At 37.1% G+C, this 127134-nt stretch overlaps 4 protein-coding genes across 6 annotated transcripts; 1 reads left to right on the top strand and 3 right to left on the bottom strand.

Moving 5' to 3' along the window:
• Nucleotides 1-630: 630 nt before the first annotated feature.
• LOC140333782 (catechol O-methyltransferase-like) lies at nucleotides 631-14719 on the bottom strand. The gene is made up of 5 exons (XM_072415679.1): nucleotides 14623-14719; nucleotides 10665-10836; nucleotides 7577-7770; nucleotides 5910-6041; nucleotides 631-1171 (listed from the first exon to the last, which is right to left on the bottom strand). Exons 2-5 carry the CDS (start codon nucleotides 10801-10803, stop codon nucleotides 992-994), a joined length of 645 nt encoding a protein of 214 aa, XP_072271780.1. The 5' UTR covers nucleotides 10804-10836; nucleotides 14623-14719; the 3' UTR covers nucleotides 631-991.
• Nucleotides 14720-22385: 7666 nt separating this feature from the next.
• Nucleotides 22386-27490, bottom strand: LOC140332538 (catechol O-methyltransferase-like). Its single transcript, XM_072413773.1, has 4 exons — nucleotides 27203-27490; nucleotides 25211-25404; nucleotides 24505-24636; nucleotides 22386-22571 (listed from the first exon to the last, which is right to left on the bottom strand). The coding sequence occupies exons 1-4, from the start codon at nucleotides 27342-27344 to the stop codon at nucleotides 22386-22388; spliced, it is 654 nt and encodes a 217-aa protein (XP_072269874.1). The 5' UTR covers nucleotides 27345-27490.
• Nucleotides 27491-37900: 10410 nt separating this feature from the next.
• LOC140333781 (catechol O-methyltransferase-like) lies at nucleotides 37901-74554 on the bottom strand. 2 transcript variants are annotated; one of them, XM_072415678.1, is made up of 5 exons: nucleotides 74341-74554; nucleotides 44955-45234; nucleotides 43084-43277; nucleotides 41493-41624; nucleotides 37901-39619 (listed from the first exon to the last, which is right to left on the bottom strand). In XM_072415678.1, exons 2-5 carry the CDS (start codon nucleotides 45232-45234, stop codon nucleotides 39440-39442), a joined length of 786 nt encoding a protein of 261 aa, XP_072271779.1. In that variant the 5' UTR covers nucleotides 74341-74554; the 3' UTR covers nucleotides 37901-39439. The 2 variants fall into 2 exon arrangements, with proteins under 2 accessions (XP_072271779.1, XP_072271778.1); XM_072415677.1 differs by lacking the exon at nucleotides 74341-74554 and adding an exon at nucleotides 53486-53601.
• Nucleotides 74480-125829, top strand: TXNRD2 (thioredoxin reductase 2). 2 transcript variants are annotated; one of them, XM_072415676.1, is made up of 19 exons: nucleotides 74480-74625; nucleotides 76620-76688; nucleotides 78307-78363; nucleotides 80648-80792; nucleotides 82538-82612; nucleotides 84448-84526; nucleotides 86942-87004; nucleotides 88072-88142; nucleotides 94368-94387; nucleotides 96008-96099; nucleotides 96221-96395; nucleotides 107857-107993; nucleotides 108888-108983; nucleotides 111352-111444; nucleotides 113557-113628; nucleotides 115433-115530; nucleotides 118843-119311; nucleotides 123038-123098; nucleotides 125376-125829. In XM_072415676.1, the coding sequence occupies exons 1-17, from the start codon at nucleotides 74553-74555 to the stop codon at nucleotides 118964-118966; spliced, it is 1539 nt and encodes a 512-aa protein (XP_072271777.1). In that variant the 5' UTR covers nucleotides 74480-74552; the 3' UTR covers nucleotides 118967-119311; nucleotides 123038-123098; nucleotides 125376-125829. The 2 variants fall into 2 exon arrangements, with proteins under 2 accessions (XP_072271777.1, XP_072271776.1); XM_072415675.1 differs by lacking the exon at nucleotides 123038-123098.
• The last annotated feature ends 1305 nt before the right edge of the window (nucleotides 125830-127134 follow it).

Below are 127134 nucleotides of genomic sequence, written 5' to 3'. Positions count from 1 at the left end.
CTCCTTAATCGCGCAGCTGAAATCTAATGTTAAAAATTCTAATTGACCTGTAAAGGACTGTAAATAAGCACAGAACAGAGAGCAGGTGCGCACTAATTAATTGCTATGATCTCACCATGGAGCTTAACAGATCCTACTTAATCGCGCAGCTGAAATCTAATCGCCTTGATTGGCAGATTCGTGCTCCCTATTGTGAAGGCTGGAATCCGGCTGGTAGTGAGGCGAGTGTACGCGCATACTCGAGTCCGGACCACGGTAATCCGCGATCACTGGCCGCGCGTACGTTCGCGCTTCCAGCGAGCGCGGATTTCATTGATGAATCAGGGGCAATATGTATATATGCAATAATACTTTGTATAAAAGCATGTAAGATAAAGCAATGCATAGTTTTATTGGGCCTTTAATGATCTTAGTGTTCTTCTTGCTGATCAGTCACAGCAGTTAACATTAGGAAAACACTATAAGGTCTCCTGGTTAGTAAAATATCAGTTATTGGGTCGTAATCATACATCTTGGAAGTTCCATGTAGATTCTTAAATGAGAAGCCATTGCTTTGTTCAGTGCTTTCATCTGTGGATATTATTATCTGAGTTGAAACAACATTGTAAAAGGAAACAATAAAACTAGATGTTAGACATGCAAACATTTTATTGATCCAATATTACTGCTTGTCAGAAACATGAGTCGAGTCTCCAGAAAAGAATTACAGTTCTTCAACTAGCCCTGGAGTTGGTTATTGATTTACTTCCCTCAGTAGCAGCCTAATGGTTTCTACAATTACAAAAGTATTTTATTCTAATACATGCTAATGAAAGGATCTGGTTATATATATTTATTTTTGTATAACATCTTTGTTTTGAACATGAATATTTAATAAAAGATATTTTGCATGTTTTTTTGTTTTTATTACTGGCCTGAATAGAGCGGATTTGTGGAAGTGTCTTTTGAGGATTATTATATTATTCAATATACTGTCTGCTGTTGTTTATAACTACCCCCTATACACAGCCTTTTCCAATGCATCAGGCTTATCAGAGTACTCTAAATGAGCTGGAAAGTTGGTGCAGTCATAATGACCACTTGTCCTGACATATTTCAAGAAGTCCGCAGACATCGGGAAGGAAACATTGTCTGCTAATAACACCGATCCTTTTCGGAGTACGCCGCTTTCCTGTACAGGATAAACAAGAAAATAGTTACGTTTTCAGAGTTAAGTTTTCTGCAATAAAACAAATCTAGGGCCACTTCAGACCCGCAAAAAAACACTGCGTTCTGCCATGGGCTCAAACTAAGTCTAAACCTCCTATTCAAGTGAATAGAAGCTGTTGGGAAGAAAAATGAATACATTCTCAATCAGTATTAACACTTTTTTTTCCCAAAATACCTACTAAAAGCATATAAAAAAAAGGTTAAACTGTATAAATGTTATATATTGGTTAAGGAAGCTAAGGAAGAATTATTGTGTGTTAGCAATAAAATGAACAATTAACATTTTGTAAAATCTGTGTTAATGCATAAAAACTAATGTATTTTGTGTTTTAGGCACTGTTTTAAGGTTAAGGTGGTAGTAAAGCACAAAAAAACAGCAATGGACAAAAAAACGGCAAAAAACAACGGAGCACCATGATGCCGTATCATAATGAATGGCAGCACAATACACTGCAAAACGTGAAGGTTGTTGCAGTAATTTGTGAGTTTTTTTGGCCTCCAGCTAAACTAAAATATGTATACACTCATCCCATGGAAAATGCAGAGCTGTCGATATCAATATATAAAAAATAAACACTTTCACCTATTTTCCCAGTAATTGGGCAAGGAAGAAATACATATTCTTGACCAGCGATTGTTTCAGTTTGGTTTATTGTTTATGTTCTTGTATTTTTTCTCTGTTCCCTCTTTACGCCTCTCTCCCCTTCATGGGGCGCCTCCATTGTCCACAATTGTATACTCGGGAGCCTATAGCTACCCCCCTCTCCACCTACCCGGCAACATGGGAAGCCTTTGCTACATTCCTTTTCTATAATACTTTATTGGCTATTAAAATTTTATCCCTCAATGTGCGGGAACCAAACTCTAACACTATGAGGAAATTGGCGTTCAGAGAATTTAAACGCCAGTCTGCAGATCTTATATTTCTGCAACAGACACATTTTGACAGCACGGGTACCTTAACTTTGTCTGTAAATATTACCCTGGTGCTCATATGGCTAACTCTCCACCTAAAAAGTGTGCATGGGTTGCAATTCTGATTAAAGACTCTTTTAAATTCTCCCTCATAAGATCTATTACTGACCCGGAGGGCAGGTACATTATTCTACATGGTACCCTACAAGGGGTGCCTTTAACCATGTGTAACATTTACACTCCTAATGCGGGGCAGTTTTAGTTTCTCACTAAAACACTAGCCCTTTTGGAAGAATTCACACATACTTATTTGATTGTCGGTGGAGACTTTAATTCAATTTTCTCTCTGACTCAAGATAGGATGTCTATGTATACATCCCCTCCACCTCCTACTGTGCTGCAATGCTCCAAGTTTTTTAGGCTGTATGACAGCTGGCGAATTCAGCACCCTACAAGTAAGCAATTTACTTTTTACTCCCCTCCTCATCAAATACCCACATCATACCCGCATTGACTACCTATTCATCAATTTACCACTCCTGAAGAACTGGTTTCTGCTGATATTCACCCCATTTAGTGGTCAGACCATGCCCCGATACTGGAGTATGTCACTGGCGGATGAATGATTTTCTTCTTAAAACTATGGACACCAAACTGTCCCTTACTGCTGGAATACAAAACTATTTCGCCGAGAACAAGGGTTCAGTGGCACACACTTCCAATCTCTGGGAGGCCCACAAGGCGGTCGTTAGGGGCCAGTGTGTGGCCTTGAGCTCCCACCTTAAAAGGGACTCCAACCTGCAGCGTGTCTTAACGGTACAGGCACTACAGACTGCAGAGCAGAAGCTCTCTGATAGACCTTCACTGGGCCTCCTATGGGAGGTGGCTTCCCTCCGCTCCAAATTGAGGGCCCTGGAGCTGAGGAAGGTCAGCTGGATGATGCAGCATACTAGACAGCTTTATTACCACAAAGGCAAAAAGGCAGATACACTTCTGGCACGCAAACTGAGAGATATACAATCTAGTTCCTCCCCTATGGCCATTAAAGACGAGAAGGGGATATTAAGGTATGAGCCGTCCCAAACAGCTTCCCGGTTTGAACAATATTACACCCAACTATATCACACGGGGAACCAGGCGCAGAGCTCCATGGGCTCAACTTTACAAGCCACCATAGACGCCTATTCAGCTGAACTGAATCTCCCCCAGTTGAAGACATAACACCTTTTAGCAAACCAGCTCTCTAAATTTTTACCGGTCCTTGTACACAGGGACCAAACGGGCTTCATCCTATACCCTCATGCCAGTGACAATACGCATAAATAATGTTATTGATATCCTCAACAAACGCAAAACTCCTTTACTTGTCTTGAGTTTGGACGCAAGGAAGGCGTTTGACCATCTCAGCTGGCCTTTCATGTTTTCTATGCTTACTAAAATGGGGTTCTCGGGCCCCTTTGTGGGAGCAATTCGCTCCCTTTACAGTTGCCCCTCTGTCAATTTGTCTCATGCCTCCTCTACAATCTTTTCCATCAAAAATGGGACGCGACAGGGATGCCCTCTGTCCCCCTTGCTATTAGCCCTCAGTATTGAACCACTGGCGGAGAGAGTACACTCTTATCCCAATATTCAGGGTGTTCCAGTGAACGGATCCCCCTACAAAATCTCACAATATGCAGATGATGTCCTTGTCCTCACACCTACACAGCCCCTTACTACTCCCCCGAATTTGTGAACCGAACTAAACGCTTTTAGCATTGTTTCGGGTTATAAGGTCAATGCCTCAAAGACAGAAGCCATGCCTCTACATATACCACCCTTGCACTCTCAGCATTAGAGAATGGTTATTCCTTCATGTGGCAGGAACATTCTCTGAGTCACTTGGGAACTAGGATCACAGCTTCCTATAACCAACTGTACGCTAATAATTTCCCCCCACTGTTTCAGGAGATATACAATTATTTGAATAAATGGAAAGGGCACTCACTGTCACTCTTAGGCCGTACTGTGTCTGTGAAAATGATGCTGTTGCCCAAGCTTCTTTATTTATTTGACACTTTCCCAGTCCGGGTCCCGATTTTGACTTTGAAAAAGTTGCAGGCTGGTTTTCTGAATTTTATTTGGGCACACAAGCGACACAGATTATCCAGATCAGTGGTCTGTACACCCAAAGAATTGGGGGGTCTTGGGGCCCAACACCTGGTTAAAGATTATGTAGCAACTCACCTTCGCTACTTGCCCTCATGGACTATGTTATCTTCTCCCCAGTGTATGCCGAGAATTAGAGGAAGCTTGGATTGCCCCACCTCACCCTAATGTGATGTTATGGAGCTCCTCCATGTTATTAACGGATATAGACCTGCTTTCCCCGATTGCGTTTGTGAGTAATATATGGAGAGAGTATAAGACTTAAGTATGGTCTCTCCTCCCAAGCCTCTATACTTACATCCATTATACACACCCCTTCGCTACCCGATAGTTTATCTAGAAATATGTGGCTTCCGTGGAGGGAGAGGGGCTGTTTCATATTAGGCATATTTTACACCCGGTGGAGAAAAGACTACTTTCCTTTTAGGAATTACAAGACACATTTGACCTCCAACAAACCCTCTTTTTTGCATACTTTCGCATACTTGCAGCAACTTTTCAACAGCCGCCCAAATTTACTACAATCACCCCTTTTGAAAGAATTTGTGCCACCGGTCCTTACGCCAAAGGTCTTATGGGCACCTGGGAAGCCATTTTGGGCCGTGCCCTAGATGGACATGAGTGGTCCAAGCTCTGGGAGGCGGCAAATAAAAGCTCCATATGCACACTTTACGAAGAAAACTAGTACAAAAATTTGTTCTGGTGGTATCACACGCCGGATATGCTGCACAGGCTGTTTCAAGCTGCAGATCCTCTTTGCTGGAGATGTGGATCCCAGCGTGTGACACTGGAGCACATTGTTTGGTTCTGTCCCACTATTTTTAACTATTGGGACATGGTTAATAAGCTAACCATAGAAGTGACCCAGCAGCGGTTCTCCCTGGACCCACTGCACCGTCTACTGGGATTGCCTTTCATGGGCCTCCCCAAACCCACATCTAAGCGTATCACACATATTTTGGTAGCAGCCCGTACTTTAATCCCGGCCAAGTGGAAATCCACACAGCCCCCCTCTTTGGAGAACTTACATGCTTGTATCAAGGAGGTCCATTTGATAGAATATCTTACCGCTCTCCTCAGAAATAATGTTGCTAAGTTTAAGCAGGTCTGGGAATCTTGGGATACCTATTATGCCCATTTACAGGTTTAATGTGTTGATTTGACTCTGTGAGCTCCCTATTCATCATTCTGGTCCCCCCCCCCCCCCTTCCTATTGTCGTGTTTACACCCTACCTGTTTATTTTTATTTTTTGATAATGTTTTGTGTATTCTGGACATTCATCTTTAACTTTCTCACTTTTGGGAATATACTGTTTAGTTTACATTTTGCTGCCATTTTATAAATATGTTATTGGTGGGATCATATTTGATGTACTGGTAATCATCCGGTATACTGCACACTATATTTATATTTTGTCCTTTCTGTTTTTTCTGTTATTGTTTAGGAAAATTCTTAACAAAGTTCAGTCTAAAAAAAAAAAAAAATAAATAAATATACATTCTTGTGCAGGACACTTTTGAAAATGTAGTAAAAATGCTGAACAGATTTCTTTGTATAAGAAACACTTTTTAAAAAACTTTTGGTAACTATATTATAAATAGATATTCACATTTTAAAAAAGACTATATTTCCTTACCTCAAGTAACTTAGTATCTGCTAAATACTGGTCTCCGAAATGATCAATGAACACAAAGTCAAAGTGCTCCAGTCCATGTTCTACTTTTAGTTTAGGAATAATGTGTTTGGTGGAGTCCTGCAATATCTTCACCTACAGAAGAAATAGATCAGTTTGAATTTGGATATATAGACAGAATATATTTTATCCATATAGAGGCCTACTATAGTAACAGTATAGGATGATCTACTGAGATCATTATAAACCGATCTGATTCATGTAAATTAAAGTTCTTAAATATAGTTGTGGGGAATACATTATACCCTTGCCATTACTAAAGTTATAAACCATCGGTAGCTTTGTGAACATTCTACACCATCGTAAAAGTTTTAAATCCTATATAATCCACCTTTTGTGAGCAAAGATCAGGCTGGTTATTTGCATGTAAAGATCACAACACACATATTATTTAGGATAACAAATTAACACATATTTACTGTATTGTTTAGCAGGGGAAGAGAGCAAAGTTAGTTTTTCTTGTTTAAAAACGCTAATCTTTTTTTGAAAAAATTAAAAAGAAGGAAGTTAATTGGGGCTGATCAGGATTTGTAAGCCTTAATTATTGTTATTATTTATACTTTGTTGTAGCAGTGATCACTTAGGCAATACACACTTCCTGGCAATGTAAGCCCATCATGCCCCATTCCCATTCAAAACCACAGACTTATTTTACTTAGTTGTTTACTAAGGTGTATATGTATTACATAAACATACAAAATGTATGGGCAGTCCAAATTTTCCAATGTATCTGTAGTTGTTGTGTCTATTTGTACCCACACATAAAAATGCATCCAGAGGTTTTGTAGGAACTCATTTACTTTTCCTGATTTCTTTGAATTAGTTTGTACCTTAAAGAAAGAAGGAAAGTAAAACACTGCTTACCAGTCACTACAGAGACTACAAACTGGCTCAACATCTACAGATGCTACAAGACCCCAAAGACGGACAGATCATGAACCTCTACAGGCTGAGCACCCAGGGATATCCAAACAACAAACCAAATTAAGGCTTCTGAACTTCCTTTCCAGCCCTATGACGCCTTAAAAAAATTATGGTTGTAGAAAATATCTTTTCATGTAAATTATTAGCCCATCATTAACCTTGCCAACAGGCAAGAATTTCTGCCCAAGTGGCAGCAGTGACATCACGGGGCTGGCAGGAAGTGGACATTCTAATGTGGAACTTTCACTTGGAAGAGTCTGTGCTAGAGCTGTGGTGATAAAAAAAAAAACCCAACAACTAGCTTGGAGAGTGATACACAGTCACAGCACCAGACGTGACGTGACGTAGACCAACCTACAATCCGAAGTAGACTAGACTGTGCCAGTAGTGTGACCAGGGGACTATGGAGGATGAGACCGACTTCCTGCTACGCTTCCCTATTTACAAAGCAGTAAGAGACACTTACTTCCAGAGACTCTCCAATCTCATCCTACACTATAGAATAGAAGAGAAAATTGCACATTCTACTTGCAGAAGGGGATGTCATGGTGTAAATTGTCACACAATAAGTTATAGCTTGTGATTAACACTGTAGAACTCTTTTATGCCTAGAAAGTTTTGAATTAGTATAATATAATTAAATGTTCTATAGTGAATTTCAGTGTAGTTCAATATACCAGGTGTACCTTATCTTTAACTCCAGCAAACTCAATCATCTGTCTGGCCACGTCAGCATTGGCCTGATTTATCTCTATGGTGAACAGCAGAGCTCCAGGCTTCAGTAATCGAGCTATACGGATGGCAGAATACCCACAGTAAGTGCCCAGCTCTAGAACCAAGGATGGATTTGTTTCTTGAAGCACGTTATCCAGGATCAATCCTAAATTTTAAAGTGAAATAACAATAACATATTTACCTGTAATGGAAGACTATCTAGGTTTATAAGTGCATAAAAAAGTGTAAACTAAAACATAAATAATGTAAAATTCAATATTGAGATTACTGTGGGTCCTGACTTCAGCCTTTTCACAACTTTATCCCTGGAATCTTTTGACAGTGCCTAGCCACCTATATGTAATTGTGAGCTTTTAGTTCTACCACCAAGCACTGGAATGCTCCAGGAATGGCTGTTTTTATGCTGAACTAATGAGAATGATTACAGTTGATACAACAGAAGTTATTACTTAGCTTGGTGTGCAATGGAGTAGGTAATTAGTTACACCAGAGTTCCTTTACAATAATGTTTAGGAGGGGGGTTATTCTTTGATCATCTCAGTGATTCTATTTTTATTCTGAACTGTAGCTTTTTTATTTTTCACTTGGATTGTATACCTTCAAAACAGTGAAGACAGATGGAAAATTATTTTTTGTGTGCATCTTCATCTCTGGCTGCAATGTACCAACATGTAAATATTTTGAAGGTGGTAATTCTTTTCTATACCAGTTGTATGATGCTTGATTTGTGTATATATTTTTGTATATGATGTATAAATCATTCTACTTTCTTTAAATGTCTGCATTTTGTATGAAAACTGAATTTTAAATGAATATATTGTCTTTTATTGAATATATTAAACATACAGTATATACCAATCTTCAATATATATAATATATTGAAGATTGGTGGTATGTATGGACTTATGAGTAATTTCAAACAAATAGAAATTGTGGGTTTGGAGCCACAGGAAAGTGTCATCTTCATGATTTTGGTGTAAACAATCTAAAATTGTCATTGCTTTCCTTAGTAGCTAGCAGAATTTGTTATGCATGTGAGTATTAGCGAATAACCTCTAACCAAATGAATTGGCAAATAAACTTGAAAAACCAGCTAGAGGGGCAGTTTGTCTGGATTAGTTGCTACCTATTCAGAATATGTTGATGTTTTTTAGAGATTCCAGGGCTGCTAGCAAGGTAATTTGACTTCAGCTCATAAAGTTTTCTCATCCATTATGGTGGACCATGGCACTTGTTTGGTTAGGAAAAACTTTATTACTTAGGATAAAAAATAATTATATTTAATTGTTTTGGGGGGATGGGGTGCAAATTAGGCTTTTTTTAAATATACACAAGAAAACAAGGATGTATTAAATAGAACTGAAAAGGGTTAAATATATTTATTATAAATGTTTATATATGTTTTTTCTGAAAGATAATTAAAATTTGCTGTAGCAGTTATCTTTTGGAAGTGCTCAGTGTGATCTCATGACCTGGGTCCATTTAATCTTCAGATTTATAATAAAGCCACTGAGGTTTAGGTGAAGTCTCAAATTATGTGAATATATTGTTCTAAAACATGAATTGGTTGCAATAGCAATGTAATATAATCTACGGTAATGTTTAAAGTTTTTCATAAGGAGGGTAATGGATCAAAGTTTGCTTCCAATAACTTAGAGATCCCTAACATAGGGCATCACTGACTGTTGCTAGTCACAAGTCCATATGTAAGATCTAAATAGATTTTTTAATATAATTCAGTATAAGGTTTGCAGTAAACTTTTCAAATCCTGTTTTAAAATTGTATAACTAATATGCTGCCTTAGAAAAACTGGTACTGTAAATAAAATAAATACAATCTTAGATTGGTATGTTTTAGTTGGGGACACTTCAAAAATTTCCCTTACAGTAGGGCTTCTCCTTGCACTGCAAGATATAAATGCTTGTTTTGGTTAAGGGTGGAGGTGCAGAGAATGTTTTACTTACCTTATGTCCCATTTTATTAATAAAACTCTACTGTAGAGGCTCATAATCTGCAAATAAAGTCCCATATGCTGTCCTGCAATACCCTACTTTTCATGATCTTTCAACAGTGAAATGAACAACTAAGACCTTCAGTATACAAAAATCTAGATGGAAACTTAAAATTAAAAAGTAAACACTCCATCTAGGAACTAAGTAATCCTGTGTTGAAAAAAAAAATGAATGCCAGTCATTGACACTTATTTGTATTCTGGTCAGCCACACACAGCCACAATATATTTTGTACAGTCTGCTCATGGTGCTCCATTCTTTCTAAGCACCTCTCCTTCCAGCTCACAAATAATTCTGTGTGTGTTGGGGGTTAACATGAAAATGATCGTGTAAACTTATTTACACTAACATGTTGGAATGCCATACAAGTCTAGACAGTTCTTCAGCATAGACAAATACTACAAAATCTCCCAGTTCTGCAATTGTGTGTTGATGTTTGATGTGTTCTGTGTAATCATACTCCTAAAGCTAGTCCTGGAGACCAAACAAAAAGTAAAGACAAATATATTCATTAGGAGCTCAGACAATAATTAACAGGAAGAAGTCATATTCTTGATCACTTTATCCAAATAAAAAAAAAGTTTTAGGTGGAGTTGGGCTTTAACTTACCTACATTCAGATATTCCAAAAATAAGTAAATAGTTGGACAAAAAGACTGATTTACTCACAGAATTGAGAGTACTCAATAATAATTAAAAAATAAGTAAAAGGGATTTTTCTTTTTGCATAATTGGGCAATTAAAGTAAATTTTTCTAAAATGTATCGTGTGAACATTCACATCATATGTGTTGTGTCATTCCATGTTCAACTGTTTGCAATAATGCGTGTGTTTTCTTCCATAGTGGAAGACATTTATTTTGTTAATATACGCTATAACTCATTACACTACATTTCAGTGTAGCATATGTTCATCCAGCACATCCACTGATTTCCGTTTTCAAAGTGGTCCAATGGGGTATTCATGGGCCAATATTACATAAATCCCTGTGTTCTAGCAGATCAAATTTGAGATGTAATAGAAATACCTTTCTCATCTCCCACATTCATGGCCCATTCCTTTTCTCTGCAATATTTATCGATTTGATCCAGGACACTCTGAGGGTTGCCACGTACTGCATTTTGTAACACAAACTGGAGGATCCTCTGTTCTCTGGTTTCCGCCATAGATACTGCAATGCTTTAGTTTAGTTGTGGTACCTGGGAAGGAGTTAACAAGACAGCAATGACTCATTGTCACCAGATGCATGTTATGTATTTAGCGATATCTCCTATCACAGGCAAAATGCATTTATTTATTTTTGGATACTATTATACCAAGCAAAAGGCATAAGTATAGAAATGTAATGAAGTTTAAAATAAAAAAAAAAGTTGAATCAACAATCAACAAAATTGAAATTTGTGCTGATTCCTACTTTTATTCCTTGCTTGAAGAAACAATTCTTTTTTGCTATCTGGGACAATCAGTTAGCTCATTTCCCCAAGCAACGGGTCCTACCAAGCAATGAAAGAGTGGACCAAGGAAATTTACAGAATGAAGGAGGTCAGTAAGAATAAAGGAGACAGTGGAGAGCCTATAGCTATGTCAAACTCATTTTTTGAAAAACAATCTTTTGTATTGGTGTGTAATAGATTCCAGTGACACTAGAATGAACCAGTGTTGTACACCCATTGCTGATTAGCTCCATAGAGAGTTGATAACAAGCAGGAGGAACCTAGCTGCATCCTACTCAATAGGCAATGACAATGGTTGTCCCCAGTTGGCCGTTTATTGATCCGCCATGTCATCAGAAGACCACTGTACACAATAGATTTTCAGCAGAAATAGTTTCTTTGTACCTTTTTTGTAAAGAAACTAAAACACCCACAAATATTAGTGTTACTGAATGGTTTGTCGATTGAAGTTGCCTGTGTATGGTTTTTTCATCCATCTATGTCCAATTTGTCTATTGTATTCTGTTTGTTGGGTTTAGGTTTTGTGGGTAACACGTTTCACAAGGTACCACATCCATTCAAATAGACAATGCTCTACTGTTGTCCCAGTAAAGATTTTGTAAGCTCCCACACCCTTTTTTGTCATACAATATCTGTAGGTCATGTCTAGCTGAGAGGGAGGGAGAGATCCCTTCCTTTTAATATACTGAATACAGTAGCTCCATGTGTTAATAGAGAGGGACTTGTGGAAATGTATTCATTCAACCCCTATTTACCAACAAAAGTAAAAGTTCTGCTGTGTATTACTGAAATTTCACTTTTAAGTCCAAGCAATAGTCTGAATCAAAATAAGGTTAAAATTTAGCAAATGTAGATTTTATATGTCTATTCACTTACGGATGCTACATATGTTTCAATACATACCTTTACTTAGACCTATAAGAGTTTATACCTGGACCAACTACACCTGGGTTTTTTGCTATAAAAACACACCTAAGCACATTGGCATGTTCCTAAATAATGATGAAGATACTTGAATATAAACTAATCTGAATATAATAACTGAGGTAGTTTTTATTACCTGAGAATACAGGTAAGCTGCTTTAACTCAATCATAAACCTAGGACACTAATGCGGCTATCACTGCTAACATTTAAATTAGTAAATAAATAGAAATGCCAATAAAATTAATGTGCAAACATGCCCATGATGTTTAATTTTGTAAACTTTTTTTACATTGGAAAATTATTACAATTTCATAAGTTCAGTCTGTATATCTTTTTGTACTTTTTTAAATGACCTTTTGTGCATTATTGTTGGACACTAGTAGATGATGCTGTGTCCTCATGTAAAGTGTGTAATAAACATATCTCAGATGGCAAGTGATTGTTACACATTTTACATGAAGACACACTGCCATCTACTGGTGTGACCTGAATATAAAAAATGTTTTATACTTGAGTATATACGGAAATTTTAAAGCAAAAACAAAAGTTGCAGCAACACAATTACTAAGCCATGTATAGCGTTCAATAAATTATCTTTGTATCCATAATGCGGCACCATTATCCATATCCATAATGCAGCACCATTAAGTGGATACAAAGTTGTACTGCAACAAATAAAACAGATTCCACTTCGGCTATATATACCAGTGTAAAATATGTTAAATAAACAAATGATAAATTAATTGCATATGCATGCAATGGGAGATGACAGGCCCCTGTTCTTTATACCTCGTGAGTCTTTAAATTATTACCAACATAAAATGATCAACAAGTCTTAAGCTACATACACATGCTAGATAAATGTGCCTTTAAGAAAGCATCCAACAATGTCAGTAGGTGACGATCTGTTATGATTCTCAGGTGCAAATATATGATCTGTTCTAACAGATTGGCTCTGGGAATTATCTGTTATCCTCAATCTACTATACAGATGTAGACTGATGATTAGACAATAAACGATTGTGCACAAAACCATGCATGCCTGGCCAGACCTTCAAACAATCACATAGTCAGTACAGGGACAGCCTGCCAAATACTGTGAATAATCACACTGTTGCTGTATGTATAGCTTCATTACTTGATATGTCATTCCTTGCAAATGATCGTTCATTAAGCATTGGTAAATGACAGTCATCTATAAAGTGTATTCAACTGTAAAGAATATTTGCATAAGAATGAGTCCAATTTATATTCTCTGACATCAGTGTTGAATGGGGCTTATTGCAAAGTGTAAGGTACGTACACACGTGCAATAATTGTAATTGGAAACAAAGAACTAGCGATCGTTCGTCCGATAATCGTTAACAACAAAAAAAAGTGCACAATGACTGGCCAACGACGCTGAACGAGGAATGTCGCTGGAAACGAACAACCATCCTGGCGGATTTTATTGGTCGACGATCGTTCTATTGTGTGTACGGTCGTTCAGTGATCGTGGATTGTTCTGCAGTACACTTTCTCCTGTACATGTCACTTCCTGCATTGTTCAAACAATTGTATCTAGTGTGTGTACATTATTTGTGGATTAAATTTGACCGATCGTATCGTTACAGCATGTGCAGAATTGTGCACAATATGATCGTTCAAAATAATCATGCATAATCGTTGATCGGTTGTTAATCATTTGTTTTCTAACAATAATTAATGCACGTGTGTACGTAGACTAAGCAAAGGTATCTGTTACTGCTTGCCAGGATTCTAAGATTGCTATCCAGCAAACATTTTGATTTCCTTCCCTGATATACTCTCCTAGGATGTTATTTTTTTAAGACTCAGCTTGAATCCTGCTTCTGGTTACAACATGGCTTAAATCCCAGTAAATGTAACATGATTGCTGCCTTGTCTGTTTCCTTATTAAAGCCCATCAGTCACCAACTCTGATCTGTCTGGTATTAACCACTTCCCTGTTTTATTATTGGTAAATTTGAAAAATGCCTGTACCCATTAAGAAAACCCAAGGTGATCAGTTCCAACCCCCTTTGCATGGATCAAGAGTAAAGACATGCAAAGACAACATGTTCACAAGTGCAAGGCTTTATTACTTACACAAAGGACACTCCAATATCTGAAAATCAGATCCCCTATAAAACATAGACTTTTTTTAATTTACTATATACCACATACCCAGCAACCTTTATTACAACTCATCTGAACTTAAAACAACAGTTTTTTGCTGTATGGGTCATTGGTAAAGCCACAAGAACTGCATGATAAACAGCTTGCACTGTTATTTTGTGGTGTATACTCCTGTCTGTAATCACAGAAATAAATGGCCCTTTGTTTCAGGTCCAGCTGACAAGGTCTGATTAGCAGATCAATATAGATCAGACTTAGAGAAAGATCATATGGTGAGTTCACAGATATCTGCCAGTCTACATTGGCATTACATATTTGACTGCCTTGTTTGCTGGATTTTTCAAAGAAGCATGTTGGAAGACTCCTATTACACATGGCTGTTGTTTTACAAGTAGAAGAAGATTAGTTTCAGATTTCCTACTTTTCATAACATTTGTTAATCCTAATATTTGCAGAAAAATATACTCACAGTTATTGTGTGTGTGCACCTCCCAGCACTCAGTCAGGAAGTAACTCATCACATGCTTTTTTTCTATTATGCTCCAGACCTAGCCAATCTGCTTGCAAGGCAAAATAAACAGTACAGATTGCAAAATAATTGTTTTATTAACTATATCCCTGGCAGATTTAAAGCGGACGTGGAACTATCCCCACTGGGTATACCTTATGTAGCAGAAATGGCATAGGTTTCACAACATATCAAAATGCAGAGCAGATATTGTCACAATCATTTTGTATAAAACATACCAATCATGTACTCAAAGGCTTTAGTTACATCTTACAAATCCTTCCCTTTGATATGGGGCTACTGGAGAAGTGTATGAATAACCATTGCAATATTTTTTTCTGCAATTAATATATCCATCCTAATATATTTTTTAAAGTTGATTCTGAATTCTTTGTTTGTAGCATAGAGATTTCAGTGCAGAAAAGTGCACAAATCTCCCTTCATACATCATCTGATCCCTGATCTTAAAGTAGATCTCCAGCCACCTATCTTTTACAGCTGATCATGGCTCCATCTTAGCCTCTATTTCAGTGTTTCTCAACAAGGGTTTGGGGGAAGCCTAGGGTTGTTCCAGAAGTTGCTAGGGGTTCTTTAAGCAATTAGCAGTTTGTGACTCTCAGGTCATTTTAACTCTGAGCTGTGGATATAGTAATTATAGCAGGGGTTCCCGGAAGGTCTTAAAGTTCTTTCAATGGGTTTCCTCATGTTAAAAAAGTCCAGCAAGCACTGCTGTATTTAGACCTGCCATGGTGCTACACATGTGACAAACAATGACACCATTTATAGGCTTGAAAATTTGTTTGAGAGCATTTACTGGCACACTGTGATAATTATCACCAAGAACTTGCTTTAAATGTAACTATCATAGGGAACTGTTAAATCAGGACTAAATCACCTCTCCTCATTCCATCTGTTACCACTCCACCCGCAGATCATCTCTACAGCAGCCTGCAGCATCCTCAGCTTCCCTTTAGCGGTGCAAAGATATACCTTTTTTTTTTTTTTAGCATCCCCTGCACTTTCTTTGAGGCTGTGCTAAGCTGAATGGTATTTCAGGAAATGCAAGCAGTCAATGAGCAGATAAGTTCCTGGCTCCAAACTTGACCTGCTATTGGCTGCTATGCAGCCTGTTACCTGACCTTTGCCTTGTCTGCCTTCTATTCTGTCCATCAGTCTGCCTGGACTATACCTTCTACTGTCATCTGATTACCTGATCTGCGTTGTCCCTACACTGGAGCCCTCTGTTCCCCGGGGGGCTGCGACCTGATGTTCTCCCACAGCAAATCAGTGAGGTGGCTATTAGGGTCACTGGCCCATCATCTCTTGCAGGTGGTTTGGTAAAGCTTGGGAAGAAAACACAGGGACTCTGTGCCCCAGGTAATCCCGTGTCACCTGCCAGGGGGCGCGGGCCTAACACCATCATTGGTGCTGAATTTTCATGCAGCCTTTTTTTTTTTTAAAGTTCCAAGTCTTCCAAGTTTCCAAGTCTTTAGTCATCTTGGCTAAGCTGGAAAGATGTAACTCCCAGGAAGTTCAATCATTCCCAGCACCCAGGTTACCCAGAACTGTACATTGGGCTGCACATGTACATCTCAGTACATATTGAATAGAAGATTATGAACAGGCAGGTAAGTTTGTTTTATTGCAAAAGAGACCTAGCCTGTCCCTGCTGCAATAAAGAGCTGCCTGTTTACAATTTGATGGTTTTGGTGAATCTAGTTCCAATCTAGTTCATGCTTTAGGGTAAGAAAACTTTCAGTACAACTTTTTTTCCAACCTCCGACTTCCCTTTTGTGTTTCCACTGAGAGATGAAGGCACAAGCATGTACGCACAGTGCTATTCTGTTCTATTTAGAGGGTAGAGGGGATGACAATTGAGTGGTTCCCCATTGTGCTCTCCTACATACTAGTTAACAACGGTCATTTGCCAGGACGGATCAATGAACAATGTTGTACACTGTACACATATCAGATTTTTGCTCAAGATGAAAACCAAATTCATCTAGGGTGACAATGTTTTGACCCTTGTATGTACTGTATGTACAGTAGTCCTAATCCATTAAAACCAATCTTAACCTTTATCCCCTGGCGCTATTGTTACCCTGACCCCTAGCTTTAACCTCTTCTGATCTGTAATTATATTTTCACTGGCAAACTGACTGTCCTGCTGCACCTAGATGAAAAACAAAGCCGCACAGTGATGTCAGTTCCAAAAATCACCTATTTGCCTTTAACTATTGGTGTGTTTGGATACCTGTTCTCTGTGGAAAGACTAATGAAATGAATAATAGATTGTGGTCTTATTTTGGGCTGTGATCACAGTTCTCTATGTTTACTTGTACAGTTTTAACCCTTTAAATGTCAAATTAGATGAAAATAATGTCAGGGGTAAGTTTGAGGTTTTAAAATATAATCTTAGACATCCAAATAATAGAATAAAGCTTCACATACTATTCCTGGGGTCATTGATACAGAGGTCGCTTTGAATATCAGTACTTCTCATCTTATAGAGCAGGTCAGCCATTTGCTAAAAGTTCTGATGTTTTTAGAACAGATAGGGCTATATTTTGGCTTCAAAAAATGAACTTTTATATACATCCAAAGCTTCTTTGAAGTACACACAAAAAATGTATCCAGTAAAATTTGGCAACTGATGGAGAATATATGTACATACACATATACCAAAGAAAAAAACATCATTATACAGTAAATAGTATTAAAAAAAGTGTTAATTGGAATGATAGGTTAATAGGTTTTCAATACATTTTGGGGCACATCTGGCCATGCATTTTTACTGGTTATTCTGTTTAGATGACTGCCTAAAAGAGGTTTTCCAACCTGCTTCCTGGTTTAAAGCAAATAAAACAATAGGCATCCACACTTGCTTGTTTCAATACGAAATGATTTTTGATGCTTCTGCCATAGCAAATGATTAAACCCTCAGTTAGAAGCATAGTACTGCAAATGCGAAAAAAATCATTTACTAAAACATTATCTTGACCGTACATCAAATTTGCCACATGCTATTCAGTTTTTGTTTTGCTCATAAAAGTTGTAAACAGGCAAACTACAGACATGTATGAAATAATTGTCCATGCTATTTAGAGCAAGACTTTTAACCTATAGCAAAGCTTACATTTTTAAATAATTTGCAGAAAGGTCATTATACCTATCTGTACCAGAATATTTGACATATAATGAGCTTCATGTTTGTCAGTAATGTTTGTGGACCTGGGAATAGGCATTAATGTTAACACTATAAATTACAGAGGGTCATTTCTTGGCAGAACAGGTAGTAGGCAAGAGATACTGCTAAGTAAAAAAGATATTTATGGTAAAACTAAAGTAAACTGAATACCACATCTGCTTTGGTTCCTGATGTTGCCTTAATGTTGGCAATTAAAATAGTTTTTTGTAGGGGCGTGGAACACTCCTTGCTGCTAAAGTGAAACAATGCTTTTCCAGTAAAACCAGTACTGAGCTTGGTTTCCTAGGTTTATAGAACAAATAAGTCAATGTAATGATAATGAAGAAGTATCCAAGAAACAGAATGCAATGAGAGAGTCTAAAAAAACAGAAAAGCTCATTTATAACCAATCATGTAGACACCACATCATGAATATGCATTATGAAGTCAGACTGCAATGTGTGCGGTCAGCTTTATTCTTTATGGATGATGATATCGTCCATCCACCACAATTTACCAGAAACTTGTAGAAATCGAAATTGCAAAGAGTCTCATGTATTAAATACAAAAAATCACAGTGGCAGCCACTTTGGGACATTGCATCCAGCTGAGATAGTAATCCCAGACCTCTCCCACACATAATCCACATGTGGGAGGCAGAACCCACTGGGAAACAGCCAAACCAGGGGACAACGAGTAGTTTGGTATAGCTAGGAATTGGTGTTAGCCCGGAAAAGGGCTGAGGCACAGATTCTTAGGTTACATACGCAGGTTAAATAATTGTTGAGTTAAACAATCACAATCAACTTGGGCAAAAATGTAGCATGTGTACAGCAGTCATTCAATGTCGTTTAGCAAACCACCACGGTAGATAACAAATTGACCAAGTGGGAAAGACCTCGCCTTAACCTCCTCCATTTTCTATGAAGGATGATGCAGCGGGGTGCTTCCTGCTCATCTACCCCCTCTTCCCCATAGAAATGAATAGTACTGTCTGATCAGCGTTCGTTCATTCTAGTCTCCCTGAAACAATCTTTTATGACAAAAATGTTATGTCATTACAAATTAAAAAAACCACAGGACTTTTTAGATACAAAAAATAAAATTATTCATATTTATTCAAATAACTATTAAAATATACATAAATGTATGCATACAAAACCACTTAAATACATATATATCCCATGCATCAACATTGATAAAAAAGCCACACAATAATGTATAAATCATCATTCAATTGAGCCCTTATAGCTCAATACTAGGCTATTTCCAAAAACTTTTTGAAATAGTTTCATTTTTTTCGTAAAAAACTTCCTTAGGAGTTTATAGAAGCAGCTTCAAGCCTATATTTTTAAAGTGGAATTCACATCCTGTGTTTTATCCAATTAGTTGCAGACTCAGTCCAGGCTGAGCCCCTCTACGGACAGCTGAACAGTGAGGCACCAAATCAGCAGTCAGTCTCAGAGTCAGTGACAGGCCAAAGTGTCAGGGCAGCCAAGGAAAAAACATGTTCAAGATTCACTTAGGGTCAATAACAAGAAAAGCATGTGGGTTCACAGAAATATCACAAGATACATTGGATCGCTGAAAACACTGGATCACTGGGGGCCAGGAGCACTTGGAGAAAGGGGATAACTTGATGCCACAGAGTCACATGGAGACACAATACACATGGGTTCTGCTATAGCATATGAACACATTGGGCCTGATTTATTAAAGCTTTCATCAGTGAAGCTGGGTGATCCAGCAAACCTGGAATGGATCTGGTCCAGGATTGAAAACATTTGCTAACCAATGACTTAGGAAATCCATTCTAGGTTTGCTGAATCACACAGGTTCACTGAAGAATGTGTATCTTCTCCAGCCTTTGAGAGCTTTAAAAAATCAGGCCTATTGTTTTAACATCAATCACCACTATGCTGTAAATGTAATTTGCCAATTAGGAGAGCCAAGTTTAAGGTCATTGTTTCCAAAAAAAGCAAAAATACTACTTCTTAATCAGATGAGGAACCCATATACCCAAAGTTCTTTCTTCAGACCCAAAGTCTTTCCAGTTAGTTAAATACAAAAGTTGCTTATGAGAAATCTTGGAATCTAGAATTTCTATAAGGAACAGCTGTTTGAGCAAAGGCACAGTAAATTAGTTAGGTAACAAATGGCATTAATCTAAGCTCATATCATATAAGGCCAAATATAAAGTAGAGAAAAATTCATAGTTTTCATGAGATGGGTGTTTTTGGTGGCTAGCCAGACTTTATACTCAGGTTGGAATAGGGGCTTCATAGCAGCACCAAACTATATACCTCTGGTGTCAGAGGGATGATTACTGGAGGCAGTCTGGCCAAAATCTAATAAAGTTCCTGTGCAAAGTATGAGAAAAGGAAGGTGTGGGTGATGTAAATAATATTTTTTGAAAGCATTGCTCCATGAACTAATTGGCTCTACCCATTAGTTTGTGAAAAGCAGGCAGAAGAGAGCTGCACAGAGTTGTCCAAGGATTTACAAAGATTATTTAAAACGGTTGGTGAATTGAACTCCACAGTTCAAATTACCATAGGCATGCCATAGAATCTAAAAAGGGTTAGGTTTTTGCAGAATAAAGAATAGTACCAATGCCTCTGCTGACGGCAATAATGTAATAGGTAGAAAATGCACCGTTTTAGAGAAGCAATGACCACTACACCTGGAATGGGCAGCAAATGAAGTGGCCCTGCTGGGGTGCTGGTAGGAGACTTAGTATAAGCAGAAACATGATATATGATATGAGCCTCAATGATGTACACTACAGTTTTATGGAGATTGCGGACTAATACTGATGGGAAAAAACTTGGGCTTCTCTAGGTAACAGAATGAGTTTGGTGTAATTTGCCCAATGCAAATCTGAAGCTCTAGAGGCACCAAAGTCTGGCAATATAGGATTGAAGTAAAAGTAAAGTAAAGTTAAAGTAAAGTCCAGTTAAAGTAAAGTCTGCTTTTATGAAGGACTATGAAGCCTCTTCTCCCGGGGACATTATTGCATGCTTGTCAGGACGTTTTCCAGTGTGTATACTTAGAGTAGTGCATGCTTACTCAGCAAACTTACAGGGACATTTCATCTTGCCTTAGGCCCCCTATTTTTTATAGGCAGGAATCCACTGCTTGAAAAGAAAACCACAGATAGCACGCTGTGGAAACAAAAGACAAAGTTACCAGCACTCCAAATTACAGGATTTTTGTTTTATTAATAAATCTCTGTAATGACTTGTTGAAAAGACAACATTTCAGGGCTATGCAGGGTTCCTCATTATGCTGTCTTGAGGAAGGGACCCTGCATGCCCCCAATTGTGGCAGAGTGGAGCCCAAGTGAGATACAATTTGATGTCCAGCCATTTAGGGGGTGATGATGGCACTGACAATGGATCATGCTGAATGTGCTCTTGTATTGGATACATGTACAGATAAGTAAGTGACATCATAGGGAGGGTTTTTATGGGATCCTCTGTTTATGTAGCATTTACAGAAGAATATACAGAATATCAGCATGTAAATAATATTTGTTGCATAAAATGTTTTAATTTTTATTCTTATCACAAGCAGGCTCCTGTTGTATTTGGTCCACCTGGGCACCATCTTCCCTTGAAGCAGGACTTATTGTATAATTATAATGCCTCCCCTTATCCATTTTCTTTTGTGACATAAAAAATGCTGGTAATACACACGCTGTTTTATTAGGCCCCATTTTTGGTGAGACACCTCTGCAACGTAAAGCTGTAATTCTGCAGTTAGTTTAGTGTTTGATTTTTTTTTTGCTGAGTTGTCAGTTATTCCTTTCCCAGTATGTGCAAGAATTACATTGTAGGTATGACTTAATACTAAAGTATTTGTACTGTTACAAGTATCAAAAGTAGTCTAGTGTACGCTATAGTATTAGAAATAATGCGTTTACCCATAATCATAAAAACCAAATGGCAAAAGCCAAAACTTTACCACGTTCACCTGCTGCCACACTACACTGTACCATCACAAATACAAAGAAGGGAGAATATCACTGGGCATACAAGCCCTTGCTGCCTAGTTTTTTTAGTTTTTCCTAAAATGATGTTGAAACTTCTTGCTGTCAATAAACTTTGAGGTTTAATGAAATGTCTGCATGTAGTGAAGCTAGTAAAACTGAAGGCTCCTGTTTGACATTCTTCACAAGTGCTATATCTGGTTACTTGGTGATGCTCAAGTCCCAAAAATAAAAAAAAATAAACTATCTACATGAGTGTGGGAACTCTGCTTTAAATTCAGGAGCAGTGCAGCTTCGTTGTCACTCCATTACAAGAACCTGTATTAGCTGGACAAGGTTTTGTGTGAAGTGGGAGAAAACTGTAAGTGCAGCACATATTTTTTTCATAATAAAACAAGTAACATAGATTTTTGTAAAATGCTAAATTTTACTAAGAACATGAATCTTTTAATAAAAAAAAATAGTTTTATAAAAAAAAAAAAAAAATAGCAAAGGACACCCCCTTCTTTATAAAAACAAAATAGTACCAAAATGCCTATGTGGTAATTATAAGTAACCTCTAAATACAGCTTTTTCTAAAGCATCATCTACATTCATGTATTGTGCATGTGAGGGGTAATTAGTGCAGTCGTATCGTCCACAGGTTCTGACGTGCTCAAGAAAGTCTGGAATTCCGGGATAAACAACATTGTCAGCCAATAAAACGGAGCCTTTCTTAAGCATGTGACATTCCTGAAAAATTAAAAGAGGAATACATTACATCAGCAACAACAATATGAAAGCAAAACGTTTATAAAATACAGATAATCTACAATGTCCTAAGGATACCAACCCAAAATATATTATTTTCAGAATTAAAGTTTGTGATGGTTGGAATCCTACTATTGAGTGCTTTAACGTTTCAGCACATTGGTATTTAGACTGTAAGACCAGGCTCATCCAAAAGGACTGTTTTCAAAGTTAATGAGAACTGGCTGACTTTACATTCAAAACCATTTCCATTTTTGCAGATGTTTTCGGTTGTTTTCATTTATTCTGTATTTTTCTAATGACACACATATAAAAACAAGTACATTTGAAATCAGCGTCTGGTCCTATAAATGTATTAGTTTTTCAGACGATATTTAAAACATCAGGGGTCTGAGTGTAATTACAACATAATTGAAAGTATGTGTAAACTTTGGTTCCTAAAAATAGTATCTGCATTTTCTACACACTTTCAGGTAGAGATGGTCAATGAGATGCAAGAAAATCAACTTTCCTGTGCAAATATCATGCAAATTGCTGAGTTGAAAATAGGCCAATCAAGCACTGCAGCTAATTATTTATTATTATACAAAACTCAATTTGTTGTTAAGGTAACACTTTGTACATCTATAATCATACACACCTAAAAAATGTACAAGCTTGTAACTGTTACCCTTTGTGTGGATTTGCATAGCAGACACATGTGTTAATCCATTTCTGTAGAACAAACAGCTCTTGAATTTGCTAACGTTGTACAACCCAAACGTTGTGCCCACAGTTTAGAAGCCTTAGTATAAATGACTGTCATGGACCAGTTTCTATGTGAGAAGGGACCTGCTATTTTTTATATTTTTTATATGAGCTGATACATTAAATTTTTCATATAAAAATTGCTTACAACACAAAAAGACTGTAGAACAATGCATTCAAGGTACAGGAATGGTTGCCATGTTATAATTCACCCGAAATGAGCACAGGAGCAATTTCTCTGCATGTTAAACATGTAGACACCAAGCCCCAATACCAAATAGTACAGCAACTCTTTACATAACTCTGTAAATTCAACCTGTCCTTCTTGATATTTATGTCAGATGATGTATTACCTAAAGGCATATGACCTTCTGCAGGACTCAGTCCTGTACTGGTGTGTTCTGCATAAAGCCACATTATCTATGCTTGGTCTAATAAGGTTCTCTAGACCTACCTATCAATTGAAATATTGTACAGATACACATTGGTGAACAAATACAGCTGTACAGAAGCCTGTGTACAACAAACTATTCAAAATAACTTGTTCAATCTATCTTAATCTTAAAAAATATCTACTTCTTTTTTTTTAAAAAATCTCTGCTATTTAATAAATAATCCATAACATTTCTTAGGAGATTGTGATTTGGTAGATAAAAAATGCATAATGCATTGGGGACCACATTTTTCAGTAATTGCAAGGAACAGCTTATGATCTGGGAAAGGTTAAAACATCAGGCAACGTTTTTCCACGTTGATCGGCATGGAGTGTGTGTGGGGAGGTAGGGGGGTGGTAAATCAGTGCTGTTTGATCGTGATCATTGTCTGTAGAACTGGTTTTCCTGCAATAATTGACTCCAGAATGTATGGCACAGTGTTGGGCATTGCAGATCAGGCAGGTTAAAAATAAATACATAAAACTAAAAATTGCTGGATTAAGGATGTAGATCCACTTGTACCAAATGCCTCTTCAGATTCAGTTATCACTTTTTGTGACATCACCCACAATGGGCTACCTGAAGAAAACTAAAGGAAGAGGGAAGACTCAGGACCAGTCACCTTGCATTTCAAATTTTTATCTCTAGTGATCATATATTAGCTGCTTGTTACAGATAACAATTAATAGCACATAACAGTAGATAAACAGGGGCAGCCCCACTATAACATTCACCTCCAAAAGTATTGTGTCTGCTTTGTATCTGTCCTTTGCATGGTCCAAAAATACGAAGTCTAAAACATCCACGTTATACTTCTGCTTTAACTGAGGGATGATGTCTTCTGTGGATCCTTCCAGCACATTAACCTAGAAATCAAAACCAAGCAGATTTAGAAAAAGACATGTGAAGATAGAAATCAATGGACTGCCATTGCTGACATCCCATTACAAAATTTGGCAATTTTCCAGTCAGCGGCCCAAACAAGGTCTGGTATTTCTCAACGTTGCATACTTGTATTAGTATTAGGCACTAATGTCATAAACTATTAATTTTTAGAAGGACGGTAATGGCTGCTAACACATTTCTCTAGATGGTGTATTTGGCATTAGATTACTTTAAGGACATAATGCTTAGCATTTACTAGCATACTTGAAATACATGTGAGAATTTTTAACATATTGCCAGACAATTTAAACTAGTGTTTTAGAATCACTATGGAATTTCTTTGTTATTTTAAAGTGTGGATATTTTTGGTTTATGAAAGTGCCATTTTATTGCTTTTAAAACGTTTATATAGTTAGAAATCATTTATTTTTAGCATGGTGCGTCATATCTTAACAAACTCTGCCAAATCAAGTGAATAACATGTAAGTTTGCATGGATTTGCTGACTGGGTTTGTTGAGCTTTGCAATTTGCTTGCAGCCATGTATTGGGTGCACCTTATCCTGAACTCCGGCAAATTCAATCATCTGCTTGGCCACAGCAGCATGAACTGGATTCATCTCCAAGGTGAACATCCGGGCTCCCGGCTTCAACAAGCGAGCTATCCGTATAGCAGAATATCCACAGTATGTACCCAGTTCTAGGATTATTGAAGGATCTCTTTCTTTAACTACTTCATCCAGGATCAGGCCTGAGAAAACACAACAGATACTGTATGGAGTTCTGCCACAATAACTAAATTTATATAAGTACAGCAGGTAAATATTATTAACTCACAACAGTCTAAAAGAAAATTCATTATTAATACACAACACGTTTGTCAGTTTGTCATTATATTGCTTCCTACAATCCCCTGTATAGCAGGAATTAGGATCACAGCAGTACATTACTCACTGTAAATCAATCAGCCTTCATTGCATTGCACAGTGATGCCAATCTAACATGCTCTCAGATACTGAAAGTGGATTATTTTTTTCTATATGCAGGGTAATGCAACAGATTCACCTAAAGCCAATCTCTTCAGGTGCCATCTTACATTTATCTAAGTTTCTCTCTTCTGGATTAACACTTAAAGTAGGAAGAAAGTTGTAAAAGTACAGAGTGATGCCACTGTACTAGCTATACCTTGTAACAGAGTTGTAAATACCAAGAAAAGGAAGCGGAATTAGCAATATTTGAGTAGGTAAAACAAATGTATATGTATTTATCTGTTTGGTGTTATTACAAGATTCTTATTTTAAATTGAATATTCAGAAAACATTTACTGTAGAGGCCCACAAGCTATCATGTATAAAAAAAGAGGTTAGTGCTGGGTGAGTAAATAATGTAGAAACAATATAGGCGTAACATTTTCTTATGCTAAATTTACAGCTGAACATCTTCCAGCGATTTATCTAAATGAATCCATTTGAATTTGAGTGTGCTTGCCAACACCTTAAATGCTTTACTGGAACATTCAGCTCTTACTAACATCAATCTGTAAACTATACATACTATTATTATAAAATGCTAAGTTTTTTCTGAATGAGCTCTCCACTAAACTAAATGATAATATAACAATTCTGTCATTATTACTGTGATGTGGCACTAAGTCTATGCACGGTGACCACATAGAGAAGTCTTTTACTAATACAATTTATACGTCCTCTACAGATGCCATATTTTTTACCTGCTGTTCCAGTACACTGTTTAGCTGCCACTTTGTAATTACGCAGTACTAATCAGTTTTCATCAATATAAGCATATATGTATACAATGCCAAAGGATAACTGCCCCAGTGTATATGGTACAAGTATCCAAAGCAAGTTAAACCAATATGTTGGACAAAACTTCTGTCTAAGTTGGGACCAAAGTATAAAATTACCATATACTACAATAAACTAATATTTTCACTATATTAAGATACTTCTCTTGTTTGGTTCCTTCTGGTCTGTCAAATATACTGAAAGCTTTCTGCTATATATTTGATAGGTAAATGATAAAGGTTCCTTTATTTTTTCTTGAAAATTGAGAGCTGGTAGCTTTCTATGCTTTCTACCTTTGTTTCAGTCTCAATACAATAATACGATTTATTTTACACTACCTTTAGGTAGTCCTTAGTAATCTTGTGTATAATTAGGATTGACTAATATGCTCTGTTAGCAGGAGATACAATATCAATGTAAATTGACTTGCATTTATTTAAATGAAGTGTGTATCCAGCAAATGCTTCAATAGCTCAATATGTATATCAGCAATCTATGAAGTGAATGGCTGTGGACTGTGCTGTTGGTCTATGCTGGAGTCTATTTGTATTGTTCAGTTATTTTGTTACTTTTGTCTTCATTTAGAGCGTTTATAAGCACTGAAAGACTAGCCTATGTAACAAATCTGTACAGTGCCAGATTTTATTTACTTGAATGGCTGCCTCACTATAACTGCTAAGTTTGACGACTAGAAAAATACAAAATGAAAAATAAGAGAAAATCATGAAATGAAAAGATTCTTACCCTTCTCATCTCCAACATTCATGGCCCATTCTCTGTGTCTGCAATATTTGTCTATGTTGTCTACAACACTCTGGGGGTCTCCACGTACTGCGTTTTCCAGGGCAAACTGTAACATTCTGTGTTCCTTTGACTGGTTTTCCATAGCTGAATATTTCACACACCAAATACTCTTCTATCAATAGAAATTGCTGCAAATATTAATGTCGTGGAGATTGTTTTATAGGTGAATATAAATTTCTATGCTGGTTTATATGAAGTGTGCTGTTGCTATTTGCGTATTATGGCAAAAAGATTAATCCCTTGGCCTTCTACTATGTAGCTACAGTCCCACTTCTATTCTTCCACAAGACTTCTAACTAACTAAAACTGACATCATTTTCTAATTAACTAAATATTCCCCTCTGTGGCTCTCAAACCAAACAGGTTTCACAAAGGTGGTCGGGGACCTATTCAGAGTCAAGTTACAAGGTAACCCTCCCCACCCCCCTCACTTTTGGTATTTCTCAAGGCTCACTTCTTGGTTCTGTACTCTTCTCCCTTCATCTCATCTTCTCCATTTAGAAAATGCCTAAAGCTACCTGTCAATCTCCCTCTGCTTCGTGTGCTATGAAAGGCATGTTGTGTGGGTGTCACCTATGACTCTTCTTCACTTCCCACATCCAGATTATCGCTAGGCCCTACCAACTACACCGGCATCTCTATAATATAAAACCACCAAATGCTTGGTATACATTCTCATTATATATCTCCTCATCTATTGCAAGATACTCTTGTCTGGTATGCCACTAACTACAATATTGCCTCTGTAATAAATGTTGCAGCTATCTGCTCCATTTCCGCTGCTCCTTTCTGCAAATTTCTTCATTAGCTTCATCATTTTACCTCAAAATCAAATTTAGGCTACTGTGCTTTGCCTATAAATTATGTTAGGTTACTGCAAATTGTTAAACATAATTGCCTCATTATAAAAATGTAAATTATGGTTTAACCAATTTATTTCTACTTTATTTAGGGCAAGCATATCAAACTATAATTAATCAGTAGGCCACATTAAGGTGACCTGGGGGCCCATTTTTAAAACTGTCAATCAGCTTACATAGTGCAGAAATACTGGGACTTCTAATAATATAACTTTAATACTATACAGCAAACAAAGTATACCATTAATTCTTTGTAATACTGAAGAATCAAAATATTTCACATTCCACAAATGTCTGAGCAGTAAATCCACAGTGCCTGCAGTTTGCTTTATGCATAGCAGTTCATGCAGATCTTTTGCATCTTTTGGTCAATGTGAGCATTATCTTCAGGGTTATTATTAATATTAATGATAATAATAATAATAATAATAATAAACAGTATTTATTTATATAGTGCTAACATACAACACATCGCTGTACATTAAATAGAGGTTGCAAATGACAGACAGATACAGATAGTGACACAGGAGGAGGAGAGGACCCTGCCAGAGGAGCTTAGATTGTCTGCTCTGACAATCTAATGCATTATTTGAGGATAGTTTTATGTCCTCCCCAAAGCTCCAGTCAGCTTACCATTTTCATTCCCATTCATTTTACACATTTATAATAATTGGTGGCTCAGGGCAGCACAGAACGGTTATGAAATAAGACAAATTACTATTAGGGGGAAGTAAGGTTAATGTACAGCACTCTATTGTTAATTAGTCTGCTACTGGAAATGTCAGCTAGTATCACAGGTACACAATACACAGCAACCATAGCTATTAGATGTTCTTCTGTATCTGCAGCATGTGTCATTTTATGAGATAGCATACCACCTACAGACAGGATCCCAAGGTATTCTACATTGCCTACGTAGCTAAATGTTCAGTTTAATAAAGGAATACAAAAAATATATATATTTTTTTTTTTACTCACCCCAGCAGCAGCAATGTGCTCTTCTCTCTAGTACAAACCCAATGTAAGTGTGACATAACACCTACCCTAAGGCCTTCCTATATACGCCAGCTAGCACAGTCTCATATTACCCATTACTCATTGTCTTGGAGCTCACTAGAATGTAGTAAGGCAATCTTATTGGCGGCTTGGGGCACAACTAAATCTCCACCCATAAATTGTAATTGCTAGGTTCAATAAGCCTTTAATTAAATAACTGACTGGGAGTAAATATTTTGGTACAAACAATGAAAAACTATTACAGTATATCTAGATTTTCCAGAAGAGATGTGAAAAACAAGAGTGATACTTTTGTGCTGCATTTGCTTGGTTTACAAATCTCTATTTGCACTAGGGCAGTGAAGCATGCAGCCAGTCTCAAAGTGTTCATTTCATTTAGGTGAAAACTGGCAGTTTAGTGAGGAATCCCGAACAGTGGCTGACCAAACCACTAAAGGTGCAGGGGCATCAACACTTTTGACAAATGAGAGGTGAGCTAGGCAGGTTTCCTGATATTGTTGCTAACTTGCTTTAAAATTCTCCCATCTTCAAGAATTGTATTTTTTGTTTTATAGCTTGCTTAGATCAATGTATATGTCGTGTCCTGCATGTCGTGAACATTTCCATACCAATAGTATCCTGTTAATGTTGAGAGCATGATGTGGCTCATTTGTTTGGCAGTTACACCATTTCATTCAAACAGATGTTATTACCCTGCCTTGCATTGGCAAGGTTACACCGTCTTTGTAAGGGCCCTGTAACCCCCTGATGCTCATCTCTCCTTTACAAATATTGCCTCCACTGCAGCTGGCACTAAAATTACCAGTGCTGCCTATTATATGGTGTGGTGGCATCACTCCCTAAGATATGTAACATAGGAATATAATTGCTCTGATCACTGTGATCATTATACCTGCCCATTCATACATAGGATCAGTTGGAGCAACAACAATGGGACACAAGCCTAAGCTGAAACAATATAGATTCTGACACTGTTAACCTCTCTTCCTTAAGATGCTAGTTGCCTTGCTACCATGCTGGTTCAATGGTTTTAATACTTTCTAAAGGCAAGTGATGTGGAACTCATGTACAGATAAAGAGTTCTGACTTTTCTCTGCCTTCTCAGTTTGCCCGGAATTTTGCTCAGGCTAGATCCTCCATACCCTGCAATGAGGGTCTCCACGCATGTTAATTTTTTGCTTTTCTTTCTTTACCCTTAGTAGGTGGTAGGTTGTACAGGTGTGCCTAACATCTCACAGATTTGTCTATACAAATACATAATGTATGTCAAAATCTGGTAAAGATGAGCTGTCAAAATCAGATAAGGTGGCAAGTACATTACCTTGCACAAGCAAAGCCGGTTTTAGACTTTTTGCTGCCCAAGGCAAAAAAACTAAAACAAAACAGGTAGCATTCTTCTCATGTGTATACCTCTTTATAATTGCTCATCACTGCACTTTTTGTCTCCCACTCACCATTGCACTTATCCTCGACTACTGCTCACCTCTGTACCTCTCTTTAGGGACTGTACCCCTTTCCACCCTTAGCTCTATCACTTATCACCTATGCTCCACCCTTACTTTCACCACAGATCACCTATGCCCCCTCCTGCATCACTACTCACTTTTGCTTAGTCTGCAACCCTCCCTGTGTTATTTGTGATTGGGTTTGAAAGGCACAGTGCAGCATGTATTTAGAATATATATAGAATTCTATATATAAAAAAATAGCACAACCTGTACATTGCTTGTTCATTGCTCCTGATGCTGAAAACAATCACTAAAGCTTGCTTCTGAAGACAATGTTTGACAAGAGTAGCTTGGACTTTCTAGCCCATCCTTCACCACCACCATCAGAACCTCCACCTCCCCCCTTACCCCCCACCTGTTTACTAACCACTTCTCCACCATTAAATACCCAGACACCAATCTTGGATTTAAAATGGCTGCCAAGCAGCCATTTTATTAAACACCATTAAATAAATTAACCATTCAAGTAAATATTAAATATCCAATAATAAATAAATATATTTACACTTTTGATTTGCAAGCATACACTAACATAACATACCATTATTATTATTATTACTTAACCGGGATTATACAACGCAAAAATATTACATTGAATTTAACATTGAATACATTGAATATAACCTATTTAACCAACAAACTAATTCCTCCCTTTTATTAATACCTAACCATAACAACAATATCCATAACATTATCAAACTCCATTCTCCCGGTTATACACCAAAACAACCAGGCTGCAGGTCTCAGAAGGCAAAATCCACACCCAACAGGACTTTAATTCTTCCAACATCTCCACCTTGGCCCCTAGCCGCCCAGCACCGCCTTAGGAGCCATAATCATCCGTTCACCATAAAGGGGGAGACCCCACAAAAGAGGATCCCCCCTGCCAAATTCCACCACTTTACCAATGCACTGGATCCTTGCCTTCCAAGACCCCAACTGCTAAAGTTAACCACACTTTCAAATTATAATTATTAATATAAAAGGGGTGGGTGGGCGGGAAACTTTTTTTTCCAAAAGAGGGCCTCTCACTTCCGTCCAGCCCCTTTTAACTCATCCAATTCCTAATCCCCTCCTACCCCACGCTCCACACTAGCACAGCCCCCTCTAGTCTTACTATATTTTGGCAGGAGGTAAAGTGAAATTTCTACCATAGGACAAACAGGAAAAACAGGTAACCATTCCCTACTCTATTCAAAACTGAAACATATTTGCTCATTACATATAAAATTATACATTCTGCTTCCTACTACACAATGGTTGTGTTGTACTGCTCCTTTTTAATGTATGTTTGCAGGCTATAAATTCTCTATAAAGCTGAAAGATTTTCAGAGAATAATAAGTTACAATAAAAAAACTAGAGTAAATGTGTGCAAAAAATAAAATTCTTACAAAAAAATCACAATATTCTGAAAAAAAGTCACATCCTTTCCTTAGAAAGACGGTTCATTTTGACTTGCACAGCTCCCTAAGGCACATTGAATGATCACTTATACACTTTACTATACATAGCAAACTTTCTACTGGCAGGTTAGGACAAGAGCCCAGATGAGCTGATTTTCATCAATCTGTTACATATGCCAACAAAACAAATAAATTATGTTGCTTATTTCTAATTTGAATTATTAATTTGAACTCCTTGGAGAAAACAATATTTCTTGTTCTGATCGTGATTGATTCTACCAAAACAGCTGACATCAATGATTTCATGAAAAAGGGAAGCAATATAAATATCCTAAGTTTTTTCACGATTTGTTCCCTGAAGATATACACTCGGACGCAGGATTCTGTATGTTTCTTCAGATGGATTTTGTGTAACGGCATATGTTTTAGTAAAGCTAGTCTCTGGTTTAAGTAAGGCTCTGCACAAAGTTCACTGTACTTAGTGTCACACTGTAAACATTTCATTTGTTCTGGTAAAAGTCCAGATCACAACAGTTTACCTGGCTGATTTAGATTTTCATACAGAAATGATGCAAGGTCAAGCAACAGTCCAAAGCACTTAATCTCAACCAGGGCTCCTTAGGTAACAAGGGATTCCTCAAACTCTTGTTGCTTGATCTCCTATTACATGATGCCTGCATAGAAGGGGCTCCCGTGTGACCCCAATAAATTAGTATTAGTAGTGGTTCCCTGAATCCTGAAATTCATAGCATGGGTTCCTTAGAGGTGGTGCATAGCATGCTCCTCCTTACATAGAATCAATTTTTTTTACATGTTATGTTCATGTAAAAGCATTATTATTTACGAAGAAGTTATTTCAGGATCACTTATGCCACTTGCCCTCAAATTGATTGTGCCTCTTTTTCTTACTGAAAATATATTGGGAGAGCAGGCTACCTATTAGGTTCATAGTACCCTACATCTAACAAAAATTTGATAACACATTTTAAAGAGATCGATACATATCCAGGGACTCATTTCTAGTGGCTTTGTTTCTCCCCTTCATTCCCTCCTCTTCCAGTTGGTTGCCCTGCTTTGGTTGAGAGGTATTAGGGAAGTCTTGGTTTTACCTGTTACTTGTTTTATATTCATCTAACATGTCTCAAAACACTCCTGAAGAAGGGGACCATTCTAGTCTGCAAAACTTGCCAAGCTGTTGTTATAAGACATTCAATTGACAGAATTGATGAAAACTTTTCTAATGTGGTATTTGTTTGTACAAATATTGTTGTTTTTGAATAATAAGAAATGTATATGTTCTTTTTTACTATACTAGTTTGAAACTTGATGCCCAAAAAGTCCTTTTTTGGTTTGATTTTTCTTTGGGCTATAAGTGTATTTGAGATGTGGCACGTGTAAATACATACATACCATATAAGAGTGTTTTACACATACATAAGGGTCTGACTATTTCCTGACTTTACCAGCTTCATATTTGTTCTGGTAATGGTCCCAAAAAGTACAAGCCAAAGATTGATAATTGACTACCAATGGTATAAAATGGCAGCCACAGCCTCTGTATTTCTCTCCATACAGGTATCCTTTTAAAGTCATATCTTACCCCTAAATTTTTGGGTACACAATTACAATTAGAATACATTTAGAAGCAAACACGAAGCAATTGCTGAACCTGGCTGCAAAACTCCTATTAGTGAAAATTAAGTAATGGCCCCAACAGTATTAGTGTTTTGTGGATATTATTAGTAGTCCACCAGCTGATTGAAGAAGTGCTGTAAAAAGCATGTTATGTTTGGTGAAATGCAAACAATATATTCTAGCATAAGACCTTAGATCTATGACATACACAGTAGTGGAAGCCTCATGGTTTGGCCCTGCTTTGCTGCCTCTGCACTAGGCCATGCAAGCCCACCTACCAATATTAGTTAAAGCAGAAAAAAGCCTAATGTTTTACATTGGTTCAAAGTCAAATCCTGACCTTGATCCAATAACAATTCTGTGGAGGGACATGGTTAGGGTTTGTAAGAAAGTCCACAAACACACTTGATTGAAAGCTGTTCTTTACCAGCGATACTTAAGTTTGCTATATTCAGAGGTTGGAACTTGAGTCCGACTTAAGTCACCTAATGAATGACTTGCAATTTGACTCAGGGGTTTTCCCCAGCGACTAGCAACTCAACTTGTGACTTGCTTTCTCTGCTGACAGCTGAAGGGGGAAGGGAGGAAGGCAGTGAGGCTTCTGTTAGCCCCCCCCCCCCCCCCAACCCAGCTGTCAGAGGGGAAAACTTAGAATGCAAGAAAGGCGGGAAGGAAGACAGTGAGTCTTCTGTAACATAACACCACCTTCCTTCCCGCCTTTCCTGAATTCTAAGTTTTCCCCTCTGAGCCTTCCTCCCTTCCCCCTTCAGCTGTCAGAGGAGAAAGCTGTGGACTTAGAATGTGATCCTGTGTTCATGAACAGGATCGGAGCTATGTTTCTATATGGGGACAAATGGGAATAAATGAAGTGACTTGACTTGGAAGAATTCTTGGGGACTGGAGACTTGGTGTCAATGACTTGAGACTTGTGCTAAAAAGGGTTTGCAAACTTTAAAGCACAACTGTAAAACTGTATAAAGTAGAATTGTTGGGTTGTAATTATTTATTATATAATGATTCTAGGTATGAAAATGAATGAATATTTAAGACTTTAAAATATAAAAGACATAAGAAAGCTAGAACCTATGGGTACAACATAAACAGCCATTTCATGTTCTGACCCCTGATGAGTCCTAATGACAAAATGTAAAGGATGGAAGATTAATGTGAGTATCTGGGTTCTTTTTAAATGTTCAATAAAGCGTCTTAAAAAATCACATTATGTGTACTATTCTTGTATGTTCATGATTGATTTTGCTTGCACAGGCTTTTGAATAAAAAGGAAAATTTATCATTGACTTGTGGTTGAAATCAAAATCACAAATCATCTCTGTGGATGGCTCCAATTAGACGACCCGATAAATAATGGAAGTTTTTCTTCATTGAGTAAAATGAAGTAATAAATAATGTGACTTTTTGTTCATGGAGTAGTTAAAAGTTCTACAGCACAACTGAACTTTGAATCATTAATTACAGTAGAAATTAATTAACTTTATGGATAACATAACTGTGATCATTTAAACAAATGTGTGTACACTTTTTCCCCCACTGCTAGTGTATACCAACTAGTCTACAAATTTTACTGAGTTTTGAACATAGTACTTTTGTTAAGAGGTGATTATGAAGGTGATAATGTCAGGATTTGTTATATAGGTTAATTTTTTATATTACTTATTGGTTGAAGGCAATTTCTGCATATCAACATTTTAATAAAATAAACTTTTAATTTCAAGGCTATACGAGCTACTCACACAAAATCCTGAGTCTATAGCCCCTATATACACCAGATATTGGGAGAGGGAATTGACTGGCCTCATAACTGCAGATGACTGGGAAATATCGTTTACCCTCACACACAAGCTGGCATTGACTTGTAAAGCCCAGGAGGTTAACTATAAAATTTTGTCTAGATGGTATTATTGTCCTGTGGATATGCATAGAATATCTCCCACAAACTCGGATCGCTGTTGGCGATGCCTGTCGCATAGGGGGACAATGCTTCATATTTGGTGGGAATGCTCAAAGTTATCTCGTTTTTGGGATATGATTATTCAGATCTTTACTGACTGCTACGGTTCTACCGTACCCAACACCCCATATGTGGCTCTTTTATCTATGATCCCGGGCTCGCTTAAAAGTATTAAAAGAGGTGCCCTACGGCATTTTCTTACCGCAGATAGGGTCCTTATTCCGAGATTGTGGAGGCAACCTGTTGCTCCCTCTATAGCGGACTGGGTAACCGAACTCGAAAAAATCCGCCATATGGAAATGCTGGTGGCGGAAGATGATGACAGAATTGAACAATTTAAAAAAGTTTGGTCCACATGGGATTGGTTTAAAGAATCTCCTCGACTCCAGATGTACTTATTCTAATGGGCCTGTACGTTTATTAGGGTGCTATCTTTGTATTGAGGGTCTTTTTATGTTTCCTCCAACCTCGTGTGGTGTATATTCTCTCTTTCCCTTCCCAACCCTCCCCCCCTGGGCTGCATTGTTTTTGTTTTGTTTTATTATTATTGTTCTTTGTTAAAATATATTTACATAAATATATATTAATATAGGCGGCTTAAACTTGTTAGAGCATCATTTATATTGTGTGCCTCTTTGAGTAATTCTGTTATTGTCTGTATATTTGTGTCGATTTATTTTATTCTGTATCATGAGGGCTTTGACGGTTTAATACTATGATTGTCAGAGTATATGCTATATTAAGGTTGTGTACTTTATGTTCATACTGATCCACTGCCGTTTCGGGTAAATAAGATATCTGTGTTTTAGGTTATAATGTTTGCTATGTATGTTTGTTTATTTTTCACTGAAAACTCAATAAAACTGATTGACACAAAATAAACTTTTATTATAAATATGATTGATAAGGCTAATAAATAAATAGTATTTTCTAACATCATTCAGCCAAAAAACTATATATTTACAACTGCGGACCTAAAGGTGTATATAGAGATGGGAAGATACCTTTCATTAATTCTCTATGTCTCTATGTGCAGCTCTTGTTACTTTTTATCAAAGCGTTCTTGTCTATCATCACTTACACATAAGGACTTTATAGTGAAGTTATAGAGGTGTGTAGCACAGAACATTCTTCTTGCCAGATAACTGGATTGCAGACATAGATATTACCCAGTCAGGCCAATGTCAGGTGACTCAACAAGGAATTAGTTGTTTTGTATAAACCATGCACAGACTATGGCTATGTTCACATTACACACAATTCACTGCAAAACATATATTGACAATGCCAGACAATGGGCCTGATTTATTAAAGCTCTCCAGGGCTGGAGAAGATACACTTTCATCAGTGAAACTGGGTGATCCAGATAAGCCTGGAATGGATCTGGTCCAGGATTCTAAATATTTGCTGGCAGATAGCTAATGACTTTGAGGAAATCCATTCCAGGTTCGCTGGATCTCCCAGCTTCACTGATGAAAGTGTATCTTCACCAGCCTTGAAGAGCTTTAATAAATCAGGCCCTCACACGTCACATGCAATATCTGATGTTCTTGTGTATTGGACACGATGAATCAGCCTTAATGTGAAGCACCATATATCCTATTACAATGCACAAGTTTACACAAGTGTGAGCCATTCCTAAAGTGGTGTGCTCAACTTTAACACAAAATGAAAAATCTATGTGAGTAATTATAAGAGTTTGTTGTTATCCAATTATAGGATAGACCTAAATGGCTCAAACACTGCATTGTGTAAGGCTGCGTACACACGTGCAATAATTATTGTTGGAAACGAACGACTGACGTCTGATAATCCTTAACAAGAAAAGTGCACAACGACTGGCCAACGACGCCAATGAATGAAGATTGTCGCTGGAAACAAATGCCCTTCCCGGCGGATCTGATTAGGCGACAATCGTTCGCAATCTATTGTGTGTACGGTCGTTTAGTGATCATGGATGGTTCTGCAGTACACTTTCTCCTTTACATGTCCCATCCTGCATCATTCAAACGATCGTATCTAGAGTACATACATTATTGGTGGATTATATTCGAAAATAATCGCGCATAATCGTTGGTCTGTTGTTAGTTGTTCATTTTCTAACAACAAATTTTGCACCTGTGTACCTAGCCTAAGACTGGGGACAGAATTTCAGAGATAGTCATTCTAATAATAGATTGTCCTCGTCATCCCAATATTTATATTCAATTGATAAACATTTAAGAAAAAAAAGATTTGGATCATGTTGTTTTTTTTTTACATGTTTATTTCTGTATAAACACATATAACAGCATGTTACAAAGAACATCATCCACCTCAGTCTCCAGCATCAGAAAAGCTTACACTTTATTGTCCCTACCACAGTCCCTGCAATGACTAATTTTTCTTGTATATGGCTCCAGTATTACTCACCATTACACTGATTTACAGAATTATTTACATGACGTTATGTCACATTTTAATGTTCCCAGTACTGTTACACATTATTGTAATATATCTACATTTATATAGTTATAACTTTTTGTAAGTAATGTAATTTGTAAGTAGTGTAGTTTTGTAAAGTGCTACATGGGGTACATACACCAAGTCACATCTGTCCCTGTACCAGTGGCAGATCTACCCCATAGAGCTAAGAGGTGGAGTTCTGCAATGCATCCCCTTTTCCTTACCTGACAGGCTTTATAGCTTGTGATCGAGAAGAGGAGGAGGAACTCCCCACTACGTCTCTGCTCCATATCTATGGACTGATTCTTAGGGGGTTGATTGAGACAAGTAGAAAGAACACAAGAAGATTGGGACTTATACTTTATAAAGACAAAAATGTTCTAAGACAACAGTGCCACAGTTGCACTTTGTATTAGAAGTTTATTTGCAAAATGAAAATGGTATACACATAACATATAAAAAACCCGTCCATAAAATTATACACCTAAACCCATGTAAACAAAAGTCAGTAACCAATCTAGGGGGTCAATTTATAAAGCAGTGAATCAGACATTCACTGAAACATTACCTGTTGGAGAATCAATTACTGCCTTTGAAACACATGACCTATCAGATTAAAAGTAACAATCTTTTACTCCACATATTCTGGTATTGCCGGGCATTAAGCCCGTTTTGGATGGGAGTCAGGGAGATTGTACAAAGGTTCACAGATTATACTATACCAGACAATCCTTCCTTCTTTTCCATTAAAACATAGCTCCCTGTCATTCAGACTTCACAAGACGTCCGTAAGTCAGACATCTGCTGAATGCAGCTAAACTTTGTATACCACTACTTTTGAGGTCAAATGTTTGCCCCACTATGCAACAGTAGTTTTAAATTTAATATGATATAATGGTTATGGAAGACCTAACTGCAAGTCTCCATGATGGAGGAGGAAAATATGGAACCACGTGGTGTTATTAGAAAGAGTTTCTAGAATCACCAGAAATTGGGCGATATATGTTTTCTGATAGACAAAACCCAATGTGAATACTGTAATTTCTGCTATACATGCTTTTACTGGCAATACGCACCAGATATGGTGTTTGAAAACAATGTTTATTAATGTGCCTTTTAGTGTCAAATATATACCTCAGTCTGACTGATGTCTTTTAAAATGGTTTTCTTTGACATCGTAAGCAGTTTTTGGCCATAACAAGGGAAATTAACCAAACAAGTACATATAGCCGATATTTAGGAGAGACAATAACACTGGAGTCTGCCATAATACTGTTCAAGTATCTTTTGTTTTTAGCTGCTTGAAGGCTTCTTAGATGTATTTACATCATAATCACACCTATCCCCTAAATACAGCCTTCTCCAGGGCATCTCTCTCATCCATATACTCCAAGAAAGAAGGATAGTTTGTGCAGTCATATCGGCCACAAGTACGGACGTATTTCAAAAACTCTGGAGCCCCTGGTGTAATGACATTGTCTGCAAGGACAACAGAGCCCTTTGCAAGCAAACCGCATTTCTGGAAAAAAACAAAAAACAAAGTACATTAGCACAGAAATACTTCCACATACCATCACACACACAGACAGAAGACAGTTGGTTCTCTTTTAAATACATAAAGATAGCCTGCAAGACCTGAATAAACCTAATTGTGTCTAATTATTGGTCCTCTAAAATATCTGTCTCTGCAGAAATCCTTCTAAAAATTAGCAGTGCCTTTTTTTAGTATGTAACAGTGCCTAGACAATTCTGTGTGTATAGTCCCATAACTGTATATCTGCAGAGAGAGACCTAAGATAATGGGCCTGATTTAATAAAGCTCTTCAAGGCTGGAGAGGATTTCTTAAAAGTTTGCTATTTTCAATCCTAGACCAGATCCATTCCAGATTTGCTGGATCACCCAGCTTCACTGATGAAAGTGTATCCTCCCCAGCTTTGGAGAGCTTTCATAAATCAGGCCCATTGTGTTTCTGACTGCTAATCCAAGGAGATTTGAAGTGGGCTTTGGTGATGTCAATACTGTGCTGCCATTACTGTGCTACTTACTCTGTGCTTAAGGCTTTGATAGAAGGAAGGAGAACCCTGCCTCCATCAAGATGACTGCCTTCACATAAGGACACAGTGTGGAATAAGTTATGGTAAGTCAATAGGAAAAAAGATCAGCTACAGGGGGACTACAGGCAATAATGGTGAGAGGCCTCTTTTGGACACAGCTCCTGAATATGATTTCTTTTTAAGCCATGCTCCAGCTTAGAGTTGTATCCATTATATATGGATCTCATTCTTCTAGTAAACCCTGTGAAAAGAGTGGAATCTTGCAAGGAAATAAAAACCAAGCCATTGTATTAATAATTTTAGTATTTTCTAGTGCTGGAATATTACCTAGCACTTACAAAATAAAAAGTCATATCACTATCTGTCCCTCAAAGGGACTCACAATTTAATGTCGCTATCAAAGTCGTCATTAACACAGTCTAAGGTCAATTTTAGGGGCAAGAGTAATAACTGCATATTTTTGGGGTGCGAAGGAAGCCCACACAAACACGAGAAGAACAAACTCAATGCAGATAGCGACTGAGATTTAAACCCAATGCCCTACTGCTGCAAAAGTAAGATTCCAGGTTGTGTGTTCCCTCTCAATTTTGTTTTATTAACAGAAACAAATAGTATCACAGTGTCCCCAAAGACAGTTGTACAATGGGCCTTAAATCTGGTGGTGTAAAAATTGTATTATGTGCCCTGTGTATTTCCAGTTGTACCCCACCTATTTTCCTCCAGTTTAATGGGATCATGCCTAACAGCAACTGTGCATAGGATTAGGATTAGGTTATTATGAAGCATTATATTTTTTTTTACAAATGACACATCCAATAATAAAAGATAATAATGAAACCATGCTTCCAGGTAGAAGGATATATATGATTTACTAAGAAGAACACAAAGCCTGCTAGTGCTGAGAAAGTCTTATGACATGTTAAGGTAAAAATGACTAATTGTAAACAGTGATGGAGTGTAGAATGTTTTCACAATCCCTATGAATTGTAAGCAGTTTTGTCCATGATTATTATTATGGACCACAGCCTTAGAACAAATGTGCAGTTGAGAAGTTCTGGCCTTACTAGCACAGTGCCAATCTTAATTACAACAATTATAGTTTTCATGAATTGCATAAAACCAATTTTAAAAGGCAATAAAGCTGCTGGAGGATGGTAACCCAAACCCTAATTTATATATATTCCCTTCTCAAAGTAAAAAAATGTGGAACTCCAGCGTGCTGTCTGGTAAGCATTTAATTTGGAAATGGCATAAATATAAGTTATATGGTTTTTGTCTGATTATAAATTCTTCTTCTAGCAAAAATTAGTGTATTTAATGAACATGCTACCACTGACCTCCAGAAGTTGGGTATCTGGTAAATATTTATCCTTCCAGTGATCCACAAACACAAAATCCAGTTTGTCTACTTCATATTTCTTCTTCAGCTGGGGGATAATGTCCTGTGTGTTGCCCTCTATCACCTGGACCTGAAAACAAATTATAAACTTAATTAACACATAATAAATAGAAAAAGCTACCTCCTCCTTGATGCTAAATTAAAAACTAAAGTGATTACTGAAAAAAGATCTGGTCTGGGATTTTATGTGCAGGTGATTAGGGCATCCATGCACCCCTGTCACACATCATACATATAGTTTATTAGGTTTTAGATGTAACTTTCAGAATGTTCCTTGTTGGTACTTGTTTACCGCAGCAAACCTTTTCATGTTAACCCTCTCTTTCCCAATCTGACATTTATTGTACAAGTGACTTCTCTGATAAATACAGACTTTTCTCCAATAGTGTATTACAATATGGCCAAGCCCCGCTCACACAGCAATGTGAGTTAGCAAAATATAAATGGAATACACAGAAATGTTTTTTTCTGAACTGGCATTTCAACTTGTATTAGATACACATACGTGAACATTACAGGTAACCAGTACAACATAAGTCATTTGGGCTAATGAGACACACAGTCAGACTGAGCGCTTTAATGGGGCTGGACCTTTTGAAATTACCTACCTTCCATGTAAATGTTTTATGAACTTATGTTGTACTGACTAACTGTAATCTTTACCTATGAGTATTGACTTATACAAGTTGAACTGCCAATTGAAAAAAAAATTCTCTGTCTTCCATTTATGATTTCATTGATACCAACACAAATTTAGATACTGTAAGTCTAAAATACCTAATAATCCAAAAAATTACTGGGGGAGAAAACTCCAGATTGACGGTGTTGCTGTTTATTTTATCTTTTATAGGCAGTTTGTTTACTGGCCATAATGTCACCCACATCTGCAGTCTCTGATGTAGAAATGGGGAGGAAGTATTGGATTGGAGACTGCAACTGCCTGACACAGAGACTAAAGCTACGTACACACGGCATATTTTTATCGCCCGATAATCGGCATTGGCCAAATATCGGGCGAAAATCTGCCGTGTGTACAGTCGGTGTCGTCCATCGTCCGTGGATCCGGCAGGACGGTCGTTCGGACGATGGACAACAACCAATCCTAATGAAAGGGAAGGGGGAGAGCGCGCAGCAGGGTGCCGCTCCGTCGCTCTCCCCCTCCCCTCTCCATAGAGCATGAACGGTGCTGTATGTATAGCACCGTTCATGCATCGTGCAGCCCCTTGTCGTTGGAAAGGATCGTGAAAGATCCTTTCCAACGACAAAAATTGCAAGTGTGTACGCAGCTTAAGATAAAGTCAGTTATCAGCAGAATCCAAAGTTTGTAAATAAATCCAGTACATAAAAAGCTGCCTAGCTCTGGAACTACTGTTTTTGTAACTCTTTATAATGCATTTGTAAATCCACGACCTCAAGCGCAGAAGTCTCTCAACAGAATTTCTGAGAGATATAAAAAAAACTCTCCAGAATATATGAAATGCTGAAATAGGGTTTTATCAGCTACAGAATCAAATAGTTGTAAAACGTACCTTATCTTTAAGTCCAGCAAATTCAATTATTTGTTTGGCTACAGCAGCAAATGCAGGGTTAAACTCCACAGTAAGGAAACGAGCTCCAGGCTTTAAGAGTCGTGCAATTCGTACTGTTGAGTATCCACAGTATGTGCCCAGTTCCAGTACTGTATTTGGGTTGGACTCTTTCAATACATTGTCCAAGATCAGCCCTGTAATACACAAAACATAACAGATAAGTTTATGTTAAGTTATGTTATGTCAAGGCAAGACTTATTAAGGAGAAAAAACAATGGCAACACAAAACAAAGTTTGGCTTCAATTTAATGATTCACGAGCCATCAGCAAACCTAGCACTCATTTTCTTCCCATGAAAATATATCCTAATGATCACGTACGCAATTCCTGATACAGATAAAATATAAGAAAAAGATGAGTCTGAAAACTGCTAACAGAAAAGGAAGCCCTGTTGTGTGTTATGCATGATCCATGCAGCTTAACAATGGCATGTACCACTCCCAGGCTTTACTGCATGCCTGTGAAGAGCAAGTAGAAGGAGACAAATTAGAACTGGTCTATTATAGCCCATTGGAAGGCCTTTTCTAAAGGAAGAATATGTCAGTCTATTTCCTTACAAGAGCTGGCACATCAGTTCTGTGAGAGCCTCAGGGTTTTAGAGACAGATGTGAGACAAAAATTCTAACAGCCAATTCCAAATCAGCTTTCTTCAATGGGTTTAGGTATGCCAGAGTTATCTACTTGGGTTGCATTTCCCCCCCTACCTGACTACTCAGAAATGTTTGGCTTGTTGTTGTGAATGTGCTTGTTGTTGTGAATGTGCTTAAAGCGATCTCGACTAGTAGGCCCTATTCGCGGGAACAATACTCACATTACTGTTGGCTCCCAGGCTGGTCCAAGTAGCATATTCTGGAGATCTTGACTGTATACTAGACAGTCTGTTGCCCCTCAAAAAGCACATAAAATATGGTGGTGGTTGCTGTGCTAACAAGACTTTTCCAACTCTAAAGAGGCCTATACACTAATATTCGCTATCATTTCTGGCTATTCTTCAGACACTGTGACCGAAAAAGGCATACACATTGTGAATGACCCCTTTTTGTCTGTCCTTGTTTAGCTCACATGATTCCCTGAAAGATTAGGAGTGGCTGAAATTCTAAGCCATCATATTTTGGGCATGCCAGGTCTCTGGTTTTGTTTGAATAGTAAAAATAGATTCACATATAAGTTGGTGTTTTTTGTATCTATGTGCTTTTTCTTTTATTCTCCTAATGTATCTCTCATTGTGTTATTCAACCAGTTCTTTTTTTAATTTTTTTTTTTTTAAATACCACACTACTTTGTTCCAGTTATTTTGTATGCCTGACCACTGCATAAGCAGTTTGCTAGGAGGTTGGGAAAATGTACAAATTCTGTCCAGGCAATACAATGAATAAACCTCCAGGTACCTGCACATTAGGTCCATTTTCGAGACAGAACTTTGGTACAAATATCATGCATCTTACTTCACTCTATTAGCATGTGTGCTGATCACAATAAATGGGCAAGTAGTGAGAACATTTGTTGATTTTTAAACTTGTGGACAATAGTAAATTGACATGAATAATATTCTGTTAAGTACCTTGGTCATACCCTCTATATGGGAGCATTCTTAGATGGTCATTTGTACACCTGAGATTTATTTTATTTCCTGCTAAGCTACAGTCTCATAAGCCAATTTCCTTAATGTAACCTAAAAACGAGATAAAAAATAGTGGTTCACAGATCTCTTGTTCTTTGTAAGATTTAAATATTTCACAGCATAGAAAACTACAATATCTTTAGGACATGTTATGTTAGATGTCAGATTAAAAGAAAATTAAAAGAATTACCTTTTTGGTCTCCCACATTCATGGCCCATTCCCTCTGGCTGCAGTACTTGTCAATATTATCAATCACACTCTTAGGGTCTCCTCGAATCGCATTCTGCAACACAAACTGCAAGACCCGCTGCTCCTTTGTCTCACTCATGAATAAATCCTTGAAGCTAATAGTAACTTCGTTGTAATAAATCCTTGCAACTGCACGCCGCTGACCGTGTAAAACAATGTACAAAATAAAGATGAACAGAGCACCTGCTGCTAGAAGCAAAACTGTGCCCAGGTCCAGCATCTGCAAAAGAACAAATAACAGTATTATTTCTTATTACAATGATATAGCAGTTCAGCATCGGAGGCATGTTCATAGCAGGTGCCTACAGTCTGTATATATATTGTACCACAATAACTATGCTCTGCCTTACTTTACTGTATTATGTTACATTTAGGCCTAATACTACAAAAAGTTGCAAACAAGTTACATTACAATAGTAACATTCTCACAAAAACATTGATCACCTTTAGCACATTTATAGCTGCTGCTACGGCTTAGTCTACACGGACGTTTTCCCCAGTGTTTAACTTGAGGCTTTTAAAGTCCATGTTTGAAGTCCCCATGCATTCCATGGGCTATACCAGGACGTTTCCTTTAGGCACGTTTATAAGCTTTTTTTTTTTTTTTTTGCAAGCAACGTTTAAAAAATTAAAACGCTGGGTTAAAGCTTGAAAAAGCCCAAAAACGCAAAAAAAAACACATTGACGCTAAAAAAAATCCATAAAAACACATATAAAGCAATAGGAATGTTTACATGCGTTTTTAAAAACGTCCATGTAGACCCGGCCTGAAACTTTATAAATTAGAAATAATTCTGTTTCCATGGGAAAGAAAGCACCTGGTTTTAACTGAAAAATATTATAAAAATGCAAACAAGTCTGATATATTTTTGTTTATACAAGGAAATATTACCATAACAATACAGTAATAATAAAACTGAAACGTTTAGAAGCGGTTTACATTTAAAGTTTAATTTCTTGCTGTCCAGAGCCACACATAAAATTAAATATCAACATCTCTGTTGCCAAGTTACAGCTCCTGGTACAGTCGTATCTGTTGCCATAGCATCTGCTGCAGAGTAGATAAGCTGAGGAATGCATATGCATTCCATATATAGTGTCCATTATAGGTTTTTTAAACATAGTTATTGATTTAGTATTGTTTTTGTATGTTTTTTTCTTCATTGTGGACTTGAAACTGTCTTGTCAGTCTGATAGTGGTAGTGATATTTTGTTTCTTCTAAAGCATTTTTTTGACCTAATATGTAATGTTTAGGCTGCTCCTGGCACATTTTAAGTATATTAAGGTACTAGTTTCAGGTAAACACTTTATAACTTCTTTCAGAAGTGCTCCAGAATAACTATAAATCCAGTTTAAAAATCTTTTTCTTTTAGGGTACTAGAGCCCTCCTCTGCCTTACAGTGTAATAAAAACATTATTAGAGGCAATACTTTCCACGGTGGTCCACTTTGCAGGGAACGGCAAGACCCCAGGAAATGTGTGCAGTTATATTTCTGTTCGTATTCAGGTGCCCTGGCATTCTTTGGCTCTCATAGGTGTCTAGATTTAGTAGAGAAAACAGGTAACAGCATTAGGGACTCTACCATCTCCAGTAGATTTTACTGGCAGATAATCCCTTGAACAGTCCCTATGATGAAAAGGTCTGCATTTTATTTCAACTGTAGCTTTTGCTTCTTAAATTTTGCTACTGAATTTATCTACAAGTGCCCAAAAATGTCTAGACAAAAAAATAATAAAATAAAATACAAAATCTTAAAAATTACAAAGGTTGTGCTTTGGTGCTGCTCCTCTTAGTCCTCTATATTGATATCCTGTAAAATTGGATATCCTGCTTGGATTGCCTCTGAGGTTGTCATGCATTCCAGGCAATGTCTCTTCCTGCCATGCAGAATTCTTCATTTAGAGGATATGAAAAAAACTTGGGTCAAAAACTTGCGTAGATCATGTTAGCTGAGGTAGTTAAATGAAGCAAACTCTTTCCTAAAATTACATTTGATTTGTGTAGTGTTGGAGCTGATAGAATTAACATTCTTTCAAAAAAACAAAATCCAACTAACTGATTTAAAGCAACCTGAAAGTCCTGCACAAAAATGCCACTAAGTGCAAACAATGTGGAATTATCTCTTATGGCGCCCTGAGGATATTCACTGCCCAAACCAGTCAACCTTAGGGCTGATAAGAATCCTAATTCTATAAACTTAGTACAATTATGCTTTAAACAGCAAAGAAGCTTGTCACTTCCCGCACAAGACTTTATTATTGAAGGACCAAGAATGTGATTTGCTCTGAGCTTGTGAATGGTGTGGGTCAAGAAACAATGGCTCGTATGGTTTTCCTGTCCTACCTCTTTACCTACCTATGGCGCCTTACCTTTGTTCCCGACAAAAAAAGATGATTATATATATCCATATGTGTGAATAAATTATTTCCATTAGTCCTTCAATAAAACCAAGGAAGCCTTTACAACACATTATACATGTGGAAGAAGTTTGATGTACAAATATCTTTTGTAGACTAGATTTAAAAAAATGCAATTCTTTGTGGCTAAATCTCCTTTGTTTATATCTATTTCCTAATAAAATTTTATATTAGCTACCTTGGGCTCTATTTATAATTCAGGGAATCTGACATTCCCTCAAACATTCCCTGGTGGGAATCTTTTAAGTCTATGTGTTTGAATGGCTGGAATTTATTCCAACCAGAGAATGTTTGAGGGAATGTCAGATTCCCTGCTCTATATATAAAGCCATTTAGCTTACTTGCTGAACATTAATACATTTAGACAGACCTGAAATCAAATTTCAGGATGACTACTAGATTATGTGAACAAAATCTAATGGAGTCTACACTAAAGAAATGTTCAAGCGTTACCTAGTTATGCCTGAATGTTGACTGCAGCCCAGTAAGTAAATGTACACGCAGGGGCCAATTTTTAAAGCTTTAGCAAAGTTGTGTTATTTCTGTATGGAGGAGGCTATGCTAAGTCTGTAAAGGAAGCCTAAAAGGTATGGTTATAAAGAATCTGAGGCCACTGTACATATTCCACAAAAATCCCACAATCATTGTATTCATAAAATAGGCTTTATTTATGGAATGAGAAAGAAAAGTGATTTTGTTTCATTCTCCATCTTGTATACACACTTCCATTTTGTGACAGAAGGCTCACTGAGTAAAATGACAATAATCTGACTGCACTGAGAAAGGCCAACATCTGGCGGGATTCTTTGTAAGTGGGAATTGAAACTCCAGTTTCTACTGACTGATACAAAGATTTCACAATAAAGTTTGTAATATCAAAGTCCTGGTATTTTAGGGCCTGGAGATGAAAGGAGATTGCAGTGTAAAATTATCATTTACCTCTATACTCTTTGAAACCTAAAAAAATGTAGTCTGTGTGATTGTCTGAATTATATAATTTACTACATTATCTGTATAAATACCACAATTTTTAATAGTAAACACAAAGTAAATATGTTCTGTCATCTTGTGATTGTAAAATTAATTTGTACCTAACATATCAAAGTCCAGGATTTAATCTAAAGAGCAAGGACTCTTCCTTAGCACAAATTGGCTTTGTTCTTTTGCTGTGTTACCAATATTAGGATCCAAATGATGTGATTTTTTCTATCTTTCTATTATGCTAGAGCACTCTCTGCAGTAAATATACCATAACATATAAGTTTGGAACCCTGAAATGGATTAGCAAAGTTGCCCTAGAAATTGAATATTTGTCAATGCAAAACTGCAGCTGTTGCAGACACACAGGCCTGATATTAGCACATGAAAAGATGTGTACACATTGTTTTCAGCTACACTGCTTTTATACAATAATAAGTAATAATATTATTAACAATAATAATATTAAGTAACAAAAATCCTGCTTGTGCATAGTAGCATGTGTTCCCATTTTATAAAGGTGTAAAAACAGCCATGTTCAAGCTTTTTGAGGTTACATTAAGGTTGGCAAACCATTCTAAAATATTTATTTGCGATTACTAAATTACTTGCACTACTTGTGCATAAATAAGTGTAAACTTGCCATATATGTTAAATTATTAAAGGATAAACGGGTGGCCATACATAGTTTCAACAAACAGTAAATGAACTGTACTGACATTTGTTACTGAAGACATGATAGAGGACCCCTAGGGAAAACATTTTTTATTCTTTAGATAAATTGTACAAGTCTGATTTAGCCACTAAGTCACGTTTTTACTGCTGTCTGTGCAAGCGATTGGTATTTCAATAATGACCACTTTACATACAAAAAAAAAGTAAGGGGAAATCCAAAAAACTGACACCAAAACAAGAGGAAATCATTCAAAGGAGACAACGATACAAGAGTCTGATTCCCCATACTTTGTAGGATTACCTGTAACTGTGTAACACCAGGGGGTAGTGAGCTGCCATTTTGGTAACTCCAAACATAACTCCACAGTGTCTGCAGCTAGAGGGGTCAGTGAGGGTTTGTAATAAGGCCTACTAGTTTGAATCCATCTCCAAACATCTCTATCTCTGGTCAAAAAATTAACCCATCACCTATTTCCTTATTTTATGAAGTAAGAAATACTCACCTGAAACTGCCATCTACATCATTTTGGGAGTGCTGTTTCCAGGTCTGGCGGATCACTAATCCAGCACTGCAGATGCTAGATGAGACCCAACAGCTACCCCCCCCAAAAGCTCCCTACTGCAAACTCCAAACTTGGGTCCTGAGAGTCTGGCAACACAGTGGGCAGTGGCATAGACTCAAAAAGGAGGATACTGACTCTTGCAGTTCAACCATTGCAGAACTGTTGTCCAACCATTGCCTTTATTCTGGAGTGGGGTCTAGGTAGACCTGTAGCTAAAAGTATGGTTGTAGGCTTCATTCAGATCGCCAGTATGATTAGGTAGGTTTACAACAAATTATATGATTGCCAATCATCACCTCACGGTTGGCTCAGTGGCAGACATGTCACAGTTGGCTCAATGGCCTTTGCAGCACTGGCATTCACAAATGACTCAGCTAGGACACTATCTTCACGGACTTTGTATGTTTTCCCAATGTTTCCTTTGGGCAATTTCCTCCCACATCCCAAAAACATGTACCGTATTTTTCGGACTATAAGACGCACTTTTTCTTCCCCAAAACTGGGGGGGAAAAGTGGGTGCGTCTTATACACCGAATACATATTAAATATACCGGTAATTAAAAAAAATCATACTCACCCGATCCCGCGATGCTGTGGGCTTCTTGGGGATACATTGACACAGAGTGATTTTTTAGTATTTTGTTCAGAATCTTTTTTTTCTAGGTTTTTCTCCTTTAAAATTGGGTGCGTCTTATAGGCCGGAGCGTCTTATAGTCCGAAAAATACGGTATTTTACAACCAAATTTGACTGTAACAATGCACAATTTACTTTTTCAATTTTTTTTGTAAAGACATTACATAGTGAGCCCTTTGAGGGACAGTTAGTGACATGACATGACTATGGACTCAATGTAAAGTGCTGCGTAATATGTCAACACTATATACATAAAAGTGTTTTCTTACATCTTGCCCGCACGATTACCAGTGAGCATACTATTTAAAGAAACTGGGTTAAGGGTGCAGGAAATGTCTGGAAAGTGGTGCAAAGATAAGCACTACCAATGCTAAAGGTAAGACACACTGTTCTAGAGTAAGGTTCACCATAACTTCCACTTTAAATAGATATGGCTGCAGGGTTTCATTATCATTAGGTGTAAAGCAGACTCTATTAAAAACTTGTAATTACAGATTTATTCAGAGGTCACTTTATTGGTTACACTTTCTTGTTAATACTGATAAAAGAAACATTGTTATTGTCAGTTTAAGACAAAGCCTGTAAAAAATCCTAAACAGCTAACCTATGCAATATAAAGAATGGTGCAATGAACAGTTCTGGAAACACCTTGCCAATGATGGAGGTCAGAGTAGCCACACTAGGTCAGTGTGACATGAAGTCTATATTTGCATTTGTACTGTAATTCCTCATAAATTGTTTTATAATTGCTTATAAAAAAAACTCCTTATCATTGGTGTATGAAGGAGAACCGCTGAATACAAAAAACATCAATCCAAGAAAAAGCATGAGCTAAATTACAGAACGCCACATCTGTCAGAGCACAAGTAAATGTAGGTAAATTTACAGTGGGTGCAAGTTTTTAAAAACTACTGACAGAAGACTGGAAAAACATTGTCTAATCTGAAGAATCTCAATTTCCACTGTGACATGCAGATCAAGAATCTGATATAGCCTAAAAATTCCGCAGAATCTGCTTGGTGCTTTTAAATCAGCATGGATCTAAATGCCTTGGTACTAAGAAAATGTGAAGGCTGCCATTGCTGTATTATTCATTTGAAAATGCCAGTTGTTTGGCAGTCATGATGATTCAATGGTTATAACACGAAATAAGTCACTGAACCAGATCAGGCATGGAGAGTTGAAGCTGTGACTTCACTTTCTTTGTATTATCTATCAGTTGGTAATTCACGGAGTACTGAGAAGCAGAGACAGCCAGGCGATTGGAATGTTCAGAGAGATGGAATTGGCAGCTCTATACAGAAGGACAGGTTCTTTTAAAAAAAGACGTAAACCCTAATTGAAAAACTTCCTCTTAGCTAGAGTACCATGCAACTGCCATTTTAAATACTTGTTTTCACATTTTTAAATCCCGTTGCATCTTGGATTTCCTGTCGTAGTAGTGATATTGACACTTATCTGTATTACAAATCTGTGTGACAGGGTGATACCACAACTGGAAGACAGAGAAAGAGCAATGTCACCTTATAGAAGTACCTGAACATGGTCCTCCATAAGGGTATATTCAGATCTTCTTTTAGGAACCATGGCAGTTAAAGTGGAACCAAAGTCATTGGTGGTAGGTGAGCTATGGCATAATCAGCAAGTATGCAAAGCATTCTGGCACATACTTACCTTGTGCTGTCACTCTGCGGTGATGACAGGTCCAGGACTTGACATCGCTGCAGGGATGGGCGCCGCCATCTTTATTACCGGCTCCACGGCAGACTTCCATTGAAATGGGTGATCCCCCTCACTAATTGGATGATGTAACTCCTGCACATGTGATGAGACGACACAAAGAGCCGAGCATTTAGAGCAAGAACAAAAAAGCCCCCAGGAGCCAGGGATTTAGGTATTTGACAAAAAGACATTGCACCTGGTGGATTTTTGTTTGCTTAGTTTAGGTCGGCTTAAAGTGCTCTGGGATACCTACACTGCACAGCTAGGGGTCCAGGATTGTTTTCAAGAAAAAAAAAAAATGCTTACATTTGCAAATGTCTGTGCAGGCGTTTAAAGGTATTTGTTCAAGCCTGAAAAAGCTGTGTTTGTGCCATTCAGTAAGGATTTAGGATTACCCCTTGGCTTTAAAAACGTGTGTGCAGCCGAATGCAAGTCTATGGAGGCATTTTCATGGCAAAACTGAACCTAGAAGCTGCACCGAGCTTCTTAACAACCACTTCTAAACACATAAAGGCAAAATAAATAAGGATTCATTTATTTCATTTAAACTATTTTTACAAGGCAATTTCATATATTTGCAGGCTTTAAAAACACTGAAGCCTGAAAAAACAAAAGTCTGAACACAGAAACTGCAAACTTATACATAATAATATATATATAATATTATTACTACTATGTTAAATATTTAGATATTAGTAACTGGGTTTACATCTAAAGAATGTGAAGTTCATGCATTTCAACACCTGCCTGGGTGACCCAGGGTAGGTACAATAAGATAGACAGTTCCTGTACACATGTGAAAGAGACTCAACTGGAGCCAGGACAAAATTACATTTTCTCTAAAACAAGCTATATTATTGTAATCAGTCCTGGAATAAAAGACATCTATTGCTGATCTCCCTGACAAGTCTGCACATTTCAATGAAATCAGTATAAAGAATGTATGTAAAGTAATAATTCTGCACATAAAATCTATTTCACATTCTACAGTACATACATGTCAGCCTAGGAGAATGAGCCCTATATATAATATACTGGACATCCCTTTATAGAATGACATTTTCCTACAACAGAAAAGAATGATTTACAGTCAGGGTGTACATGTAAATATCCTACTATGATATAACATAATCAGGACATGTATGTAAGGAACATATCCCTGAAATCAGGCTGACAATCACTATACAAAACAAATCCGGATTTCCATGTATGAGTGAAGGTTGCAGGGATATGTACACACATTCAATTCTCTTGCAGTATTCAGGATAATAAAATTCCTAGATCTCCATATATCCAACACCCCCCTCCTATGGAGAGAATTGCAACTTCTCCATCCTTTACATCCTATGCACAGTTCTCCTTCCTATACATTCAGCCTCATACATTCCAATGCTACTAATAATGGAGACACAGAGCAATGAGGAATGATACAATGCAGTCAGTGAGTGAATGATGAGCACACAATAAAACATGCCTATACCTTGCCTATGTGCCACGAGAGGCTCCGCTGCCCTGCGCTGCTCTCAGCTATGAGAACTTTGTACACAGTACGAACGGCTGCCCCAATCACATTTCATCAGATCAGTGGGAGCTCTGTCATTGGAGGAAGCGGCCCCGGGCCCCAAGCCCCGCCCACCAGCATATGTCTGCTTGTTCTGCACTCTATCAGTGCACGGTGAACTCACTGACCGGTCACGTGCTTCTTATAGGTTACTGGCGGGAAATGCTGATGTAAGGTGACAGTGTGTACAGTGCACAATTCTCCATCCATTCCATGGGCTTCCACTAAGGTTTTATGGGCTTATTAATAAATAAACATAGCAGCAGCTTAGGTGATAATAACTCAAAACACTGGCCAATAAAATGAAATTATTTTCTATAGAATTTTCTATATATATAGAATTCTAATACTGGTTATAATGTTTCTTCTGGAGTTAAAGAAAACACACTGGAGTTAAAGATTCACACAAACATTCATAAATATTCTCTGTATTTAAAAGGAGCAAACACATTGCCCACCAGAAATGGCTTCATTTATACACACTGATCTTTTTAACTATTTGATACTTTTATTATATTGGGAGAACAGAAAAATGGTACAGTGTATAAATAATAGCATCAGATGCCACTTCATAATTCACCTCTTAAAAAAGTGGAGGAGTATTTGCTTCCATGGACATTCGTAGTGTTAGTGTAAATACTAGAACAAGTAGAGTACTGCTGAGCCTATTCATTCCCTATGGACAGCCATGACACTACATGCTGCGTCTGAACCACAGCGGAACCTCCCTCACCCTAAAGCTGCATACACACATCAAATTATTCTCGCCTGAGATTAACACTCATTCTAGTTTTGGTAAAAAATCTGACATGTATCTAGCGCACCCCCGATGTCATGCTTTGATTCGCCCTGGCGGGTCAATGATTGGTTGGGAAGGAGCACTGTGCATGGAGGAGAGTACAGCAGTTTGCCACACGCTCCCTCCTCCCCTCTCCATAGAACAGCTGGGTGTACAATGCTTGTTCATTCATCTGTCTCTGGAAACAATCACAAAAGATCATTTCCAGGGACTATCACCCCACACAGTGCAATGGTGCCTGTTCTACAAGCTCTGTAATAGGTTATAGCAGGTGTCATCAACTCCAGAGTCCAAATCAGGTATTTATGATGCTTTGTAAACCATCTCTTCCTTTATAATGTTATTTATCACAGAAGTATGGAAAAGGTGTGTGGATCCAGGGCTGCGAGGACTGAAGTGGAAGACCCAGACTACCTTCATGAGTAAGAATGTCCAGCAGCAAAGTGTGGTTTTAATGGATTTACCTTTATTGTGGTGCAGAAAGAACTTGGCACCACATCATTATGTGCAGTTAAGTCATTAATTCAATTCATTTTTCTGAATGTTCATTTGCTCCTAATTTTTGCCTATTAAAAACCCATTTTTTCAAACTTGCCCACCCATCTTCTTCTGTCTTTTGAAACCCTCACTACTTCCCACCACTACATATCCCCCTCCTATTGTGTGTAAATTCCCCCATCTACTAGATTGCAAGCTCTTCGGGGCAGGGTCCTCTCCTCCTGTATCACTGTCTGTATTCTTCTGTCATTTGAAACCCCTATTTAATGTACAGCACTGTATAATATGTTGGCGCTATATAAATCCTGTTTAATAATAATATTATTAATTTACACCGTTTTTGTATACCAAGCCTAGTATGAAAGTATCTAACATCAGAGCTGCCTATTTTGCACATATGAGCTATTCCAAATCACCTTTTTATTTTTTTCCAAAAGATGGACAACACATTTATAACTTCAAGACATTTGTTATACATGAGGCAACAATAGAAGTATTATGATGATGAAATCCTAGAATACCAGAACTGGAAGTTCTTTTTGAAAATGTTCTATTACTTATTACAATTATTATTGCAATGGGTATAATTATATAGATCATGGGCAGAACATGCAAGCTTCACATAAGCATTTCAACACCGAACTTGGCTTTGTTTCAGGCATCTTAGATGTATGAAAAGCTAGAGGATGAACAGAATTCTAATGCAGTCAGAATGATAAAGGCAAGCATGACCATTAGTGAGCATAATACCAGCATTGTGCATGGCCACAGCTGAAACAACTGCTCCAGCATGAAATGTGAAACCATCAGCAGTAACCAGGCCATGGGGGAGGTGGGCCAATTAGAATGCAGAAAGTGTTCAGTGGGTGCTTACATCATTGTTTATAGTACCCTAGACAAGAAATAATAAAAAGCAAACTGGATTCCTAGATGGGGGCACTCCTTCATTTCCTCAGAAAACCTTGTTCTTATTGCACTTATACAGCCTACATAAGAACTTCTTTACAAAGGCGGTACAATATATTATATTATAAATGCATTTTCTTTTTTTGTTTGCTTATTTATTGGTTGCTTATAAGATACAAAAGAGTGCACATTGTTTGTGTTGGCCAGTAATGAATTTAGATGCACAATCTTCACTAACGTTAAGGGATATCTACTTTGTTTTTGATAACTGTATACCTGGTTTAAATGGTGTAATTTACCCTCAATAAATAAGCAATAAATATAAAAAAATACATTTAATAACCCTTTGCTATCCTACTATTTTATGTTCTATATTTTAAAATAGTAAGCAAGAAACTAAGAATTTGATTTAAATAAGCACAAGCAGAATTTTTCTCCAGAGTAAACTGCAGGTCAAAAGATATAGCCTGGTATTCCCTTCCCAGTTCAAGCAATATTGATACACGAGTGGTTAAGTGAAACATTTAGAAAAAAAGCACACACTCACAGTAATAAAAATATGAAAGCCAGATAAGAAATATGTGGAAATAAGTGGACTATGGAATCTAAAGATTATGTGAAAAGAGATTTTGAAAGCAGGTGTTTACATTCACTTAGGTGTCTTTCTAGACTGGCTGTGAATATAGTGATTTTGCTCCAGTCCAACCTACTGAAAACCAATGTCCCAGTAACAAATACATGGAAACTAGAACAACAACATGGTAGGCAGGATAAGTCAAATAATGAATGGTATTTATACCGTGTTTCCCCGATTATAAGCCATCCCCATTAAATAAGCCACCCCCGATTTTTGATAATTAAAATAAGGCACTCACCAGTGAATAAGACATCCTCTGATATCCGATCCTGTGTGTGTCTCCTCGATGCTGGCTGCAGTGTGTGTCTCCTCCTGGCTGCAGTGCAGAGCGAAACTGAAAGTAACAAGCCGGCATTCTGCACCAGGAAGCAAGCTGCTGATCCCTGCCCTAACGGAGATCCCTGCCCTAACGAAGTACCGGTAAGTGAACAGAAGGGGACAATCATTGCATAGAGTGAACAGAAGGGGACAATCAATGGCATAGAGTGATCAGAAGGGGACAGTCAATGGCATAGAGTGATCAGAAGGGGAATATGAATGGCACATGAGTGATCAGAAGGGGAATACAGTATGAATGGGACATGAGTGATCAGAAGAGAAATATGAATGGCACATGAGTGATCAGAAGGCGAATACGGTATGAATGGCACATGAGTGATCAGAAGGGGACAATCAATGGCACATGAGTGATTTTCAACAATAAATGTGTACTGTAGTCTTCTTCATGGGAAAAATAAGACATCCCCCTGAAAATAAGACCTAGGGCATATTTTGGCATTTCAAAAAATATAAGACAGTGCCTTATAATCGGGGAAACAGGGTAATGAACCAGTTCAATACTGATTATATTATTAATATTTATTAACACTTAGAGAAAAGTCTATATTGGCAGCTTTCCTGAGATAGAAGGCTGTTGTGACACAGGGGTTCATATTATGGGTGCTGTGAATCATCCAGCCATTCTGTAGCTATCCAGTCCAGGTCTCAAAGATCAGTAAGTTAATATATGTTTTACATTAAAGGCATAACAACTTGAAACAATAATACTTTCACTGACTTTAGTCCTTGTGTCTCCAGCACATATAAATTTGTGGTAAGATTCAACCACCCTCCCATGCAGTGGTCTGTTAGCTCAAATTGAAGTGGTGCTGTCTATATAAATTCCCCTCCAAAGCATTTTTCCACCATTGTAATAGACAGTAAGATGAGTTATTTGGGGAAATCCTAAAATAATTTGCTGCTTCTTCGACAATTTCTCAAGGTGGTTGTCTGGTGCGAACACAGACAGTGGTTTTTCCATCATATACTGTGATGAGTTCTTAGTAACTGGTTCTTTCAAGATTGATCCTTTTCCTTTTTTTTCCAGACTACCCTGTAGAACCTGCTCATCCACAGCTGGCAAGATTTTAGGATTTTTGTAGCAACAAAAATTTTTCTTTGCAGAGTATTTCTAAAACTTTCTTTAGGAACCAAAACATTCATGTCTTCCATAGAGTGGTTTGGTTTTCAGAAATCATGTCAGACAGGTGTACTGTATTTGTTTTCCTTTTATTTTATTGTGTGTAAAGTGTAAAAAACTAGTTGCATGGACAAGAATAATACCTATTTGCCGGGATAAAACCAACAGAATGATACAGAATATGTACAGCATAAGACCATTTGGGTAATATTTATCCAAACATCAAGATTGCACTTTTTTCATTTTCTACCTTACCAGTGGCTTTGGTGTTTGAAAATGCAGCATTAGAAAGCTCTGGTTAATAAAGAATTATTTCTGTTTTGTGATAAGCCAAGAAAGACTGTCCAGACTTGCTTAATTATCATATGAACATAAAGAGGTTTCCCAGATCGGTTGATGCCATAGTACTGGTTGTCAATTATTTTGTTTCATTAATTAAATAGCCCATTTAATTTATTGGAATAAATAATCAAGTACATTTTTCAATTACAAACAGAAATAATATTTATTTATTGGGACTGTTGCAATAAAATGAAGTTAAAATTCATAGATATAAATTATAGATTTGTTTTTTATTTAAAGAGATCTTTATAAACATTTTTGCCAGTAGATCCTTACATTTGACAGAGACGCAGGCATGAAATGATTGACAGCAGAGGATTTCTAATGACCCTGCACTCAGAGGCATTTTGATTTATTCTTGCTGCAAAGTTCACCTTGATTGTGTCAATGATGAGGCCTGTTGATACCGGACTGCAACCTGTCATACAACAAGCAGCAACCTGGGAATGAAAAATAATTGGTAACTTTTCTTGTAGTGTAACTGCTAATTAGAAAACGTCAATTGGAAGAGCAACATGATGGTATGAAGGTCTGAATAGAACAAAAAGTTCAAGCTAAACTCCAAACAAGCAAACAAATGTAAAATTAAAATACATATATAGAAGGAGTATTACCAAGCAAAGGTTTTGTACTTTTGTTCTGGCAATCCAAAAATGTACACAGACATTCCAAACAGCAGAGCATGTTGGTGACATGACCTTTCTCTATTCAATTTAGGCAATACAGCCATGCTAACCAACAGACCAATGAGGTCAACCATCTACCCTTCCTTTCTGTCAGCATGTTCCCTATCAGCACCTGTCTGTCCTTCCTTTTCACATACTAGACTTGTTACATTATTCTTTTTAATGAAAATATAATTGCATAAATGGTATTGTGTTTATTTTTCTTGAGTTCAGCTTTAAACAAATATTGAGACAAAGTAAAGACATAATCAATAAACACAATTTAGTGCATACAGGGGTAGCCTCACTAGCTAATCAAATCATGCTGGATCTGGTATAACCTAGTGTTATTTTCATTCGGGTAGTAGTCCTCAGATGCTTCATCTGGAATCAGTAAAATCTTTTGATCAACCTCTGTTCTTCTGTTCTTTCTGTATACACCACTATCCTCAGTTTGCAGTAGGTAAGATCTGTGAACCTGTCATTTTCAATTTGCATTCTGCAAATTGCATACTGACCTGATCTTTACCCTACAAAACAGTTACTGTCTATTCTGTCCTATTGTAGCATTTACCTTGTATTTGTAGTAAAAAAGGTACCTTCCAGTACAGTTAATACTATATAACAAGTATTTTGGAAAGTAAACGATTCGTCTTTTGTAAACAAATAAAGCTGAAACTACATAGCACTGATCATATAGCACATACAAAGCTGAACTGTAGGATGAAAGTAATGCATGCTGCAAATTATTAAAATGCAACACACAGCTGTATATTGCTAGGATGCTTCTGAAGTGCCAATAACAAAAAATGGCAACCAATCGCACCATAGCTGTGTTTTTGATTAACATACTTCTATCCTACATATTTTAGGACTGGTCAAAGATTTCAGGTATGCAATACAGACCCCAGCATGTACAGAAATAGAGAATTGTTTATAATAAAAAATAGGAGCCTAATAAATACAAAACTAGAATTGCTGCAGTCCCACATCTGTATTTTTTTTGTTTGTAATATGCTTTTTGGTTCGGAAAGATTAGACAACCGAGACTTGGGCAACTTGGCTCTGGGAATAAGGTTGATGGGGCAATCATACTCCCGATGTGGAGGTAACTCCTGGTCTCCACTTTCAGAGAACACATCAGAAAACTCAGAAATAAACGAAGGTAAAACCTTAGTGGTTACAACAGAAAGCAATGTGTTAAGACAGTTGTCTATGCAATAATCACTCCAATCAAGAATCTGTCTTGCTTGCCAATCGATGGTAGGATTATGTTTGCTTAACCATGGTAAACCTAGCACCAGTGGAGCAGGCAGACCCTCCAGCACAAAGCACAGGATGGATTCTTGATGAAAATCACCCACCTTTAAAAGCATGTCCTGCACCATTTGTGACAAACATTTCTGAGTGAGTGGAGCGGAATCAATTGCAAACACTAAGACATTTTTGTCTAATGCACTAGTTGTTAACACATGCATAAGGACGAACTGACCATCAACTAAGTTAACCCCTGCCCCACTCTCAATAAACATTTCAATTCCCACAGTTTTGGGGTCTAGCGCCACCTCAGCAGACAGGAGAAATCGAGTATTACCAGTAAATGATAAAAGTAAATTCTCCGATTCCCCACATAGACCAGCAAGAGAGAGATGAGGATTAAACACACATTTTTTTGTTTTCACCTTGGCGCTGAACATTAGGACATTAGGATGTTAACAAAATGTCTTTGTTTTCCACAGAAAAAACAGAGTCCCTTCTTATGCCTAAAGTTCTTATTCCCAGGTCCAGGGGTAGCTCCTCCCAACTGCATAGGTTCATCACTAGACATGAACTCAAGAGTCTCTCCACCCAAAGTGTCAGAGGGGGCTGCCACCTTATATGATAGTACGTCCTGGGATTGAGGAACCTTGGATCTCTCCCTCAGGCGTCTATCAACATGTACAGCAAGAGACAGAGCCGCTTCCAATGACCCAGGATATTTGTGAAACGCCAATGCGTCCTTTAGGCTCTCGGATAGCCCTTGACAGAATTGACTACGGAGAGCTGGATCATTCCACTCAGTATCCGTGGCCCACCTCCAAAATTCAGAGCAATAGGTCTCCGCAGAACGCTTTCCCTGCCGTAAGCCACGCAACTTGGTCTCGGCCAGGGAGATCCGATCTGGGTCATCATAGATAAGCCCTAGCGCTCTGAAAAATTCATCTACCGAGGGACTGTGACCCGGTCGGCAACTAAAAAGCCCAAGACTGAGCGTTACCTTTAAGCAACTAAATGATTATACCCACTCTTTTACTCTCGTCCACCAGAAGAGTGTGGACGTATATTAAAATATAGTTTGCACGACTCCCTGAACCGAATAAAATGGTCACTTCCCCGGAAAACCTGTCCGGGAGAGCCACCTTAGGCTCAGGGCAGGCCTGGTTCCCGCTGTCAGAACCAGCAGCCTGTGGTGTCTTGATCTGTGAGACGGTCGTGCAGAGGTCAGCTACCTCCAAAGATAGTCCCTGCAATTGTCTGACCAGTGCAGCAATAGTCTCCAACGCCGCACCAACACAAACAAAATGGTGTTTTTTTTTTCTTTATCTTTTTTAGGGAGGTTGATAATGTCATGGATTATGAGGAGGGGGGAAGGTTCACCAGAATGAACACATAAGGATAAAGATAAGGGACTAGGCCTTCAAAGGCTGGGAAGAGGGAAACAGTCTTACCCTACGGACACCCTAACCTAGCCCTGACTCCTGTCAGTATGAATATCTTATTAGGTGGGAATATTCATACACTGGAACCTTGGCCCTAGAAGCCCTGAAATGCCCTAGGAATAGTGACAGGGTTTGAGACTACTGGTTCCTTCCCTGATGAATGAACCAACGTCTCCTTGAGACCTAGTAACAACAAACACAAGAGAACAACAAAACACCAAGAGCCGTACAACTTATCTTAAATGGCAAATGGAGGAGCAGGAACTCAAGATGGCACAACACACCAGCTCTTCCACATCCAAGTAGTGAATATTACCCGCATAGCATGAAGTGTGAGGCCAGACTAAATAGAGGAGCAGTAATGACCACCAGCTGTAGCTGGGACAAGAGGTGTGGTCATTACAAACAACAACAGAGAAACAAGTGAAAACAAAGAGACTGTCAGATAACCTCACGTGCAGCTTGTCTCACAGATCTTCTAACCTCTGTGACAAAAGGGCACAGAAATACAATGGCTTTTGTTACCTACTTAACCTCCCTAGCGGTACATTTCTCTCCATTTTTTTATGTCTAAAAGCGGTTCAATGTTTTTCATGAAAATTTATTTTACAGTATAAGAAAATAGAATGAGTATAATAAAGTTGGAAACACAAAATCATGTAAACATAATATAAATAAATTAAAAAAATATATTTTATTTTTTTTTAATTAAAATAAAAATATTATACTGTTATATTATACTGTAAAATAAATGTTCATGAAAACAATGTACTGCTTTTACATATATAAATCCAATGTATTGCATTCAATACAGTTATTTTGTATTGAATGCAATACAAATGTTTTTTGAGTTTCCCGCACTAACGTCACCGGTAACTCCCCCGGTCACTCATCGTGTAAAAAAGACGACGGAGGAAGAAGAAAGACAGGAATCAGGGATGCCAGCGGATCAGGTAAGGCTGTATTTACAATTACTTTCCATAGGTTTACCTACCCCGAGTGTGACTCAGGGTTACCGCTTTCAGCAACTTTTTTCTACCACGAGTCACACTCGGGGGTTACCGCTAGGGAGGTTAAAATGCTGTCAGCTACTCCTAATAAAGACATAACATTAAGCTATTACATTCAACTGGACTTGCTTTTATAATATCAGAGACATTTCTGTTTTTGAAGAAGAACTGAAGGAGAAGCTTGGGTAGCCTGAAAGAAAGTGTAGGACAGAAAGCACAGAGATTCTTAATGCACACAGTGCAGTGGTCAAGAGTAACTAACACACAAGGTACAGAGATTCAGAGTGTTTAATGCACAAGCCAGAGTTACAGAATACAGGGGTTAGGGTTTGTAATGCAAGGTATTTCCCCTCAAAAATTTCTAACAATGTCCAAGTCTAGTACAAGTTTGTCTTTTTCTCGGCTAGCTTCAGTACAAATCTCTCTTCCTCCTATTCCCCCAAATCTTCCTCTATGCTGTGTAATGTAATCAGAGCCGAGCACATCTGAAACAACCATAAAAGCAAATAGCACTGCAGTGCCACCAATAAAAAAAATAAATGGTGGGCAGTGGTTGCTTTGGATCCCCTAGTACCCCATGAAAGATGAGGGCCATAAGCCTCAACTGCCTGGTGCCAGTGATGCCAATGGAGTATGTCAAAGGTTTTGGTAAAGAATTAAACTAAATCAGATCAAATTGTTTGTGTTACTCAACAATTGTTTTAAAGTGAAAGAGATTAAAATGATCAAATCTATGATTGATTATACACTGCACAACGATTTTGCTACTGGGAATAACACATGTGATTTACATGATATTGAGTGTGCTGATTTCTAATCTGAACTCAAAATTTGCCTATCACGTACAGATTTTGAGTTATAGGCGTGCTATAGCTGTTCAAATGGTAGCTACCACTATGACTGCTGCCCCCACAGCTGAATCACATCCACTGGTGGCATGCATGTTCCAGCAGCGGCTGGGCAAGTCAGAGAGCTGACGTCAGAAATAGGTAAATACAGCAAAATGGACCAAAGGCTTGTACTTAGTGCGAAGCCATCTTATTGGATAGTACAGCTAGGCCATATTGAGTCTGTTTTGAGCTAAAGATGAGTAGGCACAGATGTGTTATTAAACTAGACAATATTTACTACATTGCTACTTTGTGGCAAATATACCCCGTGTGATCAACGCAAAAACCTAACCAAGAGGGTCAGATTTGCTTACTTTGGATGTGAAATTGGAGATCAGGATAAAACCTGGGCACCTTATATCTGCTGTCAGGTGTGTTACGTTGGAGTAACACAATAGTTGAATGGGAAAAGGAATAAAATGTCCTTTGCTGTGTCTATGGTTTGGCGTGAGCCAAAAGACCATCACTCGGACTGCTACTTATGTATAAGTAAAATTGCTGGGTTTTTGAAGAAGACCAAGTCAAAAATCGTCTATCCTGATTGTGAATCTGCTCTGAAGCCAGCCACACATGACGCAAATCCAGTGCAAGTTCCTTCTACATCTGTTGTTACTGAAAGTGACATGTCGGATGAGGAACAGGAGGATGGTGTCGATGTTAATGAATGGTATGAACCCCAACTTGAAGAGGGTAAGCCACATTTTATAAGCCAATCAGATTTGGATGATATAGTAAGGGACCCGTCTTTGTCAAAAGAGAAGTCTGAACTGTTAGCCTCCAGATTCACTTCACACTTTCGTGATCGTCACACAAAGTTCGCAGGTTATTACAAGCTGGAAATTGACATTTGCTTCTGTACCAACATGAGTGGTCTGATGATGGAGTTAGGTTGCGAATACATACCAGAGCAGTGGAGTTTGTTCACAGACTTGAGCAAAGCAAGTTTGAAACCTGTATTGCTGCATAAAGGTAACGAAAAACCTTCTGTTCCTCTTGATCCTGGCGACGGACTGAAAGAGACATATAAATCTATGGGGGTCATTTTGAAGTTTATTAACTATTCAAAACACAAGTGGAACGTTAGTGGTGACCTGAAGGTGGTGGTATACTTGCAACTGTGATATACAAAATATATATACGACTGTTCCACAGGCACATCTTTCTGTGCCTGTGGAACAGTCGTGATGACAGCAACCATTACAAAGTGAAAGAATGGCCACACAGACCTAATCACACTGCTGGCAAGTACATTGTGAAGCATAAATCACTCATTGATCCACAGAAAGTTTACCTTCCGCCACTTCATATTAAACTTGGATTCATGAAAAACGTTGTCATTGCAATGGATTGTGATGGTATGGGCTTTCAGCACCTGAAGGACAAGTTTGGAAAGGTTATAACAGATGGTAAACTGGATTTCGTTGGTCCCCAAATCCACAATTTGATGTGTGATGCCACAGAGACAAACTCATCCCACTTGAACTTGCTGTTTGGGACTCATGTGTGCTGGTTGCACAAAGCTTTCTGGGCAACCAGCGAGCTGAAGACCATGCTGAACTCGTGAACAACATGCTAACAGCATACCATCAACTTGGCTGACGAATGTCACTTAAAATTAATTTCTTACATTCCCATCTGGACTTCTTCCCACAAAATTTGGGTGATGTGAGTGATGAACAAGGGGAGATGTTCCACCAGGACATTTCTGTTATAGAAACAAGATATCAAGGCCGGTGTAACCCCAACATGATGGGTGACTACTGCTGGTTTCTGCAACAGGAGACAGCGGAGAGCCACAAATGCAAAAGCAAGTGCCTGAAACACTTCTGAAGTGTACGTGTGTTGAACTTCAAAACTCAGGTGAAATATGTGTAATTGTATAAGTTGTTGCAACATAAAACTATGTTTTTGTAATGTCATGGAACTATGAGGCAATAGCTATGTATAGAGATTACATAGTAACTGCGGGAGAGAATGTTATATGCATAATTAACTTAAGATACTGACATCCTAGGCATAATCAGACTTCAGATTTGGATTCAGCGCACTTGATTTAGTATACGACACAGACCAGACAATATTTATTTTTTTGTGATGCAGTATTAAATGTCCAACAACATACTGCAGTCTTTCTACTATAAACATGTCTTTCTGGCAGGGTCTCCATAGTGATGGAAGATTGTAAGGAAGATATTGACTCCTAGTAACAGCCTTTAATAAAACTGCACATCCTTCTACCATGCCAGTGGCAACAAGAATATGTAACTATAAATCAACAATATATATGTTTTGACCAGTTGCAGAAATAAAAGATAATGTTAAAAACTGTAGAGACATAAAGACTTTAGAAGAGCATAGAGTGGTTCCCGACTAAATGTATAGAAAGGTGACACTAAAACTTTTCCATGGTGCATATATCTCTCCCCTCTGCTCCTATCAGATGGAGACTTGTACCTCTCCCCAGTGCTTGAAATGTGGGGCACCGCAGACTGATCTATTTCATATGGTATGGAACTGCCCTAGGATCAAACGTTTCTGGAGGCTAGTAGTATCAAACGCTTTGTGCCGTTTGGTAAATTATTTACCACTAACCCCAACTAGGGCCATCTTTGGAACTTTACGTTCCTCTCTGAGAACTTTACAGGGGATATGTATTGCCAAAAGATGTGGAAAAGTGGATAAGAAATTACAACATGTATTTCCAATGGACTGGAGAGAAGCATCTTTGGATAAAGAACTGAAGGCTGACCCTTCTTTGAAGTATGGCAATTCTACATTGCAACCCTACCTGGGAATACCAATAAACGTATTGCATGCATATTTGATCAAACTTCATGGTATGCATATCGGCGGATTGAGATCTGATTCACCCATGTTATACTGTAACCTTTCTTATAGTCACTTGTTGTTTCTGAAAAATAGGAAATGTAACCATTGTACCTTTTTGGTTTAAGTGTCTAAGGCTAGGTACACACGTGCAATAATTGTCATTGGAAAACGAACGACTAACGAAAGATCAATAATTATTCACAATTATTTTGATTTTTTTTTTTATTTTGTTTAAATATAATCCACCAATAATGTACACACACTAAATACGATCATTAGAACAATGCAGGAAGTGACGTGTACCAGAGAAAATGTTCTGCAGAACCATCCACGATCACTGAATGACCATACACACAATAGATAGTGAATGATTGTCACCCAAACTGATCCGCCAGTACAGTCGTTCATTTCCAGTGACATTACTCATTCATCAGCATCGTTGGCCTGTTCTTGGGCACTTTTTTGTTAACGATTATCGAACGATCAGTCGTTAATAGTTCGTTTCCAATGACAATTATTAAATGTTTCTACGTAGCCTAGTTATGAATGATATTTTGCAATTTTATGTATGCGATTCTTTAGCTTTGTTTCATTTTCTCACAAAAAAACAATAAAAAAAATGTGCAAAGTGCCAACTACAAAATATTCTAGCTTTAGATATTCTAATAAAATTTTTGCTAATTAAATTAATGTAGGTATCTAAATTTGTCTTAAGCCTTCAGTCACCACCTACAGAGATGATGAGAATATTCAATCAGGCTCTGCCACATGCATATGTGCTGACACAGAACACACTGACAAGAGGAGATAACAGAGTGAGCAGAGGACTGATCTTAACCACAGTGCTGCTGCTCATTCCAAATCCAATCTCAGATCTAGTGCATGCTTTACTTTATTCTTGAACAAGCTGTTGCAGTAAAGGTGAAAGATATGGCTGAATGTCTAAAAGGATAAAAAAGTCTCAGTAGTACTGCAAGTCATTAGCTGAGTAAAACACCTCCCAGATATGTATTTCAAACTATGTATGTAGCTGGCCTCAAGTTCAGCTTTAAATAGATAACTGTACATCAAGCATGATAGTTTAGTTAGGATTAAAAGCTTCATTTTATCTATGTCTGACTTACAAAATACTTTTCTCTGTGACTTCCCTAGAACCTTAGTGACATTTTCTGTGCAAATCAAGCTTATTAAAATAGGTTAGAGGAAATGAAAAGTGAAAAGCTGAATCCATCAGTTTATGTATATTTCATCAGATGACGGATGATCATCTCAACTTGGTCTGAATTTCACTTTCACTGATAAGAGCATCTGTTCTGATTTGATGTAATGAAAATCCGGTTTTCCCCAGGATAGACGGATGTGATAGACCCAAAGGGATATTGCTTTAGTTTCATCTTCCACACTGATGTATGCCTGTGTGATGATGCCACTGGCACCCGAGAAGAAGAACACGTTGAGACAGCTGTGTTGACAGACGATTTTATTCCTAGCTAGTGAACTGTGAGTTTATTTGTGCTATTTTCAAAGGAAAGGAGGACTGAACAAAATATGCAAATCTAAAACTCATGGTACTAATGGTATATAGAATCACATAAAAAGTATGTACTTTGTAAGGGACTCAGCAAAGCAAATTGGAGAATCCCATAAGCACATAAAACAGAAATTTGCATCCTGTATAAATAAGGTTGCCAGAGTAAAAATCTCTTTTGAAAATTATTTTTGCAAAAATTCTACAAGGGATATGAAGAGTAGTGGTCATTGACTTTGCATACATAAACACATAATTCAAAAGACTCATGTTGATAGGTTATGAGTCCCTTTTTTGGATGCAGTAATCAAGTTCATTCAAAAAGCATTACATGGTCATGGCGTACAGCTGATGTTTCATAGTCTATTGCATTTCAGTATTTTACCATTGATACGAAAGTCACCCTGTGAGGCTTTATTAATACACGCAGCAAAGAGTGTAACACAGTATTGTTGTACCCACAAATAGTACTATGGGGGGAGGTGACTATTGCCAGAACTACCAAACATCTTACATGTTCATCAGGTGGGTGTCAATCTATCTACATACATACATAGTAACATATCATAGAACCCAACAGATGACCAGTGAAGTCACATCCCAAAATCAATCAATAAACAATAAACTTTGTTTCCCTGATCCCCTTAATTATCACAAAATCAAATAAAAATGACAAATAATTGTATTCTATTATCATACAAACAATAAAATATGCATAAAAGCAATGTTAATTTAATATAAAGTTTCTACAGTTAGTTAAATAAATATTTGGACAGAGACAAACTTTTTTCTAACTTGTGGTTCTGTACATTATCACAATTAAATTTAAATGAAAATACTCAGATGCAGTTGAACTGCAGACTTTCAGCTTTAATTTAGTGGGTTGAACAAAAAGATTGCATAAAAATGTGAGGAACTAAACCCTTTTTTAACACAATCACTTCATTTCAGGGGCTCAAAAGTAATTAGGCAAATTAAAAAGCTGAAAATAAAATGTCCATTTCGAATACTTGGTTGAAAACCCTTTGCTGGCAATGACAGCCTGTAGTCTTGAACTCATGGACATCACTAGATGCTGGGTTTCCTCCTTTTTAATGCTCTGCCAGGCCTTTACTGCAGCGGCTTTCAGTTGCTGTTTGTTTGTGGGCCTTTCTGTCTGAAGTTTAGTCTTCAACAAGTGAAATGCATGCTCAATTGGGTTCAGATCAGGTGACTGACTTGGCCATTCAAGAATATTCCACTTCTTTGCTTTAATAAACTCCTGGGTTGCTTTGGCTGTATGTTTTGGGTCATTGTCCATCTGTATTATGAAACGCCTCCCAATCAATGTGACTGCATTCAGCTGGATTAAACAGACAGTATGTCTCTGAACACCTCAGAATTCATTCGGTTGCTTCTGTCACATCATGGATAAACACTAGTGTCCCAGTGCCACTGGCAGCCATGCACGCCCAAGCCATCACACTGCCTCCGCCATGTTTTACAGATGATGTGGTATGCTTTGGATCATGAGCTGTTTTAACGCCTTCTCCATACTTTTTTCTTGCAATCATTCTGGTGAAGGTTGATCTAGGTTTCATCAGCTTTTTTAGATGTTTTTGAGCAAAGTCCAATCTAGCCTTTCTATTCTTGAGGCTTATGAGTGGCTTGCACCTTGCAGTGCACCCTCTGTATTTACTTTCATGCAGTCTTCTCTTTATGGCAGACTTGGATATCGATATGTCTACTTCCTGGAGAGCATTGTTCACTTGGTTTGCTGCTGTGAAGGAGTTTCTCTTCACCATGGAAATTATTCTGCGATCATCCACCACTGTTGTCTTTGGTGGACGTCCAGGTCTTTTGGCGTTGCTGAGTTCACCAGTGCTTTGTTTCTTTCTCATGATGTACCAAACTGTAGATTTTGCCACTCCTAATATTGTAGCAATTTCCCGGATGGGTTTTTTTCTGTTTTTGCAGCTTAAGGATGGCTTGTTTCACCTGCATGGAGAGCTCCTTTGACCGCATGTTGTCTCTTCACAGCAAAATCCTCCAGATACAAGCACTCCCCCCCTCCCAAATCAACTCCAGGCCTTTTATCTGCTTAATTGATAATGTCATAACAAAGGAATTGCCCACACCAGCCCGAAAATAGCCTTCAAGTCAATTGTCCAATTACTTTTGAACCCCTGAAATAAAGTGATTGTGTAAAAAAAAAAAGGCTTTAGTTCCTCACATTTTTATGCAATCTTTTTTTTCAACCAACTAATTTAAAGCTGAAAGTCTGCAGCTCAATTGCATCTGAGTTGTTTCATTTAAAATGTATTTATATATATATAAATTTATATATATATATAAAAAAATATTTAAAGATAATATCCTGATCCACAAACAACTATGCGTGGCTCCTTCACCAACTCAATGTGTATTTACAATCAACATCAAAATAATCCCAATTTAGCCAGGGTAATGTGCCCAATTATCATACAAAATGAATATAGTGGTGTATTATGTCTCTTTCAAATATCCAACAACTCATAAAAATTGTTTTACCACATAAATAAAAGTGCTCCCACAGAGTTACTGTGTATTGAGGTATAGACCCTGATTGATTAAAGCTCACCAAGTCTGGAGAGGATACACTTTCATCAGTGAACCTGGGTGATCCAGCAAACTTGGAATAGATTTCTTAAAAGTCGTTTTCTATTTGTTAGCAAATTTTTTCAGTCCTGGACCAGATTCATTTCAGGTTTGCTGGATCACCCAGCTTCACTGATGAAAGTCTTGGTGAGCTTTAATAAATCAAGCCCATAACAACGAACCTAATATCTAAACTATTAACTTACCAAATACTTCCTATTCCAATATCCAAGTTACTGTGAAGTATATCAAACCAAATCACAAATAAATCTAAATAAATATCCAATAGTAACTTGGATAACAATAGGAAGTGTTTGGCACAAAAAAGCCACATATTTTGTCACATGTGTTTGAAGATAAAAACTAACAATTTTCACAGAACAAGAGGAAGATGTCGCCCTGTTCTACCACATGTGTTATTTTTTTGGGGATTTGTGTCTAGGTTCTACCACCATTTGCTTTTTTTAATGTCATGTAGGCTATTTTTGTAGTTTTTCTTTGAAACTATGAAAATCCCACTATATGAACCATATAATATTCTGGTCCTTCAGTGAAATAATTTATTAAAATTTCTGCACACAACCTATTTTGTTGAAGATAAAGTGGGGAGAATTGGTATAAGTTTTTAACTGATTTTTAAAGTTTTAAGAGAGGGTCTGCAACCAGTGATGCCTATTAATCACAGATTTCAAGCAGTGATCGAATGCAAGGGTTATGAAGCAAAGAACTAAACATGACTGCTTTAATATACCTATCATTACATTATCCCAAACATTATGGTGCCCTGAAATGAAGGGGACTATCTATACCAATGAGTACCAATGCTAAATTCTTTTACAGCAGCTAGTTCCTATGTAACAGCGCTAATGTTGTGCTTGCTAAATCCATTCTAACATGGAGATTAATAAAAACTCTTTTACACTGGAAAACTAGATACTTAGCACAGAAGCTGATGAAGCCAATATATCCATAGAAATCTGTGGAAACCTATTCATATTAGGTAACAATAGCATGCTCAGTAAACACATTTTCATAGTAAAGTAGCTCACATCATATTTTCACGAATATGTCCACACCATACCCATTGTAAGTGATCACAAACTCATGTCACAGAAAATATGACTAAAATGAATATGGCTAGAGAATGTAATAGGACTAGTAAAAATCACATTAAGATAGTCAACACACTCAACACTTGGGTAGGCATCCCACTGAGGTGTATAAACGAGGACCATCTGCATCTTTTATGTTCTTTTCAGCAAAAACTTACTGTATGTTACATAGAGATCAATGCATGGAAAACACAATTATCCACATGATACCATCTGAAACATGCAAATATGAACAAAGCCCTACATTTGGAGGAGGATGAGGAGGGATAGCGAAACAACACAGAGGGTATTTTCAGATTCAAAGGTTCTAGCCATCTCCATTCTACAAGGGAAATTTAAAGAAAACTTGTGCAAAGTGACAGCTTATCTTTAATTCCTAACCCCCCCCCATACTTATTTTTTTTTTACTCCCTAATCACTCTTTGTAGAGACTGGGAACAAAGAAAATATGTGGTACTTCTAAGTGTGGAGAAGGTGTGAATAATTTCCCTCTACCTCTCAATTTTTTATGGCTTCCACCCTTCTTGGCCATTCTGTATGTACTTTTGTTAGGTTGGGTAATTACTGTCGAAAAAGTTGGTGCTGTATAAATGGAGAAGAAGAAATTGTTTGTTGTAACAACGGAGGATACATATATCTATTGTAACAACAGGGGATACATTACTACTTAAAAACAGCCCACATATCATTTCCTGAAATTATATTGTGATATAAAAGGACAACATATGCCGAACATCAACCAAATGTACCATCTGATAAAAAAAAATGCTGGTGGTTTAGGAGCAACCACAAGTAAACAACAGGTGAGTCGCTAGCACCCATGCCACAGTGTTCACTTGTGTTAGCAGAATAGGAAATCTCTGTAACCCACAATGATACAAATCCAGGAATAACATCACAGTGCCACTGGAAGCAGAATTTCTACATTTGCTTTGGTGGAATTGTCTCTCTTTATTTTGTTGCTTTTCCTATCATTAATCACATGTAAAAAAAAAAAAAAAAGTGTGGCAGCTTTTGGTCTGATTGGCAGCTGTGTGACATTTCTTAGTTTTTACTATAAATCTTTCTAGATGTCACGGAAGTGAGGAGTCTCCTCTAAACATGTTTGGGAATTTAGCCCCCACATCATAAGAAGGGGTAAATAGTACATTTTATAGAGGTGTATATATCCAGCTAAAAAGGGGAAACTAAGGCTACGTACACATGCTTGATAATTGTCATTGGAAAAGATTGTTTCCAGCGACAAACGACTGAAAAATGAATGAACAAGTTATGTACATACAGCGCTGTTCTTCTCTATAGAGCGGGGAGGGGAAAAATGACGGAGCGGCACCCTGCTGCACTCTCTCCCCCTCTCTTCCATTGCGGTCGTTCATCTTCCATCATTCATGGATCCGCCAGGACGGATCTATGAACGACATTGGATGTCCTCTGTACACATGCCAGATTCTCGCCTGAGACGAGCCCGATAGCTCACATGGGCTGAAAATAAACTGACTTGTGTACAGGAGGAAAGAGGGGCAGGGGAACTTGTATCTGAAAGAGGGACAATTCCTCAAATTAAGGATGATTAGAAGGTACAAGTTACAGAGTCCAACGTGTGAATGTTGGGTGAACATAGAAAAAGCATGTTTATTAATAGGGTGAATACTTGCCTGTCAAAACTGGGTGAATGTTTACACATAACAGTTTATTTACCACATAATCCTACATATATATTCCCCACACTGTTGTTAGGAATGGTAGAAAAATCATAACAAATATCCAATACATAAGCAGCCTGCGCCTTTATGCAATTCTTCAAAGACATCATTATGTGTTTTTTACACCCTGCCAGTAATTTCCTATGTTTTAATAAACCTCACCTTTTCATGAGGTGGTCATATATTACACAACATAAACTCGGCAGCATTAGTTATACATCACATGTTTATATTATTCAGCTATGTATTGTTATAATAACAATATTAACATAAATATTAGTCCATGTATTTTACAATAATAATAATAATAATAATATGTTAGTCTATGTATCGTATAATACAATAGAGATAACATAACTCAGCATTCAATTATACATCACGTTTATATTGTTAGGGTATTATAGTTATAATAACAATAAAAAAATAAATATTAGTCTATGTATTGTACAACAATAATAATAATAATTACATAAATATTAGTCTATGTATTGTACAACAATAATAATATTAATAACAAATATTAGTCTATGTATCGTATAATAATAAATATAACAACAACACAGATAAACTCAGCATTCAGTTATACATCACATGTTTACATTAGGCTATGTATAGTTATAATAATAATAATAATAACATAAATATTAGTCTATGTATTGTACAATAATAGTAATAATAATAACATAAATGTTAGTCTATGTATCATATAATAACACAGATAACATAAACTCAGCATTCAGTTATGCATCACATGCTTATATTATTAGGCTATGTAAAGGTATAATAATAATATTTACAATACTACAGATAACATAAACTCAGCATTCAGTCATACATCACATGTTTATATTATTAGGCTATGTATAGGTATATTAATATTAATACCAAACTCAGCATTCAGTCATACATCACATGTTTATATTATTAGGCTATGTATAGGTATATTAATATTAATACCAATATTACAGATAACATAAACTCAGTCATACATCACATGTTTATATTATATAGGTATAATCATAATAACAATGATAACATAACACATAACATGCAGGCGCTGCACGGCCCATGCTGTACTCACATGTCAGGCGGGAGCCTGGGTCTGCTTGCAGTCACGTGACCTCAGCTGGGACCCGATATCTATAGAACACACATAACACCCGGCTATTTTATATAAACTGACATTCATACAGGCTCGGTGACAATGGTGGGCCGGATACACCCGGTTGGGCGTATAAGTGTCAGTGTTTGGTGACAGGCACACAGCGGGCAGCCCGTGGGGTCCTGGCACACATGGCGTCCCTGTGGCGGTGCTGTGCGGGAAGACGGCTGCCCATAGCACTGAGGTGTAGCCGGGGACTGGCAGGTATGCAGTGCAGGGGGGAAAGGGGGCTCACAGGCGCCTTGTCTATATATGAAGTGTCAGGGCATGCTGGTGCTTGTAGTTCCATTGGCGCTGTTTATACCAGTAATACACTACGAATGGTGCTGTGAATAATGGAGATAGAATAAAAGGCTGCTTTTATTCCTGTCAGGTCCCTCCTGGTTATATCTGCCAGTGTTGGGGTCACTATTCAGGTGGTGACAGGGTGACCTCTCTCTGTTATTGCTGCCTGCCATGTAATGCTGCCATTCCCAGCCAGGATTCCTCAGGAGGTGCTGGGGGTTTCCCTGACCTGTGTCTGACCTCCCATCTGATGGTCACTTCTGGTTCCAATGCCTATTGGTGGAGGCGCCATTAATGGTGTATTGTAGCTGTAGGGTGGCGCTCTGACCACTAATTGGGACATTTATCCCACTGCCTGCAATTAAATTCTCTGAGATTCAACGAGTGATCCAATGACAGACAATACAGTTTATTGCCGAGGAGTCACTTGGATCAGTTCTGTCTTCATTGGCTTATGATACTCCTAACGCCATTTCTTCTTTATTTATTTTTTTAAACCCGAGGGGTTAATTCCCTGCACCTTCTCTACTAATGACACAACAGGAAGTGAGGAGAAATATCTTCAATGCTAAGGAGGTCTGCTGTTATTAACCACTAAATCTATGCACACGTGTCAGATTATTGTCGCATAAAACACAATTAACGAACGTTAACAAAGAACGACATAATATCCCCTGATTGTGTACATACAGCAACAATGTGACAATCACAAAGCTCAGCAGGCTGCAGGTGTGAGGTTTATAGATCACACAACCACCAGAATGAATCTGTTCATTACACCCAAAAATCATTGCAGATCATCAGATTTTAATGTCCACGGCTGCTTTTTCAGCAACTGATGAACTAATTTTCTGTCTATAATTGTTCACTATGAACAACAAAAATCTAACGTGTGCATAGCTAAAGATAAATGTCCTGACTGAAAGATTTACTTTATTTGTGTTCTGAAATTCTGGATTTGGTAGTTGTAATGACAAATAAAGAAAGTGAACATCATTGACCAAGGGACACATAAATCAAAACCAGAGGGGGTCTAAAATTTCTACCCTGTCAGAAACAAACCTGACAGATGCTCCAATACTTCCCATTCTGCACCCAAAACAATAAATAGTTGTGGCATGAATTGGGCTTTAAAGAAATCTAAACCAATGAAGAGAAGTTTAATATATTGCATCGTACCAGTCCTTAAATATATCAGCGGCATTTGTTTCCTTTTTTCAGGCTTCTTTCCACTTAGTTATCAACAGTTGATCCTGCCAGTAACACACTTCCTGTTTTAGGATGGCAACACTCCTCATGCTGTATCTATGGAGCAATGAGGGCCACAGAACACCCCGCTCATCTGTTTAATATAGGACGGCATTGTTCTGTAGTTCTAAGAAGTAAACTGGGCTGTGACACAGAAAGTTGGACAGACTGAAATTCTGGCAGGAATAATAAATATTTATTTGCACATGTTAACGCTTTCAATGGTATAGTTAGTAAACTAAAGGGGAGCAAGTAAGAGGAGTTCTATGTTGGGGTTAAATAAACATTAACTATTGAGAAGTGACACTAGGCTGGAATTTCTGAGGACATATTACTGAGCAGATGAACCATAACTGGTTATAGACTATGAGAGGAGATTTCCTATTTTATCTGACACCTGGACAGGAAGTGAAGGACAATCTCCCTCATGGGGACACAGATGGAAATTCCAGCACCCTGCATTACATTTCCCCAGCATCTGGATCCATTCTCCAACCGAGAGTAGACCAATACTGCATACATTGCATATGTTGAAGCCAGTATACATATAGGAAAAGGGGAAATTCTGCTACCAAAATTGATATCACCTAGCATATGTGTGATGGTAGAAATCAATACCACTGCACAGTCTGGTGATTTTCATTGCTTTGATTTTTGTCTTACAGCTCTACGTTATGATTATGATTTGCTGGTGATTGGTGGAGGCTCTGGAGGTTTGGCATGTGCCAAAGAAGGTAAGATTCTCATCTAAATACCTGAATGATACATTTATCTTCTGTTTGAAATATATTTGATTATTGGGGGGTGATTGTTATTTGTTGCCCGAGATGAACAATCGTTCTCATCTTGGGCAAAATTTAGCAGGTGTACAGTGGTCCTCCACCCTTGTTTATTGATGATCAACCAAGCAGAGACAACTTTTGTTTCCTACAGAGGTGAACACAACAGGGTGCCAGTCACAACTCAACATGGTGAAGCTCCTCCCCTTTTGTCTTTACTGCCACGGCATCCCAGGAGGCTTCTGGCTGCTCCTTCTGCGCATGCCTGAGATCGGCTTCTTCCTACATGAAAAAAAATGCAGAACTCATGCATGCGCAGTGAGATTGGCACTCATTTACACCAGGCTACGTCACCTGATCTTGTGCCTGCACAGTGCGAGATGGGGTGACGTAGGTAAAAGATGGATGAAGATAGCCAGGTCTGATGCTTCCTGGACAAAACCAGATTCCAGGATGGTGCGGGATCCAATCCAAGAAAGCTCCAGAGGGATCTGTTCTGCTTTAGGAGAATAATTAGACAGGTGAGCATATTTTATGGACACACCTGTACCTTTCTGCAATAAAACCCTGCTACATCACAGATTGTTAGTGGAACTTTAGTTAGGCTTATAGATGTAATGGACTTAGACAAGTTCCCTCCTCTTCTTCTCTCTAACCGAATTCTGTGTATGAGGAGCTCTTTCTGAGAGCTGTGTATGTTACTTAGCTTTGATTTCACAGACTACTGCAGTGTGCATTTTCACCTAGAGACAAAAGTGTTTTAAAAGCATTTTCAAGCTTTAGTCACAAATCACAACATGCTGGAGCCCAGGATTATACAGAGATCAAAGGGAGTGTGACTTGAAAGAACAACAGGACTGAATGACAAAGAAAGCCATGAGGAGAGTCTATCCTTCGGCTATCCACCAATCACAGAACTCTTCTTGCTCCATTCCCCTGGATACACACTGCAACCTGATTATTATTTTATCTGTATTAAAGAGCAGATCGAGGTTCAAAGTACAAGAATACATCTGTGCTTAAAATGAAGTACAGGTTCCCCCGCCTGTTTATTGTACCTAAAAGTAGACCTAAGGCTCCTTGACTCTCCATGGTGCTCAGCATTGTGTTTATCTGTTTTATCCCAAGTGCCCCTTCTGCAGTGTGTGGATGTAATGATAGAAATGAATTGGATCATTGTGTCGTTTAGGGCCTTTGTTAATAGGCTTTTCCTCACTTTAATTCTTATACAAGCCTTTAGGAATACAAATCACACATGAAGCAGGTCAGGAAAAGGTCAACTGCAAGTTCAATTCAGATGTTGATGAGTTCTGAATGATATTAAAACTAATGCTATCAACACAAAAGCCCATCAACACAGCTGTATGATTCAGTCATTATTCTTTGCAACCTATACTTGATGTAAGGAGTTTTGTACATGTACTGAATATGGTTTTATTCCTACATTATACTGAATGATGTTATACACAGTCCACATTTTTCTTGCCATTCGGCCCCTCTGTCTACATTTTCTTTTTTCAGCCAAAACCTGCACAGTTCATTTCATGGCTTTGTGTTATATCTTCATTTTCAGCTGCCCAACACGGAATCAGAGTTGCTGTGTTTGATTATGTGGAGCCATCCCCCCAAGGTATGACTATGTGGTAAATATGTATCACATGTTTTCAGATGATTAAAGTAAGCCGTCTGGTTTTCAAGTTTTTTTCTCAATTAGAACAGTCTGTGTAATAGAAAATGACTGGCTGTGAACAAATTTAGCAAAGCTGGACAAATTGCATTCACCATGGCAACTGAAAAAAGCATCCTAATGTCCTGGGCATCATGTACAAAAGCTTGCCACGCAGACCTACAAGTCAGACTGGCTACCTGCCACTTGGTTTATTTAGCTGCTGTCATGTTCTGCTAGTGAATGTGATAAAGTGCTGTGCATATGAACTCTTGGGGTGAGAGCTGCATATGCTTTTGCTGGCTCCTAAACTTTTGGAACTACCTTTTTGGATTTTGAAAACATTTTTTCAAGCCTGAGAAACATCATCATAATGACTACATTGTTTCCTAGTAAATCTGCTAAGACATACAGTCCCTGATTTTTTAAAGCTCTCCACAGCACGAGAGAATACACTTTTATTAATACACTTTTAGGATGATCCAGTAAACCTGGAATGGATTTTTTAAAGTAATTTGTATTCTTATAATCCTGGACCAGATCCATTTCAGGTTTGCTGGATCACTCCGCTTCATTGATGAAAGCGTATCCTTTCCAGCCCTGGAGAGCTTTTCTAAATCAGGCCTACTGTGTATTCTGAGCAGGAGCAGTAAACCACTAAACTAGTGTGTAGTGTTGCAAAGCAGGAAGCAAACCTGAGTAAATATTTATGTTCCACTGATAAATCATGATTTGTAGTGTACAGGGCCTAAGATCCTTACCCTGCTCTAACACGGCTGAATCCTGAACATCCAATCACCAAGTACAGACTCACGTGGGAGGAAAGTATGTTACATGCTTACCATACCAAAAAGAATTTCTGAAAACTGTGGCTGTAAAAAATTTCAGGAGCAAAGGGAACATGAATATGCACTTTTGGTGGAGTCCCCATTAAAGTTACCATGTTGCTTTGCACTGCATGAACAAAGCACTTGTTTGCTTTAAACACTGTATAAAAAAGTACATCTGTAGCAGATACCAACTCAAAGAAACGTAGTCCTAAAACAATGATAAACCTCTGAACATTGGGGTTTGTCTGTGTTACATCTCTAAGCACTAAGGTACCAAATGATGTGTGTGCATATAAACATACCAGCTGTACTGCACATCACATGTCAGGTAACATAAACAGCTTGTCCATAGCAATGAAATAAATCATAGAAAGAAACCTTAGCATGACACTAAGTAGACAAATGAAAAAGACTTTGTGCCCTGCTAATCCCCCTAAAAAACAGTTCATACCTGTCAAATCTGCCACCACTCAGCAATATCAACTTACAAAGCATACACATAAGAATACTCATGTTTTGTGACTCTTAGTGTTAACTGAGTCAGTGGAGATTTGTACAGTCACATGGGGCAAATTAAGATTCTTATCCATGACTGGAAAATAAGTATATATGTGTCTGCCTATGGTGTAGCTTTCCCAAGGTTTGCAGGAAATTTGAGAGATTCTTATGACAGCAGCTTACATTTCTAAGAAACATAAGAGTAATGGCCTAGCTTACCTTGGTTGCTTTAGCTTCTCAGGAACATACTGCAATTCTTACTCCAACTTACTTTCAGTAGGAAAGAACACGCTTGATTTGCTTTGAGTCTTATCAAATCTCTAACAAGTAAATCTAAAAAATAAAAGATAAACTATGAAGTTTATTCATAAACAATGATTTAGGAATTTTGTTAAGTTAAAGTGTTTGATTGAATGTTCTGTGTGAACGGAGGTGGACAAATATTTTTTAATGTATTTGAAGGGTTTTAAATTGACATAATAAAAAGTGCAGATAAATTTCTTTTATAGTTGGTGTCAATCTCAATTTATCCACTAGGCGGTGCTCTATTCGTTTTTTCCCCACATTAAACACAACTGTATTTTGTTGTAAATAGAAAGTAACACACCACCACCTAGTGGACATATTTGAGAATGACATGTATCTGTATTTTCGCCCATGTCTACCTAAAACCATTAAAGCACATTCACACGTTTCTAATACATTTTTAATCTGCTCATCTCCTTCACACAGAAGGATAAAACAAGCACTTTTGTAAAAAAAAGTTTTGTGAATTGCTTATAAATATATCATTAACTATTTTGTCTTTGTTTTGTGAAAGTATTCCACATGTACAGCTGCCTAAACTTGAATGCATTGATAGCTGAATAAAATATGCGGTTGATAACATATGCACCAGTAATCTTTCAAATATTTCTTAGGCACGAAATGGGGAATTGGAGGGACATGTGTCAATGTTGGCTGCATTCCCAAAAAACTGATGCACCAGGCAGCCCTGCTGGGAGGTGCCCTGAAAGATGCCCCACACTACGGCTGGCATATTCCTCATGTAGCACAGCACAGCTGGTAATGTGTTCGTCCTTACTTTTCACTCTTATGATGATGCTTTAAACATACTGACACTACATAGGAGGCATTACGTGTCTGCACTGTCACAATGCACATTTACATCCACTTTACTATTAAACACTCTTATATATGTACTCCTCCTATGGAGCAGTGTACTTTTTACAATTTAAATATAAAAATATTAGCCAAGGTGAGAAGGGGGGCAAAAAGTTACATTGGTATTGGTTAATTTATAATACATCATATTAAAATTTACCATGTGTGGTTTCTTTATGTAATGTCACCTGCCATATAAAAAAAATAATAAGGACCATTTCAGACCCGCCTTTGACCATAGTGTTCATTGCAGTGCAGCATACAACTTGGCACTATGTATGGGTTGTTTCTGCAGAATACACACATGTATCAGTGGAAGCATCTGAGCCACAATATTATCCAATTTTCATGAGATATATGGAGGGAGGGTGTTGTTGACCTAACACTGGAAATCACTTTGTGGGTAGAGATATGGCAGGATGAACAAGACTTCCAAGTTAAAGCAAAATCAGGTTCATATGGTGACTTATAAATGTATAGTAATCTTTGGGCATTTGGTAGTGATTTTCTTTTATACCTTGAAAGATCCTTTAAACTTTTGTAAACATTTTACAGTGTCTTCTTGAAATTTGGTAACCCTATACTTAAAGTTGAAGGGAAGTTCAGAACACAGAAATAAGTTTTGGAGCTGATGCCCTAGGACACATGCTATTTCAAATCGTGTTATATGGCTCCCCCATGTGTGTAAAGTATTTCATTACATCATAGCCTGTCTAAATCTTTATATATAAAATTGTGTGTGCGTGTATGTTTCACCATCACTGGAAAACGCATGGAGACCTTGATTGCCATACATACTCAACCAAAATTGCCATACATATGACTGAGACTCATGTGAGTGCACCAGTCTTATTTGTAGAGTGCTGTGCTATATGTAAGAGCTATATTTGGATGTGTGTATGTCATCACTAGGAAACACATCAACACATTTCAACCAAACTTGCTAGACATAAGACTCAGACTCATGTGAGTGCTCCGCTGTTCTTTGTACAGCTCTGTGGTATATGTCAGAGGTATATTTGCATGTATGTATGTGAAAGTATTGCTCAGTGACAGTGTGCCTTTTGCTTATATTTTTACATACTTTTTTTTGGACTCTTTTACAAATTTCTGGCCTGTAATAATACCTTCCAGAAACAAGGCAGAGTGTAATTAAAGGCAAAAAAAATAAACAACACCGTAGACAAAAAAAAATCCCTATAGCTTTATTTGATTCCTTTTCCTGTATAATATAAGATTGAAAAAATAAATACCCAGGCAACACCGGGTTATCAGCTAGTTATGTATAAAGACACCAAGTGACCCATTTAAAAAAGCAGCAGATTCACTATGTTGCTGCTTTTCAGTATATTCTTCTGTTTACATCTAATTATCACAGCACAATCTAACATCCTAATAGTTGGACAGTTTTCAACTTATTTCTTCTCACCTCTAAAATGTCACTATAAGGACTAAATCAATGCTTTCAATGCTAGTATCGCAAAGTATGTGAACATATTGACTAAAACTTTACATAAAAGTCATAAAAATATTTTTTTTTTATTTTGATAACAGTAAAAATAATATGTAAATGCACTAAACATCTCTTTTAATTTGCCCATGTCTGTGAGAGTGTTTTAAAATTATTTATTCTTGCCTTAATTCAGGTCAACAATGGCACATGCTGTTCAGAATTATGTGAAATCATTAAATTGGGGACACAGAGTACAACTTCAAGACAAGTATGTAATTTTAAAACTGCAAATCCTATTTTTTAAAAATAGGGGTGCTGATTACCATGGGGCCATTGTGTATTTATTTATCATAAACCCAGTTATTTGTTTAAAGTCTTCTCCCTTGCTGCAAACTATCTTTTGATTGTGTTTAAGTATCTAACCCTTTTCCCCATTTTCTCTTTTACTTTCACTACTTAACCTTCTCTTCTTTACATTATAATTCTCGAATGTTGGCTGGATAACATTCCTGGATCTTTTAACCCACCAAACCCTCTACATTTAATAGAGGACAGATCTTTTACTTGTCCACGGACACATTTTCATAACCAGTGTTACTATTTAGATATTTAAGACTATTACGATTTTGCAAACAAATATGTATAATGATCCTAATGTTTTCTATTTTGTTGCTTGTATTCAATAGCTTTATGCATCTGTTTTTGCTATTGGCCTTTCAATACAAATCGTTTAAAATAAATAAACACAGTTATTGGAATTCTAATGGAAGGGCTAGTGGATTCAAAATCAGTATTCTCCCCAGAAATTTTAAAAAATTATTTTAATTAACAACCAACATATCAAGAACAGACATTTAAAATGCAATGCATTAAAGTGCATCAAGTAAAACCACAACAGGTTACAAAAAAAGTATAACATTCAATTAACTAACAACATATTAACCAAACACATGGTCTGTAGTACTTTATTTAGTACAAAGAAAAAGCATTGTTGAATGCAGAATAAACAATATCTTGACAGGTTGGGAGTGTGCAGATGGGGTTTCCCTCTAGTTCCAGTGGACACTTGCGTTGGGTACTTTTGTAGGGCAGCAGGACTCACTGTGCCTGATTTATTAAAGCTCTCCAAGGCTGGAGAGGATACACTTTTATCAGTGAAGCTGGGTGATCCAGCAAACCAGGAATGGATTTATTTTCAAGCAAATTTGTTTTCAATATATCCATTTCAGGTTTGCTGGATCATTCAGCTTCACATATGAAAGTGTATCCTCTCCATCCTTGAAGAGCTTTAATAAATCAGGGCCAGTGTGTGAACTGGGGCTAAGGGGCTGTGTATTGGTCTCCATTGTCAACGCCAGGTATTCTGCTAAGAAACAAAATTGGTCTTAATAGAACCAGGTACATCCAAAACTTTTCATTCGGTGATCTAGGTAAGCTATTAGGTCTTCCATTCACCTTATGTCTTTTACTTTGTTAAACCATTGTTGGAGGGACGGGGAGGTAGATAGTTTCCACATAGCTGGGATACAGGCCTTGGTGTCGTTCAGAATGTGACAGGACAGTGAGCTCCAATACCACTGTTTAGACATTTTGGAAACATGGAGATGAGATAATTCTGGCTTGTCCGGATAGAGATGTCAGTGAGTTTTAAAGTAATTGCCTGATACCTCTTCCTAGTTCCCAGAATTTTTTGTAAGATGATTGGGTAGAAGCTGTAGGTGGGTGTTCAAAAAGTGTGTGGTGCAACATATGACACATTTAGAGCTTCTAGTTGTTTCCATAGGAATCCAGTAACCCCTATAATTCTGTCAGCTTTCTACTGCGCCCTATACTTTGTTTCAACTTTCATATGTTCACCCTCTTTGTATGTTCCACTTTTCCATCATCTTTGTATTATGCCCTAATGTCCACTGCCCCTGTATTGCATCACATTTTCTGTAACCACCCAAAAACAGCCAGGGGGGGTTACTGAAAAGTGCTGGGTGGTGCAGAATTATTCCTAGTGTTCTCCCCAGCCCCTACTAATATCAGATTAGCATGTTAGATCCTGACTGTACATTTCATTGTTGTTTGTGATGCTCTACTATCTTCTGTTTATAACAGGAAGGTTAAGTATTTTAACCTGAAGGCCAGCTTTGTTGATGAGCATACAGTACGTGGATTAACTAGCACTGGAAAAGAGGTTTGTTATCTTAAGAGATAGCAATGTTTTTTGTGGTTTTATGTGTAAAGCTACGTACACACTTCCAATTATTATCGTTGGAAAACGAACGACGAACGATCCTGCACGATATCTACGAACGATCGTATAGCACCGATCCTGCACATAGAGATAACGACACGATCGTTCGTAGATATTGTACACACAATAGATACGATCGTTTAAGAGATAGAGGAACTATGTGCACGACAGGAAAGTGAACGAACGTTCGTTCATTACGCATGCTCTGAACATGGACGATCAACGAACGACCGTACACACGAACGATGTTCAACGATCGTCGTCCAATCCGATCCGCCGGTCCGGTCGTTCGTTTCCAGCGACTTTCCTCGTTCGTCGGCGTCGTTGGTTACTTTTTTACGAATGATTTTTTGCCCAATCGATCGTTCGTCGTTCGATTGGAACGATAAAAATTGGAAGTGTGTACGCACCTTAATGTATCTTAGGTCATCAGATTGTCACTATTAACCAACAACTACTATATAGAGATCCCATGATATATGTACTGTCCAAGCTTGAAGTAAGGCTTCAGGCTCAGGCTCATCGCTTGTATGTAAAAATAAATAAATAAATGGTAAATAATACTATTTTTTGATAAATGCAGGGTTTTTGGAGCCCATCAGCTTTTTCAAGGAATTTAATAACTGAACAATTAGCATATGAAGTGCATATTCACCATCCTTCGTAGCCTTTGGACAGTTAAATCTCTCTTTCAATAGATTTTTATTCAAGTAGGGGAAAAAAATCACGGGTTCAACAAGAACAACTCAAATACAGATTGACAGACCAGCAAACTTTATATAACAGTACATGCAATATAAACCATGTGTCTGCATATTGCAAAATACAGGTTTATGGGTACAACACAGAATGAACCGGGGAAGGGGTGTTAAAGGGGGAAATGGTAATATGGAGGAGAAGAAGAGGAAGTCTACATCAGGGGGGGAACAGTACTGAAGCAGTGTTCTATCCATGGATTCCAGGCAAGTTTAAGCATGAGGAGTGTCCTTGAGAGTGCATGTGAGCTTGTCATTGACCATTATCCAGTTTAGTTTTATTATCGTCAACAAGGAGAGGGAGATAGAGGATGATTCTTAGGCCTTGGCCAGTGTAATTCTGGCTGCTAACAGTAAAAAATTACAAATGTTCCTAGGATATTTCTGTAGGCGTCAGTCCTGTTTTGTCTATTTATAGATGGAGTATGAGAAGTATGCTGACATTTGAATTAAAATGGTTGGAAATTGGTTAGAAAGTTACCAACGAATTAAAGGTCAGACCTACAGGGAAAACTATATACTAGCGTTTCTGGTTTGAAATAATTCCCAATTCACTTTAGCCCTCATCAGAAAATTGCATTATATGTGGTTGTTTTTGTTTGTGATTAGATAGTCCATGCTGCAGGTGGTCAGAAGTATTTAACAGCCCCACTGTCCTTAATGGAGGAGTTATTTGAAAACCAAAAGGCTCCTAAACTTTACTTGTTCTCTCTTTTGTCCTAAGGCAGAAGGACACCTGCTTCATTCCACTAATATTCACAATAACAGTCCAGCCTGTCTATTAACACCTCATACCACTTTGAGTAGGGTACTAGTTCTGGGTACTTATTTTCCACTTAGCTTATTCTGCTCTCCCCTGCACGCTCCCCATGGTCAGTTTTATTAGCCAATCTGGGCTGCTGGCAGCCTAACCCCACTTATTGCAGATTTCTGCCACTTTTAGTTCTCACCAGGACAGGACATGAATGTAAATTCCCTGGATTCCCTAGAGCCCAGGATAGTAAAGTAAACAAGACATGAAGTCAATTCACTTCTGTATCCAAAACTATAAAAAAAAGTTTTTAACTTGACATACAAGATGCCACTGGAATTGAGAAGAATCAGGTGCTGGGCATAACAACGTCACTTTTGGGTGCTTGCACTCATTCTCAGTTGTGTTCCAGAATACCTAAAAAAAATGAAAACTGTGTTGCTGTGTAAGATTTTCACTTTCTCATCTTGAGATCCCTTCTCTTTATATGACAACGCCCCTCAGATTTCCAGAGTCCTAGTAATTTTTTTCATACCTTGGACACATTAGCTATGTGCAAACACCTATGAATGGCTTTTAGTTAACCAAGAATAAAATAACCACAAGTTTGCCTTAAGGAGTGAGAGCCTATGAATGCTTTGATGGTATGGTTCAGGAATGAGCTTTGTCTCATCTAATAGGCTGTTCAGTGAGTGGATATCACTTTATGTAAGGTATGTTAATAGATATTATTTGCCCTGTGTGATGACTACACAATTTTTCAGCACTGTAAACATTGTTATCGCTGGAATCTTTTGACAATATATGTCAGCAGGGTTCTTAACACCTTTCTTTCTGTTTTTCTGACAGACAATAGTGACTGCAAACAACATTGTTCTGGCTACAGGAGGGAGGCCAAAATATCCTACAAGTGTAAGAAAAATCATTCATCCATTCTAGTATGCAAGCTCCAGAAACTCCATTTACCACTGCAACTGCTGCAAAATTAATTTAAATATCCCCTGAATCCCCCTTGATTATGATATAGACACTATTTTTCAATATTTATTTGGATTGGGTATTGTGTGCTCAAGCATCAGAAAATCTGTATAATTCTTTACACAGATGATTATGCATTTGTTTTATTTTTTCAAGTTATATCTAAAGCATGCAATATTTTATTATGTTATGTAATGAAACCCCCAAAAACACTCAAAATACTGGTGTTATATATAGTTGTATTAACATTTTTCTCATAGTACCTATGAAGAAAATGGTGAACAATCTGAATAGATGGCAAAAAACTAGGAGATTGCCTAGCAATGCGGTGTATGTAAAGCACACCCACACTGTTGCATACAGGTATTCAGAAGAATGTACTTGGGCTCATTCACACTATCCATGTTACAGTATCACACATCACAGCAATGTGTAATGCAATTAGTATGATTTTGAATGCCTCTAAATAATGTTCAGAATGCACCTGATTTGTAGTGCATCACAATGCAGGATTTGTGTTGCATTGTGATGCCAAAAATGCAACAAAACCCAGGTTTGTTTGTATTGATGCATTAAGGCGGGTTAAAACACACTGGCTTGGTTTATTGGCGTGCCTAGTGCTGCTTCCCACAATACACCTCAACAGGAAAACATGTGCCTTGCATCACATTGCAGTCAGGTATTTATGTGTCCTTATTCTCAACCATGAAAATGTCCACTTCCAGTATGTATTTACCATATAATGCAGCACTGCTCTTCTGAACTTGGATGTATATGAGCCATAAATTGACAATACAAAAGTAAGTTTTAATAAAACATCTCTTCATAAAATTTACATCTATTCTGCATTGGTAGCAAACTTAAACAAGAAACCAGAACATAACTTGTGAAATGGCTATGAACATCTCTGTCCCAGCTAATTTATTATATTTATGGTTTTCAGTTTTGATCTAAGTGATCTTTTAATCTCTTAACCCTATGCATCTTTGTGCAACTGACAGGTTCCCGGGGCAATAGAACATTGTATCACAAGCGATGATCTGTTTTGGCTGAAAGAATCTCCAGGGAAAACGTATGTAATTTGCCAAGTGAAATCCTGTGTTGTCCCAGATGGCGGAGAGAACATACCTTTTCTATTTTTTTTCATTTCTAAGCCCCATCAAAAAAGTCCTAAGTTTCTGGTATGGGTAAAATAGGCACCCTTTTCACACGTTCGCAATGCTTAGTACTTGATTGACTTGTTGTAGGTTTGAGCATTGGTATATAGCAGTTGGGTTGGGAGTTCCCATACAATAGTAACTTAATGGTAAAGTTGAAATTTGCATAGAAACTTCAAAGGCTTCTGATGGTGCTTTTAATGTAATAGGAAAAGTATGATCTATTATATTATGCTGCCTCTGTCAGTAAGCAATATTAATTTTGTGTTTTTTATCATCGTGCAAATTTAATTGTGGATCAAAGTAAATTTTAAGATGCACAATACCAGAATTGCAATATGAAACAATGTAGTGCATTTTTTTTGTGCATTCACTGTCTGTAAGGGTTTTCTGATGTGCTTAGAAGAGCTAAAAAAGCTTATGGTTTACATTGTGGATAGTAACATATTATATATCTGCAAATACCAAACTTGTATTGTCACACTGTTTGACACCACTTTTGTGCCTAATAATAATAATGTGTGTCTGAAACATAACTACTAAAAGTGAAAATCAGATTTGTTGCTGCCTTATTCACTGGGTTCTAATCTACCACTCCATTAGTGTTTTTGGCCAGATTTAGTTTTAAAACCCTGCATGGGCTCCTAAACAGGTGTGTGCACTAAGAGGTTATATTTATTCTTTCAATATTGACACAAGTAAAAATTGGGCCTTCTTAGACAGAAACAATACTCCAACTCCAAACATATATCCCCAACTTTTAGTAATGATACAAAGGTATCTTGTTACACTAATTTAAGCACATTACTGAACATTTTCCCATTTAGGGGTTTAAAAAGACAGAGTGAGCCAGTCTGGGTCTAGCAGATCAAATAATACTATAAGATGTGTGTTGGTTTCAAATCAGCTCTATCCGTTTTCATGCTTGATAAATGGATTCCCTCTTATTTAGTAAGTAAATAAGGTCATTATCTAGCAAAAATGTGTCAGAATATTTACACTGCTTGCAAGCATGTTCTTAGAACTGTTATTATTATACTTACATCCCAGGCTTTCTCCTTGTAGTTCATACATTCCATTTGTAATGTTTATTTTTTGTCAGTGATAGAAATCCTTTTTTTATCAGTTGCCATAGTATTATATTGCCAGTAGATGGCAGTATGAGTTAGTTTATTGGTATGTACTGAAACCAACATTCAAAAGGAGTGACATGGCCTTACATTCAATGATCATGTGCAAAAGTGTCACTTCATGACAGTACTTTATACTTCACCTAAACACATGCATATTACACATACATTAGAAAATTGTTCTTGTTTAGTGTACAGAGCTCACATTGTGCGTGTTTGTCTTTTAATAAATATGAATACACACAAGGTCATCTTTATGTTTTTTTTACAGGTAGTTGGGAAAATCTAAAATATTGAACAATTTTTTTGGAGCATCTTGAAATTTCATAAAAGTTATCTTGGCATGTGACTAAAATGAGCTCAAGCTAAAAACCCATACTCTGCAACTGAGGCCCATAGCAGACTAGCAATTGCTAACAGCAAATAGACAGCAAGAAGATTGCTAAAAACAACTTACCTGCTTCTATAGCATTGCTCCCATGCTGGCTAAAATATTGTGGAATCCTTTTATGACTCTTCGCAATCCTGTTTGTAGTGGCAACTCTTAGTGGTGTGGTGAGGGTGTTAAACTGTGTAGCACAAAATGCATGTGTCTCCTAGCTCAAAAATCTGAAACATTTAGGTTTAGAATAGATTTTGCACCAATGCCCAACCAGACTCACATTAGTATGGCACCACTAGCTATCCATAGCAGATTCCTAGTGCTGTAACACAAAAGGTAAAGCATTTTAAAGCATAAAGCATGTTGGATTTGAAATGTTGATGAGGCATTCCTGCTTCCATTCTGTAAAACCACCAAAATTGCATTCAAATTCATTTTGATATGTTTCTAAATCATTGCCATAGGTAGGTGTTGAATAATAAAATTTGAAACATGCATGTAAATACGTTTGTATGCAGTATACTGTAGTTTTATTATTCCCATGCAGACTAAACACAACTGTAACATGCAGCTTGTAATGTTTTGGTTAAAATGAGAGTAAATTGGTGGATTTTGAAAACAGCTTTGCAGCTCAAGACACTGAAAAATACATAGTCATAGGGTAACAATATTTAAAAAAAAAAGAAAATCCAGTCTGGTCACACATCTGTGTGTCTATTAGATCAGTCAATCAGGATTGTCTGCAACATCTAAAAGTGTACATGAACCTTGCATTTACATATGATCAGTGGTTTTTAGTATCTGTATGTGCCTTAAATACATGCAGTTTTCTTTATCCTTATTCCTTAAAATTCTACTAGTAAAGACATTTACATTTTTTTACAATATGGCATTCTTTATCATATACCTATTTTTACATTAAGCTTTTCTGTTTTCTCCATTTTTTCAGCGTTCAGTGTTAGGCACAATGTGCAAGTTTTTTAAAGAAAGGTTAATTTTCCTGTTGGCCTCTTGTTGAGGCTTTACCTTCATTACCAAGTTTCCATGTAATCAATCTATTCTGTACCTGTGGCATCTCAGTGCTAGACTGTTTACCGTAGGACAGGAGCCTGTGGCTGTTCCTCAAGTTTTAAAATGCGACATTTGTCCTACAAGCTCCACTTAGGGTTTTTACATGTTTACAATGTGTCAGCGTCCTCAGAAATTCTCCTGGCATGATTAATGTGAGGAAGCTGCTTAAAAAAACCTGTATCCTTCTAATACATATCTGCAAAAATGCTGCTTTTGTCCAGTTACTGTTAATGCAAGTCGTAACAGTGTAATAGAGGAGTCTAATGTTTACATGTTGCATTCCAGAGCCTTAGTCAAAATAAGCCTTGAGGGTCTACTGTAGCATTTCTGTACATTATCAGCCTCTATTTCAACAGCTGGAAGAGAGCTGCCCAAATGGAGTTTGAAACTTGACGCATTGATCTGAGAAATAGATACATGTGTGTGTTCTGGACCCATGTATCGGAGAGTGCACTTCTCTGCTTTCACATTCTGTACAAAAAAATACCCACTTTTCAACAATATCACAAAAAAAAGAAAAATTCTTCACAGCTGACTTTGGTGCTGTTCACAGAATATATGACAGATTACAGTTACTCAGATAGCTTAATGAATATTTTCTTCTAACATTGTGAAAGTATAGAATATATAGTGTACACATTCTTCTGTGACAGCAGAACTGAGCAGAATTATGGTTTAATTTTTTGGCAAATCCCTTTATACCATCTCTGCTTTTAATTGTTTGAGCAGCTAGAAGGCTGTTACAAAAACAGACCCGGAATCTTCTTTAAAAGTCATTAAATATATTTTGTTGAGACTTGTAACTGGCTATTATTTGTTGGGTGTTTTTAGATTTCAGATATGATATGCAGCAGACATTTTCATGTGATTGTGATTATGTTATTTCTTTAATCAGTGCCAGAGTTAGAACCATAAGTCACAGGGCCTGCCACAAATTTGTGCCCCCCCCCCTTATATTGCACAGAAAAAAAAGACTTTTCTGAGTCTTTCATAGCTATTCTAAATCACACAATCTGGCTGGTCAGATGTCCAAGAGGGTCACAAATCAGAATTTCTGCTTTGTAATAAGAATGTTTTTATTAGGAAGAACTATAAGTCTTACATGCCATGTTCTCAAATTAGGAATAATCTGCATCAATCTTGTCCCCTTTACCTGAACCATGCACATATAAAAAGCTACAGTTAGTTTAGGTATTTGTTACAATACAAAATGAAATACATTAAAGTGCACCTAATGGAGGTGCCAGAAATGGCTTTTAAATGGCATTATGAAAGGCAGCACAGGGGCCAATTGAGATCCTCACATGGGCTGTTAGTTTACACATGGACAAATGGACACATGGTAAGCAGCATGTTGGGGGTATGGTTGGTTGTTATGGTAGGTAAAACGGTGCTCACATATGTGCCTACAGTCTGTGGTTTGCTGTTTGCTTGCCTACATTCAATGTTTGAAGATCAATGTATTGTTATGAGTTAGATTTTCAAAACTTTATGTTAACAATATTACATTTTGAATCTACAATCAGCAAGAAAATGTTACTTTTTTCCCCTCTGTGGATTCATAGGCATTTTTTATGAAGATTACTACTATTGATATATATAGATATAATATTCATAAGTACTATTTGTAACTATTTTACTTGCTCTATATATAACATAGCTGTACAAATAATTTTGTACAGATTTATCTACAATACAAATATAATTTATATAGAGAATAAATCAATAATAAACTGTTTTCATGTTCACCCTGTTATTAGTCCCGTTTTCCAATAACTAACTTTCCCCTAGTTCACTTTCAGGTGACTGCAACAAGCCTTTGACGGTTGAGCTCCTACTAAGTTATGTAAATCCAGGTCTGATCACCTGAACCCTGCTGGGATATCAGATAAACCCAGCTGTACAATGCTTGGGCAGTTGTAAGCCTGAGCTTCACTTGTTGTATTCCAGACAATTACCCCAGGCACATTCCTGTCACCTGTAGCTCACGGAATCTGCCATCCAACTTTGGCCCCAGCAGCTTCTCCAGCCTTGTTCGCTAAAGTATAATGCTTGTTTTCTTAAAAGGGAATTATATTATTAGTAGCTAGAGGGATTACAAGTGACGTTAAAATCAGGTTTTTGCGCATTATCTTGAAACCTCCCATAGGTGCAGAGATCACCTATGATGAGGCCACCCACATTTCATGTCTCTGATGGCTGATACCTAACTAAACACCCCAGAAATGAGGGATGTTTGAAAGCTTTTCACAGTATTTAAACAAAGACTTGCAGCAGAAGGGAGGGGATGGTTTATGGTTGTGCAAACATGTTGGTTAGAGTGAAATGTGTTGTATGTTTTTTGCAAGTGCCCATTAATGTGAGAGCAGTAATTAAAATGATAGGCAGCAAACAAACACTTCATGCCTCTCTTGTAAATTGTAAAGCCTTATCTTTGTTTGGAACATGCAGCAATCATGGCTAAAACAATTATGCAAAGATGTAACGCACTGAACGGGATTTCCAGTTTAAAAGAAAAGCCCCCCGTTTATAGTATTTACATAGGGATCCTCCAAGCACATTTTTGTCAATGTTACAGGAAGCTATCAATTACCACACCTCCTTGACATGACATGACTTATATACTGTAACTCAATCTACTCTGCAATGTAAACAGCAGGGTGATAAATATATCACTGATTATTTAAAAATGAGGCAATATGAGCATTTTGACTTTTTTTGTTTTTTTTTGTAGGACTGACAACCAGGGCACAGTGCATGTCCTGAAGAAGAGCTCAAACTAAAACTATTTTTGGTTGTGGATAAAGTAGTAAAAAAAAAAAATAAGAACCTTGGTCAGGTTTTTACTGCTGATAAAAAAAAATATTCCCCCTTGCTATTAACATTGACAGTATAGCACAAGTTCCTAGTTAATGTACAGCGCTGCATAGTATGTTGGTGCTATATAAATCCTTATTAATAATTATAATAATACCAAAGTCCAGTGGACCACTTTTGTCAAACAAGTCATTAAGATTCCTGTGGCTATGTGGCAGTCACATAGAAGTTCCTGTACATATGAATATAATGGGACTGGTATCAAGTAACTTTGATAAGCAATGGTGGCAGAAGCGTTTGTTGTTTTGTTTTCTCTTTGCTGGTAACCTTTTTCCTTTTTATTTTTATATTTTATAGTTATATGCTGTTTTTAAAATGTATAATGCAGAATAAAAGTAAAGTTGTTTATATATTTTCACAATGCTTTCATGGAAGCATTGTAAACAGCCATTCTGTACAGAAAAGAATTTGCTTTGTATTTTAAACTGTAACGCCAAATTCTTCTTTGCATTAGATCAGATGCTTGAATGTTACTGCAGCATTCTTATTCCATGTGAGTCTCCTCTCTTTCACATTTGACTTTACGAGCTTGGAGGGCGTTCTGTTTACCCTTTACTTTCAGAGAAGGACAGATTACATCTCTAATCTTGTAATCATACAATAATTAGGATATTATTGAGGTGTGGTATTTATGTGACGGCACACAGTAAAGTACTTTTTTTTGTTTACTCTCTTGACAGATTGGTAGTTGGAGCCAGCTGTATCCTTTTACATCGGACCTGCTTATTCTCGCATCTGAAATACTCCATGCTGTTTTCTTTTAAAATTTCTAACATGCTAATCTTGTCATTGGGTATAAATTAGAATGTTTAAATGCAGTAGCTGGAACTTTTTCATCTAAATGCCTTTAATGTGATTTCCATTAGTTATAAACCCATAAAAAAAAAATTCATTCCCTTTTTCTTTACTGCATGAAATCTATGATCCAGCTTCTTTAAACGATCAACATGTATGTGATTCCTAAAGATTGGTTTCTAGTCTTATCATAGCAGTGTTAAAGGTAAGAAATAAAGATCTATGTAGCCGTTAGCAATAGAATTTTGAATTGTTTTTCCCATGCAGTGGAATATTTTAACAGCAATTCTGTTGCTATAAATGCTACTGCAACATTGTTTTTCACTCAGAGTACAGGCAGTGTATTGTCTGTTAATCCAAGCTGAGTTTGTAGTTACCTGATTATGTTTTGCACTGTTTATTCAATCTTTAGGTGCTAAAAACTGGTGCAAATTATGACCGCTGTTTTTTGGAATGTTGGAAAAAACCTGAATCTCTTACTTTCTATGTGCTTTAGTTATTATTAGTTAAAAAGATGGGGTTTCACTAAAGCATAATATGTGCAACATTTTCAATACTGTTTATTTCTTATTTAATGTGTTTTATTCTGTGTTCATTGTACAGTTTAGTATACCCTTCTTCATGCGTATTATGTTGCTGTTGTGTTATGTATGCAAAAGTGTATTTACAAAACCTTTTGCATTCATTTTCACGTTTAGGTATTGCTATGCTTTAGCTGGCAATAACGGTAAAATATCTTTGAGAAGAGCCAAGAAAAAAGCCATGTAATGTGGCAGCAAAAAGAAAAAATAATAAATGATTTATATAAACAAATTGTGAGATGTTTTCCACCAAGTAAAAACAGAATGTTTCAGGTAAGGGTCTGAAACTGACACTTATTTTTAGCAAAGTAATCTCAGTGTGCCATCAACCATGGGGTCGACAAAGAGATGGAGACTAATCTGACAAAGATGACTACTATATAAGTAATGTCAAACCAGGCAGTAGTTTGTAAACCTGGCAATTATAGTAAAGAGTGAAAAAACTATGCCAGTCTCAAGTGAATAGTTCAGAAATAAAACTGTAAAAAATGTGATTTGTCCTATCAGTGACACAGGTTTGATTTAAACCCCCTACTCCCTTTCAGTATACACTTTCCTTTCCTTAGGTCCCCAGCAGCTCCTTCCAGTTGTGGGAGCCCTTACCCTATGCATGTGACAGTGCTGGGCTAACCAGCATGCACACAGCTAATAGGTATCCTTGTGTAAGGTATAGCTCTGGTAACATTGCTTACATGGGACATTAATACACTCCGGGGGGCTGAACAAAGTGGCAGAAGCTTAAAGTAAGGTAACTTTATGTTTCTAGAGACAACTTCATTAAACTGTTGCTTGCCATGCATGGACAAAGCTGGAAAGTAGAAGACTGTTACGTGTTAGAGTTTTTTGCAAAGAAAATATATATTTGATATAAACCATGTGTACACAATCCATGCACAGATTGTAGTAACATGACGCATCATTTTCCATAACCAATCATCCTTTAGATGTCTCACTTGAGTGTGCAGGATTCTTAACTGGAATAGGCCTGGACACCACCACCATGGTTAGGAGTATACCTCTTAGAGGATTTGATCAGGTATGTAAAATACATTGTCGGAATTAGGTGAAGCTCTGCTGTAAAGTTCTGTTTGAAAATTTGTTACTGACTTATAGCATTATCTTTAGTAGTCAGCTTGGATTTTCTATTCTTCCTACAGCAAATGGCTATGCTAGTGACTGATTTCATGGAGGCCTATGGTACTAAGTTCCTAAGAAAATGTATTCCATCAAGAGTTGAGAAGCTGGAAAGTGGAAAACTGCAAGTAACCTGGACAAACTTGGAATCTACTGAAGAAGGAAAGGATACGTTTGACACTGTCATGTGGGCTGTAGGTAAGACAATGGATAAACCTGGCTCAGTACTCCAATTAAACCTGTAGTACCAGTAAAAAAAAAAAAAACATTCCCTCTACCTGTATTTTTTGGTTGTCACCTAATCCAACATGGCCATTTTACTTCAACAGTCTCAGATTAAAAATAATATTGTTACTCTTTAGTATATTCACTGTTAACACACATATCTGCTCATTATCTGATCTTTATAAACATCTATCTTACCCAACACTAGAATGATCTGAGCTGCAGATAAAGACTAAACTAGATTTGTGTTAAGTTTTTTTCCTGCTCTGTTTTTTCCTGTATCATGAGCCATTTTACCTTCTTTTGATATTTCAGCTAATGTGCATGAGATGATGAAAGGATGATGTCATAGTTTGTAGAAAGGGAATAAAAATACACTTTATGCTTTTTACCTTCACAGCTGATATGTAGGTATTGCTAATGAGCTGTGATATCAGAGTGGCAGCAATGAAGAGCTTAGAACATCTTGCATGCCAGGTACTTTTAGATAGGATAGGAAGCGGAATGAATTTTGAAAGGTTACCAGTTATACCTTTCCTGGCTTTCTCTATACCTAAATAACTTCTGTTAATGTGTAGAGCTGAAATAACAACATATGTTTAAAATCATCAGTTAAACGTTTGTTTAAATGGTGTTGCTTTGTTGTTTGACATGCGGTAACAGGGTGCCTGTCCAGTGATCCTCAACAATCATACAACCATTGCCGTATCTTACAAAATTTTTATGTGCTATGAACTGCTGTACTGCATTTTTTTTTACTACACTAACCACTAAGAAACGTGTGGAATCAGCTGAAATTTACCAGCCAAGCTGATTAATCTTTCATTGATTGGATGTGTCCTGATGTAACCTTAACATGGTATTCAGCCTGTGATGTATGTAGGTATCTTTGACTATAACGTGGGGTGAGCCCTTGTTTGCTAAAAACCCTCTAAAAGCAAAAATGATAAATATATATATAAATCCGCTTCTCCTTGTGACCCTCTAACCCATCCCAGGAGTGTTGAAGCAAGATATCATCATCTAAATCTAGTATCTAGGTCCCTTTATTATTGCTGCTAGCAGATGCAAGAAACCACCTAGCCAGCGTTGCAGAATGCTGGTTATCGACGGTCTCTTTATAATGAAGTTGAGTGTCTCCTGGACACAAAGAGGGCCTTCCACTTGACAGGCAATAGGAAGTGTCCATGTCAATGTTGTGGACATGCAGAAAGGAACCTCTGCTCTTGAACTTAGGGAAAAAGAGAAAGGCAGAAGACCCAGGGCTGGAGTGTTATGTGACTATGGCTTAGGTGAGTAAAAATGCGTTTTAGCGCTCCTATTTTTTTTTTTCATCTCAGTTAAAGGGGGGTGAGAAGGATGTACGTGACAGTGGTTAATTTTTTCCTGGGGATCAGCTTTAAACAATATTTTTACCTTTTCCACATGTATCCATATTCAGTGCTACACACAGAGCTGTATTCCCTCTGTATCCAAGCAGTTAAACCTGGAATACATTTTGCTCCTCTTTTCCTGAACTCCACCCTTATAGACTGTTAAATCTTGTTAATTGATGGGAAGTTGGTGTGATTCATTTTGTTTTTTTCTCTAAATGTGCACACCCACACCAAACGTCCCAGATAAAGCACTGGAAAACCTAGAAAACATTCCCAAGATTACACAGTTGCACAGGTCATATGTAAGAGCTGACAAGCCATTTTGGAATTAGTATGAAATTCAGCTTTCCTAGTAATATACTTATAACAATCTTAAACTGTTTTATGGCTACCAGTGAACATTTTTAATGGTATTTGACCTGTAATGTTTTTAATAATCCTTTGATTCTGTAAACATTGTACCTTGACCAGTACATTAGAAAGTGTATTACATTTAGGTGTGTGGTCATGACCAGTATATTTTTTATTTTATTAAACCCCATTCATATTTATGGCTTATTTATGGCTTTATAAGTGTGTACAAAATAAATTTACCATACACTGACAGCCAAAACATTAAAATTGTCCCCTTAATGCCATCAAAATGCCTCTGACCCTACGAATATCATAAATCCAAGCATATTTAACTTCAGAAAGTAGACATGAAATTATTTTTATTTCTTTATAGGAGTATAAGACCTCAATCAGATCTAAGGACGGATGACATTTTAATTATGTTTTGATCCTAAAAAATTTGATCTGCCATGATGACGCATATATAAGTTTGGATGGATCAAGACTGTGTCCTGATTTTGCCTGTAAAAAAAATTTTGAGATTCATGAGAAAATAGCCTTCCAACAGTTGTCTGTAGCAGTCACTTGTGACTGGTGACAAGGATAAACTCTTTGCTTAAGACAGGAGGGTTGATATAGTTCACCATACAAAACTACAGTGTATTACCATATGTCAGTCAATTTAGTCCTTCAGAAAATATTGTGAATTGTGACATCTGTTCATCTGTACTTCCACACTGTACTACAGGTTTAATTGTTGCATTTTCCGTAAATGTTATCACCAGATCAATTAAACAGGAAAACAGAGCCTAGTTCTTGGCCATGCTTTGATAAATCCCACATGTTGTGGAATCCCTTTCTGCTCCCACGGGGATAACTGCTCCACGTCCGAACAGTGAGCCCTCTTAACCCTTGGTCCTAGTTAAAAATCTTAATACTTCCTGATCACAGAGCTAATAAGAAAGCTATCAACCCTGAGTATTTTGTCACCCATTGTATGTACATTTCACATTTATTTTTATTAAAGTCATAAAGTTGTATTTTCTTTCTGTTTAGGAAGGAATAAGCGCTAAAATTAAAATAAACAATTTGTTCAAGATGTGCAACATTGATAGTGTAATAAAAAAAAAGGAAACAAAAAGTATGGTATGAAGCCACTTTTGGTGTACTTGAAATTATTCTGTCAGCCTATTCTTCCTCAATACTGTTACTATAGGTAGCACTGTTTTCTGTGCATTTGGGGAATTTGCATTTTAAGCAAAAAAAGTACAGCAGTAAAAGGTTTGGGGGGAAATACAGTTGATGTTGGGATTTTTGTACTTTTTATCCATATAATGTATCATTGTGTGTTAATGTATGTATATATTTTTTTTTAAAGTGGAGTTAGAGTGGAGAATAATTGTATTCTTTGTCACCTTTTTTTAAACTTTGTTCTTTTTTTTTCCAAATATCATCTTACGTGTGCCCATTTTAGCTATCATTGCTAACATGGCTTTTTATTTTGTATCCTTTACCCCACATTATGCCGTAACAATACAGGTGCCTAATTATAAAATGTTGGAGACTGCTGAAGAATTGTAAATCATAAATCTTGGGAAGCATGATTACCTGGTATCATAGCTACTCTGGTAATTACATATAATTATAATTAATTTTAATCTCTTAATTCCTTACTTAGTGTCAAGAGACATTTCCTGAGAAACAGAGATAAAATCTGCAGCCATACTTCGCACACCCAAATAAACCAATTATTAGCAAAAATAGTTAATGACAAATCTCTGAAGCAGTGAATACATATTCTTATTATACATGTGGACCCTCCTATGCTTGGTACATATGTCCTGTCTGCATATCTATTTATCATCTTTTATAGACCTGACCGCATTTAAAAAGTGGTAATTATTTTTTTCCATATTGCCTAAATTAGCATTTTGTAACAGGCAGTAAGGAATATCTGTACAAATCATTTATGTTCCTTTTATGATAAATATCAGTAGTCTGAAAAGACATGGTTTTAAGTACTTGGTTATGTCACTGTCCCTCAAGCTGTCATGCTTCTTTATGCAGAAGACATATCTACAAGTCTTTCTTTAGGGGTCTCAGCCCTATTTCTATACTACATCCTCCCCCTAGCATGCTCTATGAACAATGAAGAAGTGACTGCACCTTGCAATGTGTGTAGAACACAACATCAGTACCTGCCAAAGTTAAGCTTACAGTCTAACATCTCTAAAAAACATTCTGCAACATATTCTTGGACAAATGATGGCACAATTGGATTTGCTTATGTTTGGAACAACACAGAAGCATGGAGAGAATACAGACTCCATTCAGAAACTGTTGTGACAGGACATGAACCCCAAATTATTAAAATACATATTTTAAATGCTCAGCCCTTTTAAATATAGAAATATTTTAGCTGTTTGGGGATCCCACAATGAATGAGCTACCTGTCACTGTATTTTGTCTAGCTCATAGTTTAAGAATACAGACAACCAGTTTTGATCATGGTGTGGGGTTATATTATGCTAGGGCAGCATATGCTGCAATTACTAACAAATGTGTCTTTGAGGTATTTAGGCAACCAAGTGTAAAATAAAGAGCTTACATATATAATACAGTTATGATCTATTTGGCTAATGCCTAGTTTAATGCTAACATTTACCAAGTTTCTAAAATGCCACAAGCTATTAAAAAAAATGTTCATAGTTGAGATATACCGTCATACTTAAAGGATTAGCTGATCCTTCCATTATAAATTTTTATCCAGATGTTTGAAACCTAATATACCATACCCTGCTACTGTATGTTGATCCTAACTTTACTATTTTGCAGTTTTACCATGCTTTTTCCCCAGGTATGTTCAAGGGGGTGTATTTTTTATAATATACTAAGCAGTTTATTTAAGCAGAGTGACATAATGTGGACTTGATCTGTAGAAATATATATTTTGATGGAAGTTAATATTGTTTTTTTGTATTGTGCTATAAATACCAGATTACTCCAGGTAATTACATTTCTGGTGAAGTAAAGACCCCAATGGTTATGCAGAACCCTGGACAGAGAGTTAGGGGAAAATCTCTCTAAAAGAGCCATAAATCGCACTGTATAAAAAATAGGTATATGATTTTCAGACAAATTTACAGTAATAACAAACATGTTATTTGGTAATGTGCCTGTCTGTACCAAATACAGAGAATAGGCCTAATTCGATAAAGATATCCAGGTTTGCTGGATCACCCAGCTTCACTGATAAAAGTGTATCGTCTCCAGCCTTGGAGGGCTTCAATAAATCACTCCCTATGTAGCAGGTAAAAGCCTAATATGTTCTTATTTTCAAGAAGAAAAAAAGTAAAAAGTTATAGTGAGTTATAGACAACTGTACTTAGTTTGGACATTAGGCGTTATTTGCCCCATGACACAAAAGTTTAAATGCCCAACCTCTAATCTGTCTTTTCTTTGCTACTCCTTAATTTTGCTGTCCATAGCATTGGGAAATACCTAACATGGGTGTTTGGATCGCATAGCTCTCTTTCTTTCTTTCATAGTGCTGATGATCTGCCAAGCACCTTCACATGAGATCAAGCAGATAATTCTTCATTTTCCTAGCAGTGAACACTGCCTAACCAGCTGGCAGAGCTCATCCAAAAAAACTGCAATCTCTATTTATTAGCCTCCCACACCCCATTTTAAATTACTAGCCAAAACCCAAAAATAATAAAAAATGCCATAAGCAAAAGTCATAGTCACAACAATATGGTTTTTCGCTTAATCGCTGATGACTTCAGCCTTCCTGCTGCCTACTAGAGATATCACAGGTGCCTAGGCACACTAGACTTCTCTCTTGTCTGTAAAAGAGTAAGCACTAAGACATATATCTAGAGTTTGTTCAGTAGGGGAATAGATACATCAAGCAGCAAGCTTCTCTGACTTGTCTAGTGGTATCAGAACTAATAGGCAATGCATGAATCAGGAGCATTATTTTTCTTTTTAAAGTTTAGAATAGAGACTTTTTCTAAATGATAGAATCAAATGTCTAGCCAGGTCTTGTGTACCCTTAGTGTGGATATGACTGGATCCACCTACTTTTAAGCCTTTGGCTCAGAAAAGTAAATGAGATCATGGTAATTAAATATCTTACCTACACACTGTATGGGACTAAAGAAAAATTCCATATTATCTGGTTCTTTTGGAAGCAATACCAAGAGTCTGTTGAGTACAGAACATAATTGAGCCTAGAACAGAGTACCTCTTGGATATCTACTTATTGTCTGCAATGAGCCTCTGATCCTACAATGTATCACTCATGATTGTCATCTGGCACAAAGGTATGATTGTTGTCAGTGATGCATCCTGGTCACTGGAAATCGTACTATAACTTTTGGGAGCTAGAATGCATCAGTGACATTGCCTGCATCTTCCAAAAACTAGAATTAACTTGTTTACAGAATTTTTATGGGTGAAGGTCTGTCAGGGGATTATATTTGCAATAAAAAGGGTCTGCTTTAATTCTATACACTGCAGTTTCATAATATTTCAAGTAAATTGCCATTTTTCTGCATTGGGCAGTTTCCCAAAACAAAATGTATTCAGTATGATGTAAGTACCATACCAATATATGATATTATGTGTAATGGAAATTGTGTTTGCCTAAATGTAATATGCTGATGTTGGGTGGTAAATACACAGTTTATTTAGGTTAACCATGACAGCTGTTAGGGCTTACTAAAGTATCTGTTTTAGAAAAACTGTTGTTAAATGTAAGGCAACCATGGACATACTTGCAGTTTTACCTATATTTAGGACAATGAAAAGATTTTTAGAACAATCCACACAAAATTAATTTCAACAAATTAATATGGCAAAATCAGCATGACAAAAAATGTAGGCAAAAAAAAAATCTTACCAGCTAAAGGTGGTATGCATTAATGTCTGTATAGTTGAAAGTATCTGTTGTGCAAACACTTAATATTTCTACAAATAAAATGTATTTTTAGACCAATTAAACTTTGTAATTGATGCATGAGGGTCAGATGTTTGTATGTCAGCTCCCCAAAGACATTGAGAAAGAGACTTTCAAATAGTTGACAGAATGTTATTTTTCTGGGACTTAAATAATGTCAACTTGCAGCAGTTTGTGATCTCTCCTACAGTGATTATATGAGTGCACTATCGTTGATGGCTCCTGGCACTGAAGACATTAAATATGACAGAGCTGTATAGCATATGCTTTCACTGTTCTTAGTTCTGGCTTACGTTGCAGTGCAAACTGAATGAAAGCAGTGCAGATTGAATAAAAGCAATGTAGAGTTTTAAAGTGGCTTGAACTTGTTCTGACAATTTACAAAGCATTTTAAAAGTTGTGTGAAATCACGAATGCTCTGGATCCATATAATTGAAAGAACTAATGATTTTTAAAAATAAATGTATCCCTCAAAGTTATTATATGCACATGCAAATATCAAAACCATCTATGTATTCTTTGAAAATGTATTTTATAGCTAAAAGCTCCAGGAAGACATGCTAACACATAGATGATATATGTTAAAAACAATTTACCCACCATAGAATTTGTTATTTTGTCTGTCTTGTCCTTAAAAAAAACACAGACATGCCATACAGTTTTGATTAGCAGTTGACATGATCTTTCCATATCGCAGTTTTTATGTACAAGTTTCTTTACCACCCCATCCAGAGAAATGAGATTTTCTCTAATGTTCTTCTTTATATTCCTTTTACCATGCTTTACCATTTTAGCACACCTGAATGACTCATTCTGTTGTTCCCCCGTGCCCCTTCTCAGCTCTGTACTAAGAATGTGGGAGCCTGATGCCGAATCAGATTATGTACATTAAAAAATAAAGCAATTGGTTTCTGCCAATCATTTACAAATGATTTGTAAGTGGAGCAGCATTTGCATGTCGATTGGACCAAGGTTGGGGGGGGGGGGGGTTAAAAACAAATAAAACAATATTAACAAAGAAATGTATAGATAACCTATAGTGAGGAAAATGAAGTAGATATATACTACCAGAAGTCTTTATAGAGTTTATCTAGTAGAACTTGTACTTTGTTCCTAATATTGTTCAGAATGTTGCCGACAGGAAAATAAAATTCTGGCATGTATTACAGTAAAAGATGTGACTTGGACATGCTACAGAACGCCTTCAACATTACAGGTCCCGTTCAATGTAACTAATTACTACTATGTATACCATGCCCTGGATAAATGGAAACATTCACAGACATTTAAATGACATTGTTTTTTAAATGACCTACAAACATGTAAACTCCTAAATGTTAAAGCTAAAGCTAGATTTAGCTATGAAATCTAAAACAGCAATGAACTAACTTAAAAAGCACTCATACAATGTCTTCATATTTTGAGCTTCATTATTTTTTCTCTGAATTTCTTGTTACATGTTTGAATGACAGCTATAAGCAGTTATCCTGCACACAAAAGCCATCAAGGGCCAGAAGAATTCACTAATACTGATCACGATCTTGCAGGATTTTAGCCAAAGGCTACACAATATGCTACTATAGGTCAAGAATACTTTTTGTAACTGTTTTTCTTTCCTTTGTGATTTTCAGTGATGTATTTATACATACAGACTGTTTATGATTTCCATCAATGTCAGACAATTCTGCTGCAGTTTTGGATAGAAAAGGCAAGCATGAAAAACAATGCATTATATTTATCTTTTTTTGAGGGCACTTGAAAAGTACCTAAATATTATCTAGAGATGGAAAACCTTCGTAAAAAATGGTTAGTTATATGCTTTGTTTAGTTTTAAAAACAGTGATATTCAATTACCTAAAACCTCCAGTCAACATGGTGTTGTAATTTCAAATATGATGTTACATGATTTGGGCAGGAGGGCTGAAACACAAAGATGGCCTTACCAATTATGATAGTTCTCTGTTTAGGCTGGAGGCAGGTGGTTGCTATCCAAGAAACTACATGCTCTACATATGAGAAAGAATCACAAGTAATTTGGTGGATAAAAAAGATCACATACAGTATATTTATTTCAAAAGTGTATTTACCTGTCTGGCAGGTTTTGAAAAAAATATAAACTAAATATAGTCACTTTCATTAGTTCTGGAACATATTCATATTCATTCTATTCATTTTTTAGTCTGCAACTCTGACATTATAAATTATGGCGTGATCTAAAGCATCTGTGTTGATTTTCTTTCTTTTTAAGTGATCCTGATCTTATTGTTAGGATTTAATATTGGTTCCATATTTCTATCTCTCAGGATTGTGCTTTCTAAAAATGAGCAGCAAAGCATTCCACACCCACAGCACCAAGGGGGTTTAGAAACAAGAAAACTATATATTAAACTTGTCTGAAAGAGCCAAGTGGTTTTCTGGCGTCAACTCCACAAATTTACAGAGACTGGACCTCTAGATCTTGGGGAAAAATTGATTTACAGGAGGTGGAAAAAAAGCCAGACTAAGGGGTCGGGGGATTAGGGTTGCATGTGAAAATGTTGGAGCATTTTAAAACTTTAACAACTTGACTAACGGCTTTGGGGTCTCATTTACCAAATGCTAACAAATCTGATACAAAATCTGATTGCCAAATGTAATCCTAGTTGAGGAACTTGAGCTAGAATGGCTGACTGCCAGTTTAAATCCAGTATTAGTGTAATGTTTTAATTGCACTTTGATATGTCCATGAGAATGGCTTCTGAAGGCCGAGTGCCCTCACAGACTTATGTTGGCGAATATGTTTTTCATGTGGTTTTCTTGCAATTAAAGCAGACTGCTGCTCACAGGTGGAGACAGTAAATCGGAAAACCTTAAAGTGCTGTGGCTTTGATAACCTCAGCTGTTGTTTTTGTCAAAGCAAACAGGGCTTGGTAGTTATTCTCCGAATGGAGTTCATCTCTGCCCTTTGCGTGCTAAGCTGGCTTTTGGCTTCATACAAAGCAGGAAAGAAGGGAAGCAGGGAAACCCCATTAACTATCCATTTGCAGAACATCTAGACCTAAACTCTCAATACACAAAGAGCTACAACGGTAGGAAGTTGTTTCACATCCGAGCCAAGATAAGGTCCTGGAGGTTTATTATTTTTGCTGTTTGATAGCATCAGCCTGGAGAACAACGGGCAGAGAGGGAGCAGCAGATCTTCATCCCTTGGGGATGACAGGAGGAAAGACAGACAGATAACCAAGTGCCGACAACTTGAGTCAGAGCTCCCAGAGGAAGTGTTGGTTTTAGCAGATGAAACGTATATGCAGGAGTGTGCAGCAAGGCATGCAGAGGTGGCATTGTTATGTTCAGTGGGAAGGAGGAAGGTGTGAGAGTCTCCACATTCCTAGCAGATGTAGGAAATTATGGAATCATTTTTTGTTATTGATGTATTTTAGTCAGCTTTGACATGCCATGTTTTTCCATTTGTTTGCTCCAAATCTGCCTGGCCTGTACATCAAAGGACATAATTTTTTTCTGCCAAGTAAATATTCCTTTTTTTATGTCCCCACTTTGAAAGAATATCCGGAGTATGTTAGACATTCAGGTAAAGAAGTGCATAGTTCTAAAACTGCTGGAGAGGCAAAAAGCTCAGGAGAAAAACAAGTAACAATGCTGCTTTTTAATCATTTTGCCAACCAGATTACCTTGTTTTGTCCCTTTGATATCCCCAGGGCACATCCCTGGGGTTTCCTCCCCTCTACATTGGCAGGCTACCATGAATCTCATCACAGTTTGCAAATAAACAGACCTCTTCTTAATAACTGACTTAATCCAATTTAAATACTTTTCTTCCCTAATTACATATCACCAGATTGTCAGTGTTTTCTTTACTAGCAACCTGCTAGTATTTTTCTATGGAAAAATTTGCAGGTTTAAACATTTCTCCATATCTTTATTTTATACCTTTATTATACAGAAGAACCATACATATTCACTCGTTTTGTATCTTCATTATATGTATATGTATATATATATTTTTCCTTTCTTTATACATGGCTGTAGAAATGAAGCTGAAGATGTTCACAACAATCCAAACACTTAGCATTCTTTTATCCAGATCAGTCTTTGGAAAAAGCATACTTGTATACTACAAGTTTCATCTTCTTTATGCACACCATTCTGTAACAGGGCTGCTTTAGAACAATAATCTATTGATAAGGATCTGTCAAAGGGGTTTATGCTTGGGTTTGACATCATTAGGGTGTGCCAATGATCATGTAAAATCTATAATACAGTAAATCCTTATTACAATCCATAAGACATTCCTTATCTTTGTATCACATTTGCATGTTATGTGTCAGGACCCCTGATATGTACATTTGTGTTCTGGGTCAATGTTTCACTGAAGGTAAACAAAGGATCAGGATGACACCCATAATTGAAAAAAAGGTTTCCGCAATAACCACTTCCAATATTTAGTTATTGGCTTGTGTAAAAAGTTGACTACTTTCTCTGTTTACATTAAGATATGTTTTGTATGCATAGTTGTACATTGGGGTCTTTCTTTTTAGTCACTTTGATAAGCATTGCGTAGCAGTTAGGAATGAGCAATATAAAACACTATTAAGCAATTTATGAGGTTATGATTTTTAAACTCTAGCTTAAAGCAGTAGTTTGAAAAGTTGCAAAATGTTTAATGGGTAGCACAGTATGTTACTTAATTTTGTGATGTAATTATTACATTTCTGTATTGAATCTGTTATTTGATTCAAATTCTTTAACATGTTTATTGTTTCAGGTCGTGCTCCCGAAACAAAATATCTAAATTTGGAGAAGGTTGGAGTCAATATCAAGACTGAAACAGGAAAAATAATTGTTAATGCTTTGGAAGCCACATCTGTTCCAAACATCTTTGCAATCGGAGACATTTCAGAGGTAAAACACATGTTGCCAGATACAAGGCCTGCCGATGCCATCCATGTGAGGTGGAGTTGTGTTTAACTTGCATGTATGCATGTACATCATAACGCCACCTGCCATTTTTAGAGTTTTTGCCATATGTTAGGAAGATTTACCTAATGTAAATGTTTATCCCATATGGCATTTTTAGTCCGTGTTAGGATGACAATTTTACTATCAGCCATATATATTATTGTGTACTTCATATTTTAATTTTTTGTTCCTAATGCTTTGATAAAGGGTCTTGTAAATATTTGACTCTACTAGCATATGAGAACATTCAATTTTTTTGCCATGGATCGTGCCATATAGTGAATAGACTGATACATTTCTATGTAACCAACGTTCTAAATCCCTCAGGATCTAATATGTATTCCCTCAGGATGCAGTATAGTCAATAGGAGAGCAAATCAGCACCAGGCAACACAATGATCCCTCAGACATGCTGTCAAAGTGTGAACAACCCAAACAAGATGGCCAAACAACACAGATGTGGCTTTTCCATTGTTTTTTTGTAAAGCAGCAGTATCTAGAAGGATGTTTGCTTTACTAATAACTCTGGACAGAAACTTCAGGCTTTTATCTGCTACTTCAATCTTCATGTTGCCTGAATGCCAGGATGCCCTGTCTGTTTCCTTCTGCTCTAATGGATGCCAGCAGTGTCTCTCCAAATGAAGAATAGGAAGAATTCATGGCGCCTTTACAATGATTCTGCACCACATTTTGTACATAGCAGGACAATATTGGCAGTATTTGTACATTGTATTGTGTTGCTGATATGTACCCTAGAAGATAACATTGTTTGCAAATCAAACCTGACAGACCTACCAATAATGATTGTGATGTTTTGTTTTTACATTGTTGTGTTAGGATCGTCCAGAGCTGACACCTACAGCCATCGCAGCTGGCAAACTTTTGGCTCAGCGATTATTTGGTAACTCTACAGAACTGATGGATTATGACAGTGTAAGTGGCTCTTGCATATAATTTGGAAACAGTTACTGTGCGTGTGCGTGTTTGTCCTACTACACACACACTGGTGCTTGAAAGTTTGTGAATCCTTTAATATTTTCAGTTTTTTTTATTTGTATGTGACCCAAAACATCATCTGTTTGATGTCCTAAAGACAAATCCTAAAGATAAATAAACAAAACCTAGTTAAGCAAATACAACAAAAAATAATATATTTTGTCATGTATTTATTGAAAAAATTAACAATAACATCTGTTTGTGATGAAAGTAAAGCTGCGTACACACCTGCAATTTTTCTCGTTGGAAAGGATCTTTCACGATCCTTTTCAACGAGAAAAGACTGCACGATGCATGAACGATGCTGTACATACAGCACCGTTCATGCTCTATGGAGAGGGGAGGGGGAGAGCGACGGAGCGGCACCCTGCTGCGCGCTCTCCCCTTCCCTTTCATTACGATCGGTCGTCGTCCATCGTCCATGGATCCGCCAGGACGGTCGTCGGACGATGGAGACGACCGACTGTACACACGGCAGATTTTCGCCCGATAATTGGCCGATACCGATTATCGGGCGAGAAAAATTTGCCGTGTGTACGCAGCTTTAGTGAATCATGTGCTCAGTATTTGGTTTGACCCTCTTGTGCAGAAATAACTGCAAATAAATGTTTGTGGTGACTGTTGATCAGTCCTGCACATTGGTTTGGAGTAATTTTAGTCCATTCCTCCATACCCATGTTTCTTGGCTTTTTAACCATGGGGGAATATTTTGAAATAACTTTCAGCTTTTCAGGGTACCCCTTTTATAATTACTATATCCACAACTCACAGTACATTAGTAGTTGTCATTAGGAAAAATGCCCCTTACATTTCTGGCCATTGGGAACAATGTCACCTTTACAGATCAAAAAGATCAACTTAAACTGACCTGAGAGGAACAAATTGTTCATTGCTCAAGGAACCCATAGCAAACGCTGCATGAACCCTGGTTGAAAAATTGCTGCATATAGAACAGCTTCAGTTCTTGGATGTTGGTGGATTTCCTCACAAGAACTGGTTGCTTTAGGTCTTTCCACAAGATTTCAGTTGGTTAAGGTCAGGACTTTGACTTGGATATTACTGAACATTCAATTCATGCTTCTTTAAGCATTCTTTTGTAGAACAAATTGTGTGTTTGGGATCAGTGTCTTGTTGCATGACCCACTGTTTGTTGAGATTCAGTTCATGTACAGAAGTCTTGACATTTTTCCTTAGAATTCTCTGGTTTAGTTCTTTGTTCCTTCAATGATGACAAGCCATCCAGGTCCAGATGCAGCAGAACAGGCCCAAAGCAGAACACTCTCACCACCATGTTTCACAGATGGGATACGGTTCTTGCTGGAAGTGTGTGTTTTTCTTTCTGCAAATGTAGCACTTCTCACTTAAGCAAAAAAACTGCAGTTGCAGTTATCTTTAATAGTCGACCATTTCTGGGTAGGGTAAAAACAGTCTTGAATTTCCTCAATTTGTACACAGTCTGTTTGACTGTTGGTTGGTGGAGTTCAAACTCTTTAGAGAAAGTTTTGTAAACTTTTCCAGCATTATAGGCATCAACAACTCTTTTTCCAAGGTCCTCGGACACCTTACTTGTTTGAGCCATAATACACATCCACAAATATGTTCCCCGTTCTTTATATGTAAAAGGGTCACTCATTTATACCTAAATGTCATCCCATTGAATGAAAACAGATTCACTGTACCAGACATGTTTACTAGATATGCAAATCAACCACCCCATCTTCTATTCTCTGAATTTCACCAGGTTGCTGGGTCACTTCAGCAAATGCTTTAATTGTTAGGTCTTTTAGAAAGACCTTTGAGATGCAACAGTCCCCAATTCTCAGTTGGGCATGTTAGTCTTTTGTTTGCTGTTGCTCACCCTTCAGTTGTTCAACTTTTAGATGTCTCTGTGGTATCCAATTCCGGTGTCTCTCAGTAGATGTTAGATTGAAGGATATTTTTGTCAGTACTGCATCAAATGATATGATAATTCTAAGGATTTGCTTACTTTTGCAGGTATGTTATTGGATTATTTTTTCAATTAATACATGACCAAATTAAACAAAACAAAAATTATCTTATTAGGATTTTGTCATCTACTTTTAGAACTTGTTTGAAAATAATGCAACAATGTTTTAGGTCAGATTCATAAAAAAAATGCAGATTTTTTTTTACAGGATTTATAAACGTTCAAGCACCACTGTATTTGTGCCATCCCAAGAATTTTACTGTAAATTTTTATGATCAACAAAGACATTGTAAGCTACTATTTATTCATGTTATACATGGCTTTCAACTGGAACACCTAAATCTTTCTCTATTGTAGGTTCCCACAACAGTGTTCACCCCACTTGAATATGGTTGTGTAGGACTTTCTGAGGAGGAAGCCTTAGCAACACATGGGGAGGATAATATTGAGGTATGGTTCATGTTACATTGTAGATAGCCTATCTAAAAGGCTGGTAAAACTTTAAAAACAAAAAGTGAATGTACTGCAACTTACCATTGAAATCCAGTCTAGTAGATGTGTAATTGAAATTGTTTTCTTCTTTTTTGAAAAAAGCACATTTTCTGTTATAGGGTGAAAATGCTCTTTACCCTAGAACAGGAAGTATGTAAGAACGTTAGAATACCTCTATCTCCAAATGGTGGTAGTGTTCTTTAGCTCACATTGCTAAGCTAATGACAATGCTTGATAAGACCGCAGACTGCATAGGAGAGTACTGGATTTATGGCAGAATCAACAGGTATTTTTTAGCTTCAATAAGAGACTTTAATTCTTGTTAGAACTTTATCTTTCTACATTGTTAATGTTCATGGACATGCAAAACTAAAGCAGACCAAAGGGAGGTTGGCTGCAGGCCAAATGCATCTGCATTGATTTCTAAATGGCCTCAGAAGCATCCTGTCTAATATCACAATTAATTTACATTTTCCCGTTGATACAAACCCAAACCTGTTGACGTGGCCCCTGTATAACCTATTATATACAAATGAGCGATTCATGTAATGTGATATAAGGAGAAAAAGTCCCATAAGCACTATTAATATAGCCAAAATTTATTTATTTTTATTTTGTTTTGGTGACAGTTGGGTAGGGTTATGACCCCTGTCAGGGAGATTTCTCTTCATTTTGTGCTCCACACAACACAGACACATAGCGGGAATTAGAGATCTATCCAGGAAATATGCGCTCTAAGGCAGTTGTCATAAGAACAGGTTTACCCATTAGAGGATTTACTTTGCATTTTGTATCAGAGACACCAGGAACGATAACAAAATTCTCACAGGAAATCTAACCCCTACTCGTTTTCTTTCATAAAGCTTCCAAAAAGTTTTGGTTTTACATTGTAATATTATTGTACATTATGTACATATATAGTTAAGCATTGAACACATATCTAGAGTTGTTTGAAGTAATGTGTATCTTGTAATATATAGTGATTTGTTACTCTGCTGAGATAAAATATTAATTACATAGGGAGCACATAATTTCAACCATGTGTAAAACTCAAATACAGGAAGTAGAGCCTAAGTATGAAATTTGTGAAGATAGCTGCCCCTAGTTAGATTTATGTGTGTATAAATACAAATCTAGCTGGTTGAAATATTTTTCATTCATAAAGGATTTAAGTGTTGTGATTACTGAAATATACAGTATGTATAGCTGTAAACGTCATTATAATATAATTCGGATTGGCTAAAAGCTACCTGTACTTTTTTTCTCAGTAGAAATAACCAAAGGGAATGACACATTTAGATATGCAATTTCCTGGCACTGTCAGAAGTTTTTTGGTGTGTAAAAATGCATTGGCAGTGCTCATCTGCCCTGAAATTTTATCTTGCAATGTATCACAGCAGATGTTGAGGATAAATATCCCAGGATTCAGCAGCTGACTGCATTTTCAGGGATGAATGCTGCCAGTACTGCTATTATCATTTTTTCCACTTATGTTATGAATCGCTCATTAATCTTTAAGTGAGTTAACACCACCTGCGAGGTTACATTTGACAAAAATGTCATCTATCTGGCCTCCCTTCCTTTTTCAACTACTTGATTGACACATGGATACAGCCTGTGACTGAGCAATTGCTGCAGGGGTTCTGTGACGTTTCTTTCTAGACATCCAAGATGAGACTAACCAGATCACCCTGGGGGCAGAATGTGGAGGACACAGTATAAAATGTTCAGTCAAAGGTTGGTGGAAAATTATGCTGCCTGTAGCAGCATTGCACTTCTAACTATTCCTAACTATTCACAGGCTTATTCTTGCAGATTTCTATTTTGCCATTGAACCAGAAATTGCCTTATCACTTTGGAGTTGCCTTCAAAGTACAAAGAACATTTAATGTGGTTTTCATGTTCTGAAATTTTAGTAAAGTGAGGAGTGATATGCACCTTTCATACCTAACAAGTGTCAGTAGTTCTAATATCATTTTATCAGTTTCCATTGAAAAAATCATTGCTAATAATTACAACATACCATTGCCATTGACCATGTATGTTGTATCCATGTTTTTTTCTGCTCAGGTCTTCCATGCATACTACAAACCTTTGGAATTCACAGTGCCTGCAAGAGATGCCTCTCAGTGTTATATTAAGGTGAGGGTATCTAAAGTTATTCACACATGTGCAATCCAAACTTACTGGTTTGCAGGTTTCCAAACAGAAAAAATATTTTATTGCAAAAGCAGCCTGTATTTCTACCAGCCATGTCATGGCTTTAACATGATTTTTTTTTTTCTGCTCAACTCCTATTGGCAAGATAAGGTTGCCCGTAGACATAATTATTGGCAGATTTCCCTTACAGTTGGCTTATGTACAAATTATCCATTGGGTCTGATTTATTAAAGTTCTCCAAGGCTTAAGAGGATACACCTTCATCAGTAAAGCTGGGTGATCCAGCAAACCTGAAAGGGATCTGGTGTAGGACTGAAAACATTTGCTAACAAATAGCAAATGACTTTTAAGAAATCCATTCCAGGTTTGCTGGATCACCCAGCTTCACTGATGAAGGTGTATTCTTTCTAGTCTTGGAAAGCTCCAATAAATCAGGCCTAATGTCTGTGGTTCCTATAGTCACAGAGGACACTCAGTTTAGCAGATGTATTTGCATCAATGGCTGACAGGTGTTTTTTAATATGTTAAAAAATTTAAATGGACAGTATGTTTCTCTAAATTGATATGTATACACATTTATTACTGTGTTAGCCTTTTGCTGAAGTAATTGAATATATTCTTTTTCATTATGCATCTGTTATTATTTAAAGGTAGCTTTAATTTGTTTTTCTTTTAAGATTACATTGTGGGCAACCCCAAACCTTTTCTTGGGGGGGAAAAATGAACAGTAAAAAAAAAAAAAAAAACATTTTTTATTTCCAGTGATAACCTTGCCAACATAGCCTAATGATTTGAAGCTGCTTCTGTGGTTAACTTGATTTTACCAAAATCTAAACAGTAACACTTGTCCAACCAAAGCAGCCCTGTTTTGTGCCACAGCTGCTGTGGAAGATATTGTGAAATTGCATAGTTATATTTGGACATCTGATCATTCACACTAATAGAGAGATGATCTGAAATCCTATTTTCTTTTTGTAGTTGTCTGCCTTGCAGTACTAGTATTTAGCTTGGATAATGACATTGGTGCTTTACAATTTTATCCATGTCCATATGGTAGAACATCTGTTGAATAAATCTGCAAACATATCATACATTCATTAAAAGGTCTTTGATTATTAAAAAGTAGAAAATACATCTGACAGATGTGATCCTATCCATACTTATTGTCTTTAGTACAATAATTTACAGTATATCATAGCAGTATGACAAATATATATGGCTATGATGTGCATTACACAGTCAGATTAGTGTTGTTTACAGTGTTCTTCAAGATTTATGAAAATTCACAATTCTTTATATAACACAGAAGCCCTGATCTGTTTTTCTAATTATGGTAATTCTATTCATTGTCCAGAGTTATCTTCATCTGATTTGTATATTGTGGTAGTGAGTGGGAGTTTAGCTGGAACTTATCTTATGGTGTGTTTATGTATAATCCTTCCCCAGGCTGTAGAGCTGAATCTGAAAGGATAAGGCACGTACAAATGCTGGCATACAGCAGTATGGAAGGATGTAAAGCGTGCCATATTACTGTAACAAATAGCACTCTCCACTGGGCATAATAATACAAACTGCATTAAAAAAGTCACAAATACTAAATTTGTTCAAGAATAGTGTTTATTGGAATTATAAACATATGTACCACCATTCCTTGGCAACAAAGAAAAAAAATTGTGTGTTTTAATATTATGAGCATATGTCAAAGAGGGATTTGTGCTCCTACAAAAACCAATTCAGTGTGTGAAACAGGGCTTTACAACATCCGCTCTCTTTTCATTTCCTACAGATGATTTGTCTCAAGGGGTCATCACAGAGAATTCTTGGTCTACACTTTACTGGGCCAAATGCAGGAGAAGTTATCCAAGGATTTGCCCTCGGAATGAAGTATGTTTTAAGACCTTAAATTTTAGAAAGGGAAGAGAGAATGCTGGTATATAAAAGGAATGGGGGGGGGGGCAACCACAGTTAATTAATTACAATTAATGGCATTACCCTGTACTCCAGGTAAATACACAGTAATGTCTTTGGATAAATGAATAGCCATATAGTTTGCACATGCAAAGATAGGTAAGAAGCTCACTTAACATCCCTATCCCCCCAGCCGCAAGTTCTTGCCTTTCCTTTTTCCCGTACCACTCAGTTTGGCTGCACAAAGCACTGTGTATGCTCCAAACAAATGCATCAGAGCTTTCAAAGAGCTTATGGACTCCCTACCTGACCCAATGTGACAACACTGGTCCAATCACAATACACAGGCTCTGTTACTTGGTTGAAGAAGGGTTAATTACGTGTTTACTGGGAAGTTTATATTCCATCATGCTGTAAACAGTGTGAGCAAAGTAAAAAAATGTTCTCCTGGTTAAGTAATGGTTAATGGTTAAGTAACCATTTTACTTTGTCCTGCAGGAAATAAGAAAAGAGTCACTTTAAATGTATTTTTATATGCAGCTAATGCAAATATCAGAATCTGACCTAAATAAGTAAGTTGTGCAGACTGAAAAAGGGAGTCTCAGCATTGAGTCAGTCAGGCTCTGCTACATGCACAAATAATAATATGCAATGCAACAAGGGATCCAGGTTCTCATTTGCAGAAGGGACAGACTATATCTCTATGGCAATAAAAAAAAAAACTTGCCAACGTGTTTGCTATTAGTTAACTAATCTCACCTCACCTCACTCCTTCATCAGCACCTACATCTTCGCCATGTCCTCTTCTAGGTTAGTGGTCTTCGGCCACCATTTTTGGGAAGTTGTAATGACGTAATTCCCACACATTTAGTTCATTCATTCTCGTCAGCCATGTCGTGACCGTAGATGTATCTGCGCATGTGCAGCACAGTGCATATTATAAAGATGGTTGGGAACAGGTAGGAAAAGTTTGAACTCGCCTGTGTGTATTTTTTATTTTATAGGTTTAGTTCCGTTTTACATGTAGAGAAAGATCAGGTTATGCACATAGCTGTGTTGCCTGTCAGGTTTATATAAAATCTTAGAGCTGGATGGACTAAAGGACAGTGGCAGCTCCATGTATCTGAACCAACATGAATTATTACATTACATTGTAGCATTTAGGCCTTATTTCTCTACTTATATTTAATGAGTACCGAAGTATGAAATAAATGTATAGTTTGCAATATGATTTTTTTGGTTTTTCTGTATGAATTCACATTTTATTCATGAGTGGCCCATAAAAAACAAAAGAAAACCAGTGCAGCTCATTACTTACAAAAATGCCTTGTGTGTGGCCAGCTGCTTTCACACTTTCATTAACCCTTCTATGTATTGTCTGCCCAAAGTAATTTTTATTACTGATAATTGGAACTGAACTTTAAAACTAAATTTATTTTTAACAAAGGTAAAGATACAATGGTTAAATATGTCTGTTACTCTACAATTATTTTCTGTAGTGTTTACATTTACTATGTTCACATTAACGGTTTACCTATTTAATTGGTTTCTTAGGAAGATACTTTAATTTTTCCCATGACCCTTAACTGTTGAAGCTATGTATATATATATATATATATATATATATATATATATATATATATATATATATATATATTTGTGTGTGTGTGTATTTTCCCTCACTCTCCTCTCTCTCAAATATGTATATATATATACTGAATATATCCCTGGATGGGAGATTCAACCACTTCCTGCAATATTTATTGGCATACCTTATCAATATGTGTAAGTTAAAACTGCATTACAAGTCTGGCAGGACAGTAATATAGGTACATGCACTTTAAAAGCATTGTGTCAGTCTGTCTGACCCTAGAATTTTGAAAGACCTGTCTTTGATCATATCCTGCAAACATTGTGTCAATCTAGTTTTCTCCTACTTGCCTGCAGCTATAGACTGACATAACTAAGTAATCGATCAGGAGCTGGAGCTAAAGCAGCAGTAGTCTCATTTACTGGCTGTTTAAAGTTCTGTGTGTAAAAACAAATGACAAGTTATGGCAAGATTTGTAAATGTAAAGGAAGAATTAATTTACCTCAATGAAATCTTGATTATTCTATAGTGATTTAAGGAGTTTTGAGCCAAGGAGTAACAAAATTGTTACTGTAGTAGGACCAAAAAAAAAAAAATATTGCCAAATATTAGATACATAAGCAGAATAAGAAGAAAAAAAGCACAAACCAGAATCATATGTTTTTAATTTTAAAGTAGTAAAGTGAAAAGCTAACATAAAAGAGTATTTGTAAAAAAAAATTTTTTCCAAAAGGAGTGTGATTCCAATATAAATGTAAAAGACCTGGAACACCCACGTGCAGCTGAATGAAAACCATGAAGCTACAAAACCACGACAAACATTGTGATGAAAGTCGGAGAGGCTTAAAGGGGCAAGTTCACTGGTCTTCCTACAGTGACTGACTTTACGATGGTGGTGATGGTGATAATTTTAAAAGGGCTTTACTTGTGTCACAACAAATCCCTTAATGATTAAGTAACCAATATCTATTGGAAGTATTTATTTATGTCTTCTGTACCTTTTCTACCTTCAGTAAAAACAAAGACTAAGCTCTTCTGCTCTTTATACACTAAATGTAGTGCCAAGTATGTTTGGGTGCTGCATTTTTCTAGGGTGAACTGAGGGTCTACGCTGAATCAACCTAACTATTCCCTTTTGATCATGAAGACTTTGGCCTATCTGTAGAAAAGGTTGTTTTTTGTAAAAATTCACTCCTTTTTTGAGCTTCTGGGTTTATTATTTTTGTATATTGGGTTGTTGTTTTTTTTTTTTTTCATAAGCATGCTCTATCATTTTTATTAGATGAAATTCTGGATCATTCTGGCACTCTTTAAAAAAGCAAACACTGCTGCCACCAAGGGTTGGGTCCACATCCACAGTTATTTCCTGTCTTTGACTTAACATTCTTACTCAGCTGAGTATTAGCATTAAAAAGCATATAGAATTAATGAGACTTTATTTGATTAAGCACAATCCAGTTGCTGCTTTTGTTCAAATAAAGCCCTCTGTCCAACTCTAAATTGTGAAAGCTATTTTTGTGTTCTGCTACTTTGAATTAGTCAGTTTGCTGTCCAAAGGAAATTAAAACAGATTTAGAAGACCTAAATCAAGAATTAACAGGGCATGTGCAGCAAAATGTTCTAGATCAGTTTAGGATATACTATATATTCCTAAATGAGTATTTTATTAAACAGTGAGTCATGTCTTTGTCTTACAGATGTGGTGCCACCTACCATCAGCTAATGAGCACAGTGGGCATACATCCAACCTGTGCTGAGGAAGTGACAAAGCTACACATCACCAAACGCTCAGGACTGGACCCAACAGTCACTGGTTGCTGAGGTTAGCCACCATCCCTGGGAAAAAGTGCCATCTGCCTGTACAAGAAGAAGACCATCAGCATCATTCTGTTACATGTAATGATTTTGTTCAGAGCTATGTGATGCATGTCAGGTCCACTGGAATCAAAGGAATTATTTCTAATTCATCGTGAGAGGCTTCTGCCAGCAGTAAATTATGTCTGAACCTCGGTGCACATTTCATACCACACTCAAAGCATTCATGACATGTCTGAAGTTAAATCAGGTGGAAAGGAGTTGATAAGTCAGACATCTATGCTGACATCTTCTAATTCTGCAAACATCCAGGAGGTGGAACTGCAAGACCAGAAGATGCAGAGGCCACAGGTAAGCTGTGTAATGTAATCCAGCACCTCGCCTGCAGTATGCCTAGGGACAAACCATTACAGGAACGTCTTTCTATATTTAGGGTTCATTAATCATAAAGAGCATAGAAAATGAATTGTCTCTTTACATTTCATCTGATATTGTAAGAAATGCATACCACCACTTTTTCCAAAGCCAATCACTTCCCTGGATTACACTAATAGCTTTAATGTTGAAAAGTCATTTTTCTGTCTGCATTTATTTACTGTCCTATCTTTCTTTCTTAGAATGTTCTACCTTTGTGTTTGTTTTTTTAGTGTTGGCTCAGAAATGTATCTGATTTTTATCTGTAGCTGTCAGGATGTTTTACCTATTTTCATGTTCCTTTACAGCTCTGAAATAGGTGATCTTTCATTGTGTGCTCCAGGAATGCATTTAAAAATGTGTCTTGTGTCCTGCATGTTAAGCAATCATATTTGTGGTATATGCTGATAGTACACTTTGTTTACTATAGGGATAGCAGGGCTTATTGGCTCATAGCACAGAAGGTTTACCCCTGAATGCTCTCACACATGCATTGCTGGCCACATTGTAACATTACCTTGTATACATCATAATGTTATGATGAAATGTAGAAATGGCACCTTGTTTGGCAGATACATGTGGCCTTTTAGGTGAACACTGGTGTAAACAGATGCATTGTATTGTGATGTTGTCTGCTGTTTATATTGTGAGGTTAAACTAGAGAAGATATAGTAGCTGCAGTACCAGTTCTAGATCGCTTATCTGGACTGGCTTCTTATTGTGACAACACTGGACTACGCCAGCACAAAATGTGTTGAACCAACCACTTGCGGTTTCCATCAAAAGAGCATATGACACAGTAGCATTGCATATTTACGATAATGGGAGACTACCGTTACCCTGTCACAGGAAGTGCCTAAACAACATTTTGTTGAAAGCTGCAGATTGTAAATCACAACACAAATAACAACTTTTTTGATTACCTTTGGATTACATCCACATGCTTCTTCTTGCTGGGTATTGTAGCAATGCAGAGAATTTAATAAAGTTTATTTAGATTAGCCACTTCTATCATGATATCTCTCCTAACAATTGTGATAAGATACAGACTACCTAAAGAGTACATTGTTTTCAGTGGCTCTGCCCACTCCCATACTTGAAGTATGAGAAAGAACATACATTACAATACCTGTGTAGCACTGCAAAGTTTATTTATATAACGAATAAACACAAACTTTAGGATACATGCACATCAGTAACATTCTTTACGGTGTACATTTTTTTTTATAGATGTATATTAACCAAAAAAAAGACTATGCATTCCCAATCTGGAAAAATGCACCTAATGTTGTTTGAGTGTCAATGATAACAGGGTGTATGGAATCCTCATGTGCTTTACACATCCAGAGAACCTCTGGAGGCACTCTTGGAGGCACTCCAAAAACATGCATTTTATTGGGTGATGTTGGGCTGTACACTACAGCAAAACAATAGATGATTAACCATAAAGTTTTACCGAATACATTGCCTGTAAAAGAATATTCTTTCAGGCAGCATGTGTATAAATTAGCTGCTGAATGAGTCAAATACTTGCGCTACCTCTGGTCAATGAAGTTCCTTTTGCCAGTTCATACATCTTGTAGTGAGGTGCAAGTTGGCAGGTGGAACCACAGCATGACCTATTATGGTAAATATGCAAAGTTATTGTGACATATGCTCTTTTGATGGGGACCACAAGTATCCTTTGCACTCAGAAGTGTAGAATATTTGTAGTGGCTGAGGGGTGTTTTTTAATACACAAACCACCAGAGAGGTGACTATATTCAGGTCTCCAATACAGCTGACCAGTTTTGGAAAAATGGCCTTGCAGTAATAGGATAAATAAAAAGTAGAAAGAATGACAACTATACACATCATCTATCCATTATGCAAAGATTTCAACTCCATCGCCGGTGTAGATATCTTCCTCTATCATGTTAGGTATCCTTGACCATCTTGATCAGCTAGCTGGGGGATAATTAAACTTCTGCAAGTGCATAGGGGTTAATTTATTCCAGCACTAAACATCCAGAGAAGGCACAATGGGGTGATTGTATATTTTAAATACGTTTGTGAGCAGGTTGGCATCTTTGCAATGATTTGGTTCTGGTATTAGAACTACTGGGCACTGGATGTTACTTGTAAGCACCCATGATTGATTGCACTGATAACATTTAGTGTTACCACATGAAAACTAATCATAAATCCATGATTTGTAAGGTAAAACTCACCTTTAACTAGGTTCCCCAGTTTTATCTGGACTTCTCTAAAACCTACTACCACAGTTCCGCTGAATGGGATCTCTGATTATTAGAAGCTGGCTTCCTTCATATTGTACCTCGTCATGTTTATCAAGTTTTTAACTGAGAGCAGAGAAATGTAGCCATAATTTATTTTTTATTTTTTGCATAGTTGCAAATGCGAGTGGCATGCTGGCAACACCTGTAATTGTCCTGTAAAACCGAGAAGCTTTGGAATGACAGATCTATGTTATTATCAAAGGGTAAACCCCTTTTTTTAGTATCACTAAACAGTACCACAAATCCTAACATGCAACAGTACTTCACACCCATCTTTTGATATAACACAATCATGCACTAACTCTGAAATGAAAGCTAATTTTTCTGTAAGCGCCAAGACTTCTGGGTACTGTAAATGAGGAAAAAGTTTTGGATATGAAGGGTGTCTAGTGGTCAGTAGCCACTTTAATTGGCTTAGATGAAAGTGGACAGTCACTGAGTATTGGGACCTATATGATAAAACTGTATCTGGGCACATGATCTATTTTGAGTCAGATGAAGTCATAACTAAACACATGGCACTGCTTGGTCTCACCTATGATATAGTGTTGGTGTAAGTCTGTTCTTGCTTTGGTATATATGAGATAATTTCTGGCTCAAACAGGTAACTTATATCACATGTGTGGCAAAATCTATGTGCTTCTATCTTAGGGTTATATGTAACTGATTTAATACTTTATGATGTGTTCCCAGAATCAATTAGGAATAAACAATGACTGCTTAAAGCAAATCTATGTGGTAGGGGCCAAACATCAAGCTGCCAGCAGGGCAAGGTATCTGAAAATATAACCTGATAAGTAGTTGAATGTACATTTCCATATGCCACTTCAGTGATTCCTGGGGTATTCCCAATGTTTACTCCTTGTAGAAAAGTTGAAAACATATTTTCCCCCTGCCCCAACCTAGCACAAAGGACTGGAGCAAACTATCACCTTTCTGAGCATTTTAACATGAGCAGCAAAATAAATTCATAGGATTATGCACGTGGCAGCCATATTTAGATTAAAATCTGTAGGAATATACTCGCATGTGGTACATGATTAAGGCTTATGCAAGTTAACTTGCCCTACTTTCAGCTTGGTTTCAGCTTTCATCTGTTCTTTAATAGGGTTGCTGAAAAACTGAAGCCATCACACAAATTCAAAAAAACAAAAAATATCTACTGGGTAGGAGATGTGTGTGCGTGAAAAATATCACTTACCTGTGAGGTATCTGTTTGTTTTAACCCACTGATTTATAGCAGTGCCTAAATATGAAGCCATCTATTAGTGGTTTTGATCTTATTCAAATAATTCCCATAAGACAAGGAATCCTTTAATCCTAATGTTAAAAAGACGTTGTTATTTATTTTAAGAATCACTTCAGTATTTCTGCATTTTTAAAGGCGGCAAGGGCCTCCCTAAATCCATAAAGAAGAGAAAGGAGCTAGGTGAACAAAGGATATGGTAAGTATAACTATGTTTTAGTGCATTTAACCCTTGCACTTTAGATTTTACCTGGAAATAAACTTTGAGAAAGGGTGTGGGGGTCTCTGTTCCTCCATATTATAAGGTAACAAAAAAATTTTGTCCATTAGTAAAGAGGAATGCCCATTGCAGAAGGTTAATCAATCCATCGTCTACAAATACAGTACAGCTTTGTGTGTGTTGACCCTTTAAGGATTGCCAGCATAAAAAAACCTACATATAAGCATTTTAAGTTGGTTTGAGACGTGAAGATAGCTGTCTAACATGCCAAAGGGATTATAGCAGTATCCTGGACACAGAGCAGTAGTGTGTCATTAGATTATAATATGGCATCCTCCAGATTCGTATCAGATTCTGCAGCTCATTGAGAGGTTCACGTCACTGGAGTTTCTTTACAGAAGGAAACAGAATGGGAACAAAAATACTCTTGGATTGCTGCCTGCAATTTGTGGCTACGCTTCTAAATATTCTTGAAACCCACATCACGCTCCTTGCTACCATCAAAGGCTTACTGTCTCCATCAGTACAATAAAAAATAACAGAGGACATCCTGAGGAAACCATGTCCTAATATCACTAGCCTGGCAAGTCTTCCCCACAAAGAGATCTGAAAAATTACATCTGACACTGAACGTTCCATTAGCCAAGGAGCATGTACAGTGATTTCACAAGGCTCGGGATATCTGAGCTTCTGATCTGTGTGCGTGATTTCCAGGTGGGATTTTAAGTCCCAGTTCTCACTGTAATGAAAAGAAAAATTTAGGACTTTTCATTCACACCATGTGCTATTTAAAGTTAGCTGCCCATCAGTGGTTATTCTACGACGTGTGCATTGGCCATATCGCTGTGTATTGATTTGTGGTCTTTCACTGTATACAGAATCCTAGAGGTCCTAGCAGCATGCTGATCCTTGAATGGGGAATACGTTGTAGCCTTTAAAAACAGCACATTTCTATACCGAACTAATACTTTGGTTGTGGCTCTTGATAATTTTACAGTTATTTTACCATTGTTTAAATGTACTCACAAAATGTACTTATTTTGCGATATCTTTTCATTTAAATATTTTAATAAAAGGTGTAGACCTTCCTCTAGTGGATCCCTATCTGTATGTTAGACTGTACAGTCAACACCTCTTCTGAATTAATACTGAGATAAATAGCAAGCTATTTACTATTGATTCGAACTCAGTGACTTGGAGAATACTAAAGCTATTGGATCAATATGACAGCCAGGAATCAATTGTTTTCAGAAGGAGAAAACAGGAATGGCATCCTCCATGCTATTTAATGACTGATGAGCTTTACAGTGGAAGTAAACTCAAACTACAGTCACCAGAAAGTAGAGGTCTTTGGCAGGAGAGTCATGCAGCGTCTCCTTTTCTAAAAATACAAAAACTTATGCCCGCTGTTGTTGGCTTTTATTTTTTGCTTCCCCTTCAGTCAAGTCAAGTCAAGGAGAGAAAAAATGTTTCATGGATGGATGATGAAGATTGGATGGACATAAGTACAGATCATTCGGTTAGGTATATCTTGTAAAAGTATTTCATATGTGTGTTCAGCTGGAGTTTAGTTTTAGGTAAACCACATGCAAGATAAAAAAAAAGCGGTCATCTGCCTAAAAATTAATTTTATAGAGGTATGAGCATGCACTTGACCACCAGGCTATTGGTAAGGGCCCCCACAAGCTTCCTTCTACCTTACAAAGCTTCCCTGGCACCTTAATAGATAGCTCTCACATGGAATCTGGTGCCTCATACATATATATATATATATGTATTTAATATTACAGTGATTAGAGCACAGACAGGGATAATGGACTAATGATGCATATTGGTATAAAAAAATGTACTGATAAAAAACAAATCTGTATATGTGGTCTTACCCACAGCTATATTTACAAATATTGGTTGTGTATGAGTTGGAGAGAGAAGTATGTGCTCATTATCACTGTATTAACAGATAGCAGAAGAGTATTGTGAAGTGTTTCATTCATTAGATGTTTGTACATTTGTTGTCTCTGCTATAGAACAAAAGAAGTTCTATTAGGTACGTATGCACACCTGCAGTTTTAGTCTGTTTGACGTTTCTCTTGGTAAAATCTTTATTTGATTTTGTGCTGTCTCTTGACGTTCCAATTATGTTAAAGCATTTCACCTGTCTACTTACAAACTCTTACTATTTAATTGTACTGCAATTCATTATGCTGATTGAAACTTCCTTTATCCTAAAAAGTAACATTTATATTTTATTTTCAGGGAGATGTCATCTGGCAACACAAAGGCAACCCTTTTAATGATCAGTGAAGGAAAATTTGGAATTCTCTTGCTGAAAGTAACTGTAGTGACTTGAGTCCACCTGTTGTGCATAACACCTGTTGCCTAAAAGGTGCACCTCGCTCAAACAGTGCTAGGTAAACATTCTAAATACAAAGCCAATGCAGGTGTAATTTTAAATAATTTCTACAACAGATGTATATTATACAGTAAGTATGTGTGGATTTTCTAGCTTCATGTGCAGGCAATGTTTTGGCATACAGTTTCAGGGATGGTTGTGCTATATATTTTGTATATTATGGGAAATGTAGGACAAACTACCAACAAATGACGGCTTGTGTATAAACTCAAGATGAGATAGATAAGCCTGAGAATCTGCTGGTTTCCCTGTCTTATACTTGTTACTGAATAAATGATAAACTATATTTGACCTTAATATTGTGTATTGTTTATTTGGTTACTAAATGACACCTACGCAAGTCAAGATCATCCTTTGTGCTAGAAACTGGGATACTATTGGTATAGTACATTCTACAGGATCCAGGCATGTTCACCTTATCATGTGTGTAGACTGTGTAGAAACAATACTTGTTGCTCTGCAGAATTAGATTCACTTATGTTTAATAATATTAAAAATGTTTAAGTATAGTTTGTACATCTTGCAGCAGTTTATGTAAGTAATACAGGGAAATGTGTATGATTGTGTGCAATTTGCAGATTGTGTTCCTTTTTTGTATGTGAAGTGCAGGAGATACTGACCCTTTAGGAACCCCTTGATTATTAGCCACCATCTTCTCCACACAATATATGCAAATAATAAACAAAAATATATGCAAATAATAAAATAATACAAAGTGATAGACATTTTTTATTACTTTACTCTACAGTTAATACAAACATAACATTGTTCTTCTGTTAATCTACCACATTTTCTACTGTGGAATCACTTTACACTTACCAGATTGATGTGGCCTAAATTAAAGAAGGTATGGCATGCTTTTTAAAAGTTTTACACAATTAACTCCTTTGCAAAAAGTCTGTTCAACTGTGTGAGTTAAATAAAAAAATATATAAATGCATAAGGGGCCAAGAGGGCATGAGGGTCCTGATTTATCTTACCCATGACCATTTCATTGTGAAAGTACACAATATTGCAGCCAATCGCTAAGCCTGAGCACTGTCTGACATAGGCTGACACTGGGGATTTTCAATGACTGTATACAAAAAACATTCCTATTTGCTCTATCCTAAAAAATCTTTTCATTATCACCTGGCACCAACATGTGTATTTTGCAAACAATCTTTGGAAATGAACATCTAATGGGTGTTTATTATCCACACATAAAAAAATGGGGAACAAACGTGGTCACGACTATAACTAGAACTTTTAAATTGTACCCTGGACAAGATATTAAACTTTTTGGACCAGCAAGGTGTGAAGGGGACCAAAACTTCTGATGGCCACCAACCTATGTGTCACTAGTTTTCCAAAAGTATTTGCTGTGTGCAGCTGTAGCACAATCTGGAATATTGTCATAATTAGAACCAAGGTGTGGAAACATAGTGTTCTCATTATCTCAACTTGACTGAACAAGTTTTCCTATTTCAGCAGTGTAACAGGTAGTAATTATTAAACATGTAAGAGGAAGCAATTTGACAACATTTTGGAGTCTGAGTGTGTTTTTTTCTCCCTGTAGGCTGGCTTATTATCTATCAATCTTTCTTTTGGATAGTTGCATTT

This window comes from Pyxicephalus adspersus, chromosome 6, assembly GCF_032062135.1.
Source record: "Pyxicephalus adspersus chromosome 6, UCB_Pads_2.0, whole genome shotgun sequence".
Lineage (NCBI taxonomy): Eukaryota > Metazoa > Chordata > Amphibia > Anura > Pyxicephalidae > Pyxicephalus > Pyxicephalus adspersus.
Note: the sequence above shows the minus strand (reverse complement) of the source record. Positions and strands in the feature narration are given on the sequence as shown.

Excerpts from the sequence above, each read along its gene's own strand:
- LOC140333782 (XM_072415679.1), bottom strand. The coding sequence starts at position 10,803 with ATGGCGGAAACCAGAGAACAGAGGATCCTCCAGTTTGTGTTACAAAAT. Across the intron at positions 7,771-10,664 it reads GAATGTGGGAGATGAGAAAG|GATTGATCCTGGATAACGTG; the intron begins GTATTTCTATTA and ends TTTAAAATTTAG. Across the intron at positions 1,172-5,909 it reads CAGATACTAAGTTACTTGAG|GAAAGCGGCGTACTCCGAAA; the intron begins GTAAGGAAATAT and ends TATCCTGTACAG.
- LOC140332538 (XM_072413773.1), bottom strand. The coding sequence starts at position 27,344 with ATGGAAAACCAGTCAAAGGAACACAGAATGTTACAGTTTGCCCTGGAA. Across the intron at positions 25,405-27,202 it reads GAATGTTGGAGATGAGAAGG|GCCTGATCCTGGATGAAGTA; the intron begins GTAAGAATCTTT and ends GTGTTTTCTCAG. Across the intron at positions 24,637-25,210 it reads TTGCCGGAGTTCAGGATAAG|GTTAATGTGCTGGAAGGATC; the intron begins GTGCACCCAATA and ends TTTGATTTCTAG.
- LOC140333781 (XM_072415678.1), bottom strand. The coding sequence starts at position 45,234 with ATGCTGGACCTGGGCACAGTTTTGCTTCTAGCAGCAGGTGCTCTGTTC. Across the intron at positions 43,278-44,954 it reads GAATGTGGGAGACCAAAAAG|GGCTGATCTTGGACAATGTA; the intron begins GTAATTCTTTTA and ends TGTGTATTACAG. Across the intron at positions 41,625-43,083 it reads TTGCTGGACTTAAAGATAAG|GTCCAGGTGATAGAGGGCAA; the intron begins GTACGTTTTACA and ends ATTTGTTTTCAG.
- TXNRD2 (XM_072415675.1), top strand. The coding sequence starts at position 74,553 with ATGGCGTCCCTGTGGCGGTGCTGTGCGGGAAGACGGCTGCCCATAGCA. Across the intron at positions 108,984-111,351 it reads AACTGATGGATTATGACAGT|GTTCCCACAACAGTGTTCAC; the intron begins GTAAGTGGCTCT and ends TCTCTATTGTAG. Across the intron at positions 113,629-115,432 it reads CCTCTCAGTGTTATATTAAG|ATGATTTGTCTCAAGGGGTC; the intron begins GTGAGGGTATCT and ends CATTTCCTACAG.